General features: G+C 24.3%; 13 protein-coding genes and 1 long non-coding RNA gene across 36 annotated transcripts in view; 6 read left to right on the top strand and 8 right to left on the bottom strand.

Annotated features, from left to right (window-relative positions):
- LOC122854376 (bifunctional heparan sulfate N-deacetylase/N-sulfotransferase) overlaps positions 1-14,469 on the top strand; it is a 21,613-nt gene extending 7,144 nt beyond the window's left edge. The window contains exons 2-10 of the mRNA XM_044154955.1: positions 2,292-2,489; positions 8,911-9,163; positions 9,928-10,119; positions 11,124-11,467; positions 11,534-11,822; positions 12,170-12,298; positions 12,459-12,641; positions 12,723-12,943; positions 13,014-14,469. Coding sequence (XP_044010890.1) covers positions 2,292-2,489; positions 8,911-9,163; positions 9,928-10,119; positions 11,124-11,467; positions 11,534-11,822; positions 12,170-12,298; positions 12,459-12,641; positions 12,723-12,943; positions 13,014-13,701 — 2,497 coding nt within the window. The 3' untranslated portion in view covers positions 13,702-14,469. The remainder of the gene's footprint in view (positions 1-2,291; positions 2,490-8,910; positions 9,164-9,927; positions 10,120-11,123; positions 11,468-11,533; positions 11,823-12,169; positions 12,299-12,458; positions 12,642-12,722; positions 12,944-13,013) is intronic.
- A 2,697-nt stretch (positions 14,470-17,166) lies between these two features.
- On the bottom strand, positions 17,167-18,772 carry LOC122853692 (putative ammonium transporter sll1017). Its single transcript, XM_044154108.1, has 3 exons — positions 18,008-18,772; positions 17,339-17,931; positions 17,167-17,280 (listed from the first exon to the last, which is right to left on the bottom strand). The coding sequence occupies exons 1-3, from the start codon at positions 18,770-18,772 to the stop codon at positions 17,184-17,186; spliced, it is 1,455 nt and encodes a 484-aa protein (XP_044010043.1). The 3' UTR covers positions 17,167-17,183.
- Positions 18,773-19,179: 407 nt separating this feature from the next.
- Positions 19,180-66,599, top strand: LOC122854374 (calcium uniporter protein, mitochondrial). Of its 2 annotated transcripts, XM_044154953.1 has the most exons (8): positions 19,237-19,599; positions 44,253-44,430; positions 56,745-56,801; positions 64,264-64,434; positions 64,528-64,646; positions 64,723-64,869; positions 64,932-65,135; positions 65,213-66,599. In XM_044154953.1, the coding sequence occupies exons 1-8, from the start codon at positions 19,495-19,497 to the stop codon at positions 65,513-65,515; spliced, it is 1,284 nt and encodes a 427-aa protein (XP_044010888.1). In that variant the 5' UTR covers positions 19,237-19,494; the 3' UTR covers positions 65,516-66,599. The 2 variants fall into 2 exon arrangements, with proteins under 2 accessions (XP_044010889.1, XP_044010888.1); XM_044154954.1 differs by lacking the exon at positions 56,745-56,801 and having other exon boundaries at positions 19,180-19,599.
- LOC122854375 lies at positions 27,940-29,812 on the bottom strand. Its single transcript, XR_006373959.1, has 2 exons — positions 29,533-29,812; positions 27,940-29,460 (listed from the first exon to the last, which is right to left on the bottom strand). It is a non-coding gene; the product is annotated as an uncharacterized LOC122854375 (long non-coding RNA).
- On the bottom strand, positions 44,708-62,053 carry LOC122854373 (uncharacterized protein MAL13P1.304). 3 transcript variants are annotated; one of them, XM_044154952.1, is made up of 7 exons: positions 61,840-61,990; positions 50,189-50,407; positions 49,711-50,011; positions 48,005-48,877; positions 46,638-47,437; positions 46,336-46,560; positions 44,708-46,220 (listed from the first exon to the last, which is right to left on the bottom strand). In XM_044154952.1, exons 1-7 carry the CDS (start codon positions 61,914-61,916, stop codon positions 45,140-45,142), a joined length of 3,576 nt encoding a protein of 1,191 aa, XP_044010887.1. In that variant the 5' UTR covers positions 61,917-61,990; the 3' UTR covers positions 44,708-45,139. The 3 variants fall into 3 exon arrangements, with proteins under 3 accessions (XP_044010887.1, XP_044010884.1, XP_044010886.1); XM_044154949.1 differs by having other exon boundaries at positions 44,907-46,220; positions 46,336-46,572; positions 61,840-62,053; XM_044154951.1 differs by lacking the exon at positions 61,840-61,990 and adding an exon at positions 59,291-59,405 and having other exon boundaries at positions 44,907-46,220; positions 46,336-46,572.
- Positions 66,600-68,081: 1,482 nt separating the features above from the next.
- LOC122854372 (2-aminoethanethiol dioxygenase) lies at positions 68,082-70,327 on the top strand. Its single transcript, XM_044154948.1, has 2 exons — positions 68,082-68,769; positions 68,842-70,327. The coding sequence occupies exons 1-2, from the start codon at positions 68,482-68,484 to the stop codon at positions 69,229-69,231; spliced, it is 678 nt and encodes a 225-aa protein (XP_044010883.1). The 5' UTR covers positions 68,082-68,481; the 3' UTR covers positions 69,232-70,327.
- Positions 70,031-72,668, bottom strand: LOC122854371 (E3 ubiquitin-protein ligase MARCHF5-like). Its single transcript, XM_044154947.1, has 3 exons — positions 72,330-72,668; positions 70,876-72,002; positions 70,031-70,778 (listed from the first exon to the last, which is right to left on the bottom strand). Exons 2-3 carry the CDS (start codon positions 71,896-71,898, stop codon positions 70,620-70,622), a joined length of 1,182 nt encoding a protein of 393 aa, XP_044010882.1. The 5' UTR covers positions 71,899-72,002; positions 72,330-72,668; the 3' UTR covers positions 70,031-70,619.
- A 5,037-nt stretch (positions 72,669-77,705) lies between these two features.
- On the bottom strand, positions 77,706-79,687 carry LOC122854369 (17-beta-hydroxysteroid dehydrogenase 13-like). Its single transcript, XM_044154946.1, has 7 exons — positions 79,135-79,687; positions 78,940-79,064; positions 78,761-78,871; positions 78,533-78,694; positions 78,342-78,427; positions 78,151-78,267; positions 77,706-78,071 (listed from the first exon to the last, which is right to left on the bottom strand). The coding sequence occupies exons 1-7, from the start codon at positions 79,370-79,372 to the stop codon at positions 77,945-77,947; spliced, it is 966 nt and encodes a 321-aa protein (XP_044010881.1). The 5' UTR covers positions 79,373-79,687; the 3' UTR covers positions 77,706-77,944.
- Positions 79,688-80,089: 402 nt separating this feature from the next.
- Positions 80,090-81,659, top strand: LOC122854368 (leucine-rich repeat-containing protein let-4-like). Its single transcript, XM_044154945.1, has one exon. It carries the CDS (start codon positions 80,162-80,164, stop codon positions 81,572-81,574), a length of 1,413 nt encoding a protein of 470 aa, XP_044010880.1. The 5' UTR covers positions 80,090-80,161; the 3' UTR covers positions 81,575-81,659.
- An 856-nt stretch (positions 81,660-82,515) lies between these two features.
- Positions 82,516-83,301, top strand: LOC122854367 (U6 snRNA-associated Sm-like protein LSm2). The gene is made up of 4 exons (XM_044154944.1): positions 82,516-82,673; positions 82,767-82,834; positions 82,903-82,993; positions 83,078-83,301. The coding sequence occupies exons 1-4, from the start codon at positions 82,671-82,673 to the stop codon at positions 83,201-83,203; spliced, it is 288 nt and encodes a 95-aa protein (XP_044010879.1). The 5' UTR covers positions 82,516-82,670; the 3' UTR covers positions 83,204-83,301.
- A 626-nt stretch (positions 83,302-83,927) lies between these two features.
- Positions 83,928-114,193, bottom strand: LOC122854363 (sodium channel protein para). 14 transcript variants are annotated; one of them, XM_044154919.1, is made up of 31 exons: positions 107,697-108,072; positions 107,114-107,288; positions 105,536-105,568; positions 104,131-104,286; positions 103,832-104,037; positions 103,259-103,387; positions 102,109-102,200; positions 101,726-101,938; positions 101,602-101,662; positions 101,216-101,525; positions 100,848-101,129; positions 99,501-99,584; positions 98,717-99,157; positions 98,530-98,623; positions 98,388-98,456; positions 97,328-97,602; positions 97,071-97,244; positions 96,644-96,994; positions 96,329-96,563; positions 95,106-95,240; positions 94,934-95,048; positions 94,748-94,869; positions 94,393-94,673; positions 94,155-94,328; positions 92,814-92,936; positions 91,687-91,809; positions 91,423-91,617; positions 91,111-91,356; positions 90,763-91,033; positions 89,563-89,867; positions 83,928-89,500 (listed from the first exon to the last, which is right to left on the bottom strand). In XM_044154919.1, exons 2-31 carry the CDS (start codon positions 107,255-107,257, stop codon positions 88,715-88,717), a joined length of 6,225 nt encoding a protein of 2,074 aa, XP_044010854.1. In that variant the 5' UTR covers positions 107,258-107,288; positions 107,697-108,072; the 3' UTR covers positions 83,928-88,714. The 14 variants fall into 14 exon arrangements, with proteins under 14 accessions (XP_044010854.1, XP_044010858.1, XP_044010861.1 ...); XM_044154923.1 differs by having other exon boundaries at positions 96,359-96,563; positions 97,328-97,578; XM_044154926.1 differs by lacking the exons at positions 99,501-99,584; positions 105,536-105,568 and adding an exon at positions 113,759-114,193 and having other exon boundaries at positions 107,697-108,124.
- Positions 114,194-114,835: 642 nt separating this feature from the next.
- LOC122854365 (glycosylated lysosomal membrane protein-like) lies at positions 114,836-118,787 on the bottom strand. The gene is made up of 5 exons (XM_044154941.1): positions 118,499-118,787; positions 117,861-118,115; positions 117,332-117,760; positions 116,959-117,239; positions 114,836-116,884 (listed from the first exon to the last, which is right to left on the bottom strand). The coding sequence occupies exons 1-5, from the start codon at positions 118,562-118,564 to the stop codon at positions 116,707-116,709; spliced, it is 1,209 nt and encodes a 402-aa protein (XP_044010876.1). The 5' UTR covers positions 118,565-118,787; the 3' UTR covers positions 114,836-116,706.
- Positions 118,788-124,293: 5,506 nt separating this feature from the next.
- Positions 124,294-132,720, top strand: LOC122854364 (netrin receptor UNC5B-a). Of its 6 annotated transcripts, none has more exons than XM_044154935.1 (8): positions 124,294-125,453; positions 125,806-126,453; positions 126,793-127,101; positions 128,145-128,315; positions 128,562-128,597; positions 128,805-128,969; positions 129,194-129,421; positions 129,822-132,720. In XM_044154935.1, exons 1-8 carry the CDS (start codon positions 125,372-125,374, stop codon positions 131,756-131,758), a joined length of 3,576 nt encoding a protein of 1,191 aa, XP_044010870.1. In that variant the 5' UTR covers positions 124,294-125,371; the 3' UTR covers positions 131,759-132,720. The 6 variants fall into 6 exon arrangements, with proteins under 6 accessions (XP_044010870.1, XP_044010869.1, XP_044010871.1 ...); XM_044154934.1 differs by having other exon boundaries at positions 128,802-128,969; XM_044154936.1 differs by having other exon boundaries at positions 124,295-125,453; positions 125,812-126,453; positions 128,802-128,969.
- Positions 132,721-136,915: 4,195 nt separating this feature from the next.
- On the bottom strand, positions 136,916-143,766 carry LOC122854366 (spindle and kinetochore-associated protein 1-like). 2 transcript variants are annotated; one of them, XM_044154943.1, is made up of 6 exons: positions 143,653-143,766; positions 143,313-143,445; positions 143,110-143,231; positions 142,512-142,998; positions 142,245-142,428; positions 136,916-136,976 (listed from the first exon to the last, which is right to left on the bottom strand). In XM_044154943.1, exons 2-5 carry the CDS (start codon positions 143,398-143,400, stop codon positions 142,268-142,270), a joined length of 858 nt encoding a protein of 285 aa, XP_044010878.1. In that variant the 5' UTR covers positions 143,401-143,445; positions 143,653-143,766; the 3' UTR covers positions 136,916-136,976; positions 142,245-142,267. The 2 variants fall into 2 exon arrangements, with proteins under 2 accessions (XP_044010878.1, XP_044010877.1); XM_044154942.1 differs by lacking the exon at positions 136,916-136,976 and having other exon boundaries at positions 141,976-142,428.
- Positions 143,767-144,179: the final 413 nt, after the last annotated feature.

Below are 144,179 nucleotides of genomic sequence, written 5' to 3'. Positions count from 1 at the left end.
TATAATGTTGAAAATTGTAAAAAAAAAAAAAAAATATAAAAAATTGAGTTTAAAAGTTGCTACGACACTAACTGCCAACGATAACCAAATGATATGAAAAAAAAAATATTTTTATCAAGATATAAATAATATATATACACACCTTCATGCCACCTGAGTAACATGCATGTACAACTATATTTAACAGAATAACCCTCAGCTATTTATACACAGGTATACGTGTCCTTTATCACAATTTTATCATCCCCCCATACTTTTGTTTTAAAACCAATGGGGTAGAATAAAAAACATATGACTCTATCACACGAACGAGGTGTGTATATTCACCTACCAATAATAACACACACAAATTTTGTAACAATAAAATTGTGCGTGGGATAAAGTTCACATAATTTTACTCATTTTTTTTTTAATCTATATATTAACATTGGCATGACAACAAATATATAGATGAAAAAAATTAATAAAAATATATATTTTCATGCTTTTGTGTTCATATAATTTCATGAGATTAATGCTTACTCATAAAATACCGAACGAAAAAAAAAATTATCTATCATGAAATATTGGAAAACAATGGTATTGTTATTTAACGATAATTTTTTTTTATTTTAATATTTATTATACCTTTTTTTTTTTTGTTATTTTAATATTTATTATGCCTTTTAATTACTTTGGGTTTTTTATTTTTTGCTATTTAATTTTTTATATAACAGGAAATGTTTTTAATTTATAATTTATTGTCAACTCGTATATAGGATTGATTCATAAAATATTTACTTCATTTAAAAAGCAGAGGGATGATTTATTTTTTAATTTTACATTTTCTAAAAAGAATTATTAATGATATATTTTATTGAAAATTCTGCTTCATTAATTTGATACTTTTGTTTTTAATTTTTAGAATATATTTATTTTTGCATTTGGTAACGTGAGAATAAAATATGCATACACGAAATATTTTAAAAGTTTATAATGTTATCTAAAAATAAATATTCAAGCTTCTACGTGAACCGAGTTTTTGAAAAAATAAAACAAATAAATTTATCTACAAAATTACTGTCATCAAACAATATATGATTAATTAAATAATTGAAATTTTCATCAAATGAATAATACATATAATGACTAATGAATTGATGATAATATTAAATTAAAAAATTATCCACAAAATCTATAATTTATATAAAATTCATCATAATTAATATTCACTGAATTAAATAATTAAATCAACACCAAATTAACCTCACAAATTGATAAACAACAGTATCAATTTTTATTTAATTATAAATTTAATTAATTCATCAAACTAATCGATAAAATTCCACTCAATATGTATAATTTTAACTATATATTTTTTTTTTAAATTCAAAAATATTCCACATCATTAACCATCCTCTTGAAAATAAAGAAAATAATAATAAAAATGAAATTTTCAAATCACAAATTCAAAAAAAAAAAAATTCATATTAATGCTCATAGATGCAAAGAGCCAATGAAAATAGCTCGAAGAAAAAAAAAAATAGACAAGAAAATGAAAAGGGTGATTTAAAATTGTTGATGTGTTGGTATCTATGTGTGTCTCGTCGTGAAGAAGTACAGATAAATTGCAAAACGGGTTATCGACAAAAGCACCATTTCTCAAGGATCGACACACCACTGCATCCACAATCATTTTTATCATTCATCCTCTTTTTTCTTTATATCCCTCAATTTTATTTTTTTTTTATTCATATTTTTTTATTATTCATTCATTTTTTTTTCTTTTTATATATTCCTCGATTCAACTATCACTGTCAATTTTTTCAATGTATGCAATGTACCTGTATCGATTAACTGATTCGTCATATAGCCTGGTTGACGATAAAAAATAAAATGTAAAAAAAAAAAAAATGTAGTTTTATATTACATATACATCCATCAATTTTTACCACACCAACAGCTTCAGCATCATGCTTAATCATTGTCTCGAGTGGTGTACAAAAAAAAAAAGTGATAAAAAAAAAAAGAAGTGTCACAGGGAAAAAAAATCATAATGATAATAATATTTGATAATAAATTTAAAAAAATATAAAAAAAGAACATTAAGGGCACCGTTGAAGAGTGACACTTACTTTGTTTTTTTATTTATTTTATTTTTTGCTCAACGTTTTTTTTTTTATTTATTTTCTTTTCAATGTGTAAATAATGTTTTTTATTTTATAGAAGAGAGCCTTTGGTATTATAATGTATGTGTATATAGGTAGTTGTCAAACTGGTTATATAATAAATCGATTGTTAATGTGTTACAGTCTCATTCATCGTGACACTAGACCGGAGCCATCGATAAGGTGCTCAACCCTCAATGGTGCAACTAGACTACCAGCAGCACCAGATCATCGTAGTGAAGCTAGACTTAGAATTGATCCAAAAGTATTGGTTTTTGTTGAAACACTTTATTCACGTGTTGGACGTGAAATTGCTGAACTACTTGTCTACAATCGGATCAAGTTAGTATTTTATTTTTTTTTTTTACTGTTTTAATTTGCAATTTTAATTAATCAATGAAAAAACTATATAACGTGATTAAATTTAAAAAATAAAATAAATGATTTTTATTTTTCTAAAAGAGATATAAAAAAAAGAATTTTTTTTTTTTGAAAAAATATAAAAAACAGGGTGGTAAAGAGAGAAGGTTCATTTAAAGTTTTGATATATATATGAGAATTCTGATACGAGTAAATTATTGAATTTCCACTTGAATGAAAAGTAAAAAAAGAAAAAAAAAAAATTTGATATAAAATATAACCCTTGAAAAAATATACTGCACATTTTTTAAATCAAAATTATGGTTGATTTATTTACGTGTTTAATTAACCATACACTTGTCAAATGAAAATATATATATTTTTTTTTTTGTTCAAGTACACTTGGCATAACTTTTTCAAGTATTTTCAACTTGAGTTAATATCAAAAGACCAATTTTAATTAACGCAATTAAATAAATATAAAAAAATAATTAAATTTCAATTATTTAAATAATAAAATAAAAAAAACAATAAATACAGTTTTAAAATTGAAAAAAAAAATTGTCGTTGGTGAAAATTAAATTTCTCAACAGAGGTCAATTGAATTTTTCAAGTCACAAGTAATATTGGAATAAAATGCAATTTACGAGACAAAAAAAAATATGCAAATAATAAAAAATACCAAAAAGAATATTAATTAAGAGTCAAACATACAATCAATAATAACTAATGATGTAAATTAATTTTATCAAACAAACTATAAACAACAAACATTAAACAAACAATCACATATAGTTAATTACCACATGTTTCTCTTTGTCCTTGTCTCAAAGTACTTTACATAATAATATCAAATAGTAAAATTAAATACTAACTGTATTAATTTACAAATTACTATATTAATTAATAATTTGAATTTGTTTGTTGTTAAATAATATTACATCAATGTTTTATTTTTAATATTATTATTAAAATTATATATCCAACTTAAATTGATATTTCACTAATTATCTTTGTCCATTTGTAATTAATTATTGGCAAATCTACATTTAGTGTCTATTTATAGACAGAAGCATTTGAGAACTTCTCGTATACACTATCTATCTCCCCCTTGACCCCCCACTTCAACCTGACTGTGTTAACTAATTGCGTTGAACCACTACTTCAAAGGTCAACCTCAACCTTTCACAATGACAAATTTGAAATATTTTAATTATCATTTGTATTTTCATTGATAAATAATTCATTGTTTCTTTTTTTTTTTTTTTTTTTAATTCTTTTATTTTATAAATCAATTCTTGAAGGATTGATTTATGATATAAATAAAAATGAATTAAAAAAAAAACATGTGTACAGTGGAATTGAGCTTTTTTTTTTTTGTTTTTTATTATTCTATTAATCATGACAATTGTCATGAAAAATAAACAAGCTATATACACGTCGACTGCACTGATTAGACATATTGAAACGAAAAAAAAAAATATATATATTAATGATGAGCTGAATGTCCTGGAATAATATTGAGGCTATTGTTGGTGGACGTTTATGGAATTTCGTAGGCAGTATATAAATCAACTCGAAATAATGAATAACAATGGAATAATATAGTTTTTTTTTCTTCCCAAATGATATTTATAAAATTTGATTTAAATAAATGAGATAACTTTTTTTTTTTAATGAGTAATATTTATTTTTTTTTGCACAAAAATATTATCAAAATAAAATTGTTAGTATTGTGTGCTTATGAACAAATAAATTTATCATTTTCAAAATTCTCTAAAATTTAATATGACAGTTTTATTTTTTTTTTGCTGTGCAAGTGGTTTTTTGTTTTGAAAAAAAGATAAATATTAATATTGAATTTCTATTTTTTTGCTGAATTTTAAAAATTTAAAGGTCAAAAAGATAAAAATGATACTTTTAAATTTTTTGATGACGAATGAAAAGTTTTTATTAAATAAACGATTGACAGTAAATAAAAAAAAATCGTTATCAAGAGTACAGTTAATTTGTCATTGTTTTAGTTTTGAAAAAAAATTAAACTTTGTATGAAAACATCGTAAATTTTGTCAACTTTGTTGTATTGAATTTGCCATAAGTTTTTTTTTTTTTTACAATTGTCAACTTTGAACAAAAAAAAAAACAATGATAGTTTACAACAAGTATTTTTTTGTACCGAGTACATAGAAGAAAAAAGTAAATAAAAATGTCGTCTGAGGTTGATTTAAAAAAAAGAATAAAACATGACTTCAAAAATTTTTTAAATCTTCAAAAAAATGAGTAAAAAAAAAATGAAATCTGAGGCTGAAGTCTTGCTATTATCTTTAGATGTAGAAATTTCTTATCACTGATGTTCAAAAGAAGAGAAGAACAAAAAATCAAAAATAAAAAAAGAAAATATCAAAAAGTTAAAGGAAAAAATGAAAAAAAGTCTTTCATTGTCAGCAATATTCTTTCTGATCACGTGCTTTCTTTGTCCAGACACGTTTCACGACTCCAGCATTCTTTTTGGTCATTTTTTTAATATTATTTTGTCACTCTTTCTCTCTGTTATCTTTTGCAGCTAACTGTGATAAAGGATCTATGCCGTTGGCATTCTATGTATATATATAATCACAATATTACGAGCGATCTGTTAAATGATACAAAGCCAAAACCGCAAAATGTAATCGAGCAATGTCTGCGGTTTCATCATCACAATTCACAATACCATCAAAAGAAATTAATAGAAAAAATCCTTTTTTTGTTAATATTGAATTTTCCATTTATAAAATTAAAAATTTATTGCTAGAATTATTTTTTTTTTCAAATAGCCAAGTTAATTTTACAGTCAATCAATATCATTAAAAATTAAAAATTCAAATCTACTGGCTATGTAAATTTCTAGAGATAAAATTAATAGCCAGTTTGTTATTTTTTATTTTTTAAATTTTTAATAATACAGGGAAATTGTGAAAAAATCAATAAACCAATATCACCATGTGTCCATTCAACTTTTTGGTAGACAACTTGCAATTTTATTTGAAAAATGCGATGGGTGTTTCAGAAGGAAATAAAATCAGTATCTAGTTTTTTTTTATTTTTCATTTTCTAAGGTATTTTTACGCTTACAAACTTTTCCTCTTTTTTTTTTTTTTCATACATGAACCCGAGATTTTTCCAATTTGCGAAATTCCTCTAATATAGAAAACTCAAAAATTATATATACTTTCCAATTAAAAAAAAAAAAAAAAAAGCAGTAATTTTCTATTTTAAAAATAAATTAAATGTACTTTTAATTACTTGATATTATATATCTTCATTAAAACTAAATAAAACTATTTAAAAATAAATTTTATGTAAATTAAAATTGAAAAAAAAAGGAAAAAGTTTTTTTCCTCTAAAGTTTATGTCATTTCTCATATATAAAAACATCAGTCATATCAATTTTATTTATTCAAGCATTCATAACATCACATGAAGTTGAATATAAAAATTTAAAAAAAAATAATAAATATAAAAAAAACCCCACAATAATTTACCTTCTATTTAATTTTTTTATCATCATTTTAATAACGAAATAATTTTTTTAAAAACTCGTAAAAAATATAATCTAATATAAACCACAAAATATTATTATATAAATAATAAAATTTTAATGTTTAAATTTAATGAGCTGCAATGAAGTTTTAACTCAAGAAATCTTAATATCATTCATGAATAATTTCATTGGTTATTTCGTGTGTGTTTTAACATAGGAAGGAAGTATTTAATCACGCTTTAAAAAAAAAATTTCATCAACGCAAAAAATAAATTTGATCATGCTTTTAGTGTGTGTAATTTTTTTTTTTGTTTTAAATTTAATTAAAAATTCTTGATACGTTCAAATTCATTTAAACTACCTGATTTTTTTTTATTGTCAAATTTCCGGTAGTGTCAAAATACTGATACAAGTGTCGATATAAAAATTCATGATAAAAAATAAAAATATATCTCCTTTTATTATTGATCACGCATTTTAACAACACGACACTTGCTGAATTAATTTTGATAAATTTAAACACACACAATGCAGTATAATTTATTTCATTTTTTTAGCAATTTTTTTTGTTATCTTACATGGTATCTTGAATTTTATTACACGATATTATTTGAGATTGCTTGTAAATAGAAATTTCTATGATAGATAAAAAAATAAATAAATTGTAATAAAAAAAATTTGAAATAATAAAAAAAAAAAAAGGTAAAAATGATGACGATATCAAGACGTGTTGTATCGATCCTCGTCTCATCACATTCTATGTAGTGTCATGTAAGAGAGGAGTCCCCCCGAGGTGTATACATGTACGTGACGTAAATTTGAAATAGAGGGATGAAAGGGGTGAGAATAGCGTGTACCGGAAAGCTTGAGGCAAAAGATATGTTGAGACTATGTCTGCAGGGTTAAAAGCATATTATTCGTGATAAAATTTTGAATCTTCAGTAGTCAATGAAATTGCTTTTCTGCATGGGTTTTAAAATAAAGTTAAACAAAAAAAAAAAAAAATCATAATAAAACAAAAGAGGTAATAAAATAAACAAACAATAGAATTTTTCTTGTTTTTTAAATGAATTTTTTAGATTGTCAATTGACCTAGCTAAAATTCTATAGAATAGTAAAGAAAGAAAAAAAATAGTCCATAAATATAAGAGCCAATTGAAAATAAAAAAAAGGAAAAATTATAGTTAAATATTATTTTAGATATTATATTTTTTTATTAGCTCATAAATGTTTTGCCAAATGAATCTGCTGAGTTGACAAAGTTCTATCTCACTATTATCATTTTTTATTTATTTTTTTTTTTTTCTATACACACAAATACAGCTTCTTATCTTTCACCCTCAGATCAACTCACGACCCCAATATAGAAAAATAAAAAAAATAAAAATCATTTCAACTAAAGAAAATCAATTTTTTTTTCATTTATTTAATTTATTTTATTATTTGTTATATCATTTTATAGTATTACCAAGTCAATGGCTCATATTTCATATTTTTTTTTGTAATTCACTCGGAATCTGATGGATACGTCACGTTGTAAAAAGAAAATACAGTCAAAGTGCTTTGAAACATCGTAAATCAAGTCAGAAAATTATTTAAAAAATTACTATAGCGATTGCTTATTTCAATTATAATGGAGAAAAAAAAATGCAACGTACGTCCTGTTGGTAACTCCCTTTTTATAATATAAAATTAATTATTTATTTTTTCTTTATTTGAGTAAAATATTTTTGTCATTTAATTGCACGTTTTTATCACATGAACATTGTTCATATTCAAGCCATCACTTCAGTGACTTTATCCAACAAACGATGCATATAAAAACACAAAAAATATACGTATATATACAGAATAATTCCAGAGAGAAATCAAAATATAATAAAAATAGAAAAAAAAAATTTTTTTTTAAACTAAAAAATCATTCGAATGTTGCATTTTGGGAAAATTGCATTTGGCCAGATGTCCAGTGTCCGGTCACTGGACCCATTGGGATTTGATCTGGGAATTTCATTTTAAAAAATACTCTAACGAAAGAGAGGAATAAATAAATAGAAAGTAAAAAATGAATAAAAAAATGCTTGAATTGTAAGCACAGAGGAATGAGGTAAATAATAAAAATGAACGTTCAAAAAAAAAAGAAAAAATATCCATTGAATTCATGTTGTTGTATTAAAATTTCTGGCACATGGATCAAGAGAATTTAAAGTGAGAAATAAAAAAAAAAAAAATGAAATAGTAATTTTATAATATTTTTATACAGTAACAAAATAAAATTAAAAAAATAATAATATTATTTTTTATATATGCATGTAAATGACCACTACGATATACGTATCAAGCAGAGGTAAAATTGCAAATGACATGTCGACGTATGGGTGGAATATGAGGTTGTACATGAGGACAACTGAGGCAGCAAATAAAATAAATTTTCAACATATTTTCTTTTTTCATTTACCACTTGAAATTTTTTAATTTTTTTTTATTTTTCTATCCTCTTATTCATTCGCTCGTTGATTACTTAATTAATATCAGAACCAGACCACACACACTTTTCATTCACCAAACAATATGACAGATAAGTAATTAAACTTCGTGTCATTTTATTTATATTTCATTATTATTTAAAAAAACACACACACAACTGTCGTAATATTTTTAAAATGAAAAATCCCCGAGCATTTTATTAAAGTTTGAATTAAAAAACAAAAAAGGAAATTAATTAAAAACACGAATTTTGAAAAATATTAATTTATAAAATATAAAAAAAAAGATACTTCATTGAGTCTTTATATATAAAATATAAAATTAAATTTTTATATTAATAAATAATGACAAATAATTGTCAATAAATTTCTAATTTTAATTTATTTTTATTTATTACAGATATAAAGTTGAAGTAGCTGGTAAAAGTTTGCCAGTATTGACAAATTTAGATAAAGGACGTTATGGTGTATTAGTATTTGAAAATTTAAATAAATATTTACAAATGGATAAATGGAATCGTGAATTACTTGATAAATATTGTCGAGAATATTCAGTTGGTATTGTTGGTTTTGCACCACCTGGTGAAGAGAGTCTTGTTGGTGCTCAACTCAAGGGATTTCCATTGTTTATACATACAAACCTCAGACTAAAGGTGAGCATATATATATTAACTCAATTAATTATATTCAACAATTAAATGATGAAATTTATCATTAAATATAATAAAAAGTTTTTCCCATTTTTTATTTAATTTAATTATCTTGATGAATATTATTTCATTTTTATTTCTTTTTTTTTCTTGTCTTTATTATTTATTAGCTTTCTTCTTCATCATCGCCCTTTCAAAATGAGACATACAATATCAAGGTCAAATACTACCAACCCCATTTTCTAGATTAGATTGCCTTCAATGTACTACGAAGCCTTTTTTTGCTTGAACAATGCATGCTAAGACTCAAATTCATGGCACATTTAATTTATGAATCCCTAAAAGTAAGACGACCCTTTTATATTTTTTATATTCTAATTTGTTTTTTTTTCTATTTTTTTATAGCACCAATTTTTTTTTCACTTGTTAGGGTTGATTGTTCCCATTCTTAATATTAATTCCAATTATAAACTTTTTTTATATATATATTTTTTTTAATTTAAAAAAGAAAAAAATAATAAAACTTCTTAATTTTTTCACTAATTTGTAATTTAAATTGTTTTAAAAATTATATTGAAATACATCTAGTAAGATGAGATTAAAAAAAAAAGGAAATTTCATTAAAAAGTTTATGATTTTAAATATTGAAAAATAATTTGAAAAAAAAAAATAAATAGACTAGATTTTCTTGAATGATAAATCACTTGAATTTATATTGTTTTTTTTTTTGTATTTTAATCAAGTTTTTTTTTGTTTTTGTTCGTTAGGATGCACAGCTGAATGCAGCTTCACCAATTTTGAGGCTAACCAGATCTGGTGAAACTGCCTGGGGACCTTTACCCGGTGGTGACTGGACAATTTTTCAACCAAACCACAGCACGTACGAGCCACTTGCTTGGGCATACAGAGACAGTCTTGACTATATAAGTCAAAAAAGTCCTCTTGCCACTGTGATTCAGGTAAAATATATCACCGAATAATTTATCATCCAATATATTTTATCAAAAAAAATTAAAACAACTAATAGATTTTTTCCTTAAAAAACGTTCATTTAAATTGCAAAAAAATTGTTTATATTCTATCTTTTATAATAATTTAATAATTTTAATTAAATTCTTGTTATTCATGTTGATTTAATTTTGATTACATTCTTTAGTTTTTATTACAAAAAAAGAGACATGAGATTTAAAAAAAGAATAAAGAAAATTAGAAAAATGTAGAAAAGAAATGAACAAAAAAAAGGGGTCGTTCGTAGTTGGTAGTTGGTTGATAACAATAAAAAATCCAATGGTATATTCAGTGTGTAAAAAGACAACGTGAGTTGTAGAGAGAGGAATTTAGAAACAATCTGTAAAGCTCTTCGTTGACTTTTGTATGTATACATTTACCAAGGAATTTTGTAATTGTAACAGAACAAAAAAAAATATCAACCATGAGAGAAAAAAACAAAAAAAGAAAAGCAACATATTTTTCAGTAAAACAAAAAAAAAAATACAAAAACAAATAAATAAAAACTTTTAATTTAAACAATTTTTTTTAATTGATATTTTAATTTAAAATAAAAGAAATTTATCAATATTAAAAAATAGTAGGTGTATGATAGATAAATTGATAATGCCAGTGAAAACTAACGCAGCGTAACTGATTAATCGAATGAACTGATGGTTGATTGGTTCTGGATTTAATTAGATATGTTGCAAACTGTACAGATAGAAAGAGAATCAAAAGAGAAAAAAAAAAAAGGGGGGCTGGAGGGTAGTAATGGGGGTTTAAAAAAGGGTTAGAGAAATTGTTGGTGAATTACCTGAATAATATTTCACAGAGATAATCCAATAATGTGATTACCATCAAGATTATTAATATTATTATTTTCATGTATTTTTAAAAATAAAATATTCCAATTAAATTATCAATATGTTAAACCAAAAAAGAAATAATAATTAATTAATTTAAATTATTATAGGATCATGGAAGATATGATGGAATACAGAGAGTATTATTTGGTGGTGGATTGAGATTTTGGCTACATAAATTATTACTTTTAGACTCATTATCATATTTATCACATGGACAATTAAGTTTGAGTTTAAATCGTATGATACTTGTTGATGTTGATGATATATTTGTTGGTGAAAAAAGTACAAGATTAAAAAAAGATGATGTATCAGCATTATTAGCAACACAACAAAGAATCCAAGCACTTGTACCTGGTTTTAAATTTAATTTGGGGTTTTCCGGAAAATATTTTCATCACGGTACATCGGAAGAGAATTTGGGAGACGATATGCTACTCGAGAATGTCGACAGGTTTGTTAATTAATTTAAAAATAATTTTAAATAAATATTTTAATTTATATTTTTAATCTTTAAAAGGTTTACATGGTTTTCACACATGTGGAATCATCAACAACCTCATCTTTACGAGAATGTAACACATCTACAATCAGATATGGGATTGAATAAACAATTTGCTAAAGAACATGGTATACCAACAGTTAGTGGATACAGTGTTAGTCCACATCATTCTGGTGTTTATCCAGTACATGAAAGACTTTATGAAGCATGGAAAAGAGTATGGAATATCAAAGTAACAAGTACTGAAGAATATCCACATTTAAGACCAGCAAGATTAAGACGTGGATTTATTCATCGTAATATTATGGTAACAACTAAATAATATTTAACAATTAATTCATCATAAATAAAAAAGAAAAAAAAAATACATGAATTTTTTTTTCATTGATAAAATTATAATTCATTCAACTGGAATATAATGCATCGTTTGTTATATCAAAGAGAATATTGTAGAGAGAGCTGTCTCAAGTATCTAACATTGCAATTTATTTCTTTTTGATCAAAGATCCCCAAATAGATCAAAGTTACCTTTTGAATTTCGATTAATCGCCTGATGTGCTGTTTTTAATTAACTCTTTGCTCAATTTTAGTGTTTTATTATTTTCTTTTTTCTTACTCATCATTATTTATATAGATATATATTTTTTATTTCAGGTTTTGCCACGACAGACTTGTGGCCTTTTCACACATACTATTTTCATCGAAAGGTATCCTGGTGGAAGGGACAAATTGGATGAATCCATTCAGGGTGGTGAACTGTTTCAAACAATCGTTTATAACCCAGTGAGTTTTTCAATTCTTTTGTTATTTAGCCCTTTATATAAATATTTTTATTTTATTTTATTTTAAATTTGTCTGCACATATTTCAAGTTATATTATTATTCTCTCAGTACACATATTTATTCAACCAATTAAAATATATCTATTTAAATTAATTTACAGATAAATATATTTATGACTCATATGTCCAACTATGGAAATGATCGTCTTGCTCTTTATACATTTGAATCAGTCATTAAATTTATTCAATGTTGGACAAATTTACGACTTTCAAGTGCACCACCACTTCAATTAGGTGAACGTTATTTTCAACTTTATCCAGAAGAAGCTGATCCAGTTTGGGGAGTAAGTAAATTATCGATTGATATATATTTTTTTTTGTTTAAATCATCATTATTAAATTAATGTATAAATTTTGTTGTTTAGAATCCTTGTGATGATCAGAGACATCAAAAAATATGGTCAAGAAATAAAACATGTGATCAATTGCCAAGATTTCTTGTTATTGGACCACAAAAAACAGGGACAACAGCATTGTATACATTTTTATCAATACATCCAGCAATAAGTAGTAATCTACCAAGTCCAGATACATTTGAAGAAATACAATTTTTTAATGGAAAAAATTATTACAAAGGACTTGATTGGTATATTTAAATTTTCATTAAATTATTTATTAAATTACCTATCAATATTTATAAATAATTTTTTATTTAGGTACATGGGTTTTTTTCCGGCATCAAAAAATGAAAGTTCACGTTATTTATTTGAAAAATCAGCAACATATTTTGATGGTGAACTTGTACCAAGAAGAGCACATGCATTATTACCAAAAGCAAAATTAATAACAATATTATTATCACCAGCAAGAAGAGCATATTCATGGTATCAACATACAAGAGCACATGGTGATCCAGTTGCAAATAATTACAGTTTTCATTCTGTTATAACAGCAACTGATACAGCACCAAAACAATTACGTGATTTGCGAAATAGATGTTTAAATCCTGGTAAATATGCACAACATTTAGAAAGATGGTTATCATATTATCTACCTCAACAACTACATATTATTGATGGTGAACAATTACGTCAAAATCCAATTGAAACACTTCATGAGCTACAAAGATTTTTAAAAATAACACCGTCATTTAATTATTCAAGTCATTTAAGATATGATCCAAAAAAAGGCTTTTTTTGTCAAGTTACAAATGAAGATAGAACAAAGTGTCTTGGTAAAAGTAAAGGACGTCAATATCCACCAATGGAAGATAAATCATATAAATTATTACAAAGATATTACTTGTCACATAATACAGCACTTGTTAAATTACTTAAAAGACTTGGATCAAGAACAATACCACAATGGTTAAAGGATGATTTAACTGACACTGTTATGACCTAGCAAACGACTATTGGATGATTCGAATTTTCATTTACCTTACCATGGCATTTTACATGGAGGTGATTATTGATTATTTGATAATTCCAGTTCTATTCACAATATCATCTTGTTAAAATCAATAAATATTAAATTCATGATGATTTAACAAAGGATCAATGAAAATATTTGAGCCTTAATTTAAAAAACTTTTGAGATTAAAATAATGTTAACAGAAAAAACTAGTCAATAGAGTGTCCATACAGGCAGCTTAATTTTTTTTTCTCTTCATTAATGTCAAACTTCTTTTAAACTATTGAGTCAAAAGCTATGAATAATAATCAAAAATGTTGAATGATTGATGAAAGAAAAAGATATTAATGTTGAAAAAGAAAAAAAATAAATTGTTAATATGACGGGAAATTAGTCAAAGCTGACAAACAACTGATTTTTCATTCGTAGATGCAATTTCCATTTTTTATTGAACACTAGGAATAAAAAATAAAATAAAAAAATTCTCATATCCGACCACGATTGAAATTAATAAACTTATGATCTTCAATCACTCTGTCATGCTTTTTTTCTTATCTCAAGGCATACTCAATTTCCAAGCAATTTGTTAGATTATTAAGGACAACGAAATGTCGTAGAGTAAAAAAAAAAAAAGGCAACTATTTCTCGCTGAGAATGAGGGATAAAAATTTACCAACTGAGTGATTGAAATACTGATAGAATTGTCATGTTTAATGAGGTTTATTGGACCAAGTGAGTCGACAAAATGACTATTTGTTTTTTTTTTTTTAATCAAATTACAACGCAACTGCATTGAGTGATGAAAATTATCAAAAAGAAAATCTAAAACTATCTCAATAATAATAAGTTAAAGACTATGATTTTTTTTTTGTTAAATAACAATTGGATTTATCAACAATGAATGAGTTCATGAAGCTATCAATCAATGGAAAATTGAATGTTTATTAATATATTTAAAGTGTCTGTATGAATGTTAATGAATAATATTTAATGTAAAAGAAAATGGCGATTATGATCCCATGTATATTTTGACATAATTATTAATATTGGGCAAAGATTGCCAAAAAAATTGAATGATCTTCGCGTTAATTTTGTAAATGTAAATTAAAAGACGCGTATTTTCATGTATGAATGTTTTTTTTTTTTATAAATTATCATTACGAATTACTAGATATTTATTATTGTAAAAATAAAGCATGACTGAAATTATTATAATTTTATTTTTTGTAAAAAAAAAATAGTAATTAATCATGTTGAGAAATTCTTTTTTTATTTCTTATTTTAAATTTAAGAAACGTATGTTGTAAATATTAAAATTATTAAAAACGTTTCTTGATGTAATGTACAATGAATTTTTCTATCAAACTGATAAAATTTTTTTTTTAACTGTTATTGTATCTGAGATGCCAGTTTATGATCAATTTTTGCCATAACGAAAATGTACAATTTATTGTAAATTATTTGTTACGTTTATAATTTATTTTTTTTTTTTTGATTATATTAACAAAAATTGAAAAGAGAAAAATTAATGAAAATATTATTAAGAAATTATATGTGTTCGTTGTTGATGATAACGAATAAAATAAATATTTAAAAAATCATGTACAAAGTTTATTTTTGTCAACGATAAATAAAATAAATGTATTTTTAATTTATTTATTTATCGATGTCAAATGTGCCATTTAAAACAGTGTTGTATATACTCTGAAAAAAATCATTATCAAAATAAATTGAGAATCGTTTGTTTAATTTTAACGCTGATACGAGATAACTCTTTTTTTTTCTTTTACATTTGAGCCTATTGAATGATAAAAAAATAATGTTTGAGCCATAATTGCCTGACAATAAAATTTATAAAAAAGAATTTGATAAACAAATAAAATTGTCAATGCACAAAAATCAATCAAAATTTATATCTCGATTAATTTATTATCGACGTTAAAATTTACTAAATGAAAAACATCCTTTGTAAAGATCTTGAAATTATCTTACTTGCGATTACTCTGACTGTAATATACTGTATGAAAAATAAAATTGTAATAAAAAACAAAAAATATATATTACAATTATTTTTTTTTTGTTTTTTTAAAATTCATTGTGAAATGTTTATTAAAAAAAAAAATAAATAAATTTGTATACTTCAAAACTATTATAATTTTTTTTTTTTAGATTAAAAAATAAAAAAAATTTATTATCCTATTTTTTGTCGTTTTTCATTTGTTTAACCATTGACGGCCATTTTGATTGACAAATCCAACAAATGGCCTTGATATTTTTTGTGTGTAACAATATTAATAATAATTTTTATTTATTTACGAATAATTGTTTGCTCTTTTTATGTACCTATTTGAGTACTCCAAAATGAAAAAAAAAATAACAAAAGAAGACCAGGACAAACGAGAGCCATAAATAAAAAATAAAAATAAAAAAAAAATATTTTTCATAAATAAATTTAATAAATAATTTTCATTATTTAATTATTTATTTTTGTACAAATCATTAGGGTGAAATTTTTTTAATAAAAATATATATTTTATTTAATTGTCTTACCTTTTGGAGCAACGACAATTCTCGAGCTACGTAGATGATGTTCAGATGTTTTCAAGGTCGACCCAAATTTTGCTTCATTTGTTTTCCCATGGCTCCAACAAACACCTACCACTAACACAATCACTGACTCTATTACTTTATTATTAAATATTTTATATAAATATTCAACAACAATTAAAATTGTCATTGCCAAAGCTTTTATAAAATTAATGTAAATTTAACACGAACTCTTGGACCCGGAGCCGAACGATTAAACGACACGAAAACTTCCCGACTAATTTACGTTTACAATTTGATTAATAACACTTTTATTTTATTATTATTATTTTGTTTAATATAAATTGATAATTTAGTAATTAATTAAAGCTTATTTAATGTTGAAAAAATTAATAAAATGATGTACAATGTACTCACTCAATGGCAATGTTCGTTGGTGTCCATTGTCGTTGACTAAATTTGTCAATTTTAACCGTTTTTGATGAACTAAAGTAATAAAACAATACGTATTATTAATCTCACGTAATTATTTATCAATAAAAACACTATTTAACAATTAAGTTTTGATATTTATAATAATAATATGATGAATTTGAAGACAACGTTAGCGGAGACGACGTATCTGTGGCGATTTCAACGCGAGACTAAAGTTCACCCACGCTTCCGCTAGAGGCAAAAAAAACAAGCTTCTTGAAAAAAACACTAAGCGTCGCTAATTTAAATTTCTTTTCGCGCTCTTTATTATCATCAACTGGTGAGCCATCTAGTAATCACTTTTAAATATTATTTGAAAATTAAAAAAAAATAATAAGTTTTGTAAAAAAATTATTATAATCAACTAATTAATATATTACAAGATGTTTATCTTTAAATTTATTAGTTAAACTTTTAGTTTATTTTTTTGGCTTGATCATCTATCTCATATGTTAAACTGAATTTGACGAAACAACATCATTTGGCAATCTTCCAGATTGTATCAAAGTTGTCTCATCATTTGGAAAAAAAAATTTCTTAATGATTGATCTAAATAAAAATTTAAAAATTTAATAGTTATTTATTTTAGAAAATAAATATATAATACCTTGGTGGTCCAATATTTTGAGAAGCTTGAGCTTCTTGAGATCTTAAATAATTTAAAACTTCTGGTTTATTTCTTAGCAATCCAAAATGATCAAGTGTCAAAAAAACAGGTATCATTATCACAACAATAGCTCCAATAATAACAATTAAACATAAAAGTTGCCAAATAAAATTATAAGCAACAGATTCATAACTAAAATTATCACCAGTTGAATTAAAAAATGGCACAATTAAACAGCCAATAAATCCACAAATAAAATGTGTTGTTACAGCATTACAATAGTCTTCAAGTTGACTTTTAAATAATATTTTAGTTATATAATAAAATAATAAACCTCCAATTGTACCAATAACAAGTGCAACTGTTGGTGAATATAAATCAGCACCAGCTGAAATAATAACAACACCACCAACAGTTGCTTGTACACATCTTGTAACAGTCCAACGATTAAATGGTTCATTTTTAAAAAAATGAATACCAGTTACAACAATTGTACATGCTGATATTGATATAATTATATTCATCATAACTTGATACAATTGTTTATCTGATAGCTCAGTATTATAACCAGTTGAATTTGATATCCATAAGCTCTAAAAAAAAATAAATGAAAAGCATTATTATTTAAACAAACAAAAATAAATATTAATTGATTTGTAAATTATTTACCTGAAGACCAATGACAACAAATAAATATCCAAGAAAATTTGTTGTTACAGATTGAGTTGTCATACTAGCATCATCAATATCATCAACCCTCATTATTCTTTTTCCCAGTATAATACATCCAATAATTCCAACAACACCCCCAATAGTTGATACAATTGATCCACCTCTATCATGAAACACAACATCTTTATCAAATAATTTATTTTTTGACATCCATCCATCATTTGTCCAAATCCAATGAATAATAAATGGTTGTATTATACCAGATAAAAACATTCCAATAATAAGTGTACCAATTGAATGTATTCTACCAGCAACACAACTAGTATAAATTGCTGATGATATTATTATTCCTTGCCATCCAAATATTATTTGTTCTTTATTTATTTTATCATTATCAATCCAATAACCACCACCCAATAAACCACCAATATCATCAGTATAAGCAATCATTGAACCAATAAATAAATATACAATACTTATCCAACATATGTCAATTATATTTTGTAATAATATTAAATTTATATTTGTCACTGGTATACTACCAATATGAATCAACAAAAATCCAGCACGTAATAATATTATTAATATAAAACGTTGTACTGCTGATGAGCCATTGTTTATTTCATTTATTGGTGATGATGATGATGATAATTCTGGTGATCCTGTTAAATCATTACCAGATCTTCGGTAATTTGTATCAATATCAACAATATTTTCATCACTATTACAACCTTCTGGAAATTGATTTTCTGATCCAAACATGTCAATATTATCAAGATCAATTAAATCAATTAAAAAATTATAAAATCGTCATTTATTTTATTTTAAGACTGTCATTATTTTTGGTTATAAATTAATAATTAATTTTAATAAAAGTTTTTTTTTTTTTTATCATGAAAAATATAATATTTATGATTAGAAAATATTATTAATAAAATTATTAACTTTGACAGAGGTTTTTTATTCTCAAATATAGGTAATTAATAATTAAAAATACCTAGTATTTATTTATTTATTATAAATAAAATATTAAAAACGCGGGAAAATAATTTTTATATAAATAAATTACAAGTTGCCTCTCCTCTTTTAATTACATGTAAAAGAGAGGGAAAATCAAGAGAGGGGAATTAAGATATTTAGAAGATGCGCAAGTTTGAATGCGCAAAATCAGCCGGTGTGTTTTTGTGTATCTCTCGACATATTGGTGTGGCTCCCTGCATTGGTGTTTTCACTTTTCCCCCCAGTCGCTCGAGAGTCGAGAGCGGCCGATGGTCTCTCTCTCTGCCGGTTTTTCAATGACCGTTAAATAAAAAAGGACAACAATATAAAATACCATAAACTCCAATAAGGATTTGTTGTAAATAAATTCATCAATAAAAATAACTAATATACTGTACAATTTGTTTAAAAAATAATAATAAAAATTAGTTAATATTTAGTGTGTATTGTGCAAAAAGTAAATAAATAAAAAAAAAAACATAAACATGGCGGCTGCAAGTGTAACGTGTAGAGCCTTTGTCGTCCTGAGACTTGAAATTACTCGTCCTTTGAGTGTTGCATCCTTGACTAATCAAAGAAGATATCGAAATGTAAGTCAATCATTTAATTTACATTTTTTAATTTAATTTTAATTGCTGTTTATTTTGGAGTAACTACGATTTTTCATGCCGGTTTTTACGCGGTATATATCTCTTTTATTATTATTTTTTTTTTTATGGTCAATCTAAGTGTGTGTTGGTATGTCATTTTATTAAACATGTATATTATATGCGAATTTTTGCCCGCCTCATATATTTTATTTTTTTTTTTTGAATATATTGATGTAACAGCTGCTTTTTTTTATTATTTCAATTTATCTTGTATATGCTTATTTACTATTTTTATATGCACTGTGAGTGACACTCATTTAATTATAAATTCCCCTTCGTTTGACAGTAAAAGTTACAGAAAAAAAAAAAATATAAAGATTATTTTTAAATAACAAATTTCTATCGTGTGTGATATATGTATATTTTTTTTTTATTTAGATTCGAGTTTGATTAATTTTTATTAATAGCTTTTAATTTTTTTTTACAAGAAATTCTGGAGTTTAAAGTTCCAAGTTGATAACAAGTGTCAAGACACTTTTTTATATTTTAATTATAAAAAAAGAGTATATAAATAATTTAAAAAATTAATTTAGAAAAATATTAGTCAAGTTTATTTATTTGTCACATTATTTAAAAAATTAATTATTAATCATTAATTTATATATTTATTTCAACATTTTTTTATCAACAATGTGATTGACATTTTTCTTTGTTTGTCAAGTCATTCCTCCATGCAATTAAAATCAAAATTACTTATCAATGAAATGTCATTAGTAAAGTCTTAATTTTTCCCGCAATCATTTCACTGTCATTAGCATATCTTTATTACTTTATCATCTTAAAAAAATTTGATATAAATTAAATGCATCAATCAAAGAAAAAAAAATTAAATAATAATATTCAAAGAAATGAGGATAATTTTTAAAAAATGTTGATAAATTTTATGTGAAAATTGGAATTAGTCAATGGATTTATTTTATCAGTAGATAAAAAAAATAAATAAACACCTGTGAGTTAATTTTTATCACGATATCATTTATATAATAATGATGAATTAAATTTTAATAAACATAAAAAATCATCTACTTTATTTATAAATAATGTAAAGCTTAATTTATCAATTTTTCATCGTTAAATTATTGCATCGTCATTTTTTTTTTATTATCAAAACGGATGTAATGTAAATTGTGCTAAATGATTTAAATTTTGCTACATTGATCGGTCAATTGTGTCTGAATTTTCTGACTGTTTAATGATTAATTAGTTGACTTATCAGTCTGACAACACTAACACTATATCTCTCGGTTATTCTGGGTCATTTCATGACTTTTAATTCATCAGCATTAATCGTATATTTAATTGTGTACGACAAAAAGTCTGCCAAAGTTATGCATGATGTTGTTGGTGGTTCTGAAATAAAATCGACCGTATTTTTATTTTCCAGTTTAGCTTTTTTTTTTTTTTACTATTTTTTATTACGCTTGGCGACACGATGGTTAGATCATTGACCTTAGTAGGTAATAATTTTCTTAGTTTAGTTTGAATAAAAAAAACTGCTCTCTTATAACACCTGCCCAAGTTTAAAGTACCTTATTTTTATTTATCATAAAAAATGTATAAGTCTTGTCTTTTAAATTTTATTAAATTTTTTTCCCTCTATTTTTTTTTTAACTCAATTTAATAACATTTGCAAGATTACATAATTTCTAACAAAATAAAAAAAATATTCATTGACATACGTTGATTAAAATTACAACAATAAAATGAATTTTACAATATTAAATTACTTTTGTAAAAAATTTTATCCTTTGATGCAATATAATAGTAGATTTTATGAATAGAAGGTTATATAGTGAAGAGATTACTACTTTAGATCACGTGGTAATGATTAAAAAATTTTCTACAGTTGAATCACAGTGACCATTCTCTTGAGTACTTTGTTGAATCACTTTTGAATGAATAGGCAATTTAAAAAGAAGGAAAAAAATTTATAAATGAATGTCAAGTTCATTTGTAATCAGACAACAATTCTTTTCGTTTTAATTAATATGCGACAAATAAAATATTGTCCAATGATATTTATTGTTGATAATTTTTTTTCTAAATATTGTTTTTGTTTTTATGAAGTATATGCAAAAGCTTGTGGAAGTTGTTGAATTTATTTTAAACAATTAACAGTATCTGGAAAAGTCTATTGATAAAATTTATTGACAACACAAAATTAATTAATTGAAAAAGAATAATACAATTATAAAATAATGATTTAATTTAATTGAAATCATTATTAAATTATTTATTAATTCATATTTTTTAAAACAATTATGTACTATTATTTTTTTTGGCTGATTATTATTTTTAGTGATGCCGCGAGACGAGACGAGACGAGAGTCAGCCCTCTCTCGTCTCGTCTCGACTTTAAAAGATCGTCTCTCGTCTCGTCTCGTCTCTCGTGACGAGAGAAAATTTGTCTCTCGTCTCGAATATTCTCGTCTCTCGTCAGCTATCTCTCGTCTCGTCTCGACTTCTCTCGGTCAACAATTTATTTTTGGTAGTTTTATTTACAATATAAACAATAGATTCATTACTTTGATTTTATTATATTTTTTTTTTTTAATTTTTAATACAAATTTTTTATGCTTAGATATTATTCGATTATTCCGGTAATTTTTCTGCGAAAAACAAATATAGTATGGAGAATAGATATGTTCATATATAAAACAAGAAGCAATATAAAAAATAATATTATAATCAACATATTGATGAAAAAAAAATCGAAAATTTATTATAATAGATTTAAAAGAATTATAAAAGCGTCTCAAAGAAATGTATTATCATATAAGTAGATTGAAAATATATAAAAATAAAAAAAAAATAAAAACATGAACTAAAATATTTATCTCTCGACTTTTCTCTCGCATATCGACATTGGTGTCTCGTCTCGTCTCGAAATTTATCGTCTCTCGTCACCTCTCTCTCGTCTCGTCTCGAGTTCTCTCGTCTATCGCGGCATCACTAATTATTTTTATATAATCTTTTTTATTGAGATAAAAATTATTTTAACTAAAACCTGTTTAACAAGTTATACAGTGTGATTAAAAAGAGCATTCAAACCAGTTAAACTTGACCCAGTATAATATTCATTTGAATCATCATCGATACAGATCATTTTTATTAAAAAAAAAATAAAAAAATTACTTGCAAATAAAATTGCTAGATTGAATTACACAAAATTAAGTTAATGCTATTTTTAGATATATTTTTTGAACATACTAAGTCAATATGACAGTATTAAATTAAATTTAACTAATGAAAAAATTTAATTTATTATATTTTAAACTTGGTATAATTTTTATAGTGATATTCAATAAATGCCTGATTGACGTGATTGATAATAACAAAAGGAGTGGCTCAACACGAAAAAAAAAAAAATTCAAGTTACTAAAAATATCATCCATGTAATCAGAAAAAAAAACTATTATATCTTTTGATCTTTATAAATATTTTTTTTTATATTATTTTCTTTCTCTTTGTGTATTTATAAAAAAAAAAAAAATGCATAATTTAATTTTTCAATCAAACGAAAAAAAGAGAGCAGTGTTTTTGAAGTTAAAAAAAAATATATATATAAAAAAAATTTTTAGTAAATATATTATTAAAAAATATTTAATAATGGATATTATTTATAAAAAAAAAAACAGCTAGCATGTTGGAATTTATTTAAGTCTCTTGGGTTATCAAATTAAAAATTGATTTTTATGTTTGTGTATTTTTTCGACATGAGTTACGATATTTTTTCTACAAGGAAATTAAAAAATAATTATATCATGAATGAAATATTAATAATAAATAAAATATTAAAATAAGAAAAATAGAGTATAATACAAAAGTTGAAAGCAGTATTTTATTTAAATATGCACAGTGATAAATAAGACAAAAAAAAAAAGTTTCAATTTTTATCAGTAGTCAGATGTATTCAACGTGAATTTACAAACATGAGAAGCAGAAAAGTCAAATATTTAAAAAAAAACGATATAAAAAAAAAAATAGAAATAAAATATTTTTCAACTTGACTACCGACGAAAGAATACACAAGTTTTTTTTTTTCTTTTTATATCTTATCTATTTCTACTGATATAATAATAAAAAAAAAAATTCAATGGGACAACACATTTTTTAACATTTTATTTGATATTTTTTTATTTCTTCAGTGGAATGTCATTTTAACGATTAAATAATAAAAACTAATCATGAGTATAATGAAAAAAAAAAAATGTATATACATTTATTTTCATAGAAAACATTACAGCACAGTGATCTAAATTTTAGTACACATATCTACATTGTTATACAAAGTTGCTATACGAGGGAGAGAAAATAAAACTCATCCAGTAGAATTTCAGACTGCGGATGTTGCAACGGGCGCCACGTGGATCGATTCCTTCAGTTTTCCTATTTCCCCTATTTTCCTTTTTTCATGTAATCATTATTTCTTTAACATACGAGATCGAGATCCTTATATTATAATTTAATATTCATGTAGTTTTATAGTTTTGAGCATGATTGTCATTCATGTATTTCATTTTTTTTTTTTATCAATTCATTTCGTCACCAACATTCGAAACTGTCGGGAAAAAAACCTGTGAGTTTTTTAATAATAAATAATCCTTGGCTCACGACGTGAATTTTTTTTTAGAATAGTTAGAGCCTATCTCTATTTGCTCGACAAATTTTAACAATATATCTACCGATTCGTTTTAGTGAGGAAATTTTTTTTAAATCAAAAACTTGAAAATTAATTTAAATTTGAAAAGTGAGTGGGAAAATTAGTGACCAATGTCCAGACAACCAACGACAATATTGTCTTTTTTTATAATACCATAAGAAAATAATATACTCATAAAAAAATATCCAGTAAAATTCAGACATTATTTCGAAATTATATTCTATAATTAAAAAAAAAAAAAGATTTTATTTTTAATGTCTCTTTTCATTCGACATTATAAAGAAAATTTTTATATTTTATTCCCTCCCCAAATAGGGGTTGAATTAACCTACATTTTTTAAACTCGTTAAATCACCACAATTTTTTTTTTTTTTTGTTTAATTCTTTTGATGAAACATGGTTATACATAAAATTGAAATTATTATTTTTCAAATGAATGTAAATTCAATGCTATTGTTTATATTTTAAATAATTGATAAAGAATTAAATTTTTCAATTATTTAAAACTCAAGTTTTCTTTCTTTATATTTTCGGTTGACCTTTTGATTTATCATGACCTAGATTTTATCATATGCCTGGTGTGCATACCCAATGGAAACTTAAATTTAATGGAAAATTTAATAGAATCAAGGTGGAGTCTAATATCTATCAGTAACACCTTAACTATTTTTTTTTTTTTTTTTTAAATTTAATTTTCTTAGATTGCAGTGTCGTATTTTAAAACCCCAATGAAATTTATTATTCATTTGTAAATTCAAGAAATTAAAAAATAAATTATTTACAAATTAATTTTTAACATTTTTATTATAAAAATATTTTTCTTTTATTCAAAATATTTATCTAACGTATTTAGATATGTAAATTTCCAAAAGAATAATAAATTTCTGCATTTTTATGTTTTTTAAAAAAAGTAGTTTTATGAATTTTCTTGTTAAAAATTCAGCTGAAATTTAAATAATTTCAAATGAAAAACTGTCGAATATTTATTATTCATTTTTTTTTTAAACTATTGTTAAATATTTTATGAAATAAAAAATAATACCTATTGGCAGTTTGTGTTTTGCTCTTCGGTCAGTAAACTCAAAGTATAAAATAGTTTGATGAGCTGCTTATTTATTTATAGAAACATGTTCATGTGACACGAGTATTTTTTGAGCATCGTCAACAAAAATATATAAATGTGGCTAGAATAATATTTTAAAAATTATTTATATAGCTATCATAATTTTTATGTCTCAATTTTTGTTATCTTATAGTTTTTTTCTTCTTCTTCTTTGGTGTAATACTTGAGCTCTTTGTTTTCATCATTGAAGTCTTGTCATGCCAAGTTTTAAAGGAGATAACTTGGTACTTGTTCTTCATAGTCAAGTGGCTCAAAAGCACTCACCACCACAATGTAGTTATATATCCACCTCACCTTCATCTTTATTTTTTTTTTCTATCTACTTGTAAAAGTTTTTTTTAAATAATTACAAGTTTTAAATATTCTACATAGTACTTTTAGTTAAAATAAGATAAAAAATTTTATTTTCTCTAATCACATTATTCACTTGAAAATATGAATAAAAATTTAAAATAATTTCATTAAAAATAAATTAATTTCTCATTCTTTTAATTCATAAAAATCAAAAATATTATTATTCAAATATTTCCTAATATTTTTATAATTAATATGAATGCTTTTAATTTGAAAAAAAAAATTTTTATTTATTATTTTTTCACTTGTTCTGTATGATCTACTACCCTTATTTGAAAAAAAAAAATTTAAAGAATCGGTATACTGAAAAAATTGAGTAAAAAAGATTTTTAAAATAGAGAAAAAAAAAAAAGCTGCAGAGAAACAAAAAAAGATGGTTGTTTTCCAGCTGTGTGCCAAAAATGCCAGGATGCAATGAAGCATAGTGTAATTCGAGCTTGGAGGACTATATACATTGTGTTTTATAAAAAGACAGGGTAAAAATATAAGTTAAAAAAAAAAAAAAAATTATATTAAAATATATTGTAGATTGTCCATAACGACTTTGGCCCATAGTTGACCCAAAAATTCGGTCGAGGACAGGGTCTCCAGGACACTAGGTCATTCCTCTAAAATAATGTTAAAGAATATTTTTATTATATTGACATTTTAAATATTATTTTTGGAACAAATTCAAAAAAATTATTTACACAAATTTTCATAGGTCATTTACCGTTGAAAAATAATTACAAAGAAAAAAAAAACCAGTGAGCATAATTCTTGTGAATTTATACCAATTAAAGAGAAATTTATTTAACAATTTAAATCGATTTTTTAAAAATACATTGACTTTTCTTTGTTGTTTTTTTTTTTGTCATTTAATTTTTAATTTATTTGTATTTGGATAGAAAAAAAAAAATTGATATGAATAACCAAGTCGTTAACAATTAATTTGACCGTGACCCAATGTACGTAGACACTTCATCTACATTTCACAAAATCAATATGGAGCATGTCAAATTAATATTCAATTTATTTGTCTAAAGATAAAAATAATATCAATGAAATATTATGTGATATTTTTAACAGAAATATTACCTTTGAAATGTATAAATGAATTCGTCTAATTTACACGATAAATTATATAATTTTGTTATTTAAATTAACAAAGGAATTAGCAAGATGCTTGGTAATGATAACAACTTGGCATTCAGGGATTATTTTGAGGATTAATCTTGAGATATCTTGTCTGCATTTATTTGTAAATGCATTCCTTGAAAAAAATATTAAAATGCTCTTTTGACTGACATTTATTCATATATTTTTTTTCAAAAATAACACCCTGGATATTAGCCAATTATTTAATGTCCTATGTATATTTTTTATTTTTATTATATTCTTAAAATTAATGTGTTTTAACGAAATAGATTTGAAAAACAAAATTGAAATTAAGCCAGAAGAATATTGTTTTTTTTTTTTTCTCTGACCCAAAATATAAATTGACTCGACAATTTATTATCAATTTTATATTTTTAATTTTATTTTTATATTGTAGGAAAAATAGAAAATAAACTTTCTATAAGCTTTTTTCAACATGAAATTTTAAAGTTGACCAGGCAATTCAATTTATTCTATGTGAAAATAAATACAGCTCTTGAAAATATATATTAAAACTTTTATTTTTTTTTATATTTACTTTTTGGGTGTGTCGAAAATTGAAAAATCCATCTAAGTTTTTTTTTTATTTTTCATGTTTGATGTTATACTTTACTTTAATTTTTTTATACACAAAACAGGACAACAGTAGTTTTATATTATGGATATACTCACACGAACCAAATGAATTTTTAACTAGGAAAATTGTTTTTTTTTAATAAATAATATATGAATATTCATTAAGTCAATGAAGCATTGGGTAAAATAATTTTTAAAGAAATACAATGGACATAATATTATGTTGAACGTGTATTTAATTATTAACTGAAATACAAACTTGATTAAACTGTGGAATAAATCATTGTCTGGAAATATATTAATGTAACATTTTAGTCTTTGTGCCAATCAACGTTGTTTAATTAATTTTACTTTTAAAATTTTTTAACAAGCAAAAAGTTTTTCAGTTTTTCTTTTTAATTTAATTGTTTAGTTTTTGTTTTATTAATTTAAGGCGAAGCAATACCTTTGGTTTCAAGTGAACCCTAACCTATATTTATCGATGGAGCAGACTGCTGCCCCATCTATGAGTCCCAAAAACAATTGGGCCCATACATCGGCGCAGCCGGTCAAATTTTTACCTTAAATCTATATAACCATGCTTTACAACATATAAGGTTTCATATATTTTAATTTGTTAAACAATATATGATATAGAACCCAATGTTTAAATAAAAAGAATTATAAGTTATATACAGTGTACATAAACAATCTTTCATACACACTAAAAAGAGTGCTAATAAATTTCTTATAAAATAGATAATAAATATAAGGCTGATTATAAAGTGGCATGCAAAAAAAATAATCACCACAAAATTATTACATGCATTTTACATTTTTGTTTAATCTAATTGAAATTACATGCATATTTAAATCATGCAATAATTTTTTCATTATTTAAAATGTCGAATTCAAAATGATTTTTCATTCTATAAACAGAAATAGATTACATATGCATACAATAACAAATTCTAATAACGTCTTGGATCGTTTTTTAATTACATCATTTTATATATTTTATATCATGCATATTTAATATATATATGCACATATAAACATATAAAATTATATATATTTAATCATATATGAATATTGAAGTAATTGGTCACTAGACTTTATTTTTTTTTCACAAGATTTGAGCTACATGCTAAATATAAAAGACCATGCAAAAATCATAACAGCTATTATCTTTAATGTTTTTTTAGAAATAACGTTTCACGTTTTACGTTATGGCAATTCTACAAACAAAAAAAAGTTTGTAAAAATTTGCCTTATAATATTCGTAATTATAAAAAATATTGATTATTACTATTGTAATTTTAATATTATTAATTAAAGAAATATAATGTATGTATATATGCATGCATATGTATACAATTACATTTTTTTTCAAAAAACCAAAACTTAGATCATTTTTTAATTACATCATGCAATATAATTTTATATCATGCATATTTAATATATATATGGCCATATAAACATATAAAATTATATATATTTAATCATATATAAATATTGAAATAATTAGCCATTTTTTAATTACATCATGCAATATAATTTTATATCATGCATATTTAATATATATATGCACATATAAACATATAAAATTATATATATTTAATCATATATAAATATTGAAATAATTGGTCAGTAGATTCTTTTTTTTTTTTTTGGCAAGATTTGAGTTACATGCTGAATATAAAAGACCACGCAAAAATCATAACAACTATTATTTTTTAATGTTTTTCTAGCAATAGCGTTTGACATTATATTCGTTTAGATTATGTGTTGATTAATATTTGTTAGTTGATATGACAATTGATAGAGAAAAAAAACTGGAGAAAGTAAGTGGTAGAATCCCGACAGATAGTTAAATAGGAATAGAGCTATATAAATAAACACTTTAATTTTTCACGTCAGTCACTTTATAAAGCGTTCAAAGTACAACTTCAATCCAGAAGAGACAAATCTGCAAAAAACAAAAGTCATGGCAACATTATTACTTTTTAGTATTTTTTAATTTTAACATTTTTCCACTTACCCATGTACATATACTATACCAATCAATCTGGCTATTGCAGTGTGATTGACAAACATTTATATTAAGTAAACAATCAACAATTAAATAATTCTGACATTCCCAATCTATGATTTACACTTGTCAAAATATACTTGGTTATAATATTGTCTTTGCCAGACATATTTCATATTTCATATTGTTTGATTGCAACCGTTTGAAGTACATACATTCAGATATGTCAACAAACATTTCACATCTTTTAATAAATTAAGCGACTTTTTTTCATAACAAACATCCGCTTAAAAGGTTACTAGAAAATAAAATTATAAAATTATTGAATTAATTAAAGTTAAACTTGTACTAACTAAATTATACTTACCCAATATACTTGTACAAAATATATTGTACTAACAAAATATCAAAGCACATATGTCTTATTGTAATTTTTTTGGCAATTGAGCAAACTCAAATTATATATCAATATTAATATACGTTCACTAGTTATTAAACTTTTCACTGATTGGCACAGCATAAACTTTTAAAATCACTTTTTAAAAATTTTTTTTTAACAATAATTGTTTGTTTATTATAACTAGCTCGCACAATTATAACCTCACAAACATATACACCTATCAACGTTTATAAGGTCTAATCTATTTTGCACTATTGCACTGCGCACATCCTTGCACATTTTCTTTCTCTCTCTTTCTTCTGTTTTGGGCCTTAGTTACGGTGTCAACTGACATGTGGCAGATTTACACAGTGGAAATGAACTGAAAATATATTCAAATGTAGTGCCCTCTGTGCAAAATTTTCTGATGTAAACCAACATGTTGACATATATATGCACAGTGAAAACAAGTGAAAATGAGATGAAAATATAATTAAGTGCAGTGCCCACTGTACTGCAATATTTTTTAATTATTATATACGAATTTAATTTATTCAAATGATATATTGAATTAATCAATTAATAATAATAACAATCGTTTTCTTTACGTTTTTTATTTAACAATTAATTTTTATAAAAATAACATTCATATACACATACACATATATACGTATATACACACAATTACTTTTCGATTTTCAATTGCTTGATTTTGTAATATACAATCAAGCATGGATTCACTTTTTTGCCCGTATCTACATTTTCGGTTTTATGGAGAAGCATGTCATTAATAAAAACAAACCCATTATCTTTCATGCAATAACATGTGTAATGCCCAATTCCATCTCGTACAGGAGGATCATAATCAATTAAAAATTTTAATGCATAGTAATTACCACCAAGACTTAACTGTTGTGGAATGTCTTGGAGTGTTAGAGTCGTGAATACATTATCACTTCCTGATCTTACTGTTTCTAGGATAACCAAATCACCAAATACATGTCTTTTAACATATTCTTTTGAACATTCTTGACATTTTTTATGATCTCTTAGAACACGTTTATTAATGTAATGTGATAAGTCAGTAAGATCATCACTTGTTAAACATATGAAAATTATTGTCCGTTGAAATGACTCCATATCCTGACATTTATCAGGGCATACATAAGTTAAAAAGCTTGAACTCAAGCCTTCCAGCAATTTATTAATCATCTCTGGTGCATCTCCCTTCATATCATATGAGAAACAATTATTATTACTGTTATTATTGTCGTTATCGTTGATAAAATTTTCGTGTAAGAACATAATCCATTTTAATTCTTTTTCCTTTTTTTCACGAGCATTTACAATCTCTAAAAAAACCATAAAAAATGGATGATTATTTTTTTCAATAAATTGTTGAAACTCTCTATCTGCTGTATATGAAATCATAAGTCCGTGTATAAACGAGTTATATATACAAAGATTACGAAGTGTTACATCGGTATTTTGAATCCTGACGCTTATTAAATTATTAAAGTATTCATCAAGAGGAGGCATCATTGATATGCTTAATTTATGAAAACCTGTTTTTCGTTTTTTATGTACAATTTTTAATTTTCCAACCAGTGATCTTTTTTTGTGTTCTACATGATTCTGGCTCATTGATGTGACATATTTCTCTGGTACACGAATTTCTTTGTTCCGCATCGTTCGGCTGTCAACGAGCTCTGGGAGATACCATTCTTCAAAAAATTCTGTCAAGTACTTGATGATATTGACTTCCCAAAACTTATTATCTTTTTCAACTCTAATACTATGTATACCAGTTGCAGTATATACTGCGAAAATACAATATTGACGTCTTGTTATATGCAGCTGGCCTTGAACTTGATAGTAATGAGGGTGATTCTCGTTCATTTTGGTTAGGTCTGTTTTTTCTTTTTTTTTATTACCGTTCTTGAAAAAACGCTCGTACGATGGTTTACCAAGAATAGTTAAACGGCAGTCGAAATCTTGGTGATTCGCATACTTTTCAAAATCTGCGGCAAGTGCTTTGACTTCAACAATGCCATCATCATCAATTAAGCCATCTGGACTTGCACCAATATATGAGTACTCTGGATCAATAAAAAGGCCAGATTTATTTATTTTTTTTCCAATTTTTTTCTCTAGCTGTTCAATTGCATCTTTTTCTTTTTCTACGCCTATCATTGTGTGGACAGTTTTAATTTGATGATGATTATAAATTTGTTTTACTCGATTTTGTAGTACAGAAATTGTTCCCTTTTTCATCGCTGTACATATTGCCTGCATCTTAGACGCAGTAATCATTTTTTGACGTAGTTCATGCCATTTCGCACATTTTGATTGACCTAAAGTTTCTTCAAATATTTTGTTACGATTTAGCTGATTGGTTTCCAAGTCTAATAAAAGTTTTTTTTTTTTTAAATCAAACATTGGCTTTTCCATGTCAGGCTTAGAGGCATTTGGACCATAGTCTTCATCTGGACCATCCCAAGCCAGCCTTTGTGTTTCATGCTGATTTCGATATTCTCGGACAGCCTCCCGGTGATTTTGTCTCGTTTTTTCCATTTTAGTAATTACTTGAGGAACCGACTTTGCGCAATACTCTATAATTTTAGATAAAATATTTTGACCATTGTATTGTACCACTGTACATAAAGCTCGAAGCTTGTAACAATTAGATTTAGTAAAATTTATACGTTTGCCACCAATCAATTTATTCAAAACCGAGTTGAAGCCCTCAGCAGGATTATTCGTCTGGTCTTCTAAAAGGCTATCAGCATGGTTTGATAAAAATTCAACAGCTCTTTGAATTGGATACAACATTCCATTCTTACTAAGGATTTCTATACAATCACATTTAAAATTTTCACAGTCTTTGGTACCGGGAAGACAGTTTTCATGTTTACCAAAAAAATGATTCGTTACGCTTTTTATATCGTTTATAAGATTCATAATTTTTTCTTCACGTGGTACATCTGAATTGATATGCTTTGCCATTGCGTCCTCTATTACCCTTCGCATACTTAATCCTGTGCTTTTAATATAGGCTCGTAAGTCTCCTACATAACACACTGACTTAGGGGGAGGATACAACATTGGCATGATAGACACTGCATCAAGCTTTTTACATAAATTTCTAAATAAATGGTTTTTGCATTCAATTTTTTTTACATCAACATTCCATTTTTGATAAGGATTCTCATTTTTAATTTTGTCCATCACACTACTATCACCATCGCAGATAAGAGTTTCATAGATTAAATTAAATTTCTCTACACTGGACAAAAAACCATCAAGAACACCAGCTGGTTCCATCCCTGTTGAAGTACCGCTCCAGTTATGTACACATGGATGAAGTCGTACTATTTTTTCTTTCTCAGTAACAGCTCGTTCACACGTTGCACATGTTTTATTATATACTTTGCAATGAATAACTTTACCTGTGCGTGCACCTATTATTATTGCTGTTCCAGAAAGCGCATTATATCCACCATTTCGGTAGCTCCTTTTACTCCATTGCATATCACTAATAACAGCTATTTTAGCATATTTTCCACAAGGAGTTACGTTACCAACTTCAGCAGCTAACCTGAACTCTTCCTCAGCAGCTTCTTTCATTACTTCATCAGACAATGATTCAATATATTTTCCAATTTTAGTGCGATGCTTTATGTAAATTTTTTCCGTCATAATACGTATATTTAATGAAGCAAATATTTCCTCCAAAGTTGAATAACCAATACCTGAAGTCAATGTTCCTACCACTGCAGCTGTATGCAACTCAAGGCCAAAAGTTGATACATAAGGCATTGTCCAAATTTTTTCTTGATGCCCACATGTGGAACATTCAAGTAATAACCTGTCCCTCAATCCCATATCTCTTCGTCCAATGATACGAACTTCATTTAATCCACTTGAACAGAAATGAGGAATATTAGATGGTTTTAACCCTTTTTCATGTCGCCGAAATTTGGCACGGATTTCACCATACAAATAATCAATGTTTACTATGTTGTTTCTATCTGCATCAAAATTTTTTATTGAGTAGTCATTGTTATTGATTGAATCAACCTCTTCATCATTGTCAACTGATGATAAATACCCACTTTCATTTAGTGAAGAATTTATTGAATAACTATGATCATTATAATCATTATATGACAAGTGACATGAGTTGAGATCCTTCCTGTCATTTTCGCTCTCGACAAAATAATTATTATTTTCAAGAACTGAGCTTGAGTTTTGCTCAATTTTCCCGGAATATGCTGTTTTTGGAATTTCTGAAATTGATTTTAATTTTTAATAAAGTTACTAAAATGCCAAAGTCATTTATATGACTTCAAGGCATTGAAATCACTGATTTCATATGACTTCAAGACATTGAAATCACTGATTTCATATGACTTCAAGACATTGAAATCACTGATTTCGTATGAATTCAAGGTACTGAAATCACTGATTCAAATGAATTTAAAATACTAAAACGATTTTTACCATTTCTTAAGACTTCATCATGATTGATAATTTCTGGAGTTTTTTTAGTTTGATCATATTGTAAATAAATTTTGGAATCTTCAAGTTCTTCGGGTCCAAGTGAACTTCGTTCATGGCATGCTATAGGAATGTCCAATATTTTTTTGTCTTTTTCTACTGGCATCAGTTCTTTGATATGAACATCAATATTTGTCTGTAATAAATTGAAGATGTATAAATTCAATGTCAGATAAATTTAAAGAAAGATTTGTTATATAAATTTGACCCCCACGGAAATATTTTATAAAATTTTATAAAATTTTATAAAAATGTAAAACTTGTTAAGAAGTTTTATAAAATTCTTATAAATTTTCATAAAATTTTATTTTAATTATGCCGTGATTTTTGAAAAATTAACTCAAATTTTAATGGAAAAAAAATTTAATCTTTCGTCGGGATTTGAACGGGTCTATCAGCTTGTGGGGCAAGTACTTTACCTCGAAGCCAGAAATCTTATGATAGATATAAAATTTTTTTACTTTGCTGTTTTATTCCCGATTTTATCTTTCTTTCTCATACAAATATGAACAAAGAGTTGATAAAATTAAAATTTTTTATATTTGCATGAAAGTTAATAATAGAAATGTGATTAAAACAGCAAAAGTAAAAGAATTTAGTATAGTCATAATCTATATTATTTTCCCAGATTTTTTCAGGAAGTGACAAAGCATTTTGTTTAAAAAATTTGTATATTCTTCTATATATATGTATATATATTTACCTGAGGAGGAGGTGTTTCAGCTGGCTTTTTTGGTAGGACACTTGTTGATTTCAGACGTCTGAAAATTAAAATTGTTTTTTTTTTTTTGAAAATTTGAATAAAAAAATCTATAAATTTTAAAATGAAGTTATTAAAAATTATTTTTCATTAGAACAGGCTATTTATAATCAATATAATAGTAATGACATATTTTTTAGTATTTCTAAAACTGACCAATGTTTATTATATAATGTAGCATTTTATGAAAATGAAGTATCAAATTAAAAAAAATTATTAATATTACATCATATTTCACACTTACCGTATACGAGCACTTAGCTTTCTAGAATGTGTTTTTTTTTTGTTATGAATATTTGCCATTGTCAATATTTGTCGTAAATGTTACACTGTAAAAAAAATACACTGTACAGCTGACACACAGGCAAGGACTCCTGTCATGTATGCCAAAACACTAAATGATAAAAATTTCTTAACGCCACCTACACCCTGTAAATAAATAGTAAATCTTTAAAATACAATGCATTATATTTTAAAAACAATTTGACCATGTCGGTAAAGAATGTAGAAAAATTTTTTTGTAAAATGAAAAACTGAAACTAGCATTGCCATTGATTTTTGGTTTTATTCATTTTATTATAGATCGTGAAAAATAATTTTTGTTATAATCAAAATTACATAGTAAGGGAAAATGAAATTAACTATCCCAGAATTATCAAATTTTTATTTTTTTCACATAGACCATATAATTATCATTATCTTATTTGCTTTTTGAGCAGCTAAAAAAAAAAAAAGAAAGTAATGCAACAAAATATGCATGTAACAAAAAATCATTGATAAAAAAATAAGGAAATTTAAAATAACTTTTTGTACGTTTTTTTTCTCCTGGAACTGAAAATAAAAAATCTCAAGTCTCTTGAACATAAAACAAAATGAAGATAATTTGGATACATGAAAAAACTTTGCCCTCTTTCACCCACCGTCAAAAAATTTTATTTATTCGAATGTATCATATAGTATCATGTAAATTTTTTTTCACAATAATCAATTTTCGATATCATACATTTTTAACTTTGTTTCGAGATAGCTGGAGATAAAAATAGTGAGAAATAGTTGTTTGCATGTGCAAGTTAATATGGGAGGAACTGGTACCTTGGAAATCCAGGGGTTTGACGATTGAAACCGATAAAATCAGGAAGAGGAATCTCGGTTATTAAAGGAGGAACAAAAATCTGTGGTTGAAAAATATGAGAAGGGTGCAACATTTGAGGAAAATGTGGCGCACTAAGTAATGATCCTGCAGGTGGAAAATTTCGGGGTAAAAATAGTTGCTGGTACTGTCCAAAATGTCCGGGTAGTTCTGGCCCTTGTTGACTCAAGCCACAGGCACGGCTATTTAATTGCTGCAAAATAAAAAATGATAATTACAACTCATGTAATGAATAATAATATAAAAATTATATATGTCTATAAAAAAATATAATCTCACATTTTGCATGGACAGCAGCTGTGACCTTAATTGTTGAATTTCATACCGATGAAAATTTGGATACTCAAGTTTTTTTTTTTTATTTTTATATTTTGAATTTTTATAAAAATATGATGGCCGTAAGCTTATTTCTTTTATTTTTTCGGGCTGCACAATATCTGAAATATTTTTGTCTGCTTCTTCAGCAGTTGTCATTTCTTGAGCGGCGAGTGGAGACTCGTTATCACGGTTCGTCGTTATGTTAGACAATTTTTCTTTTTTATATTCATTACCTGTCGCCTCTGGTAAATTTTTGAGGTTCGTTTTTCTTGTTCTAGCAACTAAAAAAGAAATAATAATGAAATTTAATTGTATAATTAAAACTCAACAAAAAAAAAAAAAAAAAAACAAGCAACAATATATGTATATATATATATCTATACCTAATATTGAAATGTTATTTTGGACGAACTAGGTGGGGCCAAGTTTAAAATTTTAATTTTTAAAAGTTCAGATTTAATTACAAGCGTCAAAAATATATATATATTTCTTTCTTGATATTGATAAAATATGAAAAAGGAAAAAAAGATAAATAGCAAGTAATGAGAAAGTATGGGAGAGATAAAAATTTTTCTGTCTTTCAACGTAATAACGCACAGTTTTAAAATTCATTAAATTAAACGCCATGTTGTCGGTTTGAACGATGAGAAGGGTGTATACTTTCTTGGCTAATGCCAACCATTTCTGGTATCCGAATTGGAAAAATAGGATAGACGGAAAATGAAAAAATTGATAGAAAAAAATATTTGACTCACTTCGTTTCGGTGGGAGCGTAGTCACATGACCACCACTCAAGCATGTTGGCAAAACAGGTTGAGATTCCTCCATTACAGACTTTTCCAATGGCATGACATTTTTTTCAGAATTTGATTTTAATTGTTCAACAGCTAAAAAAAAAATTATTTTTAATAAACTGCAGTAAATTTATAGGACAAAAAAAAATTTTTCAATTTTTCAGATATCATTTTTTGTAGCCAATAACATTTTGGACATTATTATGAACAATTTTTATATAAGACATAATTATTTTCTTATTTTTATAAATTTATAAATTTATAAAGACAAAATAAATTATCAATTTTTAATATCGTAAATATCAATTTATTTTAACACAAAAAAATTTTTAGAAATAATTTGTTTTTTAATTTTAAAAATTTACAAAGACAAAATAACTTATCAATTTTTAATATCGTAAATATCAATTTATTATGACACCAAAAAATTTTTGGAAATAATTTTTTTTTTAATTTTAAAAATTTATAAAGACAAAATAACTTATCAATTTTTAATATCGTTAATAACAATTAATTTTGACACCAAAAAAATTTTGGATATAATATTATGAAATTAAAATTAAATTCAAACTCACGTTTTTCCAAAAGAGACTTGTCACACCACTTTAGTGATTTTTTTTTTGTAGCCATTACAGGAGAATGTTTTTTTTCAACCACTATAATAATAATGAAAGCGATTATTTAATATGCATAACAAGCATAAAAAGAATAAATTGACTTACGTTTTTTTGGCCGTCCCATATTAGTGTCACTGATTCTGAATGAATTCTGCACTATAATGCAGAAGTCAATCGCACTATGCTATAGAAAAGGCAACACAGGTCACAGTGATGCCATTTTCTGACGAAAGAGGATTTTTACACATCCCTTCCCTAAAATTACAAAGTTCACCTGGCAACTGCACAAATTTTTTTTTTTCGTTAATGCACTTGAGTTAATTTCTTGTGAATTCGAAAGTTTGTTGTTATTGTTACCATATAATTAATATTACTTGTGATAATATTTTATTAAAAAATACTTAAATATATTGAAGTATTCAAATATATTGAATAATATTTAAATGTATTTAAATATTATTAATATTACGATTATTGTTATCGATGATAAAATTTTATATAAATTTTACTGGCTGAGAAAGATATTATTATTTACGTCAGCTAAAAACTGCAAAAAAAAAAAAAAAAAATTTCGAGACTTAAATGAGAGGTCAAATGACTAGTATACCTGTCTTGTTCTTTTACACTGTTAGATGTATGTGCCTATACACATATATTAATGTATGCACACATATATTAAAGAAAATATCTTTTGCTCTGTGTTCAGTTTTTCGGTGTAAATTCTAAATGCTTCAAGATTTTTGAGCTTCTCTAACCGACGCCAATTATTTGAATACAGTTGGCTCCATGTCTGAGACTCCATGGGGCTCTAGCGACGGCCAAAGTAAATACCTTGGTCAAAATATGCGGATTACCAATTTCATGGTAAAATTAATACAAAGCGAAATATTCTAGTCGAAAAAATAATTACTTAAAGCATAATAAAACTTGACTATAGTTATTTAACGATAAATTCAATATAAAAAAAAAAAAAGATTATGCGATTGCTATAGCTGAGTATTTTTTTATAATTATCGAATATTTTTTTTACAATATAAACTAAATTATTAAACAAATATATGCGTAAAATGTTTTAAGTTCAAAATGTTATATATGAGAACTAGAAAAAAGAGTAAAAAATATAATTAGAAAAACTAAATTTTATTTTATTTACATTAAAGTTTATTTAATTATATGTAGAAAAAAAAATTGAAAAGTATAATTCAATATATTGAAAGATATAGATTTATAATGACATCCAACAAAATAATTTGATATTATCTTTTATCATAATAACAGGAAAAAATAATAATTTTTTTTTCTTTGAAGTTATATTATGTTGAACAAATAATTATATGTATTAATTTTGAATATATATTTATTGAAACAATTAAATATCCTACTAAAATGTTCTCACGTAAATTGATTTACATTTTACCGTTATAGATGAGAACGAGGAAAAAGAGTAAATAAGAAAATTTTTTTTTTCTTCTTCTACTTGTAGGCGTATGCATGCGTCTACACAAATATGGTGTATATATGTGTGTAAAGATCTACGAAAAAAAAGTTAGTTTTCCCTATAGTTTTTAATTCTTCTGTGCAAAACCGGAATCGTAAGGTTGTCGGGCCAATGTCAATGACTTAAAAGAATATGTGATGACACACAATTCAATAGGTTTCACATCATGTTTAGGCCCCTAGAGACCTGGGCACCGATGCAAATTGATTGTTTGGCTTTCTATCCGTTTTTCTCTTATTCATTGTAAGATAAATGAAGAAGTCTTACATGTATTCGTATAGTGAAGAAGAAAACTCTAAATGTACATATATTGAAAAGGTGAAATATGAAAAATAATATATATTTTTCAAAGAAAAATACACGAATGTATTATTTCAATTTTAATATTATAATATTTTAATTTTACTAGCAAACTTAGTTATGCTCTTTTCAAATATTTTAGCCGTTGATTAACAGAAATACTAACATAAGAATATCAATTCCAAAATCGAAGTTTTAATAAAAAAACATTTTTTACTTTGTATTTTTACATATTTTATTAACTGTATAATATTTTAATTGAAAAAATCAAAAAGAAAATTCATTTCATAGTGAACTCATACCTAATAACAATAATAAAAAAACAAGTGACAACGTTTTAATTTACAATACTTTATTTTTATTGTTAATGTACAATGTTCTGCTTTTTAAAATAAAAAAAAAATTATTTAAAAATATTTATATTTAAAGGCACCATGCAATTATTAATAAAAATGTGTAATTAACAATTATCCAAAAATCTATATTTTTGAATAATTTTTTTTTATTCAGAAGAGTTTTTTTTATCAAAAAAAAAAAAAAATTCTATGAATATTACTTTGTTATTTCTATCGGGGTACATATTTTGTACCCCAAATTTGTTCTTTTGGGTACAAACAGGTACAAATTAGCCCAGATCTATCTCTCTAAGACAATATTTTAGGGGTAAGTCAAATAAGTTTTTAACCATCCGTTTTCGCGTAATTAATTTTAAAGTTGTATATTTTTGATTAACGCGTTTCCCCTCACGAGTCCCCACTCAAAACTCTCCTGCGCGACCGCGATAGATATATAAAAAAAAGAGATAGTTTTATTTTGACCCGACGTTACCCGACGCTACTCGACTGTACCCGACTCGACGCACACACACACGCACAACTAGAAAAAAGTGTATAAATTTGATAATTTTAAATTATTTTAAACAATTCAATCTTGGGATATTTACAAAAAAAAAAATTGTTATGTATAGTATAATATTATAGATTATTATAAAATAAATAGATTTTTGTGTCTTGCCTTTATAACAATAAATATTTACATAAACGCAAATTAAAAAAAAAACTTGATAATTCAAAGATTTTTATTTGTTTATGCAAATATTAATTGTTTATTAGGCAAAACACAAAAATTTATCTATTTTATAATAATCTACACATTTTCTACTATATATTACAATTTTTTTTTTCGCGAAAAAACCACCCCTTTTTCCCCAAAAATAATTACGCGTCGCGAAAAGAATTGAAAATAAAAATATTTTTGTCCGTGAAATATCGAATAACTTTTTTAATAATTGACCGAAAAATAAAATAAAAACGGGAAAATTTTCTTTAATTGTAGTACATCAATTTTGATATATAGCGTTTTCGTGAAATAACTACCCCTTTTCCACCAACAGTAATTACGCGTCGCGAAAAGAATAGAAAAAAAAATATTTTGATCGGAGAAATATCGAATAACTTTCTCAATAATCAACGGAAAAATAAAATAAAAACGGGAAAATTTTCTTTAATTGTAGTACTTTAATTTCGTTGTAAGGCATTTCCACGAAAAAACCACCCCTTTTTCCCCAAAAATAATTACGCGTCGCGAAAAGAATTGAAAATAAAATATTTTTGTCCGTGAAATATAGAATAACTCTTTAAATAATTGACCGAAAAAAATAAAAACGGGAAATTTCCTTTAATTGTAGTACTTTAATTTCGTTGTAGGGTATTTTCACGAAAAACCAATTTTTCCCTCAAAATAATTACGGGTCATGAGAAAATAGAAAAGCAATATTATTATGAGCATACGATAGTTTATTTAATTTATAATATGACGAAAAAAAAATTTTTTAAATCGATGCATTTTTGAATGGTGGGGCTATTTGTTAAGAATCTTTTTTTATTAACAATTGCTTTTGTTGTTATTCCGAGCCGACGACGCGAGAATTGAGAGAATTGGTAGAAATCGAATTTAAAAGCTTATGTCACTAATACTTTTACATTGCGTGTAAATACAACAGCTGTGCGTGCGTGGTGCGTTGAGTCGGGTACAGTCGAGTAGCGTCGGGTCAAAATTGGTCAAAATAAAACTATCTCTCTTTTTTATATATCTATCGCGGTCGCGCAGAAGAGTTTTGAGTGGGGACTTGTGAGGGGAAACGCGTTAATCAAAAAATATAAAACTTTAAAAATCAATTACGCGAAAACGGATGGTTAAAAATAAAAAACTTATTTGACATACCCCCCCTAAAAAATTATTCTCTACAACTTATATTTGAAACTTTTTTTCCTAATTCTAACAGGAATCGCGAAATTGATTATTTCTATTTTTTAAATTTTCCCCTTCCGGGGGTATAGAATTTTTTAAATATTTTTATTGAAATCAGAAGGGTCGAATTTAGTTATAATAATTTTTTTATAAAAATGGAACCAAATTTTTTAAAATGTTCATTTAAAAGGGATCTTTCCTGGATCAAACTGACTTTCTATTTTGGAAATAAAACATCGAAATACGTTGTTTATTAAAATAGATATGCAATTAGTCATTAACATTTTGGAGTAAATATTTTCTACGTTGTTATTATCAAAGAACAAATTTCGGGCTTGATGGTACAAATAAGTAAAAATTATTTTGGGTCTGTAGCAATTTTTTCCCTGTCATCTGGAAAATTCCACCCTTTAATTAAAATAATTGAGGTACAAAATAGTACAAATCAAGCACTTCTAATTATATTAGTATCCTAGAAAATTTTTCAGACATATGCAAGCTAGGTTCACGCACCTGATTTTAAACACGTTTTAGTGCCCTCTAGTAGTTCCAAATATCATAGCATCAACCAGTTTGCATGATAAATAAAAAAAAAACTAAATGATTATTAAAAAAAACAATAAAAATTTTTTCAACAATTACAATTTTTAAGATAATCAGCCCATCGGCCATATTATTCTAAGTTCTCCTGCAAATTTTGGAAACTGAGAATGCATTTTTGAATGAAAACGGGTCAATCGCGTTTTTATAGAAAACTGTAATTTATTAATAACTTTTTTTTGTTATTAACAATTTTTGAGACAATCAGCCCATCGGCCATGCAATTTTATATTGACCTTTAAAATTTCATGCCTCTAAGTTCAATATTAAAAGAGTTTGGGCGATTCTTGTGAAACGCTTTTTTCAAAGGTATTGCTTCGCCTTAATTTGAAATTTTGTTGGAAGTACATTATGCTTTTTTGCATGTTATTATCCTAGATTTATCTGTCAAAATAGCAGATTTATATTTAACTTTTTTATTTTTCTATGGGAAAATTTGTTTACTGACATTTTTTGAATTTTAATATTTTCAACAAGATTGTGTTTCAGTTTGTCAGTTGAGTAATTATTTTACATTCACGTTGAGAGCTTTTGAATATCAAATACTCAACAATTCTGTCGAGTTGAAAATGTATAAAAAAAAAAAACAAATATTATTCCATCATAGTATTTACATCTAGACTATCTTGAATGTAAAAAAAAATAATTTTATATTCATTTTTTGATTTTCGAAAAATGTTCTATAAATTATCCATGATTATTTAAATTTTATTTAACATTGAAAATATCTAGCATGTAATTTAAGAAAAAAAATTTAAATTTAAAAACTAGAATTTCGATTTTTAAATATATTTATAATTTTAAATTTTTCTATTGTTTTAAAATTCAATATTATTGATTTACTTTTATTATTTACATTTATAAAAAAATATTATATTATATTTTTTTTTTTATTTTTTAAAGTTTAAAATTTGTAGAATTACATGTTGCTTTAAAACACAAACAATGTATGAACTTACAGAACTCGTAATTTATAGCAGAAAATTAATTCATCCATGAACTATAAATTTCTTAAAACTCGTGTGTTTGTCATGATTTAATTTATCCACAAAATGAATGACACTATGAAAAATAATAAATTAAAAATTAAATTAATTTATTTAAATTATTTTAATCACAAATTAGTTTCACTTTGGCAGTGATATAAACTTGCAATAATAATTATCATTATAAATTAAATAAACTTTCTAAAATTTCGATATAAAATTTATGAAATTTCGAAACTGTTAATATGTACATGACAAAAACAATTTTATAAATTGACAATTAAATTGAATCTCATCAAAATTGGATTATTATAAATGCATTTGTTTCATCACAGTTGTATCTTTCTCTTAAAACTTGATTACAGTGATTATTGGAAATTCTTGTATTTACTATTCAAACTCAATAATACCTTGAGCTGTATTATTTCTCATTGAGTAAATTGTAGATTTAATACTAATTAACCAACAAACTTTGAGATATATATTTATTTAATTTTATAAATTTATTGTGTCACAGGAAACATGGTGTCGAAGATGGTGGAATATATCTCAACGAAGTTTATCAACAACAACACCAACATTTTCACCAAATATAAGTCCAATACTTGCAAAAGAAGCAAAAAATCAACATCACAAAAATCATAAAGATGCAAAACATGATGATTCTCATCAAATTGACTCAACAACAATGACTGGTATGTAAATTAAAATTATATATTATTCAACGTATTGCTTGTTGTTTATCTTCAAAAGTACGAAATGCTAACGTAGACATGATAGATTTATTTGAAAAGTAAAAAACTATGTGCATAAAATATTACAAGACTGTAGCAATCATTTTAGCAGGTGAAATATCGTTTAACCCTAAAAATCCAAGTTCCAAGTTGAAACTAGAACATCTACAAATTCAGCAGAAAATAAAAAAACAAAAATATTTTATTGTTAAAGATAAAAAAACAAACTAGAAAAATATTTTCTTTCTTTTTGTAGTATCAGCAGAAAATGCTTTTATTTTTTTTTTTTTACTTATCTCAATAAGCCTCGTTACAATTTTCCTTAAATTTATTTATTTTAATTAAATTATATAAAGCAATTATTTATTTTAAAAATTTAATTACAATTTGATATTGATTAAAAAAATATTAAATTCAATTAATCAATAACACCTTGTTCTTTCATGTTTGATCTTGTATTTCATCAATAAAATTATATATCTTAATTTACACTGCGATAAAATATTATCGTACTTGTTATACATATAGTAAAAAATATTTTATGAGTTTCTTGACTATATATCATGTTAATAAAACATTAAAATATTTTTATCATTATTATAAATAACATCAAGTATTCCCTTAACATCACAAATAAGTTTACATAATTTTTTTTTTTTTTTATTTAAAATTATTTTTCATTACCTTTAAAACCATCATCAACAACTTCAAATTCTTCAAATTCCATTTTACCAAAATCATTTTGATTTTTTTTCCAATTTGTTTCATTTATTTGCCATTTTGTTAATGCACTACCAAATTTATTAACAATATTTCCATTATTTTTACCCAATTTAAAGTCCAATTTAAATAAACTATTATTATTTTTATCACGATCATCTTTTTTTGGTTCAAGTCCAATGACAACTGGTGGCTCACGTTTAATAATATTTTTTTTATCATCAATAATTCTATCATCATCATTATCATCAACTTTGGTATTATTATTAGAATCTAATCCAGTTATTTCAATACTTGGACTTTCATCAATTGTACAATTTCTTAAATCTTCATTTATTCTTATTTTATTTTCCCATTTTTCATTTTTTTTAGCTTCAAGTTTAGTACGTCTTTCAATAACTCTACCAGCAAGTTCAAGTCTACTGTCACATGAATTACTTTTAACAAGTTTAAATTTAACATAATCATCAATTCTTAAACTACCTTTATTATTAATACTATTATTATTGATATTATTATTGCATGTTAATGGTGATATTAATGGTCCATTACATGTATTTAATACTTTACCACCATAATAAGTAACAGATGTACCACATTCACGTATTTTTTTTAAAACATCTTGTGATACAAAATGTACATCAATACGTTCATCATCAATATCACCACGTGATAAATAATCTTCATCATCTGATGATGTACATTGTACACCACTACCATGTTCTGTATCTGGATAATCACTTGATACACCAGATGATACACTACCTGCATCCCAATTTATTTGTTGTTTATTTTTATTATTACTATTATTTTTAGAATAATTTATTGTTTTATTTGTATTTCTAACACATCCAGAATCACTTGGTGATGTATTACCACTACGTGCTTCATAAAATTGTGCAATTGTACGTGCTTTTGTTTCAACTTTTGGTATATTTAAATCATCTTTTGTATCTTGACGTAATGATGTTGATTTATCAAGATCTTCAAATAATTTTCTCAAATCTTTTGCTCTACTTGAACATCTAGATCTTAAACAAACAATTTAAATTACTATTTAATTTATATATGTTTAGAAAAAAGGGTGACTAAATATAGTCAATGAGTTGTTCTTTGTTAAAAAGAAAATTAAATTTTATTGATTACCTTGAAGTTGATTCCAGTGTTGATTCATTTATACTATCATCATATTTTTGTTTTGATATACTACTTAAATCTTTCATACTAACACTTTTTCTTGTATTATTTTCGTCATTATTAATTTTATCAGATGATTTAAATTTTTGTAGTAATGTTGATTCAAACATTTTACGTACATTTCTAACAGTATCTGGATCTGGTAATTCTTCATCAATTAATTCACGATTAACCCTATTAACAGAACTGTTATATTAATGATAAATAATATATTGTTCATTGTTGATTAATAATTTAAAAAATTATCTTACCTTATTGGATGATAAAAAAAATGTTTTCTCAATGTTGATTGTTTTGGTAATTTTAATTTTTCATCTGTTGTAGAATTTATTATTTTTTTTTTATCATTATTATCAATTTTATTGGTATTTTTTTTATATTTAAATGATGATGATGTTGTTATTTTTTTTTCAACTGGTTGAGCTCGGACTGGCTCAATGATAACAACATTATTATCAAGTAATATTTCTTGAAATGAATATTCACGTAGATATTCCATCAGTCCATCGTAGCCAACGTCACCTTTATTTGGTATATTACCAAATATATTTTTACCAAATAATTTTGATTTAACAATTTTATAACGTATGTGATCAAATTCAGGACCATCATTGTCTTGACAACAATCAATTGAATTTATACAACTACGTGATCTTGTTAAATTTGTTGTTCGTGTTTTGTTGTTATTTTTATTTTCATAATTAGGAAAATCAAATGTAACTTGATTTTTTTTATTATTATTATCATTGGTTTTATTATTCATTTGATTATTTGTTAAATCAACATCATCATCGTCAATTGATCTTCTTCTTGTATCACTGTCACAATCAGAACCAAGACCTAAATCTGAGCTTTCTGATCTTGCTTCAAATCCTAAACTTCCTTTAACCACATTGCAAGCTTTGTCAATTATATTTGATGTCTCTTTTACTATTCTCTCAAAAGGACCCTCATTGTGGTTGTTTACTGTCACATCTTGTGGTGATGATTTACCCTCAAAAAAATTTCTTGTCACTTCAACACTTGACTGATTTAATTTCTTGTTAAATTCCTAAATGAAAAAAAAAATTATTTAGCTACTTATATTTTTATAAATAATGCTTTATTTCAATTTAAAGTTGAACTATTTTCAGTTGATAAAAAAAAAAAAAAAAATGCTTTTTAAATGTTATGTTTATTTAAATTTTATTTTAAAACCCAATAATTTAATTGACTAGCAAGACCTTATCGTCAATTTAATGAAGAGAAATAAAATAATAAGAAAAAAAAAAAAAAACTTTATTTATTATTTTTTATATTTTTTTCACCCAGTAAATTAACTTTAGCCACACGTAAATGAACCAGAACAAATGATAATGTTTGCACAATATTCCCACAAGAAAAATTAGGTCATTTTCATTCAACAAAAGATGTTATTTATGAGTCTGAATATTAACTTTTGAATAAAACACGTGTCGAATATCATGAAAAAGAAAATAAAGAAAAAATATTCTCAACTACATAAAAGTCATAAAAGCCATACTCACTTTACTGTTATAAAAAAGCCAAACAAAACAAATATAAAAAAAAAAAAAAACTTCCGAAATTTACTTGTAAAATATAAAAGCCATCAATTTACCTCTGAATTTATCTCATTTTTTTTTTTTTCATCTTCAGTATCCATTATTTTCAGAGAATTTTTCCACATGTCTTTTCCCAAGATAACATTATTTTCAAATTCGTTTTTTTGATTTACATCATTATCATTATTTATACTATTATTATTATCAATATTATGACGTGATCTTGTCACATCATTATCAATAATTTTTAATATTTGTGGTCTACTCGACATGTCTTCAATCTCATCAGTATCAGATATCCAAATTGATTTTATATCTTCAGCTTCTTCAATGTTCAAAGCTTCTTTATTATCAATGATATTATTAATATTATTATCTTCATTAATTATATGATTATTATCATCAATTATATTATTTTTTTCTTCATCAGATGATAATGATAAAAATGGTGTTTCTGTTATCCAAGCACTATTATAAGATGATGATTTAATACTGTTCCATGATTCTTCAATATCTGTTGAGCTATTATTTTCCAATTGATTATCTTTATTTGTGCTATTTTTACATTTATCTTCATCTGTTATATTATTTTTTAATTGTCCAGTATTTTCATGATTATCATCTGAAAATTCTGATACTTGTAGTATTCTTGGTGTTTGTCGCTGATCACTTGAACTGTATGATTCTTCATCAGCATCACTTGATGTTGTACAATTTTTATTATTATTTATTTTTATATTACTTATGTGATTATATCCACCAGTTGATAATAAAAAATTATCATTTCTATAATTACAATCTGATTCTTCAAATTCAAGACGTACTTTTGATAAAGGCAAAAGATTTAAAACATCAAAATATTCAAGTTCATCGTCGTCTTCAAATAGTATACTGTCAAGGCTACGGTGTTCTTTACGTTTACGTTTTACCTGTTAAAAAAAATCAATTTAATTATTCAATTATCGTTTAATTTGTTACGACATTTTGTCAACAATTTTTATTTGTTATTTTTAAAACAAATTTTATTATACGATCGTTAATTTTTCTTTTGAGTTGAGTTTTACAAGTCATACTTGGAGATTGAATAATAAAAGCAAAAAAAAAATGGAATTTTTACTTTTAGTTTTTGTAATTTTCATGGAGAGATTGATGCTCATTGGAACAACTTTAAAATTTGAATATGTTATAGTCATTTAGTTTCAAGTTTCAACAAACTTCCGGTTGTCATGGAAATTTTTTATTTTTTCTTCAAGTATAACGAAATGATTGTAGCATTATCCGATTTAAAGTCTGATAACTTTTGTCGTTGCAATATTGCATAACTTTAAATATGTTTTTTTAAAAAATTGAGTAAACAAGAAAATGAAAAATTAAATTTCAATTGTAAACAAGTATAAAAAATAATAATCCTGTCAGTTGTAAAAATAAAAAAAAAAAAATAATAATCTTGACACTACTTTAAAATTCTACGATTTATATAAAAAATTCTTTTAAATAAATCTTGAAATAGTTTTTAAAAAAAACTTCAAAAGTTTGACTGTAAAACTTTATTATATATATTTATCAAAAAATAATTTTAAAATCTATTTAAAAGTTTTATATTTTAACTGAAGATTTAAGATTAATATCACTTAAATATTTCTGATGATTTTTTGATTTATTTTTTTGACTAAAAGCTCATATTATTTATAGCACTAAAATTATGTTGGTTATATAATGTCAAATTAAAAGAATATTAAGATAAAAAAAAAAGTAAATTAACCTGAGTGTAGATATCAGAATTACGTCGTTTATTTAAGGGCCAATTATCCTCGACAATGTCAACAAGACCACTGACTGTATCGAGATCTTGATGGCTTCGATATCTTTGTGTTGTTCTTGGCCAATCAAGAATATTTAGACGATCTGATGAATCATCACGATTAACAACTTGACTGCATGATGGCTCTTGTAAATATGAAAATTCTGGCGAATAAAGATTCCAAGTTGATTGTGATTGATAACACAATGTCTCGGGATGTCTTTTATGATTATCTGATAAATGTTGCTGACTCTTTGATAACCTAAATTTTTAAAAATAAATCAAATAAAAAATTTATATAATTATAAACAAATGCAATTGATAAATTAATTAATTTCAATTGTTTATTTTATCAACTAAATTTTCTATATAAATAAATTAAATTTTCTTTCTTTTTTTGTTCTTTCTGATTTTTTTAAATATTTTTTTTTGTTATTACCTGTCTCTCAACGAACTCCTGTCAATCAATTTTGCCCTGGGAATTAACTGTGGTCTTCTGGGTATGTCAAATGTATCGTCATGTTGAAAATTTTTATTTTCACGCTCAATTTTTCGTGATTTGTCTTCTGATATTACTGCTAGACTTCTAGTTCTTTTCAACAATTTTCGACGCTCTTGGATACCCTGATTCTCTTGGGAATCGTTACGTATTCCTTCTCTGCAGATAAATAAAAATAGAAAAAAAATAAATCAGAATAAACGTTGAAATAAAACTTGAAAATCAATATTAACTATTTTATTTTATTTTATTTATAAAATAATGTAATAGTTGTTTTTATAAATTGGGAAATAAACAATTTAATTTACAAATAAATTTAACTTTATATTAGTATTAATTTGTATTTATTTATTTGATTGAATAATTTATTTTTAAATGAAATAATAATTTAAAATTCAAGGATAATAAATAATTAAATAGATAAAAATTTATTTCATCTTTTGGTGAAAAAGAACAAAGACCCAGATTTACGTAATTTACGAGATAGTAAAATTCTAGACAGTAGATTGTCACATGCCACAATTTCACTGCTAATAAAATGCTTTAAACTTAATGTAAAAATTTTTATTTCGTCATTTAAAACTCAAACGTTGTTGGATATTATAACACAAATTTTAACTCACTAAAATTAAGTCAATAAATTTATTTTTAATGTTAACAAATAACTGCAGAATCAGAATATTAATTTTTAAAAATAAACAATTATTGTATTTTAAATTTATGATAATTTATTTTAGCTAATAATTCATTAATAAATTAAAATAAATAATATAAACAAATATAAATTAAATTAACTAAAATCTATTATTTTTCAACAATTGAATGAAATTAATTTAAATTATACAGCGTGCAATTAATCCAAGAGTAATGAAACTGTCAAACATAAATAAATTTATTTTTTTTCCATTTCTTTTGAACGCACATATATCGTAATAATTTTATTTTTAAAATTGAAAAAAAAATTTGAGTATATAAATAAACAATTTCTTAAATAATCCTTCAATATTATTATGTCCCTGAGTTGACAAAATTTTATCATTTAATATTCCACTCAACGTTGTGCCGCGAAAATAAAATAATAACAATCAGCATAAAACAATATTTGCGAAATTTATTTACACAATGACACACAAAAAAAAAAATTGTCTGTATGAAAAAAAATATAAATTTAAACTTAAGTATGTTTTTCAAAAAAAAAAAAAAAAAATTCACATGGACAAAATAAAGTTTATATACATGTCTAAACTTCAAGGCTCTCTGTCACCAAATGAAAAATAAAACAAATAAAATTTGTACAAAATATTTTGATGTACAATGATTTATTTTTATGTAATAGCTCGTAATGTTACAGTGGATAATAAAACGTCCAAACAAATAATACAAAAATAGAAATAAAAAATAAAAAATTGAAAGTACAAAAAAAAAAAAAAAAGTCAAATAGGTATACTACTTTCATTTTTTATTGCTTTGTTCTTGTTAACGTATGGAAATAGATGTTGTCAGAAAATAATTTGAGTTAATTGGGTTGTCTCAAGAGAAAAAAAAAAATTAGAGTCAAGCTTAGGGGTATTGAAATAATAATTTCTTTTTTATCTTTTTGTTTCTAATGAATTTAAGGAGAGAACTAAGGTACTTATGTAAAAAAAAAAAAAGCATCCGTTTTCATTGTCTTCTCTCGTGCAAGACGATACATTACTTACGTAATATTAACGTGATTTATATATCGAAACATCCCTTTAGAATATTATTTTTTTTAAATCATATTTCATCATTAAATTTTGTAATTTCTTTTAGAAATAACTTTAATATAAAAATTCAAGTGGATGTAATTAAAAAGCTACTTGATTTGATAATTACAATAAATTTTCATGATGAAAAAAATTTTATTTTCATGAAAAATCTGTTCTCAAATAATCTGTAGAATTTTTTCTACAATTTCTACAAATTTTTTCTATGATTTTTTTGATATTTCTACCAAGGGTAGTTTAAACAATTTTTATTAAATTCAATTTTGTCTTAACAAGTTAAAGAAACTTTTACATTATCATTTCAAGTAAAATGAAATTGATCAATAAAATAAAAAAAAAAAAAGCTCACTGATGAATATCCGGTTGAATAAACCGGTAACTTCCCTTCCTGTTTTTTTTTTTTTTAATTCTGGACAATGGTCTAAGTTTCTCACGTATGAAACGAGAAGAGAATTTCCTATCGGTCAAACCGGAAGACCTTTGCAAGCAATTTATTTTAATGGATTAAAAAAAAAAAACAAATACACTGCAAAGGAAAAAAAAAACCATCTCTCAAACTTTGAACTATCAATTATTAATTATTTTTTTTTATTGTCTACACCTTTGTTAAAGTCTATAATTAAATTAGAAAATTTTTTTGAACAAAATTTATCGTCGTGTGTCAACAAAGCTATAGATTTGATTTATATTTTCAAGAATCATCGTAAATAATATGACAGAAAAATAAATTACCATTAAAATAATAATTTTTTTCTTTATTTCCTCAATTTGTTATTAATTTATAAATCACAATAATGGAAGTCCACAAAGCTTCAAATAAAACACATAAAACCACTTTGAAAAATCATTGTAATATTAAATCCTTACATGAGATTGGCTCATTCCATAAGTCGATAGGATTTTTACCAAAAAAAAAAATATATCATTATTGTTATTTACTGTACAAGAATCACGTTGTGCCCTAGTTAACGTTAACTTTTTTCTCCTAAAAGCTCATGAAGCCCCGCAGTTGAAATAAAAAAAAACAAAAAATATATAGGCAATACATAAATTCACTAAAAATATAAATAAAATATAAAAAAAAATTTTTTTTATAAATCATAAAATACATTGTGTCAATGGAAAAAAAATTTTTTTTGTTTTATTTATCCATCACTCACCGTTGGAAAATTCTTTCAACTAGTAGAAAAAAGCTTTGTATATATTCAAATGAAAAAACTCAATTTGTATGTTTCAAGGATTTATTGTAAAACAAAAAAATATAAAAACAATGCAAAAAATAGACTAAAAAATTATTAAAATATATTGATTGTTTATTTATGTAGTTAAAAAAATTTATTGTCTGTTAAAATTAAGTGTTATTCACAACAAGGATACTTGTCCACTGGACACACCTGCCCCAAGACACGCTGCAATGAGTATGGTTTTAAATTTCTGTCCCCCAATAAAGTCTTTTACATTTCAAATATACTCTCACATACAAATAAAATATATACAAACACATATTAATATTAATTTACAATACAGTACCCCACTATATAAAAATAGTTAAATAAATAATAAAATAAAATATTAAAAGAGTGGGAAAATTTATATTTCAAGTACGTGTATAAATTATGACGTCATATTTTTCTTAAGACCAAAACTCGTGACAGTGGATGTAAGTTGATTGAGCAATGATAATATTCAACAACATCTTGCTGGTGTCACGGACACTTACCTTTCAGCAAGGTCAGATCAAAGTCATCATTTTTTTTTCCTTTTTAGATTTCTTTTTTTTTATTTTTATATAGATATTAATTTTTTTTAATTCACCTTTGAATTGTTTGTTTATTGTTTTTAAGGTTTTTTCGCTAAATATATTACAATGAACAATTTTAAAATTCATTCATAATTTTATAGCAAGGCTGTAATTGGCCAAGCGTAAATTATTAAGGTGAATAATTATGAATTGAGCTTGTAATAAAAATCATTTTTAAATATTTATATAAAATTTTTTTATCTATTTTTTCATGTTAATAATTTATTAATTTAGAAAATATTTATTTATTTATATAATTATGTTAATCTTTTTTTATAAATTCTTTATATATATTTCTAATTTAATTTTCTATTTTTGAATGGTCAAGCGTAGATTATACTTGTCATTTATTAAAACCATTATGAAATATTTATTTAATCACTTTACGTTTGATATTTTACTTGGAGGCTTTGCATTAATTTTTAAATACCACTTGAGAGCTTTTCCATTCGTTTAAAAACGACTCGATAGGTTTAAAAAATTTCACATAAATTTTATCTCATCAAATATTCACATCACACCCAAAAAATTATATTGAAAAAAAAACAAAAATTAATAAAATATTTTTCGTTATCAATAAATAGAGTATTAAAATAAAAAAGTATTATATTTTTTTTTATTATTTTATTCAAGCATATAATTGACGTCAAGAATAATAATAATAAAATAAAATTCTATGAAGAAAATTAAGTTTGCTGGATATAATTTTTTTTATGCGATATTTTCAATTGATTTTATAAATTACAGTGTTATATGTAATTTTTTTTATCAATAAATTTTTATGTTCTTTGAGTGGTCGTGTTATTGGAGCTTCGGTGATTACAATCAGGTGCGTCAATTTTTCATTTTTTATTACATCTGTATAGGGACATTTGATATTGGATGAAGAAAGTTTGTCACGAGTATATCTATATGTGTTTATTTGAGAGCCAAATGAATATTAAATTACGATTAATATTGGTGATATTGTTGGCAAGCAAATCGAAAACCAATGCTATGATGTTTTTCATCCAATAATATTTTCATTTTTTATTTTCAATGTAATATTGATTTTTAATTTTTTATTTTACTTTCCTGACACTGACCATGACTGTGGTTATTATTTTTACTTTAATTTTCTTTTTCATATTACAAATTTATTTTTACAATTTTTTTAATAAAAAACTTTTGCAATTATCTTCTTTTTTCTTTTTAAAAAATACTTGATTTATATTTTTCTTTGTTTGTCTGGCTTTTTTTAAAAAAAAAAATAATGTTTATAAAGAGCAATGAATAAACTCAAACTTTTATCACTTTTTTTTTTTTTTACTAATTAATGTTTGTAAAAAAAAAAAAATCATATATTTTGACGGCTTTTTTTTTAGTTTATAATTGTTATTTTAAAAAAAAATTTCGACGAATCGGATTTAGAATTGTGATTAATTGATTATTTTTTTCAAAGTTATCTGGTTCATTTATTTTGGCTAAAAATGTTTTCTTATTTATAATATCCGAATCGATCTAGATTCGTTTTATTTAATATTATTTTTTATTGGTTCAGTCAGTTTGGCTAAGGCTAACGGATTTTTCATTTTACGACGAATCGGATCCAGATTGCCGGAATTTAATCGGAATTTATTTTTCAAAGTTATTTTTGTCGGTTTAAGGCTAAATTTATTTTTACTTATCCTGATCCGAATCACCATATTGCCGGACTTTAATCGACCTTATTTTTTTTTTCAAAGTTATCTCGGGTTCATCATTTGGCAAGGCTACACATTGTTTTAATTTTTTTGATTCAATCGGATCCAATTGCGATTAATCGGATTTATTTTTTTTCAAATTATCACGGTTCAGTCAAAAAAGCTAAGGCTAGCCATAGTTTTCCTTACATTCCTGATCCAAATGGATCCGATTGCCGGACTTTAATCGACTTTATTTTTAAAGTTATAGGTTCAATCAAAATATGAAAATCCGGCTTTATTATTTCAATCCAATCGGAACAAGATTTTCGACTTTAATCGGACTTTTTTATTTTTTCAAAGTTATTCGTTTAGTCAGGTTTCAAGAAACCGGATCGGTTTATTATGGGATCCGAATGAATGCCGGACATTAATTGAAGTTTCTTTTTTCAAATACACCAATAAACCAATCAAAAAATTAATTTCAGAATGTCATTTATTTTGATAATAGTAAATACATTGTTGCAATATAAGTATTAATATAATTTTTCTATTATATTTTAAATAATTTCTAACTTGTAAAAAACTTTTGAATATAATTGTACCGGTAGCAAAATAAGTTGACTTTAAAAATAAAAGATAAATCCGAATTTTAGTTTAGTTTAGGTTGACGCTTCTACGATAAAATATTGTTAATAATGATTTTAAAATAATTGAAAACAAATAGATTTTTTAAATCAAAATTTTAAAACAAAATTCATCCGGTAAATATAAAAATCGGATCCGATTTGATGTAAAATCGGATCCGATTTGAATAAAATTGATCCGATTTGCAAAATCGGAATGTTTTGATGTAAAATCATCCGTTTTTGATGTAAATCGATCCTAATGTATTTCGATACATAATTTTATCCGATTTACACGGTGTCCTTAGTAACCGGATCCGGTTCACAATATTGCCAGGTTTACATTTCTCCGATCGGATCACTACCGGATCGATCTATCGATCCAACCTTATCCTCCTTGAATCTCGTTTAACATGAGCAATGAATAACTCAAACTTTATCGTTTTTTTTACTAATTAATAATTTGTAAAAAATCAAATATTTTTGGTTTTTTTATTATAATTGTTATTTTAAAATTTCGACGCTTGAATATGTGCAAGTTGATAATTTTAAGAGGAACATTTATTTTTGGCGTAAAAAATGTTTTTTATATTTTTATAATATCTTGAACTTTCTAATATCGTTATGTAGATTTTATTATATTTTTTTTTTGCTTCGCAGTAGCGAAGAATATTGCAGATTACGAGAAGCAAATACGCAAGCGCAAAAATTTAACACGTAAGTGTTTGTGTTTGAGTTTTTTTTTTTTGTTATTTTTCCGGATTTAAAATAATTTATTAAAACTAATTTTAACACCAGCATATTATAATTAATCGTGTGTATTTTTTATATTAAAAAATTAATTTATCTCGTTATAAAGAGCAGCATGACATGCATTGATAATTTTTTTTTATTCAATTTTATTTTCAATTGCGAATAAAATTTTTCCCATTGACACGTTTCCAAAAAAAGAAGCGCCAAATTATAGTGTATACATTCAAATTGAAAAAAAAAAACGTTATCCAGCTCTATTTTTAAAATAGAGTATAGAAAACAAAATTAATTCAAACCAAGCTTAACAAGATTTTCAAGTATTACCTTTTTTTTTTTTATTTGTTGTAAAAAATTCGATTATCATGGGATCGAAACTCACAGCAAATCTCATTCAAGAACTTGACCCATATTCTCAATACACCAATAAACCATCAAAACATTTTTATTCACCATCGACAACGATAAAACTCAATCCAAGTGAAATAAAATAATAAAAAAATACAAAAGCAAAAAAAAAAACTATACAAAATAATTGTACTGGTAGCAAAATAATTGAGTTAAAATTAAAAAAAAATATATCCGTTCGTTATAGTTTCTAACGCAAGACTGATAAATTTTATTTGTAAATTTAACAGCCTGGAATAAAACAGAGGGTTTTGAATTTTGAGGTGGTCATTCATCCGATGAATGAAAAAAAAAATAAACAAAAAAAAAATAAAAACGACATACTGAGGGTCAGTAAAATATTGCGTGAATTTTTTTGTAAATGCACCCTCTATTGTTCCGTCATCTGCTCCAGCAGTAAATCCACCTCCAATTTTATTTATTATTTTTTTTCTATATATACAATATAATTATGAGCCGGACAATATTGCCAGGTGAGTCTTTCTGATTCACCACCATGCTCTATCGATCCACCTTATCTCAACTTGAATCGTAACATAAAAAAATATAAAAAAAAATAAATAACAGTTTGTATTATTTAATTTCAATAATCAAAAACAAATAAATATTTGGTATTGATATAATAAAATTATTTATTTTATACTTGCATCATTGCAAGTGAAATGAGGACGTGCAAAATCGACATAATTATTTTGTCATTACAACGAAACAATGAGTTTAAAAAAATAAATTAATAAACATATTGTAATTGAGAGGTTTTTAAAAAAAATTATTGGATATTTATTTTGTATTTTTTCTATGGTTTATTTAAAGCTTTTAGGGTAATAATAGGGAAATTTTATTGTAACGTAAATTACGTCAAACCACAAAGTAACTCTCACCCATTACACTTGGTTAATTTTCCAACATTTGCCACCTGGGGCATCTCTCTCTTCAATATGGATTTTTAATTTTGTAACTTTAATTTATTGCATATTGCCTGATTACCTTAAAATATCTATTTCGAAATTGGATTATTGTGTGAGCATTTTTTTTTTCTTTAACTTTTTATTTTCTTTTTTTTTTTTTTGTGATTGGGATTGATAACGAAATTTATCGAGCAATGTGTGTGATAAATAAATAAATAAATAAATAAATAAATAAATAAATAAATGAAAATACTTGCAACAAAAAAAATAAATTAAATAAGTTTATAAAGTTTATTTTAAATTGTTGTTTAAGACCTTGTTATTTTCAAATTAAATTTTTTTTTTTATTACTATTTTGTCGCCAAGAGATTGAAGTTATAATTTTTCTGTTATTATTATTTTAAATATTTCAGTTTTTATTTATTTTTTTTATTTATATGGAAGATGTGTATGTGTATGGAAGGATAAAATCGTCACGGATTGTCGATCGTGAAAGTGAATTTGAAGGCGTGAAAATTAAATTTATTCTTCAGCTTGGAAATTCATATCTGATGACCTGAAATTTTTTCACTGATTAAATTTAGCTTGGATTTTTAGGTACTCATATATTGTCATGTAATTTTTTAGCTCAAAAATTTCCTCTCTTATACGTTTTTTTTTTTTTTTTCTTTCTAACTATCTTGTCGTGTGGGAGTTGAGACAAAAAATAATTAAATTTTATTTTAGACACGATATGATGCTTACTCTCGCTCGTTAACTTAATTATTTTCGAATATTTTATACTTGAAAAAGCAAAAAAAGAAATAGTTTAAATTATTATAATTGCTTGGTTATTTTTTCTTTTTTTAAAGCAGAATTATTAATGGCTTGATAAACAACTAGTGTAGATTTTGCGTGACATTTATAAACGCAAAAATATTTTATTAAAATAAATGTATTCAGATTTTTTATTTTTATAGAATAATCTAATATCTTCTCAGAAAATTTAAACTATTTTTTTACACAAAAATAAATAAATAAATAAAATATTCAACTTTCAACATCTGATTTTAATTTTAGACAAGAAAAATTAAAAAACGACAAATCCATTATATTGTTAATCTAAAAATAAGAAAAAAAAATAACAAAAACTTATCTCACCGTTTTATTTGCAAATTTAAATTTTCAAATTCCATTGTAACTTGACAATACACTACTTTTACAGAAAACATTATTTATATATTTTTTTCTAAACTATTTTAAATAAATAAAATTACAAATAAAACAAAAATAATAATTCCCCACATAATAAATAAATTCCCAATAAATTAAAAACACATTAACTTTAAATAATTTTTTTTTTTTTACAATAATAAATGTAAAATTCAAAAAAAAAAAAAAAAACCACGTCCACTCACTGGCACATTTCACATGATATTCCTACCTACGAAAAAAAAAAAAAAAGAATTTCCCCATCATGAAATTAAAATTAAAAACATAAAAAAGTAAAAGTGGGGGATAAAAATAAATCGTGATTCGTTGGGTGAATGTTGGACAAGCATTGTAACATTTTAATCTATTAAATTAGTATTTGTTAACATAAACAAATTTAAAACAAGTCTATTGTAAATAGCCACGAGTGTCTGTGTGTGTTTGTAATAAATACCAGAAGCATCAATTCATTAACGTAAAAAAAAAAAGAAGTTATGTATTTAAATTCCAGCTTTATTCACACATGAATAAAATAATCATGTAGGTGTAGAAATATTCAGATATTCAGATATTCAACAATTAATACAATGAAATAAATTAACAATATTAACAAACACGAATAAACATATAACCACTCGAGTCTGTCAAACATGTTCGTGATGTTTGTTATATCGCAATAAATTGAGGAATTTTGTTTTAATTTTATATAGATACACGCTAAATCATCATCATCATCATCATCATGTAAACATCAACCATCAGTTTTATATATATCTATATACGGATGTCCGGTGTTACGCTATTGTCCATTTACACTAGCCATATCCGTAGTAATTTCTTTTTTCATCTCTTTTTTTTTATTTCCATTTTTTTTCAATAAAAAAATTTCGAAAATATTTTTAATTCAATTTTTAATCATTGAAAGGGGATAAAATTGTAGATAAGGTGATAAAAATATAGGGCGATTGAGTATTTTATTTATTAAGACGAGTTTTTGTTATGCATTTTTTTTTCTCTGGAGTTATTCGATTAAAAAGTTTGATTTTTTTAACGGTAATATTATTATGGAATATTTCCCAAGTAATTTACGGATTTTCCTCTGTAGAATCTTAAGATTTTCACTTCAGAAATACTTGTTTTTATGTTAACATAAATTTTTGAAGATTTAAATATTTTAATTTCCGGGGAAATTTAGTTTATTTAAATAGTGCAAGCTTAATGCAAATAAAATCCTTTCATGGTTGATGTAGTAAAATTCAGAGAAATAGTGCTTAAAAGTTTTGACCGCATTTCACAATTTCGAAATAGCTATACACATAGAATATATGATTTAGTGTATTTGAAGATGCAAGGTATTATGCATTTGAAGATCCATGTATACATATATTCATCCTTCAGGCAATTTCGAATGCAAATTAATTGAATTTCCAAGGCCTCTTTGTTATGATCTATACATGTACACGAGTCAAGAGATTGACTTTTATTATTGCTTTTATTTTCTCTGAAGCAATAACTCAATTTTTTTCTCCAATTTTCTACTCTTTACTTGTTTCTATTTTAAATTTTCTACAATATTCATTGTGAATAATTTTTATCATTACAAAAATGTATATATTTTAAATAATAATTCGTTGAAAAAAATTCAACAAAATGTTAATAAACTTTGTTAAATTTTCAGTTAATTTTTAATTAATTAAAATAAAAATATTAAATTAAATATTTCAATGAAAATTTGATGCGTAACGTAAAAAAAAAAGTAGACTAAATCTTTTTACAATATATATATTTTTTTAATAGCTACAATGAGATGAACAAGTAGAACAAAATAAAGTGCTAATGAGAATTGCTTGACCGTTACAATAATGCACTAATTAAAATATTAAATCAAAAAAAAAAAAAAATTTCATATACACACCGCATGAATAAGAAGAAATTCAAATAAATGAAATTAATATAAAATTATAAATAAAATAAAACTAGGGAATCATATATAATGTCTTGATTTGAAATTTATCTCATCAACTTTCGAGACAATAAACTTGATAAATTGGAAAATAATTGGGAATTCATGAGTGAAAATATTCGCAGAGTTGATTAACCACGTAGTTAATATCAAGAAGAGATGTGTATTAATTATTCATGTGATGTTAATAGCAATTGAAGTTTAAAACAAAAAAAAAAATAAATAATAACATGTGTGTGTGTTTTGCCACAGGGGAATCCTAAAACTTTTATTTATTTATTTTTTTATTGCTCTAAAATGTCTAAACTTTCAAGTACTCTATCTCGAGATTTACCTTTTTTTATTTTTTTAAATTTCTTACATACAAAAAATAGATAAAAAAATGTTCAAAAGATAAATGAAGCTTGTTTTTACTGATTTTAAATTCGTCTAGCAAATTGACTTGTTCAAATAGTTACAGAACGTTTATTCAAAATATAAAATTGCTAATTTTTTGATAAACAAATTAAAGCATATTTTTCGATTATGTACTTACCTTAAATTACGTTGTCGTTGTCTTTCTTGCATCCACAATGCATCACCGAAATGATGAGCACTTTGTCCTCCTCCCATTTTATAATTAAAAAAAAAAGGATTATATTTTTTTGTAAATAAAATATACAGTATTTTATTTGATAAAAAAATTAACTGTAATTAATATTTGACAATCTAATCACTCATAGTAAAATAAATCAAAAATAAAAAAAAAATTATAATTTAATCACTGAATTAATTATTCAAGTATCCCCACAACAACAAATGACTAAATAAATTAATAGAAATTCGATTAAGGCCAAGTGTCAGTATTTGATAAATTTATTATCCTTCATCCATCTCAAAATCTCGTTAAAATGTCATTCAATCTAGTGCCAATAGATGGCGAAAATAAAATTTTTTTTTCCCATGTATTTATTTAATTATAAATTTATATAAATTTTACTCTAAATGACAATTATTTAATCTCTTTTTGAGATTGAAATTGAAGAGTTTTTCATACGTTAATTTTCTCCAGAAAGGATCAAAGCCTCACGGCTTGATCCACATAATTTAAATCAAAAATTAATAATTACAATTTGTTATCCTTAAAACTTCTATGTAACATCCTCATTCATTAATTGTACTTGTCAATTAAAATTACATAGCACGTCACAAGCCTATTATTTTATTTTTCAAAACAATTAAAATACACACTGCTATCGTCAATCAATATCACCATGACACTCAATTATCGGTTAAAATTTTAATCAATAATTTAATATAAATTTGTTATTGTTATAAAGTTTTCATATAAAAAATTAAATTAAATATATTTTAAAAACAAAATTTCAACAAGTAACTTGGTGTTACTTATTAATTGTCGACAGTCTCGCGATAAACTGATGATGATGATAGAACTTTTGATGATAAAGACAACGTCCGGGAATACTTTTTTTTCTTTTTTTAATTTTTTCGCAAGGTTGATATTTTAGTTGAACAAAGAGGGAGAGAAATTACGGCTCTTACCACTTCCATCATTAAAAATTTTTTTTTTATATTTTTACTCTTCTCTCTCTCTCTTATTATCGTAATTATTAGTTTATTGTTATTATTATATTAATAATATAGACATAGCGTGCACACACTATGGACAAACTATTTTTTTTTTTGAAAGTTAACAATGTTTTTTTTTTTTTTTTTGTTATATAGGTTAGTGATTACCTTAGTTTCTCATAAAGTGTTATTATATTTTTATCTAATTTTTATCTAAATAATTGAATTATTTTTTTATGGATTAAATATTTAGAATAATTAATTATTTAATTCACTTATATACGACAAATTATATATGATTTTTTTATTTTCAATTAACGTGTTATTAATATTGTTCATTATAATTTGAATGAAATATAAAAATTTTACTGAGAAATAAATTTTTTTAATTAACAAAAATTTATATAATGAAAAATGCAATTTTATTATTTAAGTTGACATTTTTTGGCACACTTAATATCGTAAATAATTTGAAATTATCAATAAAAAATTTTATGCCAAGATGTAATATAAAATATCTATGTTTGAGGAAAAAAAAAAATGTTTTTTTTACGATCAATTTAGAATATATTTTAATGGTCCATTGTAAAAAAATGGTACAGTTAACATAAAGTTATTTTAAATGTTGAGAAAAGAGGTATAAGGGTTCACCAGTGGTTATTTATGTGGAATTTATTGTTGAAGCAGTTGATAGATCATTAAAAAATTTAATGAAAATATTTAAAAATTAAAAAAAACCATTTAAAATATTTTTGTAATTATAAAGTTTGGGTTGCACCAAAAGACAAAGTATAATATTAAATTTACACATGTGATTATGTGAATTGCATTGATGGTTCCGTTCTGCTTATCATAGAAAGATTTTGCTATGATTCAAATTAATACACTTGGTTGAATTAAGCGAATTAAGTATATTACTCTTATGTGTCTGTGCATGTCGTTTCATTTATGTCTCTCCACACTCTGATACCCATTATATGATTATTATTTATTTTTTTTTTTTATCCTTTATATTTCTTTTTGTTATTTTTCCTCATTCAACATATATTTTCTTAACCACCGCCTCTTTTCAACAGCATCTCTTTTAACCAGGTTATACGGACTGACTCTCAATCGCACGATTATCACTCCAGCCGTATCACGAAAACTCAACTCATAAAACCTTGTATTCATGTTTTTTTTTTTAAACTATTTTTTGTTGCTTCAATTTGAAAAGAATTTTTTTTTATATCTGTTTTTATATTTTTAACATGAATATATGAAATTTATTATTTTGAAAAATATTATTCTCTTGAGAGATGAATAAATTATTTCAAGTTTTTTTCATGAATTTATGAACAAAAATTGAATAGTAATATTAATTTATAAATTTTGTTTTGTTTGTTTTTAGATGTAACTGTTGATTTTCACCGGGGATTTCCGCGAATCACTGTACCATTACCATCGAGAAAAGAGAAATGTATGTTTACCTTGAAACCAATAACACATACTGTTGGAGATTTTATCAGTATGCTTAAAGCTGAAGATTTGGGTATTGATAGAGCATGCATTACTACAATAGGTAAATTATATTTTACTATTTTAATGCACAAAAATTACTTGTTGATAAATTTATATATTTATTTATTTATTTATTTATTTATTTATTTATTAGATGGAATAAGAATAGGCAGTGGAAATACGATAGAATCATTATTAGATGCTGACTTTAAATTAGTCATGAATGATGTTACATATGATGTATCACCACCTGATCAAGAAAAATATTCAACGGTTTGTTTTATTCAAAATAGAAAAAAAAAATATTATATTTTTTTTTAAATAATAAATATGTAATTTTTATCAATAGGAATCTGTCGAGAAACTTTCAGATGTTCAATTGACAGTTTGTCAACTTTACGAATCACTTCACTGTCAAGAGTATAATTCTATTTTGGAAAGAGACGTGATAACTGAACTTGAAGAAGTTATGATTGAATTGGAGCCACTTGAATTGGTATAAATAAAATATTAAATTTATCAAAATAAATTTATTTTAATGTATATTTTATTCAATAGAAAAAACAAGAATTAGAAGTTGCTGCTGAAAATAGAGCAAATATGCATTCGTGGTTGGGTCTCATTGCAATGGCATGTCAAGTTGGTATTTTAGCAAGATTAACCTGGTGGGAATACTCATGGGATATTATGGAACCTGTGACATATTTTGTCACTTATGCCACTGGCATGTTATGCTATATTTACTTTATCATGACAAGACAGGTAAGCTTAAAGAACAAATGAAAGCTATAATAAACTGTTTGACGATTTAATTTTAATTAATCAATATTATTCAACAGGAATTTATGCTACCAGATGTTATGAATAGACGTTATCTTGTTGCACTTCATAAACGTGCACGTGCTGTTGGATTAGATTTAAATCAATACAATTTATTAAAAGAACGTCAACATGAGCTTGAAACAACATTAAAAATAATACGTGGTCCACTTTATAATCATAAAACTAAAGTTGAAAAAAAATTACGTGATCGTGGTAAATCATCATCAAGTTCTTCATCAAGCTCAGAATCAAGTTCACCATCATCAACACCAAAAAAAGAACGTTATCGTAGTCCAAGTCCTGATGAAAGAAAACATTGATAAATTTAATTAGAAAAAAAAAAAAACTATAATAATTTTCGTAATGCAAAAATAAATATCCCTTGATATAATTTAATTATAATTTCATTGGGATTGTAAACGCTCAAAAGAGTTGTATGATAATAATTATATGGTCGAAAAAAAATAATACCAAAAAAAAAGGAAAAAAAGAAAAGATATTTAAAAATATTAAAATTAATTATATAATAGTAAATTTGATCGTTGGATTATCTTGATTATCTAACGTCATTACAATTCATGCATATCTGTAATTATTATTTTTATTATTATTATTAATTTCTCATTTAAACTGAGAGTGCAAAAAAAAATCATTTGTCAAGTTTAAATTGAGAGGCCATAAAAGTATCGAAATGATAAATAATTGAATGACGAAAAAATTTATAATTATCTAATTAATCTCAGGCATGAGTACTTGAAAATATAAAAAATTTATTTATTAGCTCAATGGGTAATACACAAAAACAATTGTGTTTTTTGGTTTGTTTAATTTTTTTTTTATTTGTAAATTTTCATTGCTCGTATTCATCAATAAATATTGTGAATATTCTAGTCGACATTATTAAATAAATTTCTCTACCTCTTAATTCCCCATGATACTAAAATAAATATTATTAAATATGTCTGAATCAAAATATAAAATCCCATCAAGCTCATTAATCTATCTTACAATTTAATTTAATATCTTTTAAAAAGAAAAATAACTAAATACTATTATATATATAAATGATACTCTGCATTTCATACGCTTCAATTAGAAATTTAATAAATTACGAGATAGAAAAATTAAGTAAAAAATATTTAGTTATAAGTTGTTTGAAAAATTGTTTAATAAATAATATCACAAGATGAATTAAAAAATGCAAAAACAATATGTTTAATAATATGATTTCATTATTAAACAATTAAAAACAATGAAACCATTAATTAGATAATTAAAATAGTTAGAAAATATTTAAAAATAAAGGTGCTGTTCTTCCGAAAGAGGAACATTAGAAAAAATAATGTTGCTCGTTTATTGAAAGTAGACAATTTTTTGTTGTTAAATAAATATTAAAGACTCAAATTATTTCGCTTGTATATCATTAATCACATTTTTTCATCCGTCCGTTTGCGTGATCTGCACAAGCCTCTAATACACAATTCATTTAAATAAATTAAAAAACATTAGGAAAATATTTATCTTGTAATTCTTGATTAACATAAAATAATATTTAAATAAAATAGTTTATGCACAAAATTAAACAATCAATGATAGTCAAAAAAAAACAATTTTAAATTATATGAAAATTAAATTTATATACAAAATTAATAGATAAAAAATTAAACAGTGATGAATTTAGTGCCCAAATAAATTAAATCAATTTCTCAAATTCATTATTAACTTTTACAAAAAATTTTTGATAGAGTATTGCCTTGCTTAGGTACTTTATGTACATTTTTTCGCACCAATATTTAACACTAATTTTAGATGCGTACTAAACAATTTAAATAAACAAAAAAATTATTAATAAATCGCACAATCTTTATCTCATCTTTAATCTGTTTCCATAATTTAATTTCTCGTGTAATTATTTTACAATAAAATTATTTTTTATGTTTTTTAATTTATGAAAATTGTTATAAATAATACATAACTTAAATATTTTATTTATAAATAAATTTACCTCATTGTAATTAATACTTTAATAATTTTAATGTTAATATTTTGTTTTTTAATTTAAAAAACACAGCGTTAAAAATTTATAAACAATTTAATTATTTTTTAAAAATTATTGTTATTTATTTGTCATTAAATTTTGCACGTTATTCTATTTGTGCCAATATTTTTAACTTTTTTCAATATATATTATTATAAATATTACTCTAACGTATTTATTAAAAATTTCGATTATTTTTTTTTCAAGTTTAATTCGTTAAAAATATTAAAATTCATTGAAATTGTTAAATAAAATTTGCAAAAAGTTAAATATTTTGTAAATATTTTATGTAATAATATAAATAATTTATTTTTATTTTCTAAATAATTATTAAACGCTGTGGTTTTTCTCCGAGCTTGTTATAAAAAAACTGCCTAAAAATTTTTCAACTATCAATTTCATAATACTATTAACTAAAAATAAATTGTTCTTAAAAATATAAATAATATGTGTAAATAACACTAAACGAATGGAGGATATCAAATTTAATTTTGAAATAAAATTAAAACAAATTAAATTCATTATTAAATAAACATTCACAATAATTAAAAAATTGTTGAAAATTTTCAAAAATATAATTTTCATTGTTTCATTGTTTTCTTAATAAAATATATAATTTAAAGAATAAATAAATTATTAATATTAAATGACTGTTAAACCAAGCAAAAGGTATTTTTTTTTATTATCATTTTAATTATATATCTCAACATATATTATGAGAGCTTGTAAATATATAATTTCAAATAAAAATCATACAAAAAATATTAATCTACAATTTTATTTATTATCACAAAACAATTATTTTTGTGTTTTTATTATTTTAATTTTTAAATCTAAAATAGCTGTACTGATTAAATACTTGAATTTTAAATAAAATCAAGTGTAAATATAAATGCTGTTATCATGATAACAATGTGAGTGTGTTACTAGGAGGAAAAAAATATTAGATAAAGAAAAAGTGTCAACAAAGTCAAGGGCTCCAAACAAGTTGATGATAATAAACACATACCATGTGTAAAGTTATTTAAAAACATAAAAGAATAATCATCAAACATCATTGTAATTTAATTAACAAATAAATTTAACTATTATTGTGTCAAAAAGATCAATAAAAGGTTGAGGTTAAGTGCCTATAAATTATTGTAATAAACAATATATAAAATCAATTTTCCTGCATTGTCATCAATATAAAGTTCAAGGAAATTAAATAATTTATAAATTTATTAATAATAAATAATATCATCATCAATGGAGACATTATGGCGACAAGCATTAAAAACATTTTCAGGATGTCAAAATAATACCTACAAATTGTGTCCAAAAAATTTTGAAAAATTAAAATATTTAATGAATAATATGACATGTAATGATGTCAAAGTTGATAAAACAATTTTAGATATTGTTGAAAAACAAGATGCACCAATGAGTGTTATAAATATTTATGAAAATAATGATATAACAATTGCAATATTTTTATTGAAACATGGTGTCACATTGCCAATGCATGATCATCCTGGTATGCATGGTTTACTCAAGGTAAATTATCAAATTAATATTACATAAATACATGTGTTATTATTGTTAATAAATTATTTATTTTTCCATTAGGTAATATGTGGAAGTGTTAAAATTGATACGTATACAATTCAAGTTGAACCTGATGAAAAGATTAATTATCATGAAGGTGTAATGGCTGTCAAACATCCACCAATAATTGCTGATAAAAATAGTTCAGCATGTGTTTTATCACCTGATGAACGTAATTTTCATGAAATACATTGTACAAATGGTCCAGCAGCATTTCTTGATATACTAAGTCCACCATATGATATTGATTATGAGGAATTTGATAAGAGCATTAGACCATGTACATTTTTTCGTCAATCATCACAAGATAATCATTCAATAAATGAAACTAATGTTAAATTAATTGCATTTGAATTACCATCAAAATTTTATTCAACAAATCTTCAGTATCTTGGACCACCATTGAGATGATCTAGGATATTATTTTAATTTATTATATTAACAAAGCATCAATAAGGCGTACTACTTTAATTCCAAAGTTTCCAAATATATTATTTAATTTTGTTTAATTTATATAATTTAACTCTCTATTTTTTCTATTTCTTTCTCTCTCTTTTTTTTAAATTAATTTATTTATCATAAGCAGTATGATATTTTTTTAGATGATGGAAAATTATTTCGTTTAATAGATTTTCAATTAAATTAATTATTCAAATTTATTATTTATTTTTAAAATTATTTAAATGATATTTTTTTGTTCTTTTTTTTATTATAAAAACGACAACTCTTTTTCACTTGCTCTCATGAAATTTGTTATTCCTTTTTCTGTTGTCAGTTGAAATTAACAAATTTTTTTTGTTTTAAATTTAAGAAGAGTTTAAGAATGTAAAACGAAATTGCAAATCCTCTGTGAGCTTGTTGGCAAAAATTTGAGAGCCACATAATTACTGAAAAAAAAATATTCTTGATTTTTGAAAATAATTGAATTAGTCAAGTGCATCGATAATGATAATGATGTCATTTGCTGACCAAAAAAGAAATAAATAAATTTAAAATTGTTATAATTAAAAAATAAATTTTTAAAAATTGTATACGAAAAGTACTTAACAAGTTATTAATAAAATATTTAAAACAATTAAAAGTAAAAAAAAAAAAAACTGTTGATAATTTTAGTTATATATTTATGTAAATAGCAAAGAAAAAAAATAACGAAATCAAGAGAAAATTAAATGAGACATTAATAAAATTGTAATAATTAAAAATCAGAGTATTTATAAATTCCATTAATTAACCGAATATTTATTTTCATATTATCTACATGTGATGGTAAAATAAATTATATTAATTATCATTAAACTACAACTCTTATCTGCTCTTGAAATTTTTTTAAACTATATAAATATTTATCATCCAATTTGATAATTGGATTAAAAATAAAGAAAGAAAATAAGATATAATTAATAAACATAATAGTAAATGTTATCTAAAAAAATAAACTTACATTTACGTAATTTGTAGAGAGACAAATAATTTATATAGAATAAATTTAGAAATACAAAAAACTAAATTTATGGTTAACTGAACTTTATTATTAATCATAATTTTAATCTTTTTTTTTTTTATTTATTTTCATGTTTCCCAATTAACCCGAGTATTTACAAAGAAAATCATGTCAAACTGTAAACTTTAAATCCCCAAAGAAAATCATAGAAACAATTGTTAATAATAATATTTTTTTTTTTGTAATTATCATCACCATGTCAAGTTTTCGAAAGCTCACATTACTATCGTTTTTTTTTTTAAATTGTTTTTTATTATGTTAATTAAATTTAATATTATTAATATAATTTTTAAACATTTTAACTAGTCTGGCTATTTTCAGTACTTTGTTGTCTTTTGTAAGTTGCAATATTACTATCTGTATAATCCATTATTCTTCGTTGGCACTGTCTTACATATTGTTGTTGTTTGTGATATATTTTAAATGCTCCTTTTATCGTTATAAATGCAACACCACCCTAAACAAAAATAAAATTCAACAATGATTGATTATTAATTTTATTAATGCACGAAATAATAGCATTATTATTTAATAATAAAAACAAATAAACTTACCAAAATAGTACGACGAAAATTTGAATTAATATTATCAAAAAATATTTTACCACAAATACTAGCAATTGTTGGTAATAATAATGCACCACATAATATTCTTGTTGCTGATACTGGATCACTCATTGGTGGTACTTCTTGTGATTGTGTTCTTTCATCATCAACACAATTACTTGGTAAAAAATGACGTAATATTGGTATTTTACAAGCATGTCTTCTAAGTAAACCAAGTGCTTGATCTTCCCATCTTAACATTTTACCTAATACCAACATAATTGGTATTGTTGGTAAACCAACAAGTAAAACTAATGGATCAGCTTGTTCCATTAATGTTAAACCATCTTTATGTCCAACAACTTGCATAACAGTTACAGCACCATATGTTACAGCTGTCCAATATATTGTACCAACAACAATACCACCAGCAATAAATGGACAAATACGAAATATAATACCATCAATTGTATCTAATATAACAACAAGTGGTCCCATATTTGGATAAACAATAATATATTCAGTATTACATTGTGGACATGATACATATGCACCAGCTCTACCTTTTTGTTTTTCATCAACCCATCTTTGTATACAACCTTGATGTACCCATTTTGTTGTACCACGACAATGACATGGTTTAACCCATAATGCCATTGCATCATCTTCATCTGTTGCAAAACAAACCCAACAATAACGTTTATTATCATCATCTGAACTTAATGTTGGTGCACTTATTGATGTTCTTAATGGTGATGATGCACCATCAGTAACATCAACTGATAATTCTGGATCAGTTATTATTGATGTTGAATTACATGTTATTTCTTCTTCAGATGATATTGTTGCTGGTTGAGTATCTGATGTATCATTTGAATCACCATCTGATCTAAAACTATTACTTAAACGACGTAATGTTTCAATTCGAGGTAAACGATAACCAGATAATCTTGTTCTACCAGGTTCAACTCTTATTGCTCGTCCATGTACATCACGACCATATGATACTTGTGGTGGACTGTTGTCTGACATTTTTATTTTTATTATTAATATTATTATTATCCAATTGATTGACTTTATTTTATTTCATCAATGTCAACATGTTTTTCTTTATGATTTATTATTTATTTTGTTATCTGTAACATAACAATAACAAGATATATTAATTGATTATATATTTTCATTATTTTTAATATGTTTTATGTTTAAATACTTTTTTTTTTTGTTTGTAATATATAAAATAGAAAAAAACAAAATTATTTTAACAAGGATATATTTATATTAATTAAATGAAAATTTATACAGAGGATCAAAAGTACGTTGAACTTTTCAAGTATGTGTGTTAACAACGATACACTGAACAAGTAAGTGGATTGCAAAAAAATAAAAAAAAAAAATACCTACATGTAAAAGGAAAAAAAAAAAAGAAAGAGAATAATTCATACAACATGTCCTTAACATACCTGGATAAATATTTGCATTGGTGTTTTGAATGTTGGATTATTCCATGCACTTGGTGGTTGATGATGATGATTATAATGATGATGATGACACTGACAATTAACAAAGCATAAAACTTGTTAATTTTTTTAAATCAAAAATGGATAATTGTTTGTTGATGTTTTATTATTTTGTAAGGACAAAAAGATTTAGAATTGGATGATGAAAAAACTGGTCAGTTGATTGGCTAAACTTTTATTTTTGGTGCAAATCTTTAATTTATTTTTATTGCTTTTTCTTTTTTATTTGCACACACACTTTTTTGCAATATTGCATTATGGTCGAGAATGATTTATGAGATTGGCAAGTCGTAAATAAATAGTAACTCACATGAAAACAAAGAGATGTCGCTAGTAGTGAAAAATTATTGGCAAGTCAGGAATCTGACTGCTGACAAAGGAAGTCAAGGTTTTAAAAAATTAGTTTAATTATATAATTAAATATTAAGCAAGGCAATTTAAATCAGACACAGATTTATTGATAATAAAAATAAAAACATTTGCAATATGAATTTTTTATAAGTGCTTTCACAAATTGATTGATTTCATTTCAAGTGTGTAACAATGTTTTTATCACTGATCAAATCTTAGATAGATAGAAAAAATAATAAAAAATATTTCATTAAGTGCATTTGCAATTTTTTAAATTAAATGAATAATTTAATACCTACGTGTCTATGCAGGGCATAATAAAGCCATCACTGAGGAGATGGTTAGTTGTCGGTCAAAGTTGAAAAGAAAAACACCTTGTGAAAATGAGACGAATGCATTTATTTGCAATCATTATTTTTGTGTCACCAATTGATCATGTAAAAAGTTCAATTAATATTAATTTACAAGCCCGCATTGATGCAACCATTAATACAATTGGATTTTGTTTTTCCAATGAGGCAAAACACGGAACAGTTTTTGTTGGTAATCCTGAAGGATTTAACATTGATTTACTGATGAATTATGGACCAGTTCTTTTTTTCAACAAATTAATAACAGCTGATGAATTAAATGCAAATTACAAATTAAATATTTTCATTGTGACAATTGAGCCTGATTTTGAAGTTGATATTCAACAATTGAAGAAATCACCATGGTGGAACCACGAAGGATTTTTTATAATACTTGATAATGGCTTATCAACAAATTGCAAAAATGCTAGAAATATTTTACGAAAAATTTGGAAAATGGATATTTTACGAGCAATATTTATTTGTACCGATGGAGAAAAAGATCGTGTTAATTTTTACACATTTAATCCATTTACAAATCGAGCACCTTCTTTTTGGGAAGAATCAAGATATATCAAGAAAAAATCTGAAGATCAATGGACTCTTTATCGTCGACAATACAATCCAAGTGAGTAATGAATATATTAGATTATTAATAATAAATTAATAATTGTATAAATAATTTTTTTTTTTTAGAAATATTAAACTGCAAGTCTCTTGATTATGACAAAGCTCGTCATTTGGATGGATATCGAGGAATAAGAGCGGCTTTTAGAGGCAAGCATTCAAATGAAAAACAAAAAGCAATAACTAAATTCTTGTATGAACAGCTAAATGTAACAATATCATATTCAAAAATGGATGATATTTTTAATACGAATTCTCAAGGAGTAGCAATCAGTCATATCGGAAATTTATTAGCCAATGGATCGATTGATATAAGAATACGGCTTGCACCAAGAATCTACATGAGAGATATTGCATCTTCCAATATGGTTTATTTAACTGGTTTTACTTTTATAAGTCAAAATCGAGGTAAAAAAACTATGCTTCACCAAATTTATGAATTGTTTGGTTGGCAATTAATTTTATTAATGTTATTTTTTTCGGCAACTACTGTTTTAATGTTTAAAATTTGTATGAAAATGGATATTGATCTTGCAATTTTAGAAATAATTAGAATGTGGGGGAATGCAAGTTTTTTGAAACAACCAACTGATTTACCATCAAGAATTTATCTGTTTGGTATTTTATTATTGGCTCTAATTTTGTGTTCAGTTTTTCAAGGTAAAATTCTTGGTTTTCAAATGAATCCAAATTCGGAAAAAAATATTGATACCATGGAAGATTTGATTGAAACATTTAAAGATTACAAAATTTATGGAAATAACATGACGATTGATTATTTAGATGAAAAATTGATTAATCGGTATGTACGAGTAAAAGATATTGATTCTTGTGTAGAACACGTTCTTAATAATTCAAAAAATGCTTGTGCGTATGGAATAATTTCGTTAACGGAAAAAGCCTTACAATATCCACAATTGTATTTGGCCAAAAAGCCATTTATTATGACTTATACAGCTTTCGTAATGCGAAAAAATTGGCCTTTGAAAAAACGTGTTAATAAAATTATAGAAAAATATTTTGAACATGAACTAATTGAATATAAATTATTGCGTTATAATAGAATACAGAATGTTACATCTGATGAACCAAGACCTTTAAAACGTGAACACATAAATTTTGCACTTAAATTTTTAGCAACAGGATTGAGTATTGGATTTTGTGTTTTTATCGTTGAATTATTTTCGCATAATAGAACAAGATCAATCATTTTACAATTATCATTTTCACATTTTATTCGAAACATGAAAAGAAAGCTTAGAGCCTGAAGACGTTGTCTCCACAATTGAATATTTATCCACATATTACCTATAAAAAATTTAATATTTACATTATTATAATAATATATGAGTGACTTGCTTATTCATCAATGTTGTTGCTGTCTAATAATAATTTATTCACATATTACGTATAATGATGGATTTGTTTTCTTATTAAAATCACCAAGATGAATAATTCCGCAGTAAAATAGATTTTTTTTTCCGGCAGTTTTTGAAAAAACTGAAAATTTGTATCAAGCGAATATAATTAGCAAAGAGGTATTTCATGTTTTATAATGTTTATCTATTTTATTTTATAATTCCCTAATAAATTAAATTTTTTGTTAGGCTGTTTTCAAAAAAAATGGCAATTTGTATCAAGAAAACATAATCAGCAAAGAGGTATTTTATTTTATTTCTAGTTCACCTCCTTCCTTACCTACTCTCCTGAAATTTCAAAAATAAATTTTATTTCTTCAAAAACAATTAGAAAAAAAATAGTGGCGACATTAATTTTTTAACAGAATCATAGAACAGGCAAAGAGGTATTTTATTTAATTCCGAGTTCACCTCCTGCATTACATGCTCTCCTGATATTTTGAAAATAAATTTTATTTCTTTAAAAACAATTAGAAAAAAAATTGTGGCGACATTAATTTTTTCACAGGATGATAGAAAAGGCAAAGAGGTATTTTGTACATTTTCGAGTTCAACTCCTGCGTTACCTGTTCTCCTGATATTTCAAAAATAATTTTATTTCTTTCAAAACAATGAAAAAAAAAATAGTGGCGACATTAATTTTTTAACAGGATCATAGAACAGGCAAAGAGGTATTTTATTTTATTTCTAGTTCACCTCCTGCGTTACCTGCTCTCCTGATATTTCAAAAATAAATTTTATTTCTTTAAAAACAATTAGAAAAAAAATAGTGGCGACATTAATTTTTTAACAGGATCATAGAACAGGCAAAGAGGTATTTTATTTTATTTCTAGTTCACCTCCTGCGTTACCTGCTCTCCTGATATTTCAAGAGCAAATTTTATTTTTTAAAAAACAATTAGAAAAAAAATAGTGGCGACATTAATTTTTTCACAGGATCATAGAATAAGCAAAGAGGTATTTTATTTTATTTCTGGTTCACCTCCTGAGTTACCTGCTCTCCTGATATTTCAAGAGCAAATTTTATTTTTTAAAAAACAATTAGAAAAAAAATAGTGGCGACATTAATTTTTTAACAGGATCATAGAATGAGCAAAGAGGTATTTTATTTTATTTCTAGTTCACCTCCTGTGTTACCTGCTCTCCTGATATTTTAAAAATAAATTTTATTTCTTTAAAAACAATTAGAAAAAAAATAGTGGCGACATTAATTTTTTAACAGGATCATAGAACAGGCAAAGAGGTATTTTATTTTATTTCTAGTTCACCTCCTGCATTACCTGCTCTCCTGATATTTTAAAAATAAAATTTATTTCGTCAAAAACAATTAGAAAAAAAATAGTGGCGACATTACTTTTTTCACAGGATCATAAAACAGGCAAAGAGGTATTTTATTTTATTTCTAGTTCACCTCCTGCATTACCTGCTCTCCTGATATTTCAAGAGCAAATTTTATTTTTTAAAAAACAATAAGAAAAAAAATAGTGGCGAGATTAATTTTTTCACAGGATCATAGAATGAGCAAAGAGGTATTTTATTTTATTTCTAGTTCACCTCTTCTGCTACCTGCTCTCCTGATATTTCAAGAGCAAATTTTATTTTCAAGAAAACAATATGAAAAAAAATAGTGGCGAGACTAATTTTTTCACAGGATCATAGAATGAGCAAAGAGGTATTTTATTTGATTTCTAGTTTACCTCCTCCCTTACCTGCTCTCCTGATATTTCAAGAGCAAATTTTATTTTTAAAAAAACAATAAGAAAAAAAATAGTGGGGAGTCTAATTTTTTCACAGGATCATAGAATGAGCAAAGAGGTATTTTATTTTATTTCTAGTTCACCTCCTTACTTACCTGTTCTCCTGATATATCAAAAATAAATTTTATTTCTTAAAAATAATTATTTAAAATAAAAAAAAAAATTCATTTTTGAACAGGAATGTAGAACAAGCGAAGAGGTATTTGATTTTATTTGTAGTTAACCTCCTGACTTTCCTGCTTCCCTAATATTTAAAAAAAAAATTTTATTTTTGAACAGGAATATAGAACAAGCGAAGAGGTATTTGATTTCATTCGTAGTTGACCTCCTGTCCTTCTTGTTCTCCTGATATCTTCGAAATAAAATTAAAATTCTTAAAACAAATTAGAAAAAATAGAAAAAAAAAATTTATTCTTGAACAGGAATATAGAACAAGCGAAGAGGTATTTGATTTTATTTGTAGTTGACCTCCTGTTTTTGCTGCTTCCCTAATATTAAAAAAAAAAATTTTATTTTTGAACAGGAATATAGAACAAGCGAAGAGGTATTTGATTTCATTAGTAGTTGCCCTCCTGTCCTTCTTGTTCTCCTGATATTTCCGAAATAATATTAAAACTCTTAAAACAAATTAGAAAAAATAAAAAAAAAAAATTTATTTTTGAATAGGAATGTAGAACAAGCGAAGAGGTATTTGATTTTATTTGTAGTTGACCTCCTGTTTTTTCTGCTTCTCTGATATTAAAAAAAAAAAATTTATCTTTGAACAGGAATATAGAACAAGCGAAGAGGTATTCGATGTTTTAAAAAGCTGTACTTGTTATTTGTTTATTCATTTATTTTTTTAAATATTGCTATTCATCAAAAAATTATATACTCAATAATACAATCAATCAATACATGTAGCAATGTTTGATCTTTCTTATTAATATATATACAAAGATCAAAAAACTAGACTTTAAAAAAACATAAATATTATTTTATTATTCTGTATCTCAAAGATCAATCATATCACGCATCAGAATTCTGTTACATAAGAACTCATTATAATATATTTTTTATATTGACATACAAGTATTGGCTACTGCCTCATTAACATTCGAGGTATTATTAAAAGATTCCATAGTTGCATCGACATCGCAAATCTTTTTCATTACTTTAATATAAGATTGTCGTGGTAAAAGCCTGAAAAAAAATTGTATTAATTAATCCATAGTCAAGCTAAAAACAAAAATAAAATGAATAAATAATAATTAATAATTACTCTATAAAAGGAATGAATAATCCAAAATATCCTGGCAGAATTACATTTTTTTTGTTTGTCAATATTCCAAACACTATTTCCTCAGCTACGTAATTTGGTTCGAGTGCAGCTGGAAATCTAAATATTTAATTTAACATTAATAAAACAAAACTTTAATATGTCACATAAATTATATGTCAAATAAATTTTACCTTGGTTTAACATTTGGACATAAGCCAACAGAGTGAAAGTAATATGGACATGCCAATGTTGTTTGAACTCCATCGTATCCACCAATCTATTTATTTAACATAAATAAAATTTAAAAATCAGTTAATATTTTCTTATTATTATTTAAATAACAATAATATATAAATTATTTTTCATTCTTTTTATCGTATACCTTTAAATCTGCATCCAATGATTTGTGATAGCCAACCTCTGCAAATTTAGTTGCCGAATAACTAGTAAAATTATATGAACCAATCAGTCCAGCAATACTCGAAATAGTAACAATATGACCATGATTATTTTTCATCATCTCTGGTAAAAATGATTTATTTATCTGTAAAAATTTTAATAAATTAAATTCAATTACATATTATAATAAATTTATGCAAATTATATTTACCGAAAAATGAGAAATTATATTTATTTTAAATATTTTTTCAATTTCATCGTCATTAGTGTCAACAAATGCTTTTCCATATGCAATTCCAGCATTATTTATAATTATTGTAACCTGCATATTGACACAATAAAATATTAATATTATTCAATTACAAATATTAATAAAAAATAATAGCTTACATTTCCAATTTCTTTTTTAATAATATTAGCTGTTTTATAAATTTCTTGTTTATCAGTTATGTCACAAACATAGCCAGTACATTTTCCATTTAATGATTTAATTTCATTAACAACTTTTTTAATACCTAAAAAATATATATTTTTATAAATAATAATAATATGAAGTATAATTAAATTGATAATAAATATTATTACCTGTTTCATTAGTACCCCAAATAACAACATGAGCTCCAAGTGCAGCAAGTCTAATTGAAAGTAATCTACCAAGTCCACGAGCTCCACCAGTTATTAATACAATTTCATTATTAATTTTTTTACATCTGTATTTTCGTGGTATCAGTGATTTAAAAAAACTACGAATAATGTCAATTAATGCAGTGAATATAAATAAAAAAATATCACAAGCAATACTCAATTTGTTGCGTAAATCCATTTTATCATTTGACAGAAATGATATATTATTTATCTTTACACACTTTTATCTTTATATTTACACCTATACACATATATATTTATATTCTAATATATTATATTTATATTAATTATCTACGTTGGTCAATATAATATGTAATATAATTTGTAAATAGAAATTCTTTTATTACTTTTGTAAACCATTGTTTAAAATTTAAATATACCTTTTTTTTTTTAATTGTAAAATATAAATCTATTAGTTGTTTCACTGTGATCGTTGATATTTACAGATAGACGGAGTGTTGAATGTCGAATGCAGTCGTATGGATCACGACTGACCTTGACAGATGGCGTATAATTATACAGAAGATAATTTTATTAAATGTTTTTTAACTTGTAGGAGAAAAAAAAAAAGATGATAAAAAAATCGTTAAGTTTATAAATATCAGTGAGTTATGAATATGTTAATTTAGCATATTATTCAAAAGCAAAAAAAAAAAAAAACATTTAAATACAGTTATAATGATAAAATATTTTTCATATGAATAACACATTATTTTATTTTCTTATTTTTTAATATTATATTTATTTTTATGTGGATAATAAAAATATATAATATAGCATTTCGGATAGCATTATTATCACCACAAAATACCGCAGTGATACCAAATACATGTGTGAGCTGATATAAGAAGAAGCATTCAAGTCACAGACTATAAAAGCTTGAGCCCAAATAAATCAGTTACCATATACATAAAGACATTACGACGTGAAGATTGAAGAAATAATTTTTTCTGTAATTTTTTCTACAATGTTTCGATTTATAATTTTAATAAATTTATTGTACAGTTTGGTTCAGTTAAATGAAGCAACAACAAGTGAAGAAATTCCTATCTGTCAATATACTGATGGTATTAATTTAAATCTCGCTGACAGTGGTATTCGTCAAGTGAACAAACTTTTTGTGTCAAGCTCTCAAGTGGTTTGTTTAAATTTAAAAAACAATGAAATTAATAAAATTGATTCTCGTGCCTTTGATGAATTACCAAATATTCGATATTTAAATTTGGCTAATAATTATATTGATTATAAATCTTATATGATGACAAGTGAATATCAAAGTGTCGAGACACTTGTACTTGATGAAGCATTTTTGATTACATTAGATCACAATACAAGGGAAAATTGTCGTTATTATAGAAGTTGTTCACAATATACAGATAAACAAATTGAAATGTCAATAAAAGCTCCACTATTAAAAAATTTATATCTACGTTACAACAATATAACAACAATTAAAATTCCATTATGGGCAGATAATATGCCTAATTTAACATATCTTTACTTGAGTCATAATAAACTTAAAACAGTTGATTTTTTTAAATACATTCCATCAACATTAACTCATCTGTTTCTCGATAGTAATCAAATTACTCGTTTTGTCAGTAAATTACTGCATAATCTTAAAGAATTAAAAATGGATAATAACAATATTTCAACTCTTTGTGGCACTGATAATTATTGTGAAGAAGGAATGTATCTTAAAAATGGAATAAATATTGAAAATTTATCATTATCAAATGTCAGCCTTTCAACGATTGATCCAGATGCATTAGAAGATTTACATGCACTAAAAAATTTTAATTTATCATCGAATAATATTCATAAAATTTCAAAGCATACATTTGATAATTTAACGAACTTAATTAATCTTGATTTGCAATCTAATGAACTTGTTGCTGTTCCTGATATATGTGCTCTTCAAAAATTAAATACTCTGTTGTTGAATAATAATAATATCATAAGAATTGATGATCGTTTTGCTTGTAATATTTCAAGTTTAGAAATATTATCATTGAATCAAAATAAAATAAACTACATCGGTTCAGGAGCATTTCATGGCCTGCCATCATTAAAAGCTCTTGGATTATCAGGAAATCAACTGGAAGTGTTGACAGATAATTGGATTCTTGCTGAAAATAGCTTACAAGTTTTATATTTAAATGATAACTTGTTTAGCAGTATTGCAAGTATGACTTTGGATAATTGTACAGGTCTTGAATCAGTTAATATTGCTGGGAATCCATTGAAAACTCTTTCTCTTAAATCTTTGATGAATTTACCTGAAAATACAGTCATTGATTTAAATCAATTGAAGACTCCGGAAGTTCCAGTGTGTGGATGTGATTGCAATGCGTATCAACAACGTTATGGATATTTGTAACTTGAAAAAATTATCTCAACTGGATATTTCGTATGAATATAATATTGGGAATTATTATTAAACTAACAATAATGTATTCACGAAAAAAAAAAAAAATATGATATGAAAAAATATTAAATATTCAGCTGTAATCAAATAACTTGTGATTATTTTTTATCTGCTTCTATATCATTTTTTACTAGTTAAGCAATTTTTTTATCTCTGCTTTTTTTATATTCAAATTATAATTAAAATAAAAAACAGATAAATTGTTTTATTAATAGCCAACATACATTAATCATTAAAATTAATATATCATTTTTATTTGTTATTTGCATAAAGTTGATAAACTTTATACAATTACGTGTGAAAAATTATTTTGCATACATTGTAAGAAAAATAAAAATGAATAAAAAAATATTTTAACTCTTTAAATTGTTTGTTTACTTGAAAATGATACTGATGTGTTTTTTTTTTATATATATTGGACTTTAACTAGTGATAAATAAATTCTTATATTTTATGAAAAGACATAAAATATATCATATGACAGTATAACATAAGCTTATTTGTTTTATCTTGGTTTTTTTTTTTCAGCGATAAAAACAAAGTATAAATTTTTAGTTTCAAATATTATTATCACTTTAGTGATATTATTTTTATGTCAACAATATAATAAAAAAAAAAAAACATCAGTAGCAAATTCCTGTTATCACACGTACATGTAAATGGTGTTATAATTTTTTGCAATATTAATTACTGTATCTTATTTATTTATATAATGATTTTTAATATTTAATTAATTAATAATTTATAAATATTATTTTTAAATGTTTCTAGATAAATAATTTAAATTCAAATTAGCTTTAAAATTAAAGCACTAGATGTCTCGAGTCTCCATGTCCCACACAAAAAATTACATCAACTTTCTTTCTCTTTGTTTTATTTTTTCATAGCTTGTCACAATTGTCAATAAAAAAAAATAAAAAAAGCAACCGGTCAATGTGATTGTTTGTCAATAAAACAAACTTGCCAAATAATTAAAAGCATAATAATCGTCAATAATTAATTGACATAAACCTCTACCAATTATAAAAAATACAAAAATTAATCAACTATGGTAAATCATTATTCAATAATACAATAAACAATTTCCATAACCTAAAAATTTTAAAAATAATATTTTGTGTATTATTGTGTTATTTTGTTACAGTTGTTTTATTCATTTTTCAAGTCATTAACTGGCAAGGACGTTGTTGTTGAACTCAAAAATGATCTCAGGTAATTAATAATATTTTTTCATCAAAATCAAATATCTAATTCAATTATTTTTTTAAATATATCAACAGTATTTGTGGAACATTGCATTCAGTTGATCAATATCTCAACATTAAATTAACAGACATCAATGTAATTGATACAGATAAATATCCACACATGGTAAATACATAAAACCAAGCATATAATTAATATTTATAAACACTATAATCAATTTTTAAATTAATAAATTATCTTCTTTTAAAGTTGTCAGTAAAAAACTGCTTTATTCGTGGCTCAGTTGTCCGATACGTTCAGCTACCTGGTGATGAAGTTGACACTCAACTTTTGCAAGATGCTGCACGAAAAGAAGCTGTTGTACAAACACGATAACAATTAAATTATTATTATCAAATAATTTATATTTTTATGTACAAATATTTTCAATTTTCTTAAGTTTATAAAAAAAAAAACATTGGCATAAACTTTGATCAGCACTTTAAAAAAAAAAAATTAAATAAATCATGAAAAATAATACAATAACACAAATTGTTGAATTCTTATTTATTTAAAATAGTTTTGTAAAATGTGTTTCTATTATTTATACCAGCCACACATAAATTAAAAAAACTTAATTTTAACTTTTATATTAGAAAAAAAAAAAACAAAATTATATTTCTAATCGAAATAACTTTCGAAATAATATATATATAATTTATATTTATTTATTTATATTATTTTTTTTTTTTTTTGAGTTTTTTAAATGAAAAATCAATGTCGTTTGTTTAATTTATATAATTCTTATTGTATGTTAATTATATCGTGTATAACAAAGCGGTAACAACTTGTTAATTGTAACTATATTATCATTAAGAATTACATAATTATCATTACTAATATACGAATTATTTAACTAATTATTAACAAACAAATTATTTTTTATATTTAACTAGATATATTTAATTAAAATTATTTATTTATTTCTCGTTGATCCAATAATATTCAGATCGTTTTAAATATTTATTTTTTTTTACTTTTTTCTTTGTCTTGTTAACCAGTTAATTATTTATTGATTTTTCAATGATTTTTTTTGTCTTTAAAGCTGCATTATTTGCTCTTGAAATTTATGCTTTAAATTGTAGTTTATTTATTTATAATATTGTGCAAATAACTCGTATTTAGTTATGCGTTTCATTTTTTTTTTTTATGAATAAATTTCTTTTCGTGGGAGAAAAACATAGTTACGTCATTTATACAAGATTATATTTTTTATTTAATTTAATTTTTTAAAATTTAACTGATTTTTTTTTTTTATAAACAATGGACATTATCTTTTCTTTATAATTATGATATTATTAATTAATTTTTAGCGATTTAAATATTATTTTTTTAATTTCCGTATGTTAAATTTATTATTTTATTTTTTTTTACTGACCCTTGGCAGTTGCTTGTTAATTATTCACTTTAATTACTCTTTCTAAATTTAATTTATATTTTAGCAATTTGACATAATTTTTTGTTCTAAAATTTTAATTCTCACATGAGATTGAAAATAAAAAAGATTATTGGAGTTATATTTAATTTATCTGAATGTTAATAACAATTTATTTATTAATTGTTTTAAACTTATAATTAACGGCAGTATCGTTCACGGAGAAAGTACGTTTTATTTGTTTATTTAATTTTCATTTTTAAATTTCATTTTTATCTCCAACTTTTTATTAAATTTAGAAATGAATTTATTAATAAATAATATACAAATAATAAAAAAATCATATTAATTTTTTATTTATTAATTAACCAAAAAAAATAAAAAAAACAATTAATGATTAACTATTGAATTCTAATTTTTTTTTTTTTTGTTTTCACATACTCTCCCCATTTTCGTTACTACCGATTTAATCAAAATTTTAATTGCATTATATTTCAAAGCATTTAATAAATCCATTTTTAATAATTTAATTCTTTTTTTTTACTTTTCTATACATTATTTTATTTATTTCATCAATCAGAGATCGAGGAAAAATATTAAAACACTTTTTTTATTTCAAATCTCATTCTGATATCAAATTTTCTACGGGGAAGTTTTTTTTTTCTCTAAAGCAACTTTAATATTTTTTCACGTCTCTACATCCCCCATTATTATCATTTTTAAATTTTTGAAAATTTACACTCTTAAAGCCAACTGTTAATCACATATTTATTTATTTATTTAATTTTTTTTTTTTTCATTTCGATCATATATACAATATACTCATCTAGGAATAATTAAATGTGAAAATGACGTGGATTTAATATTATCATTATTATTATTATTTATTTATTTATTATTATTATTATTATTATTTTGGTAGTGATATTTATTGTTTATTAAATTTATGATTGTGTATTTTTCGTTTGAGTATTTGAGTATTTTCCTACAGAATTTTGTGGAGAAAAGTTTTTAAAAATTTGATTTTATGAAAATACTCGTTAAAAATTTATACTTTTTTTTTTTTTTGACATGACTGTGTTGTATTGAGTGTATTTAATTTATTTAATTATTTTTTATCGACATGAAAATGTTAATTAATATTGCTTCTATTGATCGACTACGCGATTGGAGTATTAAATGAATTAATTATCGAAAAATAAAAGTCAAAATGACTTGTTTTAATTGTGAAATAATTTTTCGAATTAAAAAAAATTTTCAATTTATTAATTATAATTATTTTTTTTCAAGTTGCAATGAAGGCATTAATGACAGGATAATTTTGTGAATTTAAAATTTAAAATAATAATTTTAAAAAAGATCTTTTTTTTTTTATTTTTTTTTATTTTTGATTAATGTTGGTGAGTTTTTTTTTTTTTTATTGCAAATTCATAATGTAATGTACAATTGTAAATTGTTTTGTGAAATGAATTTGACAAAAGTATATGTTTTTTTTTCACTCAATGTCTGATTAATAATTTACAATAATTTATTATTTTTTTAAGTCATATTTTTTGAGCTCCTAAGCTTAAATTAATGAACATTTGTTTTTTAAATTTTTTTTAAATTATTCAAATTTAATATTATTACATTTGAATGTCTTGTTACTGGCAAGTTAAAGCGCATTGCTTATATTTTCAATTTTTTTTATTTTTAAATTATATATTCATTAGCTACTCGCTGCTCGAACATTTATTTTAACTATCTAATTTATTCATTTACGCGCACATTCCAAAAAAAAAACACCAAAAAAAATTAAATTACTTTTTCCATATTATTCGCGATAATTTAATAAATAAAAATAAGCGAAAGAAAGAATAAAAATTGATTTAAATTTACATGTCTATGAGGCATTGTTTATTATTAAATTAATTAATTTATTATTATTATTTAAACATGGGCATAATAAATAAAATTAATTTAATACACATCTAATTGTTTATTAAAGCGCACCGCGCCAATGACGAGAGCACCTTTTTATTTATTCGTTAATTTAATTATTTATTACTATTATTAATTATTATTATTATTATTTTATGTAAATTACAGATAATAATAATAATAACATAGAAAAATAGCGAGCGTGTTGAATTAATTAGTACGGACATTCTCAATTGTCGATACGGATCTCATTGTCCTTCACAAGTGCCTTTTATTATTTCATGGCATTTTTTAAAAATTATTTATATTTATATTTTAATAATTAACAAACTAAATATTTGTCATTATTTTATTTTATCAATATAGGCATTAATTTTTTTTTCTTTTTAATTATTGTTATTTTTTTTATTATTGAGAATTTATCGAATCAACAGTGAGAAAGTCCGACTATTACAATTTTTTATTAGATATTATTATTACTATTATTTTACATAATTAAAGGCAGAAATAATTTTATCGCTTTTAAATTATTTGACTTGTTTTTTTTTATATATATATTATGTAAATTTTTTTATTTTTACAAATTAATAAAATTATATTACAATTTTGTGTAAGAAAAAAATTTGTAAATTATATATGCGTGATTGCGATAAGTGCATTAAAAAAAGACAAATTATTTTTCGAAATTATTTTTTTCTTTATGCCATAAAATTATTTGTCAAATGTGCCAAGCTATCTTACAATTTAAATTATTTTTCTATTTTTATTTCTTCTCTCTTACCAATATTGTATTTTTATTTCGAAACTTTTTTCCTAAACACAAACGAAATTATTTCGATTCGTTATATATTTTTCGTTTATTAAAATAAATTAATATCATTTTTTTTTTTTTATTTAATGACTGGCTGTGTGTACGTATTTTTATTTTCTATTTTTTTTTTCTATTTCAATGTGCGGTGCATTTTATTAAACATTTCACTGTGTATTTTTCTATATATTTTTTTGCAATATTGCTTCTGATGCGATCTGTCATTCACACTGTTAGAAAAAACTACAATGTAATAATAATAATAATAATTTAGCATAATTATTATACTTATGATTAATAGTGTATGTGTAATGTGTAATTGGAAATGATTGGGTGTTATATAATTATGTTACAATGATATTTAAAATAATAAATAAAAAAAAAAAAAAAAACAATAGAAAAACAATTTACTGATTTTTTTTTTTTTTTTTCTTTTTTAATTATTATTTTTTCAACAATTCTATACATCGTGGGCATTTTTTATTTGTGCGAGCCTGATAATTTATTGCAAAACATTATCTGTACATTTCGTTTTATAAATTTATGATTAATAATAATAATGATAATTTTATTAATAATAATAATTAATATTTTAAGTAAAAATAAAAAACATTTGACAGAGAACAAGGCATCATCATAGCTTTATTATTTATATATATATATTATTTATTTTTTTAATTATTTATCAGATGAAAAATAGTCAGCCAAGATGACAATGCTGGTGAATTTAGTGATGGTGTTATTATTTAATCAATTAATTAATATTTCTTTTTTTTAAATTATTTTGTGCCTCGTCAATAAGTTGATTTAATAATAGATAAAAATTATATATAATTTATTCACGTTTAACAAAATTAATTATCGATGATTTTAATTTTAATCACACTGCATTTATCGCGTATTTTTTTTAAAATTTTTTAATATTTTTCTTCAAACACCCACGCGTTCACATAATTATATATTTTATATTTAATTTTTTTTTTTTTTTTCTATTTCTCTTAATCGTTCAATTGGTTAACGAATTCATAATTGAGGGGAAGTGAATTCGTCGGCCAAGTTTCCGAAAAGAAAAAGGAAAAAAAAAAAAAAAAAATTAAATTAATTATTTTTTAAAAAAAATTAAGAATAAAAAAAAATAATAATTTCGAGTCTTTTTTTTTTTTTTTCTTTGTAGCGTTATAAACGCAATATGATAGTAATATAATTTCGATATATTAAAATGAGTGGGATATTTCGAAATTTAAAAGCAAGCGATATTTTTAAAAATATTTAAACAGTTTCTCCGAGGGAAAAGGGGAAGATTTATGGTAATTAATTATTATTAAGGACAAATCCATGATTTATGGATAAATAATAACTGAAACCGCACTGTCGAAGGCAAGCCTCAATTATAATAATTTAATTTAGTATTTTTAATGGACGAATCCTCAAAGTGTCTCTTTTTTTTATTTTTAATAATTATTTATGAATATTTTTCATTTATCCAAGTGTCTCCGAACGACATTGTTTTAATATTTAAATGCAGTCCATTTTTATAAACGAAAAAAATAAAAAAAAAAAAATAAAACAATTCACAACTCACAGTTGATTAACATAATTGATGATGATAATGTTTAACGAATAAATGTAAATGAAATAAATAATTAAATAGATAAATATGGCTGCAAAATATTATTGTTTATAATATTGTATTTAAAAATTTAATTTATTTATTTAAATACGTCGTTGGAGCATCAAGTTTTGATCAGACATCTGCTGTACGTGATGTAACACTTGGTGAACGACTATGTATAACAACACGATGTCCATTTTTAGTTATAAAACCATCACTTTCAACAAGTACAGCTGTTTGTCTAACTCTTGGATCCATATCTGGATCATCACTTTCTTCACTTGGTCCACCTAATCTTTGTTTTTTATGTTTACGCCAGGCATTTTGTATCAATCTTGCACAGTATTCCTCACGCTGACGCCATAGTGTAGATGAAACTGGCTCATAGCCAGCCTCACCAGGTCTAGGCGCAACTTCGGCCAGCTCTCCAGTTTCTTCAATTGGATTACCTTTTCTTGCGAAAAAGTCTTTTGTGAGGGCATCGAGGATATCCACGCAAAACATAAGGTCACCCTTACATATGGGGATATCCATCGACACGATCTTATATTTATTTGGTTTATGAATTTGTAATGGTGGTTCAAGAACATCCAAAAACTCGGAGAGCTGGTCATACCGTATATATTGAGTACCATCTGGATCAAATTGTTGCCATATTTCATAATACATATCATAATCATCATCAGTTAGACCTTCTTGTACATCTTCAGTTGCTTGTGAATAATTTTCTAATATAACAGCAATATACATGTTTATAACAATAAGAAAACTTATCACAAGATATGATAATAAAAATGCTATTCCAATTGTTGAATTTCCACAATTTCCAGGATAGCCAATTTCATTATTTGGTGCTTGACAATCTTCTTCATTAATTATACCATCAAGTACACCATCCCAACCAGCTGATGTTGACATCTTTAAATATTTAAAAAAATTATTATATTATCATGTTTATTTTGTTGTCATTTTCAACTTACCATAAATAATAAAATCATTGATTGTGGAAATGTTTGAAAATTATAAACATCATCTAGACCACTTTTATCCTTGACATGCATGAAAAATGACATTCCAAATATTGCAAAAATAAACATAACAAGAAACAGCAATAGGCATATGTTGAATAGAGCTGGCAGTGACATTGCAAGAGCAAATAATAATGTTCTTATGCCCTTTGCACCTTTAACTAGACGTAATACACGACCAACTTTTGCAACTCGCACAACACGAAGTAGTGTAGGTGAGACAAAATATTTTTCAATAATGTCACTCAGCACAAGACCTGTAATTATTATAAACAAATATTAATTAAATTCTCCTTAAATATATATTTTTAAAATACACACATACATTTACTCACGACAATTTTGTGTTATTAAAGCATATTGACGTGCAGGTAGGGTTTTTTATTTTTCGATTATTTAAGGGAGAGATTAATGCTCTGTTTGTATGTTTTTTAAAAATTTTCTATATAAAATTCTATAAACTATTTAAAATAATATTTGATGCAATTTTAAAAAAAGGTGTATTGTAAAATAAAAAAATATTTGTATTTGTTTTTCAAAAAAAAAACTGATGGGAATAACTAATAATTAAATTCTATAAATTATTTAAAACAAAGAAAAAAAAAAAAATTGATGCAAATTGAAAAATAGTTTAAATAATTTTCATATACTTTTTCTTTTTTTTTAAAAAAAAAGAAAATTATTTTGTACTTCTTACCCATATAGTTGGGCAAATTTATAATTTCTTTTTTTTTTTTTTTTTTATACTTACAAAAAGCACATTTAGGGAGGGACAATTATAATAAGCTCATTGATAAAAACATCAATGTAAGGCTACATAGCGTAATGACATCGATTTATCGTTGCGACTCAATTGAAACGTACATATCCTGTTTGCTTTTTTTTAATTTTACCTTTGTGTGTTAATTGTGTTATTTATAAATGTGTAAATGAAAAAGTACCACCACACTTAATATTAAAAATATATTTACAAAATAAAATAAAAAAAAAACGAAACTACTGTTTAATCGAGTCGAAAAAAAAATATTGTCAGTATATTTTGTATTTTTTTTTTTTTTTCTGTTATCAAAGCAAATAGGATATTATCACAGTAAATATTCTGATTCATTTCAATCGAGTCATACGAATTAATAAGTCATTGCGATACATTACCTAATATCGATAATATAACAACAACAAAATCGAATAGATTCCATGGCTCCTTGAAGTAATGATAACGTAATGCAAATATTTTCATTAAACATTCACTGCTGAATATCACAATGAATATCATATTAAGATAATCAAGTACATCACTAAATGTTTGTGATTGTTGATAATGATCAAGTGTCATTGTTAACATATTAAGACCAATAAACAACATAATTATCATATCGAACTTTTTATCTGTCACTATTTCAAACACAATTGCTTGAGGTCTCCACTGTAATAATAAAATTATAATTAATTAAAATTTAAAAAATTATAATTATAAATTTATTTTTATTTTTTATTATTTACCCTTGGACGAGGTATAGCTTTAAGTGGTTTTTTACTTCCCATTTTTTTCATAGCATTGTAATATTTTTTTTGATCTTCAGTCATAAACATTTCAAGTGAACCACCAGCTTTTTTCTTTTGTTCATTAAAATTATCAATAATTACTCCAATAAATAAATTAAGAGTAAAAAATGAACCAAATATTATGAAAAATACAAAGTATAAATACATGTAAATATTTGTTTCACGTATTGGTTGTTTATTCATCTGTAATAATTAATTATTTAATTTTTTATTTCCTTATTTTTATGATTATTTTAATTTTTAACTTACATCACGTGAATCAATGGCATCATTCATTATTTGTATCCAACCTTTGAATGTTGCAACTTGAAATAAACATAGATATGCTTTACCAACATGATCAAAATTCATTCTTGAATTTTCCCATGTATAATTTTCAGCTATACAAGCATTTTTATCTGGTATTATTTCATGGCTAATTGTTGTTTTATTTACATCAACACACTGTAATTATAAAAATAGTATTTTATTTATATAATGATTTATTATTATTTTGTATTATTAATGAATTACCTTGTAGTATTTTCCAGCAAATAATTGAACTCCCATTATGGCAAATATCAGCCAGAATATCAAACACACCAGTAACACATTGAAGATGGATGGAATTGCCTGGACCAATGCATTCACCACGACCTAAAAAAACAATTAATTAATATCAAAAATTTAAATAATCCATAAAACTAATTTTTGTAATTTTTTTTTTCTATTTTAAGCTCACACTATTTGATATATTTTTTTAAATTATAATTTGTGTCATTAGTGTTCATTTCATTGAGTGATTGAATTTATTCAACTATGTGAATTAAAAAAATTTTTAAAAATATATTTATCAATGACAATGTTGTGTATTTTTTGTTTATTAAAATTATTTTTTTATAAATTTATTTTGCTACTAGATTTACAGAAAGAGTATTCATGCAATTTATTCGCTTTTTTTAAAAATCAGTTAATGCAAAAGTTAACAAGCATGCAAGCTTTAAATAATGAAAAATAATAATTTTTATGGTTTTTTTTTTCAAGTGCATAATATGCTGCAAGTGTTATTTATTATTTGTTTATTTATTTATTTATTTAATCACTAAATTTTAGTGAAGAAAAAAAATAAATTCATAAAAATCACAAATAAAATAATGTGGTACAATAAAGGGTTACATTGAAAGCATGCAATAGATGATTAATTAAATTCTAAAATAAAAAAAATGAAAAAAAAAAAAAAAGAGTGTCTAGGGTATGGGTATGACTATGATTTTCCTAAACCCAATGTCTCAGTGACCTTACCAGTCTTAACCTTTGTTTTAATTTGAAAAAAAAAAAAAAATAAAAAAATATAAAATATTCTATCATTTCTAATTAAACTGTAAATTATCTTGAATTTATTTTTTTTTTTTAAATTAAGCAGCTAAATATTAATCTATCTGTAAAATTTAAAAAAAATTTAAAAAAAAAAAACTAAAATCACACTGACAATAAAATGTTAATATGTCTTGATGTGTATTGATAAAAAATTAAAAATTGATTATTAAAAAAAAAGAATAACAAGTATGTGATTTAAAATGAAAAAAAAAAATTTTTTTAAGGAAAAATATATCAAGTGGAAAATGGAGTGACAAGGTCAGCCGAGACGGAGGGCTACATACCCTCATCCCCTGCATTCTAGACATCGCCCTGAGTGGCCTTAGGGCCCTTAGGGTCCTCATTGTTTTGAAGGCTTGAATTCCCCCTGCGCCACATAGAGACGCAACGAAGTTTATGAGGGAAACCTGCGACCGACAAACGACATCGAAATATAACAATATAAATTCGATATTTATTTTTTTTTTTTTTTAAATAAACGAAACTATTTTATTTATCTACTTGTTTTTAGTATTTTTTTAAAAATTATAATTATTATTTATCACTGTTGCTGCGATCAAATTGTACTCGAAAAAAAAATAATAATAAAAAAAATATCTATAGGTTTAATAAAATAATAGATGGGAAAAATAGATAAAGAGATAGTTGGACCCCATTCTGTTGGCTTTGATGATGAAAAATAGACATTAGTACATTGAACAGGTTCAAGTAGAGTAGAATACGTACAACAACGTAACAGTGACAATCAGAAGACAATATACAATAATAACAATGCGTAGAAATATTTAATAATCAAGGTGTTTTTTTTTTTTTTTATATAATATTTAAACACACAAATCAGCTCCATCCTGAAACAGATGAAAAATCTTTGTATGATTTTTTATGATTAATATATTTAATAAATATATTTTGTTAAATTTTCATTTAAATATTTTAAGTTTATCATAAAAAATCATACAAGGGAAAGATTTATACATAAAAAGCATACTTTGCACAACAATTATTTGACCAAATTGGTTGAGAAAAGGCGTACGGCAATAGCAAGTACGACAAGTTGTTTTTTTTTTTTGTCATTTAAAATCGTCGAGACACATGAATATTTTATTGAATTATCATTGGATTCAAGGGTTTTAAGTATCTATCATATTATATGAATTTAAAAAAGACTTGAATTATTGATTAGAGTTTTAAAAATATTAAAAAAAAAAATAAAATAAATGGATTGATGAATGTTGTCGCTTGGGCCTAACTTACTCTCATGCCCTCCCATCGTGAAACAGCTCTCAAGGGTCTCAATGCCCTCAATGTTCTCATTGAACGAAATGCTGGTATGTCCGCAAGACCAATCCATATTGCCCCCATGTTGATCAGTGATAGCTATATATTTTTATCATCATATATTAATTACTCTTATTATTAATAAACAAAAAAAATTCATGAAAGAAATAAATATTAATAGGTGTTTTAATCATCCATGATTAAAAACAATTTGTTATCAACAGCTTCACCATGATGTCCTTAATAATAACTTGAATAAATATTCGTTATATAAAATTAAATAATTATTATTATAAATAATATTTTTTATTTATAATTTTTAATGAAATATAATATTTCTATCTTACCATGACAATGATGAAATCAAGCCAACACCATGCATTTGTAAAATATTTTTGAAATCCAAGTGCTAACCATTTAATTAACATTTCCAAAAAGAAAATAACAGTAAATATTCTGTCCATGTAGTATAGAATATCTTGAAGTATTGGTCTTGATTGTAAATGTACATCTTCTAAAGCCTAAATAAAACAAAAAAGAATATATAGTATAAATAAATTTAAATATTAATTTTGTATATATTACCAGTGCCATACTGCTGAGTAAAATTAATGTTATAACAGCTGTTTCAAAGTATTTATTTTCAATAAGTTGAAATGTTTTTAATCTTAAATTTCCCCATCCTTGCCAAAATGGTGCATCTTCATCACCAGTTAAAAATGGAAATCTTTTATAATAACTTTCTGGACAACAATCAGCTGGTGCATCTTCAGCAATTGGATCTTCATCAGCTTGTATTATAACATCACCATCTTCCATTTCTTCTTCATCTTCTTCATCTCCTTTATCACCTTCATCCTCAAGATCTTTTGATTAAATTAATTTAATTATTTTTCAAAATAAATTAACATTTGAGAAAAAAAAAAAATTATCGCTGTACCTTCTTGATCTAGGTCTTCTTTACTGGCATCTTTTTTTTCTTCACCATCTAAAGAATCCATACTTCCTTTGTGACTTTCATCTTTAAATCCTCGATTTTTATGACTTCCATATGATTTATTACTAAATAACAAAAAATAAATATTAATTTTAAATGAATTTCTTTAAACAATACAATATTTTATACCTTATTGTGTCGTCATCATGATTTAAATAATCTAATCTGTAGTCAATTGAATTACCAATGGCTTTTGTATTATTCATACTTAATCTTTCTCTTCTTAATTTATTTCTCAAATCACCTAAACAAAAATTAATAAATTAAATTAAGTAATATTATATTTTAAATAAGCTATTACCATGAATTGTAAATTCCATTCCATCACCAATTGCAACTTCCAGCTGATTATGCAATTCTTTAGCACTTTTTTTATCTCTGTATCCATCAAGTTCACCATCTGCAAGATCTCGATCACCATCACGATCAATTCCATCTGCACATTTATAAATAATTTCTAACCCATCTGGGTAAAAACAAGAAATATGATTTCTTTTTTTTTTTTTTTTATTTTTCATGAACGATAAATTATAAAGGACAATAATAATAATAAAATAATGATAATAAATAATAAATGATAATGAAAAAAAAAAATTAAATTAATTTGTTGTATTTGTTTTCTCGTATTATAAATTTAAAAAAATAAAAAATAATAATATCTGTCATTTTATATATAAATAGTTTAATTTATCATTGACTAATCAAACTCTTTGTCATCAATTTAATGACTGTCAAAATTTACTGGGTCAAAAACAAATTATTTAAAGAAAAAAAAAAAACAAAAAATAATATGTATTTTTTTTACATGCATTAACACTCAATTATTAGAAAAATAAAAATATTTTTTTTCCTAATTTCTTTGTTAAATTTTAAATACTAATAAAAATTATTATTATTTTGACATTGATATTGTGTTAATTAGCTTGCGTGATTATTTAAAAAATAAATCTAAAAATTATTCTGATTATTAAAACTGTCCTAGAGATGTAAAATAAATAAATAGTAATAATGATAAAAATAAATTTGTTTGAGTATATGTAATAATAATAAAGCAATATAAAAAAGGATAAAATTAAAAAAAAAAAATAAATAAATTATGATTAAATAAATTAAGGGTGGAGGATAATTAATGATAAAATGAAATACATTTCTATTACATCGGTCATATCCACTTCAAATCCAACTCACAAAAGCGACTAGCAGCTATCAAAAATTAATTTTTTTTTTTTTTGTTTAATAATATTATTTAATTATTAATTTATCATATATAATATGATAAAAATTATTTAATAATAATAATATAATCATCAGATATTTGACAATTGAGTTTGATTGAAAGAAGAAAAAAATAATAATATTAATTATTAATTATTATAAAATTTGTTTTTTTTTTTTTTTTTGTTAAAAAATTATTTTCATTTAATTTATATAGATAATATTTAATGAGAAAACAAATAAGAAAATAATAAAATGATTGACAAACTACAACAGCGCACACAGCAAGCGATCTGATTGGATATAAACCTTCTTTCCAACTGTTGGATGGTCCCTCACCTGGCGCCTGATCAGATATCTGGTTGGTCAATTTTGATTTCATCATTTTAAATATATCAGCAATATTTCTTTTTGTCCAAGCAATAAAACGATCAATCCTGTCAATAGCTTCTGTTATTTTATTTGTATCACTGTCAGCTGTTGGTGCCGATAAATTTGATGAACCAAAATTACTCAAAAGCAAAGCCAAGAAAAGATTGAGTACCTGTTTTTTTTTTTTTAAATTATTGTTATTATTAATTTATAATATATATGAATATTAATTGTTGTTAATTTAATACTTACAACTAAATTTCCAATGACAACAGTTGCCAAGAAAAATGGTATACATGATACATCACCAACTAGCATACAATCCCACATGGATTCAATCCATTCACCACATAATACACGAAATACAATCATAAATGAATGCATAAAATCAGTAAAATTCCATCTTGGTAAACCACCATCAGGAAAACGATCGACATTATCAGTATAATTTTTACCAAATAATTGCATTCCCATAACAGCAAATATAAATATAATAATGCAAAGTACAAATGTCAAGTTACCCAATGCACCAACTGTTCTACCCATTATTGAAATAAGTAAATTTAATGTTGGCCATGATTTAGCTAATTTAAATACTCGAAGCTGTATTAAAAATAAAAATATAATTAATTAATCATTAATAAAATTACATAATATTTTTTTGTATGTATATATTTACCAATCTAAATGAACGTAAAACTGATAGACCTTGTACACCTTCAAGACCAAGTTCTACAAGTGATAATGCAACAATAATAAAATCAAATATATTCCATCCAACTTGAAAATAGTATTTTGGACTCATTGCCATTAATTTAAGACCAGCTTCAATACCAAATGTTGCAGTAAAAAACTATAATAAAAAAAATTTGATATTAATAATAAATAATTTATAATATTTTGTTTGATTTTTTTTTTTTCTATATATAAACTTACGTAATTTCCAGATTTTAAAATTTTTTCCATATCCTTGTCCATGTCATGATGATCAAGTGCCATAAATAATGTATTTACGACAATACAAAGTGTTATAAATAATTCAACAAATGGATCAAATACAAGTATTGCAATCCATTCTTGTAATTTTAACCAAGCATAACAACAATCCCATACACATACAATATCAATACCACGTATAAATCCAGCAATTAATTTTTCCTTGAATGTTGGTCCTTCTTCATCGTCGTCTGTTGGAAAGTAATATATTGAAACTGTATATCATGTTAGTAATGTTTGTTAATCACCACTCTTTTTTGGGGAAAGAGTTTTTATTTTTAATTTGTGCTGTGCTTTTTATTTAAAATACGTGATTTTTTTTTTTATTTAAGTGATTTATGTTGGATGCTTGATATTATTTAAAAAATTTAAAAAATTAATTAATTTACATTTAACAATAATTACTACGACAATTTTACACATATTATTTCTTTTTTTTTTTTTCTTTTAATTTATTATAAAAATAAGCTTTAAATTATATTATGCAAAATTAAAGAAAAAAATAATTGTTATTTAATTTACAATTACAAATATACAATGACATTCATGCAGCTAAACAAACAATTAACATAAACAAAAACTCTATTTCCCCAAAAAAAAATAAGTCATTCAATCTATCTACTTTTATTTAATATATTATTTTATTAAACACTCACATTCTTTTATCAACAAAAATGTTATGATTATATTTTAATTATTACTCAACAAGAGTAAATTATTAAACGAAAAAAAAAATAAAATAAAATAATAATCCAGCAAGACAATATAAAATAAAAAAATTGATTCAATTTTTTTCATTGTTTTTTTTTAGACAAAAATATATTAGATTTTTTTTTTCATGTTAAATCTCACTCGCATAAACATAAATAGACATTAGACAATGTGGCATTTAATAACCGAAAAAAAAATTAAATAAAATATATATTCGATGAAATGATTATGTCAAAAAGATAGTGTAAGGTCATAAAAGAGATAAATATTTTATAAAAATAATAATTACCTCCTTGATCTGATCCTCTACTTTGCCGTCCAGCAGCTTGTTCAATAATATCATTCAACACCATAACATCTGTATTAAAAAAAAATAATCATTATATTATTTATAAAATCAATTAAAATAGCTATTAAAAAATAGATTTGACCTTTCATATCGACAACAGCATGTTGTTGTGATGGTTCAATAAATGGATTATCTTGTTGTTTATTTTTACCCAATGGATCTTCCATTTCAAGTTCCTACAATAGTTTGAATGACATGTATTATAATTAAACTAAAAAATAAATTATTTATTTATTAAATAAATATTAAAATTAATAATTAAATATTACATGATGATGTTGTTTTGGTTGTGTTGTAATCATTTCTGGTTGATGACCATTAACAGATGGTCTTGCTGATCTTATTCTTAATCTACTTTCTTTAGTCATTGGTCTACTACCATTACCAATACCACTTAATAAATCAACATGTGATGTATATGATAATCTTGATGCATGTGATGTATATGATGAATGTCTTGATCCAAGATTTGCATAATATACTGGCATAACAATTGTACCATTATCTTCAGACATTGGTGTTACAGCATTTGAATCATCAGCATATGGTAAATGTTCTTGTGCATCAAGATACGTTGATAATACCAATGGTTTTCTATCACCACCAGATTGTCCAACAAATCTACTTCGAGGATTTCTTATTGTAAATTGATGACTTCCACGACTACCTCTTCGTAAATTGAATGGTGAACCAGGTAAACTAAGACTTGCCTGTAAATTATATATTTTACAATTAAATTATATATTAATTTATAAATTTAATAATTGCTTTATATTTTTTAAACTATTTAATTAATAATTTTGTGTTTTCTTTTTTTTTTAACAGAAGAAATTTGCCGTGATTTGTTGATAAATTCCAGCATTGTCATCTTGATGTAGATTCACTAAATTCCAAACTGGAATTAATTTTTTTTTTTTATTCCCTCAACCTTCTTTTCTTAGAATTATTATTTTTAAACGCGTTAATTTTTTTCTTTCAAAACTACTTTATTTTAATTAATCAATTTGTTTTTTTTTTTTTAAATTTTTTTGTCCTATTATAGAGGGTACGTACAGTTGAGGCCGACAAGCCATCACGGACCTTCCTCAGACCTTCCCGGTAGACATTAGTTAACTGGATGTTAGTCGTTCCCGAGACCTTTAGAAAAAAAAATAAAAAAAAAAAAAAAATAACAAATGATAATAATAGTAATAATCTCCTATCCAACAAAAAATTTGATTTTAATATATTTAACTTGCTTTACATCAATAGAGAAGGCACGACTTGCAAAAAAAGCACAATTATTACTTAAATTTTTTTTTTTGTTTCAATAATTACCTAAATACTATTTATAATTTTTTTTTTTTTTTAAATAGATTTTTTTCAAATTTAGAAATACATTATTTGTTAGCTTTTAAAGATACCTAGATGTTTTAATAGATTTTATTTTTTCTAACTAAATCATTCACTGATCGATATTTAAATTATTTTTCAAATATTAGTTTAATAATAACAGTTATAATTTAAATGATATATAATTATTATTTTAATAATATGCAAATACAATTTACCGATTCATGCATAATATAATAATAATAATTTTTTTATATAAACACGAATTTTAAATTCTACAATTAACATACAAAATGCATCGTCAATCTGTATATAATGATGTTATTTATTCATCATTTTATTTTTTGATAATAGTAAAAGAAAATATGTTTTTTAAATCTTGGTAATTTAATTTTTTTTTTGTTGTTTATTAATTTTTAATTGATCTTGTAATTGTTGTACCTGTAAAAATACTAATTTTTTTTCTTTTTAAATGTATGTTGATGAAAATATTGTCTTGATAATAGTTGGATTAGCTCATGCAGCAGTCAAATTTTTTTATGCAAACATTTAATTAGCGCTAAATAAAATTATCATGCAGTATTTTTAAATAAATATTATGAAAATATCATAAAACCATAATATTTGTTTTTTCTAAAAAAATTTATGCCTGTCATTTAAGATTGTATATAAAAAAAATATAAAAATGTTACTTTTATCTGTAATTTTTATGAAAAAATTTATCTAAAATTTAACCAGGTATTGACAAAAAAAAAAAAAATTTCAAAGTTAAAATCTGTTTTTTAAAATAAAACAGTTGTTACCAAAATTTTAGTGATAAAATTTAACGATTTGTATTTTTAAAAATAAAAAAAAAAATCAACTAATAAAATCTTCAAACAAAATTACAAAAAATCTTTATGTGTAAAATAATAAATTTGTTATGAAGCATTTTTTAGAAAAAAAAAAAACACAGATTAAATTGACTAAATTTAAAAAACTTTTTATATATTCATAAAAATTTAATTATATTTAGTCATTTTAATTTATTAATACATATAGTAATAAAAAAAATTTAGATAAACTTACAGCGCTAACTTTTCGAACTTTATTAGCAGCATTAGTATGATTATTATTAATTTGTCTGAGTCTATATTCACCAATAGACTCAACTGATCTAATACTCATACGTTCTTTATTATTATCATCATTTCCTTTTTCTTGTCCAACAAATAATTCATAACTATGGCAAGAGAAATCGGAAGGCGACTTGACGATCGCATCACTTGCTGCAGCGGCAGCCGCAGCTTCACGCGCAGCAGCCTGCGCCGCGAGTTTATTCTCTTTCGCCAATGCCGCCTCCTCGGCTTCCTAAAAAAATTAAAACAAACAAAAAATCAAACAATTAATATTATAAATATAAATTTAATTAATGAATACAGCAACTTGATACTTACTCTTATTGCCTCTTCCTCAGCAGCTTCTTCTTCTTCAGCTTTTTTTTGCAATTCATCATATGACATTGCAACAATAGCAAGAATCAAATTAACTAAATAAAATGAACCAAGAAATATAATTACAATGAAAAATAACATATGCCATGGACCAGCTGATCTCAATACAAGTTGATATAAATTTTCCCAATAATCTTGTGTCATCAAACGAAATGCTGACAATAATGCCCAACCAAATGTATCAAAACTAGTATAACCATAATTTGGATTTGGACCAAAACCTTGTAGACATATGTAACCAGGTTCACATGTACTATTAAACATAAAATAATATATATATATTTACAAATTAATTATGACAATATTTAATAATATTTTATAATATTTACCCAGCACCTGATGAATTACCACAAAGTGGCATATTTCCACCATCATCAACGTACCAATTTGCTATAAATTATAAAATAGTTAAACAATAATAAATATATATTTAAAAAAATTAAATAAACTCACTTTCATTTTTACAAAATCTGTCCCAATTTTCATCAGTTAAATTACCCCATGATCCATCTTCGGGAAAATTTTTAATACATTTTTGTGTTAATACACCCATATAAATTTGTAATCCCATCAGTGCAAATACAGACAAGGAAAACATTGTTAAAATTATCACATCACGTAGATTTTTAACTGATTCTATCACAGCTCCAACAATTGTTTTCAGACCTAAATAATTATATATTTTAAAATTTAAAAATATTTCAATAACAATAAAATTCAATTACTGTTGAAAATAATTAATATTATATAAAAAATTTTAACAAGCAATATTTATAATAGTTAAATAACAATGCTATATTAATAATTCTATTTGCTAATTTTCTATCTAATCATACCTGGTACAATAGCGACAGTCTTCAAGGCTCGAAGGACTCGAAATGTCCTCAGAGCAGCAAGGTTGCCTAGATCTATTCCCATCGTCACATAACTGCAATACACCCGAACATATCACACAAATTACACTTATACAAAATAATAATAACAATTTAACAATAATAATTATAAACATAATTATAAATAAATTTAAATATAATATTAATTTAATTATATGATAAGAGACACAGTATCAACAGTATTATCTTTTTTTTTTTTTTTGATTTTTTTATAATTTCTATTTTTAATAACTACAATTTTAAATCTACCGCGTTATTATTATTAATTAATTATATAATACTTATTTTTAATAATATTATTAATTTATTTTTTAAATTAAAAATTTATATCATGCATAAATATTTTAAATAAAAATAATAATTTAAATGTAAAATTGAGCTTTTAATTTTATTTTTAATTAAAAAAATTATTATTAATATCTAAATATATATTAACAATAAGGTTTTTATTTAAAAATAAATATCAACTAATTCTACAACAACAAAATGTTTATTTTTTTTTTAATTTTTTTTTTAACTATGATTAATTATTTATGTGTAAAAGATATTTATATAATATATTTTACAGTTATTAACTATTTTAACTTGGTCACTAAAGTTTTATACTAAAAAAAAAAAATTAAATAAGGTTTTGTCGATATTTAAACTATATGCCTATTAATAGTGAATAAAATATATAAATATAGGTTGTTTACTTTGTGGTAGGTAGAGACTGCCTAAGTTTCTTTACGACTGTCATATGCATCGAGAATAATGTATATATTTTTATATAAAAACACTTGTTTAATTATTAAAAAAAAAAATAATTATTTATCAATTTTTACTAGCTTTTTAATTGCTGTTCTTTTTTTATTTTTTTGCTTATTTATTTTTTCTTAAATTATATTACAATCTGATATTGGCTTATAATGGAAAATAAATTGAAAATTTAATCAATAATCGTGGAGCTTTTTTTTGTGCTTAATTATTTTCAAGAAAAAAAATATATTTTTAATTTAAAATTAAAATAAGGATTATTAATTTTAACTTTGACAATATTAATTAAAAAAAAAAAAAAAAAAAAACAAATGAATATTTTTATTCAACTACTCACGCTAAAGCTATAACTACGAAGTCGAGCCAATTCCATGCATCTCTAAGATAGGTAAAAGGCTGCAGAATGAAACCCCTCGCCATCACCTTAACGGCAGATTCAAATGTGTAGATGCCCGTAAATATGACTCTGTAAAAATAATAAATATTAAATTAACTGTACAACATCAATTTAACTAATTTTAACAACACATTTAATATTATAATTTAAAAATCAATTAATTTCCTTTTCAACAATAATCATCATCCCCAAATCCAACAAAATCTAAACTATATACTTATATTTATAAATTAATTCTATAATAATTAATTTGTTAATATATAAATTTTTCGTTTCATTATAAAACCAACTTACCAAATTTACCTAAGAAATACTTAATTTTAGCTTTTTTACAATATCCCATAAATTAAAAAAAAAAAATGAAATAAAATCTAAATAAACTATAATAAAAACATTAAATAAATCTAAATGATAAAATTATTAAAAATAAATCACATCAATTATATTAAATAATAAAATATGAGCTAAATATTATTTCATTATATGAAAAAAAAAAAAAAATTGAAAACGTACTCGGTGGACTCAATGGTGGGTGTACCAGGCATAATCATGAGTATGCAATTAGTCAAAATAGTTGTGATGATGAAGAGTGAAAATAGTGGATGGACCAGTATATATATTGCCACTCGTCGTAATGGATTAAATGGATCAAGCATCCATAACGCATCCGTTGCCGAGAATCTGAATATGTCCTTCCCTTTACTGATGACCACGAATGTCTAAAATTAATATTTCACATTAATATTTTAATCAATAAGATTATAATCAAATTAATATTACATAATAAATTAAATTAAATTAATTAAATTTACTCTTTGATTGTGATAGAAACTGTCAATATCTTCAAGAGGTGTTGAAGCCAATTCAGGTGGAAATTCGTTGTGCAATCGGACTGGAATTGGTGCTCCTTGTTCAAACATTGGATCTGGCTGTGGACCCTCATCTTCATCATCATCATCATAACGTGGCTGTGAATATATTTTTAATTATTAACAAAAAAAATTCAACTAAAAATATAACAAATTTTTTTTACAAATCATTTCTCACAAATTAAAAAATATATAATATATTTATTTTTTTCTAAATTTAAAATCAATTGTACTTTTTTTATCATTTGTGAGATTTGATAGTGATTTATCAATAGTATCATTTAATTTAATGCAAATATGAAATTATCATCAATATATACTTTGCATGCTTTGTAAAATAATAAATAAAAAAAATTCCAAAATAATAATTAACTTCACATTTGCATTGTCATATATTGATCTAGTATTTATATTTGTACCTAAAATATACAAACATTCATGTATGATTAATAAATCATCAGTTTAACTGATAGCTTGATCAGTAAATTTCCTGGTATTTTAATTAAATATACCAACATTTTGTTATATTTTTAATAAAGCTGCACTGAAAAGTACTTGTGTATTTGTGATGATGATGATGCAAGTGAATATTATTAATTAGCTTTTTTAATTAATAATATTTATATTTGCCGATTAAAATAATATATATAAATAAATTTTTTTATTATATTTGTGTGTTTGTTTTTTTAGTGTGGATATATTTGCACGTGCATGGCCAATCACTAAAATAACTTAAATTATCATTTTCATTATTAATTTTAACATAATATATCAGTGTTAATTATAATTATTTAATTTTTTTTCAAATGTGGTGGTATTTTACTATATACAAGACAAACTATTTAAGCAATTCATTATTTTTTTTTTTTTATTATTAAAGCATCTTGTGGAATAACACTGCACGCAGGTGATAACAACTCTTTTAAAAATATTTCTAAATACTCTTTTAATAAATATAAAGAGAATGAAAAATATTTTAAAAACAGTGTCAATAAAAGCTGAAGCATTTGTTAGTAAAAAAAAATAAATAAAATAATTTTCAAGTTTGTTTATGTGTGCATGTTTGTATTATTTAAATATTTATTTATTTTTTTTAAATTGATTTGTTTTTGTGTGCTGTGTGTAATTTTTTTTTTTTTCTAAATAACTAAACAAGCTCTATTTATAATTATTTATGCTAATATGATTTTTCCGTTAATCTATTTTGCTAAAAAAAAAAATAATTGTCATTAATAAAATAATAAAAATTAATGCCGTGAATTAATAAAATTCAATTTAATAATAAATAAATAATAAATTTAAAATCATGTGAGTAACTCATATTACTTGGCATGATGCAACATCTTACTTCTTTTTTCTTTTTCTTCCGTCCATAAGGACCCTGTAATTGGACAATGGGGAAAAAAAGAGTTACACACATAAAGAGCATACATAGTTGAAAATAGATAAAAGTGATATGACATTATCTATTGATTTAAAAAAAAAAAAAAACAAATTTTATAAATAACTATTTAAATAAAAAAAAATAAAGAAAAAAGTTTTATTTTGTTTCTAAATAATTAATTATTTTTATGATAAAAGTTTTAAAAAAAAAAAATTATATGACAATATTATTAATAATTTTCTACAATAACAATATTACATTGATTTTTTCAATTCTATTTTTTTTATATAAATTCTACTTAAATTGATTGCAAGTTTAAAAAAACTAAAACGTGTTTTTTTTTTTTTTTTTGTTAATTTTAAAAACTAATTTTAGTAGAACAATTGTAATAGATTGAAAGTAGATTAGAAGATATATATTTATGTTTTATATATATATTAACAGGCACCAGCATAAATGACACTGCATACATAGAGCTTTTTGCACGCGATAATAATAATATATACTTTTATATACTTTTGAATAATAAAAAAACAAAAAAAAAAAAAAACGAAAAATAAAATATTTAAAGAATAAATATTAAAACACAAATACGACGAATATAGATAGTTGGATAGACAATAGATAGATCAATAGATAAACATATTTATCAATTTTGTTTTTTTTTTTTTTTTTTTTTTTTATAATAATAGTAATATATATAGAAATAACTCCATTGATGCTACAGCAAGTGTTACATTTCAAGCAAACACCCAACAGCAAAAAAAATCGATATACAACTCGATGTTAAAATTTTATTATTATAAATTTTAATTATTTATTAAATAATCAAGATATTTTGTTGTTTTTTTTTTTTTTTCATAATGTATTTACACAATTATCGTGCCACACTTTTTGTACTCGTATATATATGCATTGTGCATTTTTTTTTATTTTTTCATTTTTATATATTATTGCTCTTATTTATTTATTGAATAAAGCTTTTATTTATATTATTTTTTTTTTCTACTACTTACACGGAGTTAAAATATATTTGTGAAAACACAAGCAATTGTTTTGTCGCATTGTTTAAATAATAATAAATAAATATCAAATAACAACTTGAACTTTTGTATTTTTCTTTTCTTTTCTTTTTCAATTTTTTTGATGTATTAAAAATATTTAAAAAAAAAAAAAAAATTGTATCTAGTATTTTTGAATAAGCTGTTTTATTTGTTTTACAACAATATTTTTTTTTTTTTTTTCAACAAGGATAAATAACAGTATATGATATATAAGTTAAAACTTTATAAAACAATTTAACAACTTGAAAACTTTTAAATTGTGAATATCTTTTTTTTATTTTTTTTTTCCAAGTCAATAATGTAATTTTAAATAAATTGAATTGAAAAAATATAAGATTTAGTAAATGTTAATTTAAATAAATTGTCAATATATAAAATTAAATAGTAAATTTAAATTGAATTTATTTGATTTTATATTATGATTAATAAATGGTTTTTCTATTTAAATTTTGTATATATATTTATAATTATTACATACCTCATTTGCTGCTCGTTTAGCTTCAAGCTCTTTAAATTTAGCTTCTTCTTCGGCAATGCGATTTTCTATTGCAATTAGGGATTCTCGAGTGAACGGACGGAACAAACATCGGTCTTCTGATATAGAACTAGAATCGTCGGACATTGTCTACGCTGCGCACAATTAAGGCACCTTCCTAATTAATTCAAAAAAAAAAAAAAAAAATACATATCAATAATTTACATAATACAAATACCCATTCAACAATAATAATATACAAATTTAATTTTAATATTGATCAATTAATAATTCTTAAAATTCATTGACATAAAGCACTAAAATTATTTTAATGCAGTAATTATCATTAAAATTTTCAACAATTAAATATCAACAAAAAAAAAAATAAAATATATTTAAAAAAGCACAGATGAATTTGTGAATTTTCTTTCGTTCGTTTTTGACATACATAAGAATTTTATTTTAAATTGGAACGACCAAAAGAAAATCAATAAAAATAGATACGAAAAGAAAATTAAAAAAAAAAAAAAATAAAGAGATTAAAAAAAAATATATATATATATGAAAAATTAAAGATAAAACTTACCTTGTGGTAGGTGCTAACACTTCCTGAAATGACGGTAATGAGTTTTGTTTGTGATATAATTAAAACGATGAATATAACTTGATGTTATAATATGTAGTTTGATAATATCAATAATACTGTGATATTTAAATTTTGAATTAACTGTTTTTTTATTATAATTTTTGTTATTACGGACGGATAAATAATTTGGTTTATTTATAATATTATTATAAAACCAATTTTTTTTTTCCTTGACGTATTTACAACACGTCCAACACCGTTTTTTATATATTATTGGTATACTTAATTTATATTCTCTATATGAATTTAATTTTTTATATTTATTTAAATTTTTTGATGAAATCGCGACGATTATAGACGTACGCGCTGCGGCAGTGCGTGGTATGTTGGGACCAGTCCAACGTGTACCGAGATTTTTCATGTCCGACCTGCAACAAAAAAAAAAAAAACAAAATATAAACAAAATTCATTATTGTTATCAGTTGTATTTTTTTTTTTTTTTTTTAAGTAAAATTGATTTTATTTTTATAAAAAATTAGAGCAGAGCTTTTTTGTCTGACTTGTGTTGACTTGTACTACTTGCTTTAAATTTATTTTCTCTATTTTAATTACTAATTTTATTTCTATAGAAATAAATGTATATATATATTTTTTTGTCTGACCAATGCTTGACTAACACTACTCGTATCTTTTAAAATAAAACTTTAAATAACTTTCGTTCTATCAAAACTAATCTTAATTTTTTAATATAAAGTTTTACTAAAACTTTACATTAAAATTATAGAAAATTTTTTATTTATAGAAATAAAATTTATTTTAAAATCAAATAAAAAGTTTTTAATTTATTCATTTTTTCAATATACAGCCAAGTTTCATTAATTTATATTAAAAAATACTTGAAAAAATAATAATAACAAATGACAGAATGCTAAAAATACTTCTCGATAAATTAATTTAAAAAAATAATAATAATAATAATTAAATCCACTTAAATTTACAAAACACTGAATAAATAAAATAAAAAAAAAATAATAATTAAAATGACAAAGCCGAATAAACCTGACCAACCAATTGAGAATTTAAAAAATCAATATTAAAGCAGAAGTATTTTTATGTCTATTTTTTTATGCAAACATCAATGATTCATTTTGTTTTTATGATATTGATATTTATACTTGTGTAATATTAAAATAAAAAGTTAATTAAAAAATATAATTTATATAAAAATATATCTACAAAGAAGAATGTAGATAACACTTGAATATTTAATTGTAACTTAAAATTTTTGAACAATATTATTTTTGACATATTTTACAAAAATTATAATAATAAAAAGTTTTAATTTATTACAAAAATAAATTTTAATAAAATATATTGTTTCAAAGGACTTTCAAGGGACTTGTAGTTAAAGATTAATATTTTTTTTTTAAATTAAAAATTATTTTAAAACTGTCGTGATAATATAACAAGTGAATTTTAGAATATTCTGATATTTTAAATAATCCATGTTCAAAAACTAATTATAATAATTGTCAGTGGGTCGTTTGTAAAAAAGCTTCGTTTTAAAAATATATATTTAAATAGCTTCAAAATAAATTAATAAAATTATTTAAATGAATTTTTTTTTTACAATTAGCATATAAATAATAATAAAATAAAATATACATAATAAAAAATTTATTAATATACGTTTAAAAAAAAAAAAAAAAAAAATTGTCTTTCGTTATTTGAAAATATCTTGAAAACACATGTTAAAAAATAAAATATACTTTATAAACTCAGTAAAAAGTTGGCAGCAACGATTGGTCTATCGCGTGTCAATGAAAAAGTAGGTGAATCGACATACGAACCTACAAACTACATATGCAATAAATAAAAAAACAAAAAATGAAATATAAAAAAAAAAAACATTCCAATAATAATAATAAAAGATAGTTTAAGAGTTTAACACAAGTAGCGACAAAGCTCAATGTAGGATTACATATATAAATTGTTATTAAAAAAATATATGTGCAGCAAATACTGCATAGTATAAAAAATAGAAAAAAAAAAAAAAGCTCAAGTCAGGTAACAAGTAGGTAGAGTCAATCGCAAGTCAGACTGCCAGGCGCGTTCAATTAAAATAAAGAAACAAAATATTTCGAATAACCATATGAATAAGCAAGACAAATATATAAATTTTTTTTTTTTTTTTGTGATGCATTAAATTGCAATTTATTTTTTTTTTCACTATACACGTAATGCACACCACCATTAAATGTAATATATTTTTTTCATATATATTTGCGAAATACTGGTGTGTTAAAATATCGATCGAGTAAGCAACTTGGACTCTCTAGCCTGGCTTAACTTTGCCATGTCCTGACTGCGTGTTTTACATTCCAATTATTCTCCCTTTATTCCACCCTATTGCAGTTACAACATTTGTCGAATAATATTAATAATAATATTAAGCAATAATCAGACATGAAATAAAAAGAAAATTAAATTAAAAAAATTTGGATATGAATATCCAATGAATATGATAAATAATTATTTTGTTATTTTTTTGTAATGAAAATATGCAACTAGTAATTGGGCATTGACTTTTAATCGAGTCTATAAATTGGTAAATAATTGATAATTGACTATTTGAGTGAATTTAACATTTTTTTTTCCTGACTTGAAATAAATTTATTGTGTCGTTGTTTGTTGACTGAATGAAACGAGATTTCAATTTATATTTTCAAGAACTTTCAGACAAATTGTTTAAATCAATATAATGAATATATATTTTTGGGTAAATATTTATATATTTTAAAGTTGGAAAAATAAAGGGATGATCGCCATCTTGGAGGACTTGGAGGCGCCACTGACGACAGTCAAAAGAAAAAAAATAAAATAATAATTCAATAATAAAATATACAAGTTTTTTAATATTATTAATTATTATATTTGTTTATTTTTGATATTAATTCAGCTTTATTAGAGAGTCCTTGGCCTGTTAATTATTTAATCAATTTTTTTTTTTTAATATTTGTCACGAGAGATCTCATCATGCAAATTAACTTGACTTGTTAAAACGTGAAATTTTATTTTTTTATTTTTATTATTATATTGCAATATTTGCATTTATTATAATTTTTTTTTTTCTCATTTAAAGTAAAATAGTAGGAGGGCATAATATGGCAATTGGAAAAAAATCAAATATAGAAAAATATTAAACCACTACTGCAGTTTTATACAATCGATTTAAAACAATGACGTAGTAGTTTTAATTTTTCAAAAATAAAAAATTTAATGACAAAGATTGATAAAAATAATAATACATATTTTATTCAAAAGTAATTTTAAGATATAAAAGATTCATCATATTCGATCGACCAATATACACCGGTGGTTTGAAAAAACAAAAAAAAAATATATAAAACAAGTAGTATAAGGTAAAAATGGGAAGACAGCCAAAAGCTCCAAATGTCGACGTATTTTTTTTTTTTAAAACAGTAAATTTTTTTCTTGCGGAACATTGCAGCATCAATTCAATTTTTTTTTTTTTAAACTTTATTACTCTTCAACTCTTTTATTTCTATTTTTTTTTTTTTTACAACTCAAATCCTCCCAAATAACTCGAAAAAAAAAACCAAATAACCTCAACGAAATAATTCTTAATAAATTGATTAAAAAAAAAAAGTACAAAAGTTATCACTCAACAAATTTTAATACATTATATTATTTGTCGTTCTCAATATACAAGTGAAATATAAATACCGGTTTGACCCAGTTTTTCAGCTCTATCCGCATGGCCATTTCACCCCTTTAGCCCCTTCCATCACGCGGGAATAGTATTCGACGTCGTCGTCGTCGTCGCGATAACATTTTACATATATATATATACATTCAACTAAATTAACCACCAAACCCCCGCATTGCCAATCAACTTGACCAATTCAAAGTATTCTCATTAAAATATTTAATTATAATTATTAAATTTTACCAAAATTATTTTTATTTAAATTAAGTCACAAGGTCAAGTTAAAAAATTAATTAAAAATAAATCCCATCATTGATGATGAGAAAAATTTATAAAAAAACAATATGATGATAATGATGATGATGATGATGATGGGGAAAAATGAGAATAATAAAGGGCAAAAGTGGAGGAAACGATGCGGCATGGTGTGTCATGACGTTGGTGGTAAGAAACATTGAGGAAGGACTCAAGGGGGGTTGAAGGTTTTCAAAAGGAGTGTGAGTAATAAGAGAGAGAGAAGAAGAGAGAGAGAAAAAAATATTTATAATAAAAAAAAAAAAGAGGGGTAAAGTTGAGGCATGCTGGCTGCTGATGCCGGCCCCAATCCGTTGCTATCCGTCGAGGTCATGTGTGTGTATAGGGTAGGTAGATGAGTATGTATGTATGTATACATAAAATAGGGGTTGTATTATATTGTGCGCCGTCGCAATATAAACTTTTAAATGTGTGTATTATATATATTATTTAGGGATGTGTGTGTACAGGTATAACACGACTGGTTGGTAGACTCTTGGCATAAGAATTATATGAAATATACAGGGGTGTGCTATCTTCACTCGGCCTACTGACCTGCTATTGCATCGTTATACTCTGTTGCCACTAAACTACAATCAAAATACACATATTTTTCATTTTTTTCATTTCTTTTAATTTATGTATTTTTAATTTATTATTTTTCTCTATTTTTTTTTAACAGCTTGATCCTTGACGTTTTCTTGATGTTTATTTTTTATTGTTTTACTTGTTTTTTTTTTTTTTATTTGTAAAATTTTAGACGCTATTATAATTGATTAGATATTTAAGTATGTAAATAAAAATAAAAAAAAAAATTAAATTGTCAGTTTGAGGACGATTAAATAGAATCAATATACACAATTTTTATAAAGTTTGTGTTGTCGTTACGTGGCTGTAAACATTGACGAAAAAATAAAGAAAAAAATTAATTTTTTTATACAATTTTTTTATAAATAAATAAAACAGTATTTTTTTTTTTTATTGTAATTATTTTATAATAATAAAATAAATATATATGCTTTAAAGATAAAGTTAAAAGTATATATATATTTGGATATTTGATATAAAATTTGTAAACGTGCTTTTGAAGTTTTGTGTATTTAGGGGATTGAGAAAGTTGTTGGTGATGTTGAGGAAGGATATGGTGCATGAAAATAAAGACAACAATATTATTAGAGAAATATATATATATAGATATAGGTATTGTTGAGAAACTCTTGGCGCAGTAATATCGTTCAATGACCACCCCACCACAACTACAAGTTTCCTGGAACTCGACCTGCACTACTTTCACTCATCATGAGTACACGAGTACACTTGCACTTAGACGCATCTCATCATTTCTAATACTTGATCAAAATATCATTTTAATAATGTCAATAATTCAATCAACCTTTATATTTTATTCCTAATATTTTATCCCTAATATTTTATGCGTATAACTCTTAAAATCATTTTTAAAAAAAAAATTAAAATAAAAAACTCTATAAACAATTAATTGATGTATTATAATTTGGATTATTAAGCTTAATAAAAAGCTTAAATTCTCAATTTGTTATAAAACAGTTAAAATATTGCCCAATAATAATTAAAATTTCTATTTAAAAAACAAATTTAAACTATGTCTGCACATATATTGACTAAAACTACTTGAACTAAAAAAATGAATTCCAAGTAAATAAAATTAACCCAATGATATATTTCAATAAAAAAAAAAAGACATATATTTATCAATAATTTGTATACGCGTGATTTATAAATGATCAATACACGTCTTGTAAAATTTTTATTGTCGTATTGACCAGCGATTCCAAGTGATATAGAAACTCAGTACAGGAAGGTCAAAAGGTTGCGCCACTATCACCGCAAATGGTGTGACAAAAATAATAATAACAAAATTATAAATCATTCAAGATAATAATATATCAATAAATCAATTGACTAAATAAATTAAATAATCAATTGTTTTTTTTTTTTTAAACAAATCCATCAATATAAAAAAAAAAAAAATTTTTTTAAAAAAATCCACAAAACTTACGTTTGACGAGTATCAATCCTTAATTTTATATGCACAATTCCAGACTTTCATTAATCTCATTTGAATGCAGCAGAATTAATAAAGATACGAAAAATAATAAAAAAAAATTATTTCAATTTTTTTTTTTTCTTTCAATGGGGCGGGTTCTGATATATATATAATCGCCTTTTTTCTTCAATTGATAATTTTTTTTTTTTTCTATTTTTTAATTATTTACGTAGCACAATAATCACACTTGAATTTAATTATTATTATTATTATTTATAAGCACAATAGTAGTTGATTAAAAACACTAGACAACAATGAGCGAATAAGCATGATAATTAATTAATTATATATAATCACTTAATTGTCAATTTATATAATTTTAATAAAAACATTTTAAATTCATTTTTTTATTTTTACACATTCACTGCAGTTGCAGGGACCCGCCCCCCTGTCATACTACACAAATGTGTAGTGAATAAATAGAGCATAAAATTTACTTTGTGTTAACATTTTTTTTTTTTTTTTTCAAATTTTTCTCTATTGTTTTTTATTATTGTTATAATATATATTTTAACACAATTTCTTGTTTTTTAAAATTTCTTATTCTCTCTCTCAGACACACACACACACACACACGTACACACGCGAGCAAAAAAAAAATGTTTATATATGTATAGAGAAGAAAAAAAGTGACACTTTTTTTTTCTTTTTTTTGTTAAAAAACTACCCCCTTTCCCCCTTGTATGATAATCTCACTCTCGTTTCTTCGTAACCGCTCCTTTTATCTACATGTGCATGATTTTCCAAAGGTGATTAAATGTGTGTGTGTAGGTGTGTGTGTGTGTGTGTTGAGGAGATTGAGGGTAGTTTTTTTTTTGTTCCTTTATTTCTTTTTTTTTTAATTTTTTGAATTTTTTTTAACAACCAAATAATAGAGGGAAACTTTAATTGATAAATAATAATAGCTATATATTTTTTTTTATTAGCTGATCACTTATTTTTGAATTTTTTTTATAAATAATATTAAAAAAAGAAATATTAGATGAAAAAAAAAACAGGGCCAACACGGTTCTTCACTATTTTTTTTTGTTTTCTTATTGTTCTACTCTCGCCTTTCTTATTATTTTTCGTGCACTTTTTTTTAATTAGCAACGTGTAAATTAACTCGACACTCTGCCATTATTATTTTCAACTTTAACACACTCAACTTTAATTAATATATTTTTTTTTTTTCAAAAATATATATTCACATGATTCACTAGATTTTTAAAATTTTAATTTAATAATTTTATTATTAGATTTAATTTATTATCATTGAGACTTTTATTGAAAAAAAAAAAAAAAAAACTTTCTGCTTTTTAAAAATTTAGGACAATATTAATTAATTGAAAAATATTATTTTTGTATATTGTATTTATAAATATAATTAAAATCAAATAATTTTATAATTAATTGTTTTTTATTTCTTTTAAATTTTTTTTTTTTTTTAAATGGAGGCAGTCTTGAAGATTGGTGTCCAAGTCTCACGGGTTAGACAAACCGAACTCGAACACGGATGTTACTGCATCATCATGCGCCAACTTTGCGCTGTGGATTCAACGTGAACTATGGCAAAAAAAAAAAAAAAAGCGCCACCCCCCAACCCTTAAAATAAAAAAAAAAAATTTATATACCCCTCATCCATGAACTTTTAAACCTTCCCCTTAACTAGTACACTCGTGGTTATATTTCCCCTTCTATTTTAGTATTATATATATATTTGATTCAATGTATCTCACTCTTTTGCACTGTAAATTTACCGCACTAGCAAACGTTGACGCATCGGCCACTCTAAATCCGGTGCGATTCAACGCGACTATTTTACCTCATTTTACCCTCTTGTTACTCTTCATCGCCATTACTCCTCACAATTTTTCTCCTCTTTTGCTTTTCAATATTCTCTCCCTTATATTTCAACCACCCACACGCTAAATCCATTGATTTTTTCAGATAATATTCAACAGAAATTCATACCGATTTACCGATGAATCTAAATCTTTCAATTTTAAAAATCATAAATTCATTCATAACATCTATAAATTAGAATATATATTGTCTTTATATTTTTTTATATATAAAATAAATTGTATAAAATATTTATCGAAAAATTTTACAATTTAATTTACAATAAAAGCACATATTTAAATATATTTAATTAGAATGTTGTTTTGTTATTTTTAATAAGGGATGAAATATTTTAAAATGTAAAATGTTAAATTTATTTTACTTTAAAATAAATTGATTAATTGATAAATATATTATTAGACTCAATTAAAAATAGTACAATGAAAATTTAAAAAAAAATACAAGAAAATTGACGTTATATCAGGATCAGTTGATACGTCAGTCGCGTAAGAGTGCATGCCTGCGAATGGATCAATGAAAATTTACCTCCCACCATAATTTCAACAACTAGAATGCAACTTGTAACAATTTCCCCGCACTTTATGAATATCAACCTACCTACCACCAGGTTTACTCAAAATATATATATATTAATGGTACCATACCGCGCCATTCTTGACAATCATCCACACAACACACACACACACGAAAATGTTGACCAGAAAATTCTGAATATACAGCCAACCATACCCTGACAAAGCCACTTGAGTAAACTCGTCCAGACATTTCTTTATCAACAGAGATATATTTTTTTTTTCTCTTTTATAAACAACTCTTCATCAACTCTTGACAATGACATAATAAGTAAGGAATTTTTTTACATACCAATTATTAAATTTTTCTTATATTATTATTATTATTTTTTTATAATCTACATAAATGCTGTGAGATAAATAAATTCTCAGCCTATCATTGAGTATATAATAAAAAATTTATGTAAAATAAATTTATCTGTGCAATATAATTTGTTTGTCATTTTATATGAAATTTAAAAAAAAAAAAAATTGATTTATTTATTATTGAAAATTTGTAAAATTATTATCAGGCAATGGACGTGCAAATTTACGTATAGCCATGTATAAGGCACCAATGAAAAGTATGATAATGGGTAAACCCATTCCAATAATAATTATCATTATAACAAAATTGGAAAATTGCTCGACTGGTGGTGATCCATATCCAGCAATAAATGTCCTACAAAAAAAAAAAAAATTTGAATAATAATAATTATGATTAAATTAACTTTGATAATTTTTTAATTAACGTACCATGTTGAATAATTAGAATTACGATAAAAACCATCATTATGAACACCAATTGTTACGTTAATTTTTTGAATTAATATATCGTTTCTTTGATCATCATCACCATAATATGCATAAAGTATTGACATGTTATTTAGCTTTAATGAATTTTTAATATCATAATAAATTGTCTCAGTTGAACTTGATATTAAACGATCACGTGATAAATATGATACTGGACGCCATTGTATATATCCTTTATCATTTGTTTTATTTCTATCTTCAGGAAGTTTCATCGAAATCACCTAGAAAAAAAGAAGAAGCATTATTAATACAAACAAGAAAAAAAATTAAAATTACTTTTATGATTTTTTTTTTAAATTGATAATTAACTTACAGTCATAACACCTGGTGAATATTCATCATCAATACTTTTTTTAGTATCAATAATCATTGATAAATTTTTATTACTTTGACTTACTGTTAATAGCTCAAAACCAAATCTACTATTTTTAAATGACGTCTCAAAATTATTAATTATTACATCAATTTGTGTTGAATTTTCTGAATGATACATATGTGGTATTACATCTGAATGATTCATATTATAAAAACCATTTAAAATTATTTGTATTGATCCATTTTTATTAATATTATTTATTGGATCATGATAATGTTCACCCGACATGTGTAATTCAACTAATGTATTATGTTGAACAACATTTATTAATGTCCAATGAAAATATTCTGGTTTTAATATTAATATACTTGAGTCTGTAACTTTATCAATCATACCAGTGTCATTGGTATCATTGAACTCAATAATCTGCAACAGAGAAATTTTTTTTTTTTTTCATTATCAAAATATATATAATTTATCTTTTTATTTATTTAAATTAATTATTAATTTATTATTTTTTAATTACCTTATTAATGACAAATCCAAATGTATAAATTGGAGCTTCAGTAAATTTAATTGAATCATTTTTATCCGATAAATAAGAATTCCAATTTATTGTTAAATTTGATGAAGTTGTTGTTACTGCTAAAAACAGAGATGGACGTTTATAAAAATCCCATAAATAATGTAATGTATCATTGACACCATCAGCACGTAAATAAAACGTTGTAATATTATCACAAATTTTTTCACCACATCCTGGATTCAATTGTGATTTAAGCTGAAATACAAAAAAAGAATAAATAAATCTCATTTTGATTTCAATAGATTTTGAATTTTTTTTTTTCTTTTTTATCATTGAAATTCGACATAGGGCGACGAGTGTGTGATTATCGTCTTTTGTACATTCATTGTCACCATGACAACAAAGAGAGCCAGGATCCAAGTCTGTCACGATATAAAAAAAAAAAAAAAAAAACCAACAACCTGACAATACCATCAGTTTTCCATTGTTTTCTATTATTTTACTCCAAAAAATTATTGACATCAAAGTCGACTTTCAAAGATAAATAAAAGAAAATTTAAAATCAAAGTAACATTATTGTCTTTTGTTTAAAATACAGCATAATAATTATTTAAAAATAATAATAATATATAACTTACTGTTCTTTGTAAACACCAACAAGTATTTGCAATAAAAAAAAATACAAAAATTTTAAAAAGAAACATATTTATTCAAGATGTTATTATTTATACTAAAATTAATTTAAAAAACAACTCTACAAAGTTGACACAATTTTAATCAACTGTCACATTGTCATCTGTCACTTATTTATTTATTATTATTTTTGTTAATTTGGAGTATTACAAGGCACTTTGAGTTATACTACTTTGACAGATGTCTAGATGTCTAGAGCCACGTACATAAACACACACTCTCTTAGCTCTCTTTCCACCTCCTAATTATTAATATTTTTTTATAATTTTTTTTTTTATTATTATTAATTTTTCATGGCCTATATTATTATTCAACTTGCTCCAATGAAAATACAGTTCATCATGTGAAATTCAAACAAACAACGCTAGATGGCTGCAGGTTGTCTATTGCCTGCGGGAATTATGTCTTTAATTTTTGTCGTTTTTTTTTTTTCAAATAAAAAGAAGCTTTGAATAAAAGAACTAAATGAAAAAAAAAGAAATGATAATGCCAAAGGGTGATTTATAAGAAAAATATAAAGAAGGGTAGTTGTTTATATTTCCCTTTTTTATAATTTTTTTCTTGTTTTCTAAATTTAAATAAAAGTAGAAAAAAAAACTTTACAACAAAGAAAAATATTATCATTGTTTTAATAACAGGTAAATATATATTTTAATAAAAATGTAAAAAGAATTTTTTTTTATATTTTCATATGATAATAAATGTGGTATGGTAATTATACAAGATATATTTGTAGCATATGTATGTGTATGTATATAAAGTCATATCTTTGTAGGAGAGACAAACACTGATCATTAGCAATGTTGAAATTTAACTTTGAAAATTCTCATTCAATTTGTATATTTTAATTTATATTTAATTGATGTAACAGCTTGCTTAAAATATACCTTAAACACATTTAAATTATAAAATTTAAAACAATAAAAATATGAATATTAAAACTATGAATATTTTAATATTATAAAATTCATTTTTTTTTTTACTATTATTTATCTTATTTTACATTCGCATTTGTTAATTGTAAAAAAAATAATAAAACACGACAAAAGCAATTGAAAATATACCTTGATATAAAATAAAAAAAGAAAAAATACCCTAATGAATATTAATATTGATTTTAATTTTCCACAACGAGTTAAACGATTTGGAAATAATGAAATATCGTTTGTCAATATGCGTGAATAATGGATAAAAGAAAGACAGATAACAAAGAATAAAAATACGTATATAATCAAAAGTAAAATGACAGTGTATTTGTGTAACGAATTGAAATGCCAAAGACATGAAAAGCTCAAAGAGATATTGTTGAGAATGAAAAATCACGCGCACTCCTCACATAAAATTACAAACTCAATATAATAATATATTAATATTAAAAAATATAAATTAAATATAAAATTTTGTAGAGTTTTATAATTTATTATAATGCTAATTTTTTTCATGACATATTGAAAATAATTTTTTGTTAAATAAAAAAAAAAATGTCATAGCCCAAGGCAAAATGTGATAAATTTAAACAAATTTCATGTGCGTTTCTTCAAAGGAATGCCACAACCGTGAAACGCATGATAAATATGAAACACGTGTGGTAAAATAAGTCTTTGGAGTAATTCAAAAAAAAAAAAAAGAATATGATGATGATGATGAAGAAGAAGAAGAAGAATAATAAGTTGATGACTTTAAGAAGATGAGAAAATTAAACTAACCACATATTTTCTATTCCCATCATGAAATTTAAATGTATTGTTCCATATCATATTAATTTCATAGTGTCACTTTGATGGTTTATATATACATCTTAGACAATAATATTCCACTGTCTAATATTCAAATAATTTTTTTCAAAAAAAAAAAAAAATAAATATATTTAAACACTAATACAATGTTGCTTGTGTTCTTGTTAAGTTGTCTATCTTTGTGTAAGTTTGTCTTTTTTTTTTTTTCATAGATATATATTTAAATTAGTGAAAAAGTCACGTATTTTTTTCCTCATTCTACTTTACTCTGGTTTGCACGAATAACCATGAGACAAATACTTGAAAATACCACACGTCTAAACCATTTTTATGTTTTTTAAAAAAATCCTTAAATTTGACATTAAGTCAAACAGCAAAAAAAAATATAATAATAATAAAAAAAAAAAAAAAAAAGTGGCATTGACATAAATCATAAAATTATCTCAAGTATAGTTGAAATAATTTTGAAATAAAAAACAGATGTCTGCTATGCTGTTGCTGATGGGGACACAATTTTATTTTTTTTCTTTTTCTATTTTTTCATTTTTAAGGGGTTGAAGGGGGGTTGAAATAAAAAAATTATATATATATATATGTATTAATAAGAGTAGGGTGATGATTATGATGATGTGTGTTAGACAAAGGAAAAAAAAAAAAGGAAAAATAAAGATAAAGATGATGAAGCTGACTGGTTTTCATTGACGCCAAGAGGCCGTTGTTAGTGTCATCTACAGATGACGCTCAGCTGAATGCTTTTCACCACCATATCGACGTTATTTAAAATAAAAAAAAACTATATATATATTTTCCTATAGTGACTCTAGCGTGTCAGCATTTACTACAGACATTAAGTGACAAACAATTATACTGCTTGTCAAAAAAAATAAAAATAGAATTTACAAAAAAAATTTTAAAAAAATTAGAGCTTTTTTTTTAATTCAACAAAAAATATTATTAATGTATTTTTAAAATTCTTCTTCTTTTTTTTTCATTAAAAAATATTAAATATATTTAACTCCTTAAAATTTAGATGACTTGCTAAACAAAAAATAAAAGCACCCTTCAGGTACAATGCGCTCACTTTCATGCTCGATATAATAACATGAATAAAAACGACAATAAAAATATTGCATGAATAAAAATATCGTAATTTAAAAGTTTTATATATAAGAACAAAAAAAAAATGAAAATAAAAGTCATTTAAAATAGTATTAACGTCAATAAAACTGATAGTTTTATAAGACACTTAAAAAATTATTATATAAATATAATATTTGAGTGTTTTTTACATTAAAATTATAACTGGTTAAACAAATTTGTGTGCGAAAATTGATGGATATATATTTATGACGTAAATTTGTAATAGCCATTAGAATAAAAAAAAAAAGGAAGAAGATGAAACGTGTAGTACGTTGACTATGTACCAATAAGTTTAATATATATATAGCTTTGGTTATTTCAAAACCAACACCACACCAATATTCTACTTTACTTTGATCGGCTATCGTTATCGTTGATATTGCCTCTACGAAAAAGCATTAAATAATTGCCTCAATGAAATTTCCAATATTACAAAATGCAATTTCATTTATTTACAGCATGTAATGATGCTTGTACGTTATAATACCAAACTAATAACAAAAGATCCTTTAAAAATAAAAAAAAAAATCCTTTTTAATTAAAAATTAAAACTATTATATATATCAATAAAATATATAAAAAAAATATATTTTATAATATTAAAAGAAAAAGATTAAACAACTACTTAAGAGATTAATAAAATAAATAAAAAGTGTCGAGACATCAGAAATCAGTATTTGGGGGGTTATAATCAAGCAAAAATAAAAGTTTTTAGATAAAAAAAAAATAAAAACCAAGGGGGAAAAAGGCAAAAGATTGAATATATATATATAATAAAAAAAATATATAAGAAATTGAAATAGCCGTCGGATTTTGGACAGATAATCCGTCTATATCTGCTACTTAGGATATCTCTTTTTTCGCAAAGATGAAAATCAACTCATCCGGTAGCGAATCCTTCTCTAAAAAATCCAGAGAAATATGCTGTTATAACGAAACTCTTTCTTTATCTAAAAAAAAATATATATATATATTTTTTTTTTTTACTCTTTATTCTTTATTTCAATCGACCCACACTACAATTGCACACTGATGTTCGCGCGGGCGCACGCGACCCTTATATATTTTACCGTTTTTTTCCAATTTTTTTTTATATTTTTTTGCTTCTTCTCTTATATTCCTCCCTCAATCCTCGCTTTCCTTTTTTTTTTCATTTTTCTTTTTCCTCCCTTTATGTATGTATATATATAATTTATATATATTTATTTTTTTTTTTTTCTGTTGCTCTTGGTCGAGGAGAGCAAGAGCAAGTATACCACTATAACCAGACACACAACTATTACCACGGCAACGAGGAATCCTTTGTCATTGTCCTGGCCATATCTCACTCCTCGTTGTTTCCGTAATCTTACCTCCAATTTCAAACAACAGTAATACAATATACCCGATTCTAGTACTTTTATTGTTCCCATTTCGACATTCAATCTGTCCCGCATCAATCATCATTACATGCGGCTTTTTATTTATTTATTTTTTTTTTTTCAATTTTAATTTCATTAAAGACCTATAAATTTTATATATACATATTTCTATTATTATTGTCATTATTATATAGACCTCTTTAAACAATATATAAAATGCCTTTTGTATTTCCATCATCAACAATTTACTATTTAAATAAAAGGTTCAAAATAAATTTGATATATTTATCCCTCATTTAACTGTAATTTGAGATAATTTTTTTTTTTTTCATTTTTTCCATTATTAAACGTATTTTTCATCTTCATCAACAGATTATATCTTTATCCTTTTCTATTTTTCTCGCAGTTACTATTTCTATTGAATGAAACAAAAAAAAAAAACCCATAATAATATACAAGAATTTGTCTCAACTAAATGTGGCCTAGAGGAAAAATACATGTAACTATTATAGTCATTTTTCAATTTCCTTCTTGTACTTTCACTCTACCGCAGTCACGTCTGTTGCTTCAGGCAATTTTTCAGCCCCCCAATATTTCTTTTATCCCTGCTCTATTAAACCCCTTCTCACATAATCACCCCCTCATCCCTTTCCAATTTTTCTAATAAAAAAAAACCTGTCAATCATCATTCTAATAAAAAAAAAAGAAAAATACATATACATTCATTCACACACAACAACAATATATACATAATTAATAAAAAATAAAAATAAAATAAATCATTAATATGTGAAACGTGTGCGTTTATAGTGTTGGTTATAAAATATGTTGGTGAATTGAATTGCCACCGAGAATTGACCGGCGTTTTGTGCAAGTACATATATACCTTAAAATTTCATGTATATATTTACAGAAGATATTTTGATTGTGTAATGTATTTGATGTGGTCGTGTAAATGTATGTGTACACAGTCGTCCCGACTACTACGAGGAGCAGTCCCACGGTGTTCCTTCCTATCTAACCCGCCCTCCCATCCGTTCATCCCCCTCATCACCCCCCTTTTTCATCCATGGATCCAGCATCAGCAGCAGCAAGCAGCAGCACAACACAGACTCGCCGCCACGGTTATTCGTATTTCCCTTTTTCCCTCCCGCCCTCATTCACCACCCTAAAAAAAAAAAAAAAACTAAAAAAACCCCCCTACCACCTCATCGTCTGATAAGTATATGTGTACACAAAATAGACTAGTGTGTTGTGTATACTCTAACATATATATATATATAAATTTCAAACTAATACTGCTATGTGAATTATTACATAGACGATTCGAAAGCCGAGAACCAACGACTGCCAACGAATCCAAGCTCTACCAAAAGCAGCCACCGGTATTTTCTCTCTCACTCTCTCAATTTTTAGCTCTCTCTCTCTCTATGTATTTAAATTGTATATATGTATTTTATTTGAGCATACCTCGAAGAGAGTGTTTCAGGCGCCGGAGCTGAGCAAACTGGAGTCAGTTGGCCGCCATCAGCCGCTCGTGCTTTGACTACTCTGTGTTATTTAAACTTCTTGTGCTTTTTTTTTTTTTTTCTAATTTTCACGTTTTTTAAAATATATACTATATATAAACATAAACATTATTTATCAAATAATTCTATGGCTTATTTAAAATTTAAATGAAAAATTTTAATTTTCTTTTTTTTTTTTTTGGAGTAAAAAATTTTTCTGCGCTTTTTATTTTTTTTTTAAATTTTTAATATATATATTTTATGTTGAAATAATAAACAGACGGTATTTAAAATTGTCAACAATTTTGACACTACACCCTTTGTTATTTTAAAATAAAAATAACAAATATTATTATCGTAATATGATATGTAATGTGAAATTCACCTGGTGATTTTTATTTTTAATTATTTTGTATATTTTTTTATATACAAAAGATAAATATAATAAAAATAAAAAATAAAAAAAAAAAAAGTACTTGTTTATATATTTCAAATTTTATTTTTGGAGTAATAGTGAGTTGAAGTATGTGGATTTTTTTTTCCTTCATACGAAACAATGTGATTATTAACTTGTATAATTTTTTTTTTTTTTTTCACAAAATAATCGTGAGATGAGCTGTGTAATCACAAGGGAATTATAAAAAAAAAAGAAAAAAAAGTGTTTAAAATTTTTTCATATTATTATATATTTTATATATAGTCATATATATATATTTTTTTTTTAATCTGCGATGAGAGAAGTGGCTTACCGTGGGGAAAACGAGTTGTGGTGAGAGAGAAGATGCAATAGTGCCCAGACAATAGTGTGATGTTCGAATGGGATAGATGCAATAAAAAAGTGCTTTAGGGGGATAAAAAGAATATTATATTATTCCTATATTATCCATTTTTTTTTTTTAATAATAATATAGTCGGTGTATATCACCAAAAAAAATAAAAAAATAAATAAACAAGTTGTGGGTGAGATACTTGAATATATATATAAATATTTATTCAGGGGATGAGAATATTGTGGCTTAGTGGTGATATGAGATGAAAATGAGTGGCTGAAAGGCAATTTCAGTAACCTCGCGATGAGATCAACGTCGTGTATACTGGTTATATTTTACCTGGGATATTTGCTACTGAATGTCGGAGCATTTGTTGAAAATGACGGTGAGTTAAATCACAATAATATATATACAAATAAAAAAATAACCATCAATAAATAATAACAAAAAAAAAAAAATTATTAAAAAAAAACAAATCAAATAAAATATAAAATTTATCGTGATTTTATATCATCAATTATCTATTTTATAGCATTGACTTTTCTATTTTCTATCGTTAAAAAAAAAAAAAAAAAATTATTATTTTTATTATCCTCACATATTTATATATATATAAATCTATACAATAATTTTTTATATTGTCAATAAATAATTTATTCAATCAGTTATTGCCTATTGACAAATAAAAAAAATAAATAAAAATAATTGATTATTATTTATGAATAAATTTTGAATAGTAACAGATTCCCAAGATGAAGGAGGATTGCTGCATTTGGATGATGCTGATGATACCATGGAAGAAGATGATCTTCATCTTGATGATGATGAATCATATTTACTTGGTGAAGAGGAAGAAATACCATCTTTGCCATCATCAATTGGCAAAACAATAACAAACACTAGCATTCCAAATTTAAATACAAATATAAATAATAATGCTGCTGCTGTTTCTGCTGCTGGTGGAAGTAGCAGTAGTAGCAGTAGTAATAGTAATAGTAATAGTAATAGTAATAGTGGTAGTACTAGTAGTGGTAATAGTCATACTGATACTGAACTTATACCAGAAATTGGAAGTGGTCATTTACCAGTATTTTTAACTGAACCATTATCTGGTTATGTTGTTAAAAATAAACCAGCAACATTACACTGTCGTGCATCACATGCATTACAATTATATTTTCGTTGTAATGGACAACGTAATGATGAATCACATCAAACTGATTTTGTTGATCCACATACTGGTACAAGAATTGTTGATTCTGAACTTAATATTACAAGAGATAATATTGAAGAATATTTTGCAAAAGATAAATTTAAATGTGAATGTATTGCTTGGTCAGGATCTGGATCAATTAAAAGTCAACCAGCTACTGTTGACGTTGCATGTATGTATAATCTAATTATTATATTTAAAATATATAATCAAAAAAAAAAAAAAAAACTTTTAAAAGAATATGAATTTTCATGAATTTAAAAATTTAAAAAAAAAAAAATAAATACAACATATACAAGATGATAAATAAACCATCATAATAATAAAAAAAAAAAAAAAAAAAATTAGATTGCAAGATAAATCTGGACATAAATGAAAGTCATGTTTTATTTTAATTTTTTATTTTTTTGTTACGTTGTTTTAAGATACATACAGAAAGAATTTTATTTTAAAGGTTTTAATAATTTTTTTTTTTTTTTTTCTTTCCGTTGGGTTTATTTCTTTCATACAGATTTAAAAAAGCAATTCGAGTCACCGCCATACTCAGTTTCCGTTGAAGTGGGTCGTAGTACTGAACTCAGATGCATACCCCCCGTCGGGTTACCATCCCCACGTGTATACTGGCTGAGAAATGGTGTTCCCATACATCCAACTGGTAGTGCAAGTACCGAAAATGATCCTTCAACGACTCTTTTAATATCAAGTGAGGGTCATTTACTTGTTGGACAAGCTAAACTTATACATCAAGCAAATTATACATGTGTTGCTGAAAATATTGCTGCAAAACGTATGAGTGCACCAGCAACAATCACTGTTTATGGTTAGTTTTATATATTTTAAACAATTCTTTTTCTATATAGTTTTTTATCATTCTTTTTTACCGTTTTATCAACACTCTATCTGTCTTTTTTCTATATAAAAATATCTCTTCGTTTTTTATTTTTTCCTCTTCTTTATTTTTGTTACCTTGTTGAGGCTATTTCTACGAGACTTTTTCACATTTTAACTTACCCTCTACTAGAGATTTACGGAGCTTATCCATTGTAGATCTCCGGAACTTGGTGTCCAACTCTCCAAATCCTCGTCTTCTCACTCGTTTCCACTTTTTTTTTTTTTCCTCCTTTCCTCTGTCATCTCTACTATTCCCCATTTTCTCTTCATAAATTTCATGCCCTTTTCACATTTTATTACAAAAGAATACCAACATTTTTTTATTTTCAAAAAAATAATTTAGTATTTTCAACTTTTTCCCCTTTTTTTTTTTTCCTACGTGTTCACCGCAAAATGAAAAAAAAAAAAAATAATAACAATACTAGAAGAAATAAAATAAATTTGTTTGGTTTTTATTTTTGTTCCTTCAAGATGTCTCAATCTTTCTGAATTTAATATCCTTAAATATTTTTTTTATTATATTTTTTATGATAAAGATAAGATAAAAATCTTTAAAACAACTTGATTATTAAAAAGAAATTTTTTTTTTTAATAATATTTTGCCAAATAAGAAATAAATTCGCGAATACAATGAAAGAAAGAAAAAGCAAATAAAAAAATTATTCAAAAGTTAAATAATAATAAATAAAACAACTTGATTTAATTTTTTTCTTTCATTTTATTCGACGTTATTAAATAGTAATTTTTTGTATATATATGCACTAGTGCACCACAGATGTTTGAAGAGTTGCCTCTTGATTCTATGAAGCTTTTTAATCCATTTGAAACATTGTCAAAGTTCTTTTCACTCGTCAAACCCTACACAATGTCCTTTATATTCCGCACATATCTCAAGAGCCAAAACGAAAGAAAGAGAATTAAAAAAAGTCGAATTTTATTTTATTATTGTGCAATTTTTTTATTTCTTTTTAGTAAATGGCGGTTGGTCTCCATGGTCGTCATGGACTGAGTGTCATTCACGTTGTAGTATCAAGGGGGGTCAAAAACGTACAAGGACCTGTACAAATCCAGCACCAATCAATGACGGACAGCCATGTCTTGGTCCAGCAATACAAAAAATGGATTGTGACACTTTATGTCCAGGTAAATTATATTTTTTTTATAACGAACCACAATTTCAAAATATATATAGAAAATAAATAACAAGCACTTTAGATTTTTGATAAATTAACATTGATAGATGATATTTTCACCTTTTTATTTATTTATTTATTTTCAAATCACATATTTAATTTTTTTTTTTTTTTCATAAAATACCGTACTAGAAATGAAAAAAAAAAAAATATATATTATAATTATGGTTATAACGCACGCTTTCTCAATGGTCAGACCAAGCTATAATTGACGCTGAGATAAAAAATCAAGGTGAGTTTTAACGTCCATCATAATTTCCAGGAAAAAAAAAAAAAATAAAATAAATTGAAACTTGAAAATAAAAAAAAAAAGATAAATAAAAGATAGGAAAAATTATATATGTATGCGTTGTGTGTTAGGTAAAAAAGTAAATATAATATTTAAAATAAAAAAAAAAAAATTTATATATTTGGATATGGTTGATGATTATCTCAGCAGGAATTGACGGCGGGTGGTCAAAATGGTCGGCATGGTCTGTCTGTGGGAGAGATTGTACACAAATAAAAACAAGAAGTTGCAATGAGCCATCACCAAGTATTGGTGGTAAAAATTGTCAAGGAAGAGACACACAAATTAACAATTGTACCGGTGGACTTTGCAATGGTCAGTATATATAAAAATTAATTTAATCATTTAGCCTCAATAACTATAGTTATAAATAATTTCATTTTTATTAGACATGATTAATAAATTAGAGTTTAAAAAAAAAAATCAAATTAATATTTAATACAAAGGCAGGATAAAAAAAATTAATATATTAATAATAAGAAAGAATGAAAGAAAAAAAAAATTTAATCGTTTATATATCTTTTGTATTATAATTAAAGTTAATCATCAAAAAATTGATGATGAACAACTGTCAAATGGTGGTAATACAAAAGCAGCAACAACTATTGAAAAGGGTAGCATCACAGCAAATCGTCAAATGGATATGGCACTATATGTTGGTCTTGTATTTGCATCTGTATTTGGTGTTGTACTTGCACTTCTCTTGATTAGACTTGTACGCAGAAAAGGCCAAGATCACACGCTCTACTCAATGGCGAGAAATGAAGGTAATCATTTTTTTTCAACAACTTTTTTTCCTATCCCTATATCATTCCTTTTTTTTTTTTTACCCTCAAAGCGCGCGGTTCTCATAGATATAGGTATATAACAGTGCAATATTAATTTGAAAAAATGATGAAAAGAGGGAGACTGCTTTTTTTTTTTTTTTCATTCTTTTATTTGCCTGGGTTATGTGAACATTCACTGAACCATTCAGTTTTTTTTTTTATATGTAATATATATTTTTCATTTCATTTCATATATTTTTTTTTTTTTTCCTTTTCTCTTATTTTCATCTTGTAAAATTGATATTCGTCTCTCTGATATAAAAAATAGTATTATTATCTTGAATATTATTTTCTTGACTAAATATTTTTATTATTATTTATTTTTCGAATTTTTCATCAGACTTTCAGGGACACAAATATGATAAAAAAATATGTCTACAACCGGATTTGACAGCAGGAACAACTGTGCCAGTGACATCAGCTTATGAGTACCCATTCGATCCAAAACACTCATTATCACGTTCACTCTCAGAGCATCATTATGATGTACCCCATTTATCAATAGCATTTACTCAACCATCATCAATAAATCAACAATCATCAACAGAACAACAAGATAATAATAATTGTGATAAACAAATATATTCTGGTAGTAGTGATAATAGTATAACAAGTAGTATAGTTAGTTCATCATATCCATCATCTGATTCAACAACAACAACATATAATGTTGCATCTGAACGTATTAAATTTACAAATAATCAATTATTAATTGATCAACAACAATTACAACAACAAAATAATATTGCACGTGCAATTGTTAATGTACGTGGTGCATTACTTGTATTACCAAATTCAGGTGTATCATTATCAATACCAGAAGGTGCAATACCAAAAATACATGGTAAAAAACAGTTATATGTATCTGTACTTGAAGATGATAAATATAGACCATCATTACCAGATGGTATAACACAATTATCAGCAGTAATATGTTGTGGTCCAGTTAGTTCAACATTTGATAAACCAATAATATTACAATTTGAACATTGTGCATTATTACATCCTGGTGGTACATGGGAATTAAGTATATGGACTATTGATAAAGATAAAGATACAATAAATAATACTGAATTAAATTTAGATGATAAAAATTTACCATCATTACCAACACTACCAACACCACCACCTCCACCACCCTTATCACCATCAACATCATTAACATCATCTTCTTCATCATCAACAACATCATCAACATCCTCCACATCCTCATCATCATCATCATCATCTCCAACAACAACAACAACAAGTAAAATTTCATGGAAAAAAATTTTAACACTTGGTAATGAAACAATAAATACACCATTATTTACACAACTTGATAATGGTGAAGCATTTATTGTTACTGAACAATTAAAAACATATGTACTTGCTGGTAGAAGTATACATCATAATTCAATAGCATCAAAACGTTTACAAATAGCTGTATATACAAATCAATCAAATAATATACGTGTTTATATTACTGAAGATATAAAATCATCATTAAAAATAATACAAGAACGTGAATCAAAAATATGGGGTTATTTATTAGATAAACCAAGAACAATAATATTACAAGATAATGGTGAATCAATATGGATTAGTCTTGAAAAAGTTGGTAATGAATGGGAAAATAAATTAACAAATGAATGTAAAGAAATTAAATTTACAAATTTATGGAATTCAAAATATAATTATAATAATGTATCATTTACAATAAATATTGATTATGATTTAACAAAATCAATATCATATAAATTACAAATAACACAAGGTTGTACAAATGATGCACAAAAACAAGTATTTCGTATTATTTATGATACAATTAAACAACGTATTTATTCTGGTAGTGTTACAAGACCAATAAGAGAATTAACTGTTGTTAGTAATACCAGTAATAATGATACAAATAATTATGATAATAATAATCATATTATTTGTACAACAACAACAACATCATCATCATTAACATCATCACCAGCAACATCAACAACAATAAATGATACACATCCACCATTTCGTTTTACAAAATCATTGAGAAAACAATTATGTCAATGTCTTGATCCACCAAATACAATTGGTAATGATTGGCGTATGCTTGCAAAAAGATTACAAGTTGATAGATATATAAATTATTTTGCAACAAAAGCTAGTCCAACTGAGCATATACTTGATTTATGGGAAGCAAGACATAGACGTCCAAGTGCTGTTACTGATTTACTTAATCATTTAAGAGCTATGGGACGTACTGATGCAGCAACAATACTTGAAGCACAATTAGGTGCTTGGTTATAAAAAAAAAAAAAAAATTAAACAATAAACAAAGATAAAGCTCTGTTGTTGTTTTGAAATTTTTATTATTACTCAAGGTAATGTTTATTAATAAATTACTCAAATAAATCATCGTCGCATCATAATATTTATTTCAAAATGAAAAAAAAAAAACAAATTTAATTATTTTTTAGTAAAATCTTTTTGAGCCTAATTATTAATTAATTAATTAATAACAATTAGGATAATTAAAAAAAGCTTTTTTTTTTTTCTTTTCATTTTTTTTTTCAAAACAATAAAGACTACATTGGCACATTCCGATAGACATATATACATTGCACAGTGCCAATTTAAAATTAAAAAAAAAATATATATATTAATTGTAGTAATTGTCAGTAATAATATATAGTTTATAGATAAAATTCATAAGAAAACAAGAGGGAAATTTAAAAAAAAAAAAAAATTGTGCCAACTGGAATTATGATTTCGACGTGGCCTAATATGGTATATATATAAATTTAAAAAAATTATATACATACTTTTAATTAAAAACGAGAAAAAGTAAAAGATTAAAAAAAAAAAAGCATTTAATAAAATGAACATTGCCTTACTTCAAGTCCTCTATGTATTTACCCTAAATAAAAAAAAAAAAACTTTTTCATAATGGGCACTAATCCTACCCTCAATTTTCAACTTTTTTTCTCCCTTTTTTTTTCTCTATTTTTTTTTCTATTTCCCCGCACTGCCACTGATGTTGTATATATAAATATATATTATAAACTAACCAAAACGAATTAATATACTTAGTGTGAATCACAAAAAAAAAAAAATATAAACGAATGAATATTATACAACGATACCAATAATAAAATTAAATTTAAAAAAAAAAATGTTTCGTAGAAAATGTAATAAATATTTAAAATTCAATTTTCATTATTTTATATATGATTTTAATAGAGAGAAATAAACTTATATATGCAATTAGATATATTATATATATATATATTATTATAGTTGGATTATGTAAATAGATAAATAAGAGATAACACAGTTATTATTATTATTAATTATTATTATTAAAAAGACTCGAAGCCCGTGGCCAGTCGAAACACAATTTTATATATAAAATATATATTTTTTTTTCTTTTTTTTTTTGAATATTCATCTTCATTGTCATCATTTAGTTTATACTGAGAGGAAGTATCTCATTCTCACGTGAATTGTGCCAAAATTTCATATATATTACTCATCACTGTACTAAAAAAAAATAATAAAAAATAATATAAATTTAAACCGCCTACTGTCATCATCACGGCCTACCGAAAAAAATAAAAAAAAAAAAAAAAAACTAATAATTCAACTATTGATGTTGTTATTTAACTATTAATAATTATTATTGTCATTTTTTTTAATGTTTTATTATAAATATATACACTATTATTAAAAATTTTTTTTCATAAAAATATATATGTGCTAATTGAGATTTAAAAAAAAAAATATAATTCGCATTTGAAATTTTTTATAATATATATATTTTATTTTTTATTTGCTAAATGACAAAAAAAAAAAAAATAATAATAATTTATGAATATAAACATTTGATTTTTTATTTAAAATGTAAAATTTGTTACTTTGGATGAATAAAATATTCTTGTATACTCAAAAAATGAAATATACACTTGAAAAAATTTTATTTTTGTCTGATGGATATATATTTTTTTATTTATTTTCATATCGACGCAATCTTTTTTTTAATTTTATTTTTATGTATGGTTTTTATTCGTGCAGATGAATCGACATATATAAGAGTGGCACACGTTCGTTAAACACACGTTGTTCTATAATGGAATGCACTCGAGTGTTGTTCAAGTGCTTCAACGTGTTGCCAACGTTTTTGAGATGAGACACTCTACAGAGTATAAAATTGTATATATGTTTTTTATATATATACACATAAGTTTGTCGTAAAAATAGCTAAAAGAGAAGTTACTTTTCAACGGCGCCCGGTAATTCATGTATATTTCTGATGTCTAATGTCGACTGAATGACAAGCAACATGCGTGTATATAAACTTTTAAATTTAACATTTATAACTTTTACAATTTTTTTTATATCTCCTCTTCTATTTTTTAATTTACGATTTAAAAAAAAAAAAATAAATAAAAAAAACGACACGCTGGTTGTGCTATAGGTGTATGTATATATATAATTAAGCAACTTTATTTCTCATAAATATATAACACAAAAAAATAAAAATAAAGTAAATTTTTGTAATAAAAATTGTCACCACGCGGCTTCCAATCGTTGATTGGCTTCGTAATTGGACTGTCGCTTGGCAGGCTTGCCCCAATTAATGAAATTCATAGGTATATATATACATTTCAACCAAACGATATATATATCGTCATATACTAAAAGAGCCAGTTGAAAATTTACTTCAAAACTTTTGTTTTATTATAGCCAAAAAGAAAAAAAATGCCATACAAAAAAAAAAAAAAAAACCATGGTTAGTTATAAAAACCGAAAATTCGAAAAATTGAAAACAACAGAAATAATCCACCGACCACAAAAGTGAAAGAATTTATAACAAATAGTTATACATATACATATTATATCTCATAGAAAAAAAAAAAATATAATTTTATAATAAAAATAATCAAGAAAGAGGGCGATCACGGTGGTCGCTGTAAAACCACAAAATACAAAAAAAGAGTCAAGTAAATGAAAAAAAAAAAAAATATATATAAAAAATCAGGTTGGAATCGGACTCGTGGATCGGCATCCAAGAAAACCGGTTATTTTATATATAAAATACGCATTGCATGTGATATCTATAGGTCCTATAATACCACAGCCCCCAATAAACTTTGCATTATTGAAATCCAATTTTTTTTTTTCATTTTTATTATTTTCTATTCTATTTCAACTATACCCCCTTTACTTTATTATTATCATCATTTTTTTTTTTCTTTATTTCAGCTGTAAGTATTTCATAATGTATCGAACGAACACGCAATATATATACAAAAGTTCTCAGTTACAGAAATAATAAATGATAAAATTTTGTATATAAGTGTGTGACGGAAGTGAAATGGAATATAAGTATTAAAGTCGACTCATCCATTTTCACCCCCTATAAGTTAAAGAGCATACAATATATAAATATAGAAAAAAATATATATCCAAACGATATAGATGTAAAATAAAAATATATATATAGGATAACACAAGGAGATACTAAATTTTAGTGTATAGTATTTGTCATAGATATAGACACACATATCCTGTGACTCATCAACTACATCAAGAAAAAGAAAAAAAATGAAAAAAAATTAAAACAAGAGGGGTTGGTTATAGCAAGCACTAAACAATTTGAAAAAAAGATTGTATCGTCGTTTTCATCGAGTCATGTCTCCCCTTAAATTCCGGATGATCGTCATCCTTTGCTCTCTTTCCGCTTGGTTCCTCACCAGATTCATTCATTGTTCATCCCTCCAAAAAAAAAAAAAAGAAGAAAAAGAGTCAGCAATGTCCTGAGCGACGACGAGTCATACTCAACATTGAGCCATTAAATTGCCCGCGATTTCAGACGAATATCTTCCGGACATATCTCTCTTCATTCTTTTCTCACACACACACACACAGATAAATTTATAAAACTTTATATACGCTCATCAACAAAGTTCAAATGCAGAGACGACAAGCAGTGATGAGTTGTAGATAGCTGAATGACTATGAAGAAGAAGAAGAATGATGATCGAAAAATATATAAGAAAAATGAACAAAAAAAAAAAAAAAGCGAAACGAAATCAGTTGGGGGTCTAAATGGTTGCTTGGATGTATATAAAATACTTGATTTCTATTTTGTTTAGGCGTCCCCTTATATTTTCATTTCGATGACTTAATGATTTTTATAATATCTTACTGGAATATTGTATACACTTGTATACATATATAAATTTACTGTACATCATTGTACAGTCAAACAAACTCATCATAAATGAACATAAAGATAAATTTATTTAGGACACACATATATATATTTTAAGTATTATATTAATATAAACACATAAATAGCAAAGTTAACCACGCGCAAATAAACATTAAACATGTTTTAATACAAACAAACTAGTTGTAAGCAGTAGATCAAACATTAATACTTGATTATATTGAATGCAATTGACGAGTGTGTATGGCTGCTACTTTTGCTTTATGTATATATATACACAAATGTTGGTGACAAATCGCTTAATACAACAATTTCAAAGCCACAAAACATACATATATATAAACATATACAATATTATTTGTAACTTTAAATTTAGTAGTTGGAGAATATTCGAGTAATTCGCGGTTAAATGATGGGTTTACCTTCATTATCATCATCATCATCATCATCATCGTCATATATAGGTAAAGGTATTTAATTCAAGTATATACATATTATGCTTTTGTATCATGACAATCACAGTGACAAGCGTGTCCAAATTGGAAGCAACATTATCAAATAGACACATTCGTTTAGTTAATTGACAGTTGATTAATTAATTCATTGAATTATTTTTACTTTATGTATACATGTATGGGTGGATAATTGCTATAACAAATTTTGTGTCAAAGCCCTCAAGGGATTTATATAAACCAAATATAATCATAAGCCTTTAATTACTTATTTTCATTGTAAAATTAAATAAATTATTCATTATAAATATATTATCAAGATTTTGCAAAATATATAGGTATATATATTTTTGATTTACATAAATTTTTAATAAATTCAATTCTAAAATTATCATTTTTAAAATTACATTAAATGTTATTGAACTCTCGGTATATATATTTCAATTTGTAAAATTTAAATTTAAAGTCAAGTTGTTTTTAGTCAATGTTAATAAAATTCCAAATGTATATATATACACTGGTTTTTATTTTTTAATATTATTTTTATTTCTTTGTCTCTTGCACCTTTTAACTCGTGAACTAAATTTATTTGTATATGCAAATCCTACATTTTAAATCCTCATATCCGTGAAAAAATATATATATAGAGAATGCGATGGAAAAAAAAAAGTAAAAATAAAAAAAAAAAAGCAGTTGTTCATACATAAATGTTGGGGGGTCTATAGAGACTTTTAAGTATTATTTACTTTTAAACAAAAAGCTTCACCTTCCGACGGATTATCTTCTTGGACTCAAAAGCCGCTGCTCTTCGTTGATTCATTTTATATAGCGCGATATATATCTACAAATAAATTTTCTTTCATGTTATAAAAGTATCTTAGCTTTACTCTATAATCAAACAACTAGTGCCCTCACTGAAGCTATAAAAAAAAAATAATAAAATTTTAAATAAGAGGCGAAAGAAAAAAAAAATAAATTAAAATAAATAAATAAAGACTTATGCATGAATGACAAATGCATGGCAAACTTGAGTAATAAATCCATCGTCGAAGCATGACGATTATCGCGCTTCTAGAACGTAATGTTTTTTTTTTTTTTGACTTTTAAGTTAGCTTCAAAGTATGCATGTCTCTTTTTATTTATTTATTTATTTTCTATTTTTTTTTTTAGCTGCTTGGTTCTCTTTCTATCTAAAGGAATTTCATTCGCAGCATACACATTTTAGCTACTCTTGATGTAAATATAACTTTTTAAGAATATTGGTTTCTGGTCTGGTTTTAGGATTATATATATATCCATCTTCTTATCGTATATATTTCTCTATTTATCTCTCTATATGCCAGATGTATCTTTTCAACTTCCGTTTTTCCTCATTTCATTTTATCTTTAATATGCATACATGCATGACATCATGAACTGCGAATGATGTTGATGAGATACTTGTGCCATCAAACACACCACCACCTACACTCTACTTTTTTTTATTTTTCCATTTGACATTTTATTATTATCATTATTATTTTTATAAATAACAACAACAACAACAACTGAGTTTTGACGTGAAAATAATAATGATGATTGGGGTTGATGATTATAGCTAGAATTTTTAAACTCGTTGGACATTGATGAAGAGAAACACAATGTCATTTTAAATTTAAATTTACTTTTTTTTATTATTTTAGTTTGTTGTTGTTGTTTTTTTTGTTTGCTGTCATTTTTAGTATGACTTTTAAAAAATTTGTCGTTTTTTTTTTTTTAATTTGTATGGTGCTGGATTTGAATGTGAAGGGGTATGTGTATATTATTCGTTATTCAACACACCATTAAATCTATAAGGTTTGTGCACGTATATATTTTTTTATTTTTTTTAAACGAAAGGAAAAGTGTCTTGGTCATAAATTGTAATTACGAAGCGGCGCGACCGAGAATTTGTCGCAGGAGCATCAATCAACAGCTGCATGCATCTTAACATTGCAAGAGAGACACTTATAAAACTCATGGTATGTATATATATATATTTTTTAAACTCAAGACCTCAAGATATCTCGCTCTTTTTCTCATATCCTACATATATACATAATTTTTTTATTATAAATGTATTCATGTCACTCTAAATAAAAACCACTTTTTTATGCAATTTACAACAATACATAGAGAATGGTAAATTTTAGTTGAAGTGAATACTTGCCAGGAAAAGAGACGTTAATGACTCACCCCCTTTTATCGTTATTATTATTATTATAGTTTATTCTTCTTTTTTTTTTTCATTTTAAAACTATTTATTTTCTTTTTTACAACTTCAAAAGAATAATGTTCATAAAATTGTGTCACAAATTACTTATTCAAGGGACTTTAAAAGTTGAAGTCTTGTGTTCCATTGTCAAGCCAGCAAGCATAAATTTCAAAAAAAAAAAAGTACTAGGTAATTTAACATTTGTTTTTTATCATTATTATTATTTAAATAATTATGAAAAAAAAAAAATTTATATTCACCGCATCATTATTATCTTATTTTTAATCCACAAATTTTTTAATCTTTTTAATAATCTCTCTTGTTCTATTTATCCCAGAAGATAAATGCATTTAAAAATAAAAAAAATAAAACTATATATAAATATAATTTTAAAATAAATAAATAAAATAATTTATGTATAATTTTTAATATATATATTTTTATCTCAAATGAATAATGGTAATTTTATCAGTGAGCTTTTTTTTTTTTTTTCGTTCGTTCAAGGGTTGTGTTTGTTTTTTTTTTTGATATTTTTTTTCTAGTTTATAAAAAAAAAGATTAGAAAAAACATACACACATGTAGAACACAGTTTTTGTCTAGAGTTGATGAAGTCCAACATGACCAGTTATCTACGAGGGGGAACTAAAAAAAAATTAATGGACTCCAGGTTGACAAAAAAATAAAAATAAGAAAATAAATTGGGGAGAGACGTATATATATATAAAAATAAAATATAAAAAAATGTTGCTCATCCTACACGTATGATCCCACGCAACGTTAATTGTTATCACAGCCGGCTTATGACACACGCCAAACAAGGTGCATAATGCCCATCGAAAAAAATAAATAAAAGAAAAAAAAAATCAAACAAGCAATGCTAATATCAATTTGGCCCTTTTTTTAAATAACAATAATATTCTTTTATTTTTTTTTTTTTCTACCAGCTCTTCTCATTTTTCATATAATACCTAAAATCTAATCCACCAGTAGACGAGTGAGAAAAAATAAATGAATAATTTTCAATGGAAATAAATATATACCTCAAAATATATATTATTGAAAAATAAAAAAAATTATTCTGGTACCTATATAAGGTTTCCGCACGCATAATAAATGAAATATGATAGCCCTTCTGGTGTATCATCATCAGCACCATCAAGAAAATAAGTAGTAGTTATAGAAGAAGAAGACGATGAAGAAGTATTAAAAGTAGCTGAAGAAAAAAAATAAGAAATAGAAAAAGAAGAAGACCTACTAGGTCTAAACGGTATATTCATTTTTCCATGAGTAACCCGCCCATATTGCGTGCCATTCGTGGAATATGTATCAATACCCGCGCTCAACTGGAACGTTCAAAAAAAAGAAAAAATATAATAACTAAGAAAAAAAAAAATAACAATAAAGAATATTGAAATACGAAGCCCCAAGACCTTTTGCATTTTAAGTATCTAACAATACTAAAAGTTTTTCAATCTATCATGCAAATTATATACATAAAAAATCACCTGAGGTACATCAAAAAAATTAAAAATTAATGAATACTCGACTAGACATGTCAGTCAATGTACAATTACATCGTATTTCAAGGGTTTAAAAAAAAATTTTTATAATATATAAAGACAAGAGCGATTGTTATATTGCCTTTCTTTTTTCCTTTTTTTTTTTTTCATTTGAATATTAATTGATGATATTTGTGATAATTGATATATAGTAGATGGGAATTAATTAAATTAACATGAAGAAGGTAGTTTGATATGGATATTGAATATCATACATAAAATATTATCCGAGTAAATATGAGTAGCTAAAGACAGAGTGAGACGTCATATATAGAAAACACTGAAAGTGCAAAAATTATTGAATGCAAGTTGGCATATGTATATAGTAATTGAAGAAAATTACAAGGAAAAAATAAAAATATATTATTTACAAATAAAATGAGCTTGTAATAATTTATCAAAATATATATCAATTTTTTTTTTTTTTATATTAAGTAATTTGATATCGAAATTATATTTTAAAAAATGGAAAATAAAAAAATGTTTTTTCCAATTAAAAAAATACATTTTAAAATATGTAAAATGTAAAAAAAAAATATCAATAAATTAAATAAATGTTTATAAAAATTTTAAAATTTAAAAAATTTTTTTTTTGTTATTAAAATTTGCAAAAGAAATTAAAAAGTTAAATTTTTTCTTTTTCTAAATTAATTGAAGCAGTTAATTATTTAGCCTGTTTAATTATAAATAATTTCAATTAATGTAAAATTATTCAAAGCCATAAATAGTATATAAAAAAAAAAATGTAAAACAACTTCCAAAAAAGACAAAACTTTTGGGTTTTCATTTTCATATCTACCAAGATAAATATTAAAATATTTTTTAATCTTCTTATACAAAAAAATAAATAAAATATCAAATTTCAAAATAAATTAACTATAAAAATATAAAATAAATTATATTTTTATCATTGTTAATAATATATTTACTTCAAGTAAATAAAATAGAACAAAAAAAAAAAAAAGAGTTATCAGTATAGCTTGAAACTTTGCGAAGACAACAGCTGCATGTCCAGTTAAATATTCAAGAGTTTTGGGTGTACTAAATATGTATGGGTACCTATACTCTATCTATATAGTATATATATATAAATTTCCAAAAACTCCCTTTACATTGTCTCTCTTTACTCTTCCACATCGCTAACTGTTTTCTTTCAGTGTCTTCGATGGGGGTACCATACTTTGGTACTCTCATAAACGTATATATATTTTTTACCCATAGAGTGCTTGAAGAACCCCTAGTGTGATTGTCGACTATAGAACTATCCCTCTATTTTACTTTCTCTCTTTCTTTTTCTTATATTATTTGATTTCTTTTTTTATCTATCTTTCTCATTCTATGACAATGTAAGAGGGGTTAGAGAGAGAATACGAGAATTGTACACTTTATGTACCAAATGCCCAACCCCAACAATCCCTCTTACTAAAAAGGGGTTGTACTTTAGCAAGTGAGGAATAAGGATAGTATATATCAATGTAAAATGATGAGAAGCAAGAAGAATAATAAATAATAAAAGAGAGAGAGAGAGAGAGGAAAGGCAATGTATTCACTGAGTGAGTGAGTGCTTACTATTGCTCAATGCACTCGGTGTTACTTGCCATTCCCCATCAGTCGCAGGTCGTACCAATCGATTTCATTGTAATATACATTGCGTTTATATGTATATGCATTTAGATCGTCAAATATATATATATATTTACAGAATATAACTAGCAAAGTCATTGTCCAATACATATATATCTTCATTTGATACTGACAATTTAACTCTGGTTTAATACGGTAAATTCAAACGTTGTGGCTCCTTTAGTTAGATAAATTACTATTGTGCATAATTAATTTTCATTTATCACTGATGATAACAATACTAATGTCAATCTGCTATCCTGTTTCACGCTTACCCCCCATGTTATATATATTAACTTGACTTAATTGTTTATATTTTTTATATTACGCTTCGATTTTTTTTTTTGCTACTATTATCAGGCCTATCAATCAAGAGATAATTTAATTATCGAGTGATGATCAAAGATTAATTTTTTCATGTATATTATGTATCAATTTTTTATTATTATTATTTTTTAAATATATAACAAGTTATAAAAATATTAAAAATATATATATATTGTATATTTTATCGAGACTTTTAAGTGAATTTTATTTAATCAATGACCTCAAGTTCAATTCTTAACTTTTTTTTTTTTTTCCTTTTTCTTTATATTTCGTATTTTATTTTATATCTAGTACTTGGACCATCAAGTTTTTTAGTATAAAATAAGTTTGTAATAAAAAAATATAAAGAAGAAAAAAAAGACTCACTTTTTTTTATTTTGAATTCAATTTTATGATGTGATTACCCGGTACTTGACATTTTTACCCAATCGTATTTCATGAATTCTCTTGCAGTGACGTAATACAGTAAGTAAATTTAATTTTGTTTTGTCTAATTTTGAATTAGTCTCACGTTCATAATCATCAGCATTGAAAAAATAAATTTCACCTTCTAAAATAATTGATAATTGATTATTTTAATTTTTCTATTATACTCATAGAATTGTATGAAAAAAAAAAAAAAAAATGTATTACCTTGATTTGCTGCTTTAAGATCACTTTCTTCTTTTTTAAATTCAAGATAAAGATTCAATTCACCTTTTTTACGTGCACCAACTTTACCAAGTGCTAATATACCATATTTAAATTTCATAATTTGATTGATAGTTGTGATGAATGCATTGACTGTTGAAAGTGTCTGTCTTCCAATCATATATTTTGGTATCTTTGAAAATTCAGAATCAGATAATTCTTTAATTATATAAGAATCCTCAGGATCTTTGAATAACATTTTTCTACAATCCTTTACTATTGAATCTCCAGTAATAATAGGTTCACATTTTGTTAAATCTGAATTTGTTACAATTGCCAATGGTTTTTTGTATGAATTTGGAGTTTTTTCTTTTATAATTGGATTTAATTTTTCTTCTTGTCTATCTAACTGTTGAGTCAATGATTCTGGAAAATTATTTGTCATATGAATAATTCTATCATCCAACTGTTGGTACAATGCCATCAATTTCTAAACAACAAAAAAAAAGAAAAAGAGAAAATTTTCAATAATTAATTTTATTATTAAGACCCTAGGTTTTTGTTTTAATATTATTAATTAAAATTATTTAATTAAATTTACCCTTTGTGAAACATTGTGTTCTTTCATTTTTTCTAAATCTTTTTTTAGTCCCAACACACCAATGCTTAAATCTTCAATGTCATTTTGAGCCTGAATAAGAGAATCTTTTAATTCTTCTTTGTCTATAAATTAATATCATATTATAATTTATAATTCACATTAAAATAATTTGAATATAATCATTAAAAAATATAAAAACTTACTCTGGATGAAAGACGTGACCATTTCAAGTTGATTGATTTCTTTGATTTGGTCTTTTAAGACATCTTCGAGACTTATTATTCGAGCCATTATTTTATTGTTTTATTTTCAATATATAAAATGCAGAAAATAAACCTAAAATATTAACAATTATTTAAAAACAATTTTATATCTATTTTGTTTTGTTTATTTATTTATTTGGGTTTTATTTATAATGGATTTTTGTGGTTATGTTTTATGGCGCCAATTGTGACGTTCTCATAAACACTGACATTAAATTGTTTTGAATAAATATTAATGAATATTTTTTATACATAAATAATAAATATAAATAGTACTTACCTGGATAGAAGTAATAATTATATCATATAACTCGAAACAACTGCTTTTTTAGAGGGAAAATTTTACTATTTATCGCTGACCGGTGTGTTTATTTATTTTTTTTTTACTTGTTTTCACTGTTTTTTTTTTTTTTTTTACGGTGAACATACTGTGCTGCTTGAGTGGTGAAAACAAGCAACTGATAAATCAAAATGGTGGCTTGATTTATTTACCGCGCATTTTCAATTGAAATTATTAATAAATTAAAAAATATACATGTACAAGTAACAAGTGTTTATTGAATATTAAAAATAAATTTCAAAAATTGAAACACTATGTTGTTTGACATGCATTAAATCTTTAAATTACGTATCACAGAGCGATATGAAAAAATAAATAAAAATGATTGCGCTCTAAGCAGCAAATTTAAATTTATAATAATATAAACCAAGATCAAATATGCAATTACATCAATTAAATAAAATCCTACCTTTTAAGCGGATGTTCATCTTCCAACGCTGGTCATCAAAATTGCTCAGGATACTGCA

The sequence above is a fragment of the Aphidius gifuensis genome, linkage group LG4 (assembly GCF_014905175.1).
Source record: "Aphidius gifuensis isolate YNYX2018 linkage group LG4, ASM1490517v1, whole genome shotgun sequence".
Classification (NCBI taxonomy): domain Eukaryota; kingdom Metazoa; phylum Arthropoda; class Insecta; order Hymenoptera; family Braconidae; genus Aphidius; species Aphidius gifuensis.
This window is presented reverse-complemented; position numbering and strand designations above follow the sequence as displayed.

Coding starts and splice junctions, on each gene's coding strand:
- LOC122853692 (XM_044154108.1), bottom strand. CDS start 18,772: ATGTTTGGATCAGAAAATCAATTTCCAGAAGGTTGTAATAGTGATGAA. Junction 17,932..18,007: donor TTGTTGTCATTGGTCTTCAG/GTAAATAATTTA, acceptor ATTTTTTTTTAG/AGCTTATGGATATCAAATTC. Junction 17,281..17,338: donor CAAAATATTGGACCACCAAG/GTATTATATATT, acceptor ATTTTTATTTAG/ATCAATCATTAAGAAATTTT.
- LOC122854374 (XM_044154953.1), top strand. CDS start 19,495: ATGGCGGCTGCAAGTGTAACGTGTAGAGCCTTTGTCGTCCTGAGACTT. Junction 44,431..56,744: donor TGACTCAACAACAATGACTG/GTATGTAAATTA, acceptor TTTGCTTCGCAG/TAGCGAAGAATATTGCAGAT. Junction 64,870..64,931: donor AATTGGAGCCACTTGAATTG/GTATAAATAAAA, acceptor TTTATTCAATAG/AAAAAACAAGAATTAGAAGT.
- LOC122854373 (XM_044154949.1), bottom strand. CDS start 61,916: ATGGGAGGAGGACAAAGTGCTCATCATTTCGGTGATGCATTGTGGATG. Junction 50,408..61,839: donor CAACGACAACGTAATTTAAG/GTAAGTACATAA, acceptor ATTTATCTGCAG/AGAAGGAATACGTAACGATT. Junction 48,878..49,710: donor ATTCTGATATCTACACTCAG/GTTAATTTACTT, acceptor TTTTTTTAACAG/GTAAAACGTAAACGTAAAGA.
- LOC122854372 (XM_044154948.1), top strand. CDS start 68,482: ATGGAGACATTATGGCGACAAGCATTAAAAACATTTTCAGGATGTCAA. Junction 68,770..68,841: donor GTATGCATGGTTTACTCAAG/GTAAATTATCAA, acceptor TTTTTCCATTAG/GTAATATGTGGAAGTGTTAA.
- LOC122854371 (XM_044154947.1), bottom strand. CDS start 71,898: ATGTCAGACAACAGTCCACCACAAGTATCATATGGTCGTGATGTACAT. Junction 70,779..70,875: donor ATTTTCGTCGTACTATTTTG/GTAAGTTTATTT, acceptor ATTTTTGTTTAG/GGTGGTGTTGCATTTATAAC.
- LOC122854369 (XM_044154946.1), bottom strand. CDS start 79,372: ATGGATTTACGCAACAAATTGAGTATTGCTTGTGATATTTTTTTATTT. Junction 78,872..78,939: donor TTAAAAAAGAAATTGGAAAT/GTAAGCTATTAT, acceptor GTCAATATGCAG/GTTACAATAATTATAAATAA. Junction 78,695..78,760: donor ATATAATTTCTCATTTTTCG/GTAAATATAATT, acceptor AAATTTTTACAG/ATAAATAAATCATTTTTACC.
- LOC122854368 (XM_044154945.1), top strand. CDS start 80,162: ATGTTTCGATTTATAATTTTAATAAATTTATTGTACAGTTTGGTTCAG.
- LOC122854367 (XM_044154944.1), top strand. Junction 82,835..82,902: donor GAACTCAAAAATGATCTCAG/GTAATTAATAAT, acceptor ATATATCAACAG/TATTTGTGGAACATTGCATT. Junction 82,994..83,077: donor CAGATAAATATCCACACATG/GTAAATACATAA, acceptor CTTCTTTTAAAG/TTGTCAGTAAAAAACTGCTT.
- LOC122854363 (XM_044154919.1), bottom strand. CDS start 107,257: ATGTCCGACGATTCTAGTTCTATATCAGAAGACCGATGTTTGTTCCGT. Junction 94,870..94,933: donor CATGATGACGACACAATAAG/GTATAAAATATT, acceptor TTTGTTATTTAG/TAATAAATCATATGGAAGTC. Junction 91,810..92,813: donor CTAGAATGCAGGGGATGAGG/GTATGTAGCCCT, acceptor TTGTTTTTTTAG/GTCGTGGTGAATGCATTGGT.
- LOC122854365 (XM_044154941.1), bottom strand. CDS start 118,564: ATGTTTCTTTTTAAAATTTTTGTATTTTTTTTTATTGCAAATACTTGT. Junction 118,116..118,498: donor GTTGGTGTTTACAAAGAACA/GTAAGTTATATA, acceptor TTTGTATTTCAG/CTTAAATCACAATTGAATCC. Junction 116,885..116,958: donor AATTCTAATTATTCAACATG/GTACGTTAATTA, acceptor TTTTTTTTGTAG/GACATTTATTGCTGGATATG.
- LOC122854364 (XM_044154934.1), top strand. CDS start 125,372: ATGAGATCAACGTCGTGTATACTGGTTATATTTTACCTGGGATATTTG. Junction 128,316..128,561: donor TTGTGACACTTTATGTCCAG/GTAAATTATATT, acceptor CTCAATGGTCAG/ACCAAGCTATAATTGACGCT. Junction 128,970..129,193: donor TACCGGTGGACTTTGCAATG/GTCAGTATATAT, acceptor TTATAATTAAAG/TTAATCATCAAAAAATTGAT.
- LOC122854366 (XM_044154943.1), bottom strand. CDS start 143,400: ATGGCTCGAATAATAAGTCTCGAAGATGTCTTAAAAGACCAAATCAAA. Junction 143,232..143,312: donor GGTCACGTCTTTCATCCAGA/GTAAGTTTTTAT, acceptor ATTAATTTATAG/ACAAAGAAGAATTAAAAGAT. Junction 142,999..143,109: donor AACACAATGTTTCACAAAGG/GTAAATTTAATT, acceptor TTTGTTGTTTAG/AAATTGATGGCATTGTACCA.